Raw genomic sequence first — 144,179 nt, 5'->3', positions numbered from 1 at the left:
CACAGACAAATATTTTACTACTTATATTTTTATCTCATTTTTGATCAAAGCAAATATTTCCCAGGCTGGTCCCTCAAATGATGTGACACCAAGAAACTTCGGGCCATTTCTGAAAGCCAAATCAATCCTCAAATCAGAACATTAGTACCATCGAGGACATTTTGTAAAATGTGCCAAATAGTTGTCAAAGCTAGTTTTAAAACAAATGAATGTGAAATAAAGCATTCTGATTTCATATAGAAAATCTAATTTGTTGGTATAAAAGCTCAAGAACTTTAAACCAGACAAGATTTCCAATCTTTTTTTCGAGACATTTCCCAACTGGCTACTCTCACTGAAGCAAAGATGAAAATTTCAAATTTCTTTTGAATCAAAGACTACTCAGCAATATCAAAGTAAGTGACTAATTTAAACACCTGGAGTTACTTTATTCCTTTTCATGTCTTAGACCTCAGTATACATGAGGAGAAAATGACCTTGCTTTTCAAAGACTTACAAACAACAGAAAGGAATAAACGATGATGTGAAAATGCTTAATAATGCAGCCATATGATGTTCATACTTTCAGAAAGCAGAAGAGAGGAAAAGCAAAGTGCTAAAGGGTCTTCTTTGACTTGTCCCCACTTTAAGTAAATTTCCCAGAAAGTCCTGCATGGGTCTCTAATAAAAACTCTCTTTGTTTAAAATGGGATCTTTTTAAATGGGCCTCTCAGTACACATGGACCATTAATTTTTCAGTGCCTTGTCTTTTACCCCAGAGTAAATTAAATTACATTTTCATCCTTTTACTGAACTTTTTGCATCATATTTTACAATAAGATACTATTTTACTTTCTTTGAAGTTGGAAATCCAGGACAAATATGGGAGGTTGAAATAAAAGGGGAGCCCGAGAAGCAGCAAATGTTCCCTGGTTGGAAGGAGGAAGTTGTGTTCTGTTGGGCAACTTGTTGGTTACATAGAACCCTTGGCCTAATTCTGAGAGATGACATCTCTTCAACCATTACCCAACACAGTGCTTGCTGAGTGAGTACTCAGTATATATGTATGTATGTTAATTTGACTTTTGAAACACTTACCCTCCATTCCTTTGGTCATCAGGAAAGATGGAGAATGTAAGAGAAAGAGGTACTGTTGCCTGGAAGTTGATTTAACCATTTCTCAAACTGTTTCTCAAATTGTATCACAAGACCTTGAAATGAGGAAGGCTCTGACTTCTCCTATCCTCTTCTTACAGTTGTGTCAGATTAAATGGGATACGTATACATATACCTCTGAATCAGTACTGTGCATACTTACATACTTTGTATAGTACATTTTAGTTGTGTAATATATGCGATATATATCATATATGTAATATACATCACATGTACACATGTCATATATGTAATATATACCACCTATATATCATGTGTTACATATATCATATGTTATATAACACACATATCATGTTATATATTGCATATATATCATATATGTTACATATCTCTCATGTATCATGTGTTATATATTACATGTGTGTGTATAAAATGCAAGTATGTACTAAGCTATAGTTTGTTTCTTTCCTTTTTTCTTATTATTTCTAATGTATTTCTTGTCCTCCCTTAAACAAAGAACGTGCAAACCATGTTTTTCATTTCTTAACACATAATGATTAGTATAATGAAAGAAAATTGATGAAAATTACAAACCTTGGTTCAATCTCATGCTTTTCTAATGGGCTAGATGTTATTATTATTTTCCCAAACACCGCAGGTATTCACTGTATGAGCTTGAATAAGTTGTATTATCTAAGATGGCATCAAACATGGCCCATTGGAAAAACATTTGTCCAGAGGTTTATTTCTTAATGCAATCAAATATTTCCAGTTGAGTTCAAATTTATGACAGATTATTTGTGTAACCTAACTGGACAGAATTTTAAGATGGAGTAGAATGGGAGGGTAAAGTGCATTCTGTTTGTAACACTTAAAGACAATATCCCTAATGAAGCGGCATTTGCATTTTAAAGATTAGTTACACCTCTGTGGTCTTGGAACCAAATATGACCTTGGAAGTCAGTAATTTGTATTCAGCTTCGTGTAACAGAAAACTCAAATAACAATGGCTTACACAGACAGAGGTTTATTTTCTCTCATATAACAAGTCCAGAGCTAGGCAGTTCTGAGCTGATCTTGTGACTCAAAGATTTCAGGGCCAAGTCCCTTGTAATTCTCTTGAACTTTCCTTCACGTGGGTGGCAAGATGGCAGCTACAGCATGAGCTTTGGTTTTCACATCTTCAGGAAGGAAGAAACAGATTTTCCATGAGTCCCACTCAGCATCTTTCCTTATATCTCATTGGCCAAAATTGCATAACATGACTACTTCTATCTATAGGTGGTTCCAACAAATCATGGGTCATTGGACAGAAGGGTGCATAGTTGGATAGACAACTAACAGTCTCCACTGTAGGGACGCTTCTAAAATTTCCATAGGTCCTGAGCTATTAGGCTAATCTCCTATGTCTTTTAATTATATATTCTTCATCTAATATGGAGGCCTGTGTAATTACTGTATTGCTTTTAAGAGAGAATGTTGAGGGTCTCTGAGAGCCAGAAGGACATAAGAGAAAGACCTAAAATTTTAATTAAAGAGTCAGAATGGGTGAAGGAAGATGGTCCAGCTGAATTCCGCAGGAAGTAGCTTTTGCCTGCAGCAGGATTTTTGCTTGTTAATAGCAAGATGTTGTAGGAAAGCAAGATCCACTCAAATTGCTGGGTGTGATAGAAAATTTGGATCACCTAGATTTTATCATTACACTGATTTCACAATAGAATTCCAAGAAATAGAATCACTGGAGTCATCAATACCAAAGAATGAAGGACAGTATTGGAATACTAATTAGGTAAGCTAAACTGAAGTAACAAAAAGTCCCAAAACAAAATAACTCAACACCACACGACTTCAGGAGGGTTCTAGATACACAGGGACACTCCATGCAGTGGACTCTTTCAAGAACCTGGGCTGATGGCAGTGTTGACATGGTCAACAAGGAGCTAACAAGGACAGCTGGGTTCCACCATCCCAATTCATCAGAAAAGTGAAAGGGTAAGAAGGAACAATGATGGGAGCTTTTTTAGAACAGGTCTGAAAACGGCAGATGTCACATGGGTTATATTCCATGGCCATACCTAAACACACGGGAAGCTGGGAGATGTAATCTGGCTGTGTGCCCAGGAGGAAGGGGGAAGAGATTTGGGGGCAATATAGAGTAGTGGTTAAGTGTTTGGCAAATTGGAATCAGACTATAGTGTTAGACAATGTTAGTGGCTGCTCAGAGCCACAGTTTCCTCATTCGAAAAGGAACTTACAACAGCACAACCTTAAAAGGTTGTTGTGAGGGTTAGCTGAGTTCACAGTCCAGGATATGGAAGAGAGAAAGTGTTAAATAAATGATAGCTTCTTTTTTTCATTTTTTTATATTTTTAATTCAGATTTATTCATATACCATACAATCATCCAAAGTATTTAATCCATTGATCACATTGCCATCATAGAGTTGTTCATTCGTCACCCCATCTATTTTTTTTTTAACATTTTCCTTGTACCAGAAAAAAAGTGAAGGAATAAAAAGTTAAGAGTAAAAACAGAATACCCAAATTGTACCCCCCTGCCCTATTTTTCCTTCAGTTTTTTTTTTTTTTTGCCCCCATTTTTTTCTACTCATCTATCCATACACTGGACAAAGGGGTGTATGATCCACATGGCTTTAACAATCAGATTGTCACTCCTTGTAAGTTCCATTGTTATACAATTGTCTTCAAGATTCAAGACTACTGCATTGTAGTCTTTGACAGTTTCAGGTATTTACTACTAGTTATTCCAATTCATTAAAACCTAAAATGAGTTATCTATATTTGCATAAGAGTGCCCACCAGAGTGACCTCTCGGCTCCTTTTGGAATCTCTCAGCCACTGAAGCTTATTTCATTTCCTTTCACATCCCCTTTTTGGTCAAGAAGATGTTCTCCATCCCACGATGCCGGGTCTACATTCCTCCCCGGGAGTCATATTCCACGTTGCCAGGGATATTTACATCCCTGGGTATCAGATTCCACGTAGGGGGGAGGGCAGTGATTTCACCTGCCAAGTTGGCTTAGCTAGAGAGAGAGGGCCACAGCTGAGCAACAAAGAGGCGTTCGGGAGGAGGCTCTTAGGCACAATTATAAGCAGGCCTAGCCTCTCTGCAGCAAAATGACAGCTTCTCTGCTGTCCATGACAACTCTACTTTTCATTGTGCAGCAAGGGTTGTGCCTTTTGTTGGACATACTGTGTGACCCAGATGTCTTCAAATCTCCTACATTTCTTGGTGTAACCTTCCCTTTGATTTAAAGTAAAATGCTATATACAGTACCATGAAACTCCTTTTCTTCCCAATATTTCCATAAATATTCCAGGTTGGGGAGTAAGGTAGGCTATGTTTTTCATGGTCATTTCTAACCTAAACTCATATTTTCCCCAAATTCTCAACTTCCTCTCAGATCTCTTTCTTGAAACTATGCTGATTCTGATCTTTGTGAAACTCTTCCTACATGTGCCAAACCCACTCTGCCAGCTTGGATATTCCTACATGTGCCAAACCCACTCTGCCAGCTTGGATATATTATGTCCCCCAGAAAAGCCATATTCTTTAATGCAATCTTGGTGCAGACTGATTAGTCTGTTGATCAGGATGAAACCTCTGACTGACTTATTTCCATGGAGGTGTGGACCCTGCCCATTCAGGGTGGGTCTTGATTAGATCACTGGAGTCCTTTAAGAGATGCGAGGGAGCCAATAGTTGCTTAGAAATGGTTGGAGATGCAGACAGAAGGACATTTGGAGGTGCTAAGCTAGGAGATGAAGCCCAGAGTTTGCCCTGGAGAAACTAAGAGAGGACCCTCAGATGCTTAGAGTGAAACGTCCTGGGAGAAAGAAGCAAGGATGCACAGGAGCTGAGAGTGAGGAGATAAGACAGAAGCCCAGAGACATTTTGGAGAAAGCCATTTTGAAACACAACCCAGGAGCAAAGGACCAGCAGACGCCAGCCACGTGCCTTCCCAGCTGACAGAGGTGTTCCGGACGCCATTGGCTGTTCTTCAGTGAAGGTATCCTCTTGTTGATGCCTTAGTATGGGCACTTTCATGGCCTCAGAACTGTAAATTTATAACCTAATAAATCCCCTTTATAAAAGCCAATCCATCTCTGGAATTTGCATAGTAGCAGCATTAGCAAACTGGAACACCCACTTCTACACTTTTACCAGAGGAAACAGATGTTTATGGTATAGAAAGCCATATTATATAGAAGGTAAAGCCCAGGCAGCATGGATCAGACATCTCCATCACAGGGGATTTCTCCCTGCCCATCCCTCTGTGTGGGCCCTTCCCTATCACCATCTTGCTGGGCCTCCCTCTATTCCTTAAACCTTGCTCCTTGTTTTTTTTTTTTAACCCTAATGCAAACCCTTTATTCCCAACCCTAAGCTCCCTGGCTGCTATCTGGATACTCAACACTTCTGTTAATTTATTCCACAAAGAACTTTTAGCTGTTTTGACTGAACCTCCCCAATCTGGTCTGAAAGTATCACCCTAATTAATAATAATAACACGTATTCTAAGGAGTTAGGGAAAAGGACTAGTCAAACCCAGACTCATGTGCTTAGCAACAGAAAGAACCAGCAGGAGTTTATAGAAATGCAGTTTTTCAAAGTGTGGGATAGGGGAGGAGGGTGGTTGGAGAAGCATCACTGCCTGATTTAAAAATTAACCTGCAGGTGACTTCTATTCTAAGATGGTACACGGACAATGACTCAGCCCTCCATTATTCTTGAAATTCACCCAGAAACAGCATAGACGCTGAGAAGAAGAAATGCCACCTTCATCTTTGAGGGAATGTGGACAATTGTAGCCATGACCCACAACCTGTGAGGCAGAGCAGCCAAGCAGAAGGAATTTCAAGCAAGATTACAGGAAGGCTCTAGAAAAGTTTGCCTGAGGATGCAGATCTCACATAGAGATTGCAGAGATCAGTTCTCTAAAGTAGTGATACATATTGAGGGGCAAGTCCAAGAATCTCTTGTTGAGAACATTGTGAATGGGGTAAAACTGGAATGACAATGAGTTTAGGCAGAGAAAGGCCCCTTTTTTCAGGAACAGTGTGCCCGTGAGGCAATGTGGAGGAGAAAGAATATGAATCTGCAATTGCAGATCACTTTTATTGGGAGAAGTAAAGTTAAAACTGTTCTCGTACACAACATTCTCTATCCTGAGACACATCATTATAAATCAGGAAGAATATCCTGTTAACCTAGAACTCCCCCTTGATTATCCCCCACAGAAATCTCTTGGACAAAGCTGGTGCAGAAAGAGATCATTTCATTTCAAATATAAGTTTTATTGGTTGAAGTATGTATCCCAAAGACACGTTCAAATCCTAACCCCAGGTCCAGGAAAGGTGACCTTATTTGGAAATAGGGTCTTTGAAGATGCGATTAGTTAAGATGAGGCCAAACTGGAGTAGGGTGGGCTCTAGTCCAACATGACTGGCATCCTTATAAGATGGGGAGAACTGGAAACAGAGAGAGAGAAGGGAGAATACCATGTGTGGCTAACGCAGAGATCGCCATGTGTTCTAGTTTGCTAATGCTGCTGGAAAGCAAAACACCAGAAATGGATTGGCTTTTATAAAGGGGGTTTATTTGGTTACACAGTTACAGTCTTAAGGCCATAAAGTGTCCAAGGTAACATGTCAGCAATCAGGTACCTTCACTGGAGGGTGGCCAGTGGCATCCAGAAAACCTCTGTTAGCTGAGAAGGCACCTGGCTGGCATCTGCTCCAAAGTTCTGGTTTCAAAATGGCTTTCTCCCAGGACATTCCTCTCTAGGCTGCAGTTCTTCAAAAATGTCACTCTCAGTTGCTCTGGGGGTGTTTGTCCTCTCTTAGCTTCTCTGGAGCAAGAGTCTGCTTTCAATGGCAGTCTTCAAATTGTCTCTTAGCTGCAGCTCCTCTCTTCAAAGTGTCCCTCTTGGCTGTAGCAAGCTTGCTCCTTCAGTCTGAGCTTTTATAGGGCTCCAGTGAACTAATCAAGGCCCATGCTGAATGGGCGGGGCCACACCTCCATGGAAATTACCTAATCAGAATCATCACCCACAGTTGGGTGGGTCTCATCTCCATTGAAACACTCAGTCAAAGAAATTACAATCTAATCAACACTAATACACCTGCCCACAGAAGACTGCATCAAAGATAATGGTGTTTTGGGGGACATAATACATCCAAACTGGCAGACCATGCATTGCCCTAAACCACTGCCAGATCCAGGAGAGAAGCAGGGAACAGGTTCTCCCCTCCAGAGGGAGCATGGCCCAGCCGACACCCTCATTTTGTCCTCCAGAACTGTGAGACAATAAATTCCTGTTGTTTTAAGATACCCAGTTTGTGGAAATTTGTTATGGCAGCCCTGGAACCCTAAAACAATAAGTAGTTTTCAAATCAGGAACCAGTCTATATGAGTCTCTCAACTTCTCTGTACCTTTGAAAATTTTCATAATAAAATGCTAGGGGGTTAGGAGAAGAACCTTTACAGATTGTATATGGAGATACTACAAGATAAGAGAAGAAAAGGAACTGAAAAAACAAGAGGCTAATGAAAAGCCCACACCAAAAGTTTTGTTACTACCAAGAAGATGAACATTATTAATTTATTCAGCAAAATATTTATTAAAATATTCTATGTGCCAGGCATTGTTCTAGATGCTGGGGATAAATCAGTGAACAAATCAGAAACAGTCCCTATTCTTGAGGGTGGGATGGGGATGTGGCAGACACTGCTGTTTGCTACCTGATGTCCATTGATTCTTCATCTTTCCTAAAAAAAAAAATCCAATTATTTTATTTGGAGTGGCAATGTACTCAGATTGCTTTTTTTAAAACTACATTTCCTAGTTTCTTTTGCTTCTCTGAGTGGCCATGTGACATCATTTTGACTGATGAAGATATAAAGGGCAGATGCTGGGAACAGACTCAGCTAGCACATCTCTTCTTTTCCTTTCCCTTTCATGATTTTTATTTCCTAGAATGTGAATAGGACTCTGGGATATCGTGACCACATGATGACAAGCAAGAAGTCAAGAGCCACCCTCTAATAATGTCTGAATGGAAACGCCGATATAACTTGTGGCCCTGAATGCCTTGTAAAATCACTGCATCAGCTGTCACTGCATCGGCCATGGGCTATATCCTGATACTTTAGAATAACAACACTGACGTTTCAGATCTGTTACATGTAGCTGAATGCAAACCTGCATGTGAAACAAGTGAAGATGGGAAATAGACAAGTATATAATGTATCTTGTGGTATAAGCATCATGAAAAACAGTGCGGTAGGGCAAGGATATAGAGGGTTATGCAGTGTGAGGGAGGCACATGGATGCTATTTTATGTCTCATGGCTTGTTGAGATCTCTTTGATAAGCTGCCGTTGGAACCAAGAGCTGACAGACATGAGGAGGCAAGCCAGGTAGATCCCTGGGGCTGGAGTGCTCCAGGCAGAGATTAAGGATTACAATAACTCTGAGATGGGAGCATGTTTGGAGGGTTTGAGGGCAGGATCACTGGAGTGCAGTTGAGGATGAGGGGAAGGAAAAGAGATCAGAGAGAGGGTGGGTTACCAGATCACATGGGATCTTCCGGGCTGGGATAATATAGACCTGACCTATAAAAAATCAATGAAACAGTCAAAGAACTGAAAGTAGGGACATGAGAGCTTGGAGGAATATTTGTCAAGCCATCAGAAAGAGATGACACATGAGCTGGCAGAACTTGGAAAAGAGGAAGAGAAAGCCAAAATGAAGGCTTAAAAGGAAAATAGCAGAAAAGGACAGTGAGCTCTGCTGAAAATACAATGAGGGGCATGAAGGACAGGATTAAGATACGTGAGCAAACTGAAACTGAGATGAACAGAGCTTCAAGGACCAAAAAGAAATGATAGCTAAGGAAGACAGGCAACTGCAATCCAAACAAAGCAAGTAAAATGGGAAAAATATTCAAAAATATAATTTGTAAAAACAACTTCATAGAAATAAAAGAATTTAAACCTATAACATGTCTTAGTAATACATTGATTCAAAATGATCACCCCTAGGATGTATCCTAGAAAAACCACTGAACTTATAAGAAAATAATCATTTGATCACCCAGGTCAACATATGTGTTTCTGACCTATAAAGTCAGAAAACATAGTCCACTCAGCCACATTTAATGCCAGAAGACAATGGAGAAATGCCTAGAGTTCCTCAATAAGGAAATGTGATCCAATTTTTAAAAATTTATATTTTAAATTATGATAGCTAAAACGGATCCTTTTTGACATATAGTTCTATGGATTTTTTTTTATACTTCATTTTATTGAGATATATTCACATACCATGCAGTCATACAAAACAAATCGTACTTTCGATTGTTTACAGTACCATTACATAGTGGTACATTCATCACCCAAATCAATCCCTGACACCTTCATTAGCACACACACAAAAATAACAAGAATAATAATTAGAGTGAAAAAGAGCAATTGAAGTAAAAAAGAACACTGGGTACCTTTGTCTGTTTGTTTCCTTCCCCTATTTTTCTACTCATCCATCCATAAACTAGACAAAGTGGAGTGTGGTCCTTATGGCTTTCCCAATCCCATTGTCACCCCTCATAAGCTACATTTTTATACAACTGTCTTTGAGATTCATGGGTTCTGGGTTGTAGTTTGATAGTTTCAGGTATCCACCACCAGCTACCCCAATTCTTTAGAACGTAAAAAGGGTTGTCTAAAGTGTGCATAAGAGTGCCCACCAGAGTGACCTCTCGGTTCCTTTTGGAATCTCTCTGCCACTGAAGCTTATTTCATTTCCTTTCACATCCCCCTTTTGGTCAAGAAGATGTTCTCCGTCCCACGATGCCAGGTCAACATTCCTCCCCGGGAGTCATATTCCACGTTGCCAGGGAGATTCACTCCCCTGGGTGTCTGATCCCACGTAGGGGGGAGGGCAGTGATTTCACCTTTCAAGTTGGCTTAGCCATAGAGAGAGGGCCACATCTGAGCAACAAAGAGGCATTCGGGAGGAGACTCTTAGGCACAATTATAGGGAGGCCTAGCCTCTCCTTTGCAACAACCGTCTTCCCAAGGGTAAAACCTGTGGTAGAGGGCTCAACCCATCAAACCACCAGTCCCCTATGTCTGTGGTCATGTTAGCAACCTTGGAGGTGGGGTAGGCGAATACCCCTGCATTCTCCACAGGCTCCTCAAGGGGGCACTACATCTTTTTTTTTCCTTGTTTTTCTTTTTTTTTTTTTTTTTTTTTTTAACTTTCCCTTCTTTTTTAAATCAACTCTATGAAGAAAAAGTTAAAAAGAAAACAAACATACAATAAAAGAACATTTCAAAGAGACCATAACAAGGGAGTAAGAAAAAGACAACTAACCTAAGATAACTGCTTAACTTCCAACATGTTCCTACTTTACCCCAAGAAAGTTACCTAATATAGCAACATTTCTGTGAACTTGCTCCTACTATATCCATCAGAAATTAACAGACCATAGTCATTCCTGGGCATCCCCAGAACGTTAAATAGCTTATCTGTTCTTCTTGGATTATTGTTCCCCCTTCCTTAATTGCTCTCTATTGCTAGTTCCCCTACATTCTACATTATAAACCATTTGTTTTACATTTTTCAAAGTTCACATTAGTGGTAGCATATAATATTCCTCTTTTTGTGCCTGGCTTATTTCGCTCAGCATTATGTCTTCAAGGTTCATTCATGTTGTCATATGTTTCACGAGATCGTTCCTTCTTACTGCCGCGTAGTATTCCATCGTGTGTATATACCACATTTTACTTATCCACTCATCTGTTGAAGGACATTTGGGTTGTTTCCATCTCTTGGCAATTGTGAATAATGCTGCTATGAACATTGGCGTGCAGATATCTGTTCCTGTCACTGCTTTCCGATCTTCCAGGTATATACCGAGAAGTGCAATCGCTGGATCGAATGGTAACTCTATATCTAGTTTTCTAAGGAAATGCCAGACTGACTTCCAGAGTGGCTGAACCATTATACAGTCCCACCAACAATGAATAAGAGTTCCAATTTCTCTACATACCCTCCAGCATTTGTAGTTTCCTGTTTGTTTAATGGCAGCCATTCTAACCGGTGTTAGATGTTATCTCATTGTGGTCTTAATTTGCATCTCTCTAATAGCTAGAGAAGCTGAACATTTTTTCATGTGTTTCTTGGCCATTTGTATTTCCTCTTCAGAGAACTGTCTTTTCATATCTTTTGCCCATTTTATAATTGGGCCGACTGTACTATTGTCATTGAATTGTAGGATTTCTTTGTATATGCAAGATATCAGTCTTTTGTCAGATACATGGTTTCCAAAAATTTTTTCCCATTGAGTTGGCTGCCTCTTTACCTTTTTGAGAAATTCCTTTCAGGTGCAGAAACTTCTAAGCTTGAGGAGTTCCCATTTATCTATTTTCTCTTTTGTTGCTTGTGCTTTGGGTGTAAAGTCTAGGAAGTGGCCGCCTAATACAAGGTCTTGAAGATGTTTTCCTACATTATCTTCTAGGAGTTTTATGGTACTTTCTTTTATATTGAGATCTTTGGTCCATTTTGAGTTAATTTTTGTGTAGGGGGTGAGGTGGGGGTCCTCTTTCATTCTTTTGGATATGGATATCCAGCTCTCCCAGCCCCATTTGTTGAAAAGACCATTATGACTCAGTTCAGTGACTTTGGGGGTCTTATCAAAGATCAGTCGGCCATAGATCTGAGGGTCTATCTCTGAATTCTCAATTCGATTCCATTGATCTATATGTCTATCTTTGTGCCAGTACCATGCTGTTTTGGCAATTGTGGCTTTATAATAAGCTTCAAAGTCAGGGAGTGTAAGTCCTCCCACTTTGTTTTTCTTTTTTAGAGTGTCTTTAGCAATTCGAGGCATCTTCCCTTTCCAAATAAATTTGATAACTAGCTTTTACAAGTCTGCAAAGTAGGTTGTTGGAATTTTGATTGGGATTGCATTGAATCTGTAGATGAGTTTGGGTAGAATTGACATCTTAATGACATTTAGCCTTCCTATCCATGAACATGGAATATTTTTCCATCTTTTAAGGTCCCCTTCTATTTCCTTTAGTAGAGTTATGTAGTTTTCTTTGTATAGGTCTTTTACATCTTTGGTTAAGTTTACTCCTAGGTACTTGATTTTTTTAGTTGCTATTGAAAATGGTATCTTGTTTTTGAGTGTCTCTTCAGTTTGTTCATTTCTAGCATATATAAACATTACTGACTTATGTGCATTAATCTTGTATCCCGCTACTTTGCTAAATTTGTTTATTAGCTCTAGTAGCTGTATTGTCGATTTCTCAGGGTTTTCTAGATATAAGATCATATCATCTGCAAACAATGACAGTTTTACTTCTTCTTTTCCAATTTGGATGCCTTTTATTTCTTTGTCTTGCAAGGATTGCCCTGGCTAGCACTTCCAGCACAATGTTGAATAACAGTGGTGACAGCGGGCATCCTTGTCTTGTTCCTGATCTTAGAGGGAAGGCTTTCAGTCTCTCACCATTGAGTACTATGCTGGCTGTGGGTTTTTCATATATGCTCTTTATCATGTTGAGGAAGTTTCCTTCAATTCCTACCTTTTGAAGTGTTTTTATCAAAAAGGGATGTTGGATTTTGTCAAATGCTTTTTCAGCATCTATTGAGATGATCAATTGATTTTTCCCTTTTGACTTGTTAATGTGTTGTAATACATTGATTGATTTTCTTATGTTGAACCATCCTTGCATGCCTGGAATAAACCCCACTTGGTCATGGTGTATGATTTTTTTAATGTGTCTTTGGATTCGATTTGCAAGTATTTTGTTGCGGATTTTTGCATCTATATTCATTAGGGAGATTGGCCGGTAGTTTTCCTTTTTTGTAGCATCTTTGCCTGGTTTTGGTATTAGATTGATGTTAGCTTCATAAAATGAGTTAGGTAGTGTTCCATTTTCTTCAATGTTTTGAAAGAGTTTGAGTAAGATTGGTGTCAGTTCTTTCTGGAAAGTTTGGTAGAATTCCCCTGTGAAGCCATCTGGCCCTGGGCATTTATTTGTGGGAAGATTTTTGATGACTGATTGGATGTCTTTGCTGGTGATGGGTTGGTTGAGGTCTTCTATTTCTTCTCTGGTCAGTCTAGGTTGTTCATATGTTTCCAGGAAATTGTCCATTTCCTCTACATTATCCAGTTTGTTGCCATACAGTTGTTCATAGTATCCTCTTATAATTTTTTTAATTTCTTCAGGATCTGCAGTTATGTCACCTTTTTCATTCATTATTTTGTTTATATGGGTCTTCTCTCTTTTTGATTTTGTCAGTCTAGCTAGGGGCTTGTCAATCTTGTTGATCTTCTCAAAGAACCAACTTTTGGTGATATTTATCCTCTCTATTGTTTTTTTGTTCTCTATGTCATTTATTTCTGCTTTAATCCTTGTTATTTCTTTTCTTCTACTTGGTTTAGGATTGGTTTGCTGTTCATTTTCTAGCTTCTTCAGTTGATCCATTAGTTCTTTGATTTTGGCTCTTTCTTCCTTTTTAATATATGTGTTTAGTACTTATAAATTTCCCCCTCAGCACTGCTTTTGCTGCATCCCATAGGTTTTGGTATGTTGTGTTCTCATTTTCATTCGTCTCTATGTATTTAGCAATTTCTCTTGCTATTTCTTCTTTAACCCACTGATTGTTTAGGAGTGTGTTGTTTAACCTCCAGGTATTTGTGAATTTTCTAAGTCTCTGATGGTTATTGACTTCTAATTGTATTCCATTGTGGTCAGAGAATGTGCTTTGAATAATTTCAATCTTTTTAAATTTATTGAGGCTTGTTTTATGTCCCAGCATATGATCTATTCTGGAGAAAGTTCCATGAGCACTAGGAAAGTATGTGTATCCTGGTGATTTGGGATGTAATGTGCTGTATATGTCTGTTAAATCTAATTCATTTATCAGATTGTTTAGGTTTTCAATTTCCTTATTGGTCTTCTGTCTGGTTGATCTATCTATAGGAGAGAGTGATGTGTTGAAGTCTCCCACAATTATTGTGGAAACATCAATTGCTTCCTTTAGTTTTGCCAGTGTTTCTCTCATGTATTTTGTGGCACCTTGATTGGGTGCATAGACATTTACGATTGTTATTTCTTCTTGCTGAATTGCCCCTTTTATTAGTATGTAGTGGCCTTCTTTGTCTCTCAAAACATCCCTGCATTTAAAGTCTATTTTATCTGAGATTAATATTGCTACACCTGCTTTCTTTTGGCTGTAGCTTGCATGAAATATTTTTTTCCATCCTTTCACTTTCAGTTTCTTTGTGTCCCTGTGTCTAAGATGAGTCTCTTGTATGCAACATATTGATGGTTCATTTTTTTTGATACATTCTGTGAATCTATATCTTTTAATTGGGGAGTTTAATCCATTTACATTCAACGTTATAACCGTGAAGGCATTTCTTGAATCAGCCATCTTATCCTTTGGTTTATGTTTGTCGTATTTTTCCCCTCTGTCTATTAATATCCTTTATTGTACCCATACCGAATCTCTTTAGTAATGAACCTTTCTCCAAGTCTCTCTGTCCTGTCTTTGTTTCTCTGTCTGTAGGGCTCCCTTGAGTATCTCCAGTAGGGCAGGTCTCTTGTTAGCAAATTCTCTCAGCATTTGTTTGTCTGTGAAAAATTTAAGCTCTCCCTCAAATTTGAAGGAGAGCTTTGCTGGATAAAGTATTCTTGCTGGAAATTTTTCTCACTCAGAATTTTAAATATATCGTGCCACTGCCTTTCTCACCTCCATGGTGGCTGCTGAGTAGTCACTACTTAGTCTTATGCTGTTTCCTTTGTATGTGGTGAATTGCTTTTCTCTTGCTGCTTTCAGAACTTGCTCCTTCTCTTCTGTGTTTGACAGTGTGATCAGAATATGTCTCGGAGTGGGTTTATTTGGATTTATTCTATTTGGAGTTCGCTGAGCATTTATGATTTGTGTATTTATGTTGTTTAGAAGATTTGGGAAGTTTTCCCCAACAATTTCTTTGAATACTCTTCCTAGACCTTTACCCTTTTCTTCCCCTTCTGGGACACGAATGAGTCTTATATTCGGACGTTTCATATTATCTATCATATCCCTGAGGTCCATTTCGAGTTTTTCAATTTTTTTCCCCATTCTTTCTTTTATGCTTTCATTTTCCATTCTGTCATCTTCGAGGTCACTGATTCGTTGTTCAACTTCCTCTAGTCCTGTACTATGAGTGTCCAGAATCTTTTTAATTTGGTCAACAGTTTCTTTAATTTCCATAAGATCATCCATTTTTTTATTTAGTCTTGCAATGTCTTCTTTATGCTCTTCTAGGGTCTTCTTGATTTCCTTTGTATCCCGTACTATGGTCTCATTGTTCATCTTTAGTTCTCTGAGTAGCTGCTCTAGGTGCTGTGTCTCTTCTGATGTTTTGATTTGGGTGCTTGGGCTTGGGTTATCCATATCGTCTGTTTTTTTCATATGCTTTATAATTTTCTGTTGTTTTTGGCCTCTTGGCATTTGCTGAACTTGATAGGGTTCTTTTAGGATTTGTAGACCTATTGAAGTCCTTATCTCTAATTTATCAGATCTACAGCTTCGTGGAGTACACATTCTCGAACTAACCAGCAGGTGGTGTCCACGAGCCACCTGTTCTCCACAAGCCAGTTCTCCCCTGCTTAGCCTTTTTGGTGAGTGGGGGAGTGAGTCTTGTGGGTTCCAATTGGTGTACCAAGCTTCCGTGTGTAGTTGGTGTTGCCTGCCCTGTATATGGGGCGTGTTTCTGGGCAGTCAGGGAAGGGGGGGTGGCTCTAACAATCAAATCTCCCTGGTGATCCTAGAGTTTTAAAGCTGCTGCAATAGTCTAATCCTTCAGTTCAGTCCTGCCACAGTTTGTCTCTGCCACTGACCCAGAAGTCCTTGGTTTTGGCGTATGGCTCCTGAGACTTGCAAGTGGGCCCCTCTTCCAGGCCGTGCACCCTGGGTCCTCTGTTGGGGGATGCCTGTGCTATGTCACAGGTGAGTGCCGTCCCCCCAGGGCAGTTCTGGGCTGCTGGGCTGTGTAGGGAGGCTCCCAGTCTGCTGAAATGATGGCTGAATGGGGCTTTGTTAATTCACACTGCTCTACCTTCCCAACTCTGGGACAATCAGCTGAGGTTGCAGGGAAGGCTAATGTCCACGCCCAGTTTTGTGGTGTGTGCCTGTTATCTGAAGCACTTCCGTCACACTGGGTTGTCTGGGGCAGTTCTGGGCTATGGGGCTGGCGATGGGCAGGAGTGTTTCCTGTCCACCAGGATGATGGCTGTGAGCGGACACCCCCCTTTTCTTGGGAAGTTGTGGTGTTTAGTGAATTTTCTCAGCCACTGGATTATTGCATTTTGTCTCAGAGCTCTCCTAGTTCTGCTCTTGACTTGACCTGCCCAAATAGCAAGTCTTTGAAGCTTTCTGTATTGGGCTTCTTAGAGTAATTGTTTTAGAAAAAGAAAGAAGGATTAAAAAAAAAAAAAAAAAAAAAAAAAACGGGCCCTCCTCAGAGATCTAATGGGTTATTGAAATGCTAAGAGACAAAGCAACCAGGGCCATTAAGGAAAGGTCCACAGGGCAGAGAGATCAGCTTTTCTTCGGGATTTGCATATGCGCCTCAGGGCGTGAGCTCGGGCCTGAGCTCTGCCCTTCCCCTTTCTATGTTCACCAGAACTCCAAAAGTCCTCCGCTTTTATTTTTGAGTTTTTCGTGTTGCTTTTTTTCTCTATGCCTGTCTGCTCTCTGCTGGGCTGGCTGCTCTCAGATTCTCTGGTGTCTGGTCTCAGTCTATCTATGGTTGGAGTTTGGATCAGTAGAATGAGTTTCCGATAAGGGCTGCCACTGCAGTTCTCCCTTCTCCTTCCCGGAGCTGACAGCCCCTCCTCCCACGGGACTGAGCCTGGCAGGGAGGGGCGTGGGTCCCCTGGCCGCAAAAACTTACAGATTTCGCTGATCTCAGCAGTTCCACGTTTTCATGAGTGTTGTATGAAATATGCCCAAAGTCAGATTGCTCTGTGGTGTCCAGTCTACGCAGTTCCTGGCTTTCTACCTACTTTCCTGGAGGAGTGACTAAAACATACAGCTCACCATTCCGCCATCTTGCCCCGCCCCCTCAGATGGGCAGGTTTTAAGATAATCAGTTCTATGGATTTTTATGCTTGAAAAGATCCATGTAACCATCACCACAATGAAAATACAAAATACTTCCATCACTATACGAATCTGCCTCGTGTTATCCCTTTTTATTCACACTGTTCTGGTTTGCTAATGCTGCCAGAATTCAAAATACCAGAGATGGATTGGCTTTTATAAAGTGGGTTTATTTGGTTACAAAGTTACAGACTTAAGGCCATAAAGTGTCCAGGGTAAGGCATCAACAACAGGGCACCTTCACTGGAGGATGGCCATTGGTGTCTGGAAAACCTCTATTAACTCGGCAGCTTGAGGCCAGAGGGAGAGACAACTAAAGGATATAGGGCATCCATGTGCTCCCAGGTTGCGTTTCAAAATGATGTTCTCCTAAATGTTGCTCTTGGGGTGTTTCACCCACTCTTAGCTCCAACTCCTCTTGAGAATGTCACTCTCAGTTGCTCTCCAAAGTATCACTCTTAGCTGCTCCATGTCTGGGCCTGTGTGGCTCTTTTTAAAGTACTCCAGTGATCCAATAAAGACCAACCCTGAATGGGTGGAGCAACACTTCCATGGAAATAATCCAATGAAAGGTATTGCCCACATTTGATTGAGTCACATCTCCATGGAAACACTGAACCAATAGGTTCCAACCTAATCAACACTAATACGTCTGCCCCCACAAGATTGCATTAAAGAATATGGCTTTTTCTGGGGGACATAATATATACAAACCAGCACACACACCATCTCCCACCTCTAACCCCTGAGAACAGATCAGTTATGTCACCAGAGTTATGTCTTTGTGAAAATGCCACATAAATAGAATCCTATAATATACAACCTTTTGAGACAGGTTTTTTTTTTTATTCACTCAGCATGTCTTTGAGATTCATCCAAGTTGTTGAGCATACAAATAGTTCATTCCTTTTTATTTCTGAGTAGGATTTGATTGTATGTATCTACCACAGGTTGTTTATGCATTCACTCATTGAAGAGCATTTGTGTTGTTTTCAGTGTTTGGTAATATTAATAGATCTATTATAAATGTTCTGCTATTGAGCCCATCCAGTGAGTTTTTTTTTTTTAATCTTCATTTTATTGAGATATATTCACATACCATGCAGTCATACAAAACAAATCGTACATTCGATTGTTCACAGTACCATTACATAGTTGTACATTCATCACCTAAATCAATCCCTGACACCTTCATTAGCACACACACAAAAATAATAAGAATAATAATTAAAGTGAAAAAGAGCAATTGAAGTAAAAAAGAACACTCATCCAGTGAGTTTTTAATTTCAATTATTATATTTTTCAGTTCTAAAATTTCCTCTTAGTTCTTTATATATTCTATTTCTTTGTTGGGATTGTTTGCAATGGCTTGTTAGAGCATGTTTATAATAGCTACTTTAAAGCCTTTGTCAGCTAATTCCAATACCTGGGTTATCTTTACATTGTCATCTATTGATCTTTTTCTATGAAAACTGAAATTTTCCTGGTTCTTCCTATGGCCAGTCATTTTGGATAGTATTTTGAGCATTTTGAATATTATAAAACTCTGTATCTTATTTAAATTTTATGGAAAATGTTGCCTTTTTTTTTTAAGCAAGAACTCAATCTGGTTAGGGTCTGGCCACAAGTTCAGACCATACTTTTAGCCTTTTGTGGGCTGTGTTTTCAAAACCTTTGCAGTGCTTTTGTAATCTTTCCTACATGTGTACCACACCAGTATGGTGCCTGTGTGGTGGTCTATCCTATAGTTCAGTTCTCAAAGTCTATCTATGGCATTTAGGGTCAGTTCCATTCATGAACAACTCAGGAGTAAGCCCCAAAGTTCCTAAACTAGTTTATAGGGTTGCTTTCCTGAGGGCCATCATCTCCAAGACCTCCACAGTAGTTTGTGGTTCCTTTGGGCTTCCCTTTAAAAAAGTGAAGTTTTATTTATCCTGCTCAGCTACACACCTTTTGCAACTACAGCTGCATCCCAGGCCAAAGGGGAGAGGACAGAGAGAGATTAAAAAAGCAATAGGGTTTTGCCCACTCTCTTGGGACCACAGCAACTCCAGTGAGGGAAGATACTTCCTCAGAGTTTTAGGCTCTTGCAGGTCCCTGTTGTAACTGCTGTTGCTACCACCACTGCCGTGAAATTATCTGGAGGCTAGGGCATGAGAGCATGAGGAGAAGAAAAAGAAAATGGGGGATTTCCCTATTCACTCTGTATGTGACTTCCAGGACTTCTCCTGGAGCACTTACTCTCTGTTGGCACTGAGACCACTTTCAGGTTTCAAAAAGTATTTGAGTCCACGCCAGGGGACAACAGAGGGAAGCAGATGGAGAAACCTGTTCAGTGGTACTTTGAATTCTGGCCTTCTCCTCCAATCCACCTGCTACTATTTACTTTTCCTCAAGTGGCCGCTCCATGCATTCTGTGTGAGTCCAGTAGCTGCATTCAGATAGAGAAATGGGGTGGTCTGTTCTTACTCCTGGACGCTGACCTGTGAATTTTATACTTGCTCACATTTTCGTTCAAGTATAAAGACAAAATAGCATAAAAGCTTTCGAGGAATATATTGAAGTTTTCCTAAGCATTCTTATTGCCAGTGTTAAAATAATATTGTACAGCTAACAGAAGTTGGAAGGAAAAGGGAAAGGAGAGGAAGTTTAAATACACTGAGTTCTTCATCTTTCATTGCTGGGAATAAAATATATATCATTTAGAGTGGTTAAAACTCCAGAAGAATCCACCAAAAAGCTAATATTAAACCATGGTTTTCAGAGGAGAACAAAGTGGCTGGGAGAGAGTTGTGGAGGGAGAACTTTCACTGAATGTACCTCATATGATGAGAGTTTTGAGCCAGGTAAGAATATTACATTTTTTTAAAGTGGGAAAATACAGGTAGATGCTTGCTCATTGAGAGAATTCTTTACAAGTCCTTTTTGCTTATTCTTTAGAAAAAATATTCTTAAAAGGTTGTTGTGGAGGCGGGGCAAGATGGCGGACTGGTGAGCTGTATGTTTTAGTTACTCCTCCAGGAAAGTAGGTAGAAAGCCAGGAACTGCGTGGACTGGACACCACAGAGCAATCTGACTTTGGGCATACTTCATACAATACTCATGAAAACGTGGAACTGCTGAGATCAGCGAAATCTGTAAGTTTTTGCGGCCAGGGGAGCTGCGCCCCTCCCTGCCAGGCTCAGTCCCGTGGGAGGAGGGGCTGTCAGCTCCGGGAAGGAGAAGGGAGAATTGCAGTGGCTGCTCTTATCGGAAACTCATTCTACTGATCCAAACTCCAACCATAGATAGACTGAGACCAGACACCAGAGAATCTGAGAGCAGCCAGCCCAGCAGAGAGGAGACAGGCATAGAGAAAAAAAAAACACGAAAAACTCCAAAATAAAAGCAGAGGATTTTTGGAGTTCTGGTGAACATAGAAAGGGGAAGGGCAGAGCTCAGGCCCTCAGGCTCATATGCAAATCATGAACAAAAGCTGATCTCTCTGCCCTGTGGACCTTTCCTTAATGGCCCTAATTGCGTTGTCTCTTAGCATTTCAATAACCCATTAGATCTGTGAGGAGGGCCCTTTTTTTTTTTTTTTTTTAATCCTTTTTTCTTTTTCTAAAACAATTACTCTAAGAAGCCCAATACAGAAAGCTTCAAAGACTTGCAATTTGGGCAGGTCAAGACAAGAGCAGAACTAAGAGAGCTCTGAGACAAAACGCAATAATCCAGTGGCTGAGAAATTTCACTAAACATCACAACTTCCCAAGAAAAGGGGGGTGTCCGCTCATAGCCATCATCCTGGTGGACAGGAAACACTCCTGCCCATCGCCAGCCCCATAGCCCAGAGCTGCCCCACACAACCCAGTGTGACGGAAGTGCTTCAAATAACAGGCACACTCCACAAAACTGGGAGTGGACATTAGCCTTCCCTGCAACCTCAGCTGATTGTCCCAGAGTTGGGAAGGTGGAGCAGTGTGAATTAACAAAGCCCCATTCAGCCATCATTTCAGCAGACTGGGAGCCTCCCTACACAGCCCAGCAGCCCAGAACCGCCCTGGGGGAATGGCACTCACATGTGACATAGCACAGTCATCCCTCAACAGAGGACCTGGGGTGCACGACCTGGAAGAGGGGCCCACTTGCAAGTCTCAGGAGCCATACGCCAATACCAAGGACTTGTGGGTCAGTGGCAGAGACAAACTGTGGCAGGACTGAACTGAAAGATTAGACTTTTGCAGCAGCTTTAAAACTCCAGGATCACCAGGGAGATTTGATTGTTAGAGCCACCCCCACTCCCTGACTCCCCAGTAACACGCCCCATATACAGGGTGGGCAACACCAAATACACACGCAAGCTTGGTACACCAATTGGACCCCACAAGACTCACTCCCCCACTCACCACAAAGGCAAAGCAGGGGAGAACTGGCTTGTGGAGAACAGGTGGCTCGTGGACGCCACCTGCTGGTTAGTTAGAGAAAGTGTACTCCACGAAGCTGTAGATCTGATAAATTAGAGATAAGGACTTCAATTGGTCTACAAATCCTAAAAGAACCCTATCAAGTTCAGCAAATGCCAAGAGGCCAAAAACAACAGAAAATTGAAAAGCATATGAAAAAACCAGATGATATGGATAACCCAAGCCCAAGCAACCAAATCAAAACATCAGAAGAGACACAGCACCTAGAGCAGCTACTCAAAGAACTAAAGATGAACAATCAGACCACAGTACAGAATACAAAGGATATCAAGAAGACCCTAGAAGAGCATAAAGAAGACATTGCAAGACTAAATAAAAAAATAGATGATCTTATGGAAATTAAAGAAACTGTTGACCAAATTAAAAAGATTCTGGACACTCATAGTACAAGACTAGAGGAAGTAGAACAACGAATCAGTGACCTGGAAGATGACAGAATGGAAAATGAAAGCATAAAAGAAAGAATGGGGAAAAAAATTGAAAAAATTGAAACGGACCTCAGGGATATGATAGATAATATAAAATGTCCTAATATAAGACTCATTGGTGTTCCAGAAGGGGAAGAAAAGGGTAAAGGTCTAGGAAGACTATTCAAAGAAATTGTTGGGAAAAACTTCCCAAATCTTCTAAACAACATAAATACACAAATCATAAATGCTCAGCGAACTCCAAATAGAATAAATCCAAATAAACCCTCTCCGAGACATATTCTGATCACACTGTTAAACACAGAAGAGAAGGAGCAAGTTCTGAAAGCAGCAAGAGAAAAGCAATTCACCACATACAAAGGAAACAGCATAAAACTAAGTGGTGACTACTCAGCAGTCACCATGGAGGCGAGAAGGCAATGGCACGATATATTTAAAATTCTGAGTGAGAAAAATTTCCAACCAAGAATACTTTATCCAGCAAAGCTCTCCTTCAAATTTAAGGGAGAGCTTAAATTTTTCACAGACAAACAAATGCTGAGAGAATTTGCTAACAAGAGACCTGCCCTACTGGAGATACTAAAGGGAGCCCTACAGACAGAGAAACAAAGAAAGGACAGAGAGACTTGGAGAAAGGTTCAGTCCTAAAGAGATTCGGTATGGGTACAATAAAGGATATTAATAGAGAGAGGGGAAAAATATATATGACAAACATAAAGCAAAGGATAAGATGGCTGATTCAAGAAATGCCTTCACGGTTATAACATTGAATGTAAATGGATTAAACTCCCCAATTAAAAGATATAGATTCGCAGAATGGATCAAAAAAAATGAACCATCAATATGTTGCATACAAGAGACTCATCTTAGACACAGGGACACAAAGAAACTGAAAGTGAAAGGATGGAAAAAAATATTTCATGCAAGCTACAGCCAAAAGAAAGCAGGTGTAGCAATATTAATCTCAGATAAAATAGACTTTAAATGCAGGGATGTTTTGAGAGACAAAGAAGGCCACTACATACTAATAAAAGGGGCAATTCAACAAGAAGAGATAACAATCGTAAATGTCTATGCACCCAATCAAGGTGCCACAAAATACATGAGAGAAACACTGGCAAAACTAAAGGAAGCAATTGATGTTTCCACAATAATTGTGGGAGACTTCAACACATCACTCTCTCCTATAGATAGATCAACCAGACAGAGGACCAATAAGGAAATTGAAAACCTAAACAATCTGATAAATGAATTAGATTTAACAAACATATACAGAACATTACATCCCAAATCACCAGGATACACATACTTCTCTAGTGCTCATGGAACTTTCTCCAGAATAGATCATATGCTGGGACATAAAACAAGCCTCAATAAATTTAAAAAGATTGAAATTATTCAAAGCACATTCTCTGACCACAATGGAATACAATTAGAAGTCAATAACCATCAGAGACTTAGAAAATTCACAAATACCTGGAGGTTAAACAACACACTCCTAAACAATCAGTGGGTTAAAGAAGAAATAGCAAGAGAAATTGCTAAATATATAGAGACGAATGAAAATGAGAACACAACATACCAAAACCTATGGGATGCAGCAAAAGCAGTGCTAAGGGGGAAATTTATAGCACTAAACGCATATATTAAAAAGGAAGAAAGAGCCAAAATCAAAGCACTAATGGATCAACTGAAGAAGCTAGAAAATGAACAGCAAACCAATCCTAAACCAAGTAGAAGAAAAGAAATAACAAGGATTAAAGCAGAAATAAATGACATAGAGAACAAAAAAACAATAGAGAGGATAAATATCACCAAAAGTTGGTTCTTTGAGAAGATCAACAAGATTGACAAGCCCCTAGCTAGACTGACAAAATCAAAAAGAGAGAAGACCCATAGAAACAAAATAATGAATGAAAAAGGTGACATAACTGCAGATCCTGAAGAAATTAAAAAAATTATAAGAGGATACTATGAACAACTGTATGGCAACAAACTGGAGAATGTAGAGGAAATGGACAATTTCCTGGAAACATATGAACAACCTAGACTGACCAGAGAAGAAACAGAAGACCTCAACCAACCCATCACAAGCAAAGAGATCCAATCAGTCATCAAAAATCTTCCCACAAATAAATGCCCAGGGCCAGATGGCTTCACAGGGGAATTCTACCAAACTTTCCAGAAAGAACTGACACCAATCTTACTCAAACTCTTTCAAAACATTGAAGAAAATGGAACACTACCTAACTCATTTTATGAAGCTAACATCAATCTAATACCAAAACCAGGCAAGGATGCTACAAAAAAGGAAAACTACCGGCCAATCTCCCTAATGAATATAGATGCAAAAATCCTCAACAAAATACTTGCAAATTGAATCCAAAGAGACATTAAAAAAATCATACACCATGACCAAGTGGGGTTCATTCCAGGCATGCAAGGATGGTTCAACATAAGAAAATCAATCAGTGTATTACAACACATTAAAAATTCAAAAGGGAAAAATCAAATGATCATCTCAATAGATGCTGAAAAAGCATTTGACAAAATCCAACATCCCTTTTTGATAAAAACACTTCAAAAGGTAGGAATTGAAGGAAACTTCCTCAACATGATAAAGAGCATATATGAAAAACCCACAGCCAGCATAGTACTCAATGGTGAGAGACTGAAAGCCTTCCCTTTAAGATCAGGAACAAGACAAGGATGCCCGCTGTCACCACTGTTATTCAACATTGTGCTGGAAGTGCTAGCCAGGGCAATCCGGCAAGACAAAGAAATAAAAGGCATCCAAATTGGAAAAGAAGAAGTAAAACTCTCATTGTTTGCAGATGATATGATCTTATATCTGGAAAACCCTGAGAAATCAACGATACAGCTACCAGAGCTAATAAACAAATTTAGCAAAGTAGCGGGATACAAGATTAATGCACATAAGTCAGTAATGTTTCTATATGCTAGAAATGAACAAACTGAAGAGACACTCAAGAAAAAGATACCATTTTCAATAGCAACCAAAAAAATCAAGTACCTAGTAAAAAACTTAACCAAAGATGTAAAAGACCTATACAAAGAAAACTACATAACTCTACTAAAAGAAATAGAAGGGGACCTTAAAAGATGGAAAAATATTCCATGTTCATGGATAGGAAGGCTAAATGTCATTAAGATGTCAATTCTACCCAAACTCATCTACAGATTCAATGCAATCCCAATCAAAATTCCAACAACCTACTTTGCAGACTTGGAAAAGCTAGTTATCAAATTTATTTGGAAAGGGAAGATGCCTCGAATTGCTAAAGACACTCTAAAAAAGAAAAACGAAGTGGGAGGACTTACACTCCCTGACTTTGAAGCTTATTATAAAGCCACAGTTGCCAAAACAGCATGGTACTGGCACAAAGATAGACATATAGATCAATGGAATCGAATTGAGAATTCAGAGATAGACCCTCAGATCTATGGCCGACTGATCTTTGATAAGGCCCCCAAAGTCACTGAACTGAGCCATAACGGTCTTTTCAACAAATGGGGCTGGGAGAGTTGGATATCCATATCCAAAAGAATGAAAGAGGACCCCTACCTCACCCCCTACACAAAAATTAACTCAAAATGGACCAAAGATCTCAATATAAAAGAAAGTACCATAAAACTCCTAGAAGATAATGTAGGAAAACATCTTCAAGACCTTGTATTAGGCAGCCACTTCCTAGACTTTACACCCAAAGCACAAGCAACAAAAGAGAAAATAGATAAATGGGAACTCCTCAAGCTTAGAAGTTTCTGCACCTCAAAGGAATTTCTCAAAAAGGTAAAGAGGCAGCCAACTCAATGGGAAAAAATTTTTGGAAACCATGTATCTGACAAAAGACTGATATCTTGCATATACAAAGAAATCCTACAACTCAATGACAATAGTACAGACAGCCCAATTATAAAATGGGCAAAAGATATGAAAAGACAGTTCTCTGAAGAGGAAATACAAATGGCCAAGAAACACATGAAAAAATGTTCAGCTTCACTAGCTATTAGAGATGCAAATTAAAACCACAATGAGATACCGTCTAACACCGGTTAGAATGGCTGCCATTAAACAAACAGGAAACTACAAATGCTGGAGGGGATGTGGAGAAATTGGAACTCTTATTCATTGTTGGTGGGACTGTATAATGGTTCAGCCACTCTGGAAGTCAGTCTGGCAGTTCCTTAGAAAACTAGAAATAGAGTTACCATTCGATCCAGCGATTGCACTTCTCGGTATATACCCAGAAGATCAGAAAGCAGTGACATGAACAGATATCTGCACGCCAATGTTCATAGCAGCATTATTCACAATTGCCAAGAGATGGAAACAACCCAAATGTCCTTCAACAGATGAGTGGATAAAGAAAATGTGGTATATACACACGATGGAATACTACACGGCAGTAAGAAGGAACGACCTCGTGAAACATATGACAACATGGATGAACCTTGAAGACATAATGCTGAGCGAAATAAGCCAGGCACAGAAAGAGAAATATTATATGCTACCACTAATGTGAACTTCAAAAAATGTAAAACGAATGGTTTATAATGTAGAATGTAGGGGAACTAGCAATGGAGAGCAATTAAGGAAGGGGGAACCGTAATCCAAGAAGAACAGATATGCTATTTAACGTTCTGGGGATGCCCAGGAATTACTATGGTCTGTTAATTTCTGATGGATATAGTAGGAACAAGTTCACAGAAATGTTGCTATATTAAGTAACTTTCTTGGGGTAAAGTAGGAACAGGTTCGAAGTAAAGCAGTTATCTTAGGTTAGTTGTCTTTTTCTTACTCCCTTGTTATGGTCTCTTTGAAATGTTCTTTTATTGTATGTTTTTCTTTTTTCTTTTTTTTTTAAATTTTTTTTTCCATACAGTTGATTTAAAAAGGAAAAAGGGTAAAAAAAAAAAAAAAAGGAAAAAAATATGTAGTGCCCCCTTGAGGAGCCTGTGGAGAGTGCAGGGGTATTGGCCTACCCCACCTCAATGGTTGCTAACATGACCACAGACATAGGGAACTGGTGGTTTGATGGGTTGAGCCCTCTACCATAGGTTTTACCCTTGGGAAGACGGTTGCTGCAAAGGAGAGGCTAGGCCTCCCTATAATTGTGCCTAAGCGCCTCCTCCCGAATGCCTCTTTGTTGCTCAGATGTGGCCCTCTCTCTCTGGCTAAGCCAACTTGAAAGGTAAAATCACTGCCCTCCCCACTACATGGGATCAGACACCCAGGGGAGTGAATCTCCCTGGCAACGTGGAATATGACTCCCGGGGAGGAATGTAGACCTGGCATCGTGGGATGGAGAACATCTTCTTGACCAAAAGGGGGATGTGAAAGGAAATGAAATAAGCTTCAGTGGCAGAGAGATTCCAAAAGGAGCCGAGAGGTCACTCTGGTGGGCACTCTTACGCACAATTTAGACAACCCTTCTTAGGTTCTAAAGAATTCGGGTAGCTGGTGGTGGATACCTGAAACTATCAAACTACAACCCAGAACCCATGAATCTCGAAGACAATTGTATAAAAATGTAGCTTATGAGGGGTGACAATGGGATTGGGAAAGCCATAAGGACCACACTCCACTTTGTCTAGTTTATGGATGGATGAGTAGAAAAATAGGGGAAGGAAACAAACAAACAGACAAAGGTACGCAGTGTTCTTTTTTACTTCAATTGCTCTTTTTCACTTTAATTATTATTCTTATTATTTTTGTGTGTGTGCTAATGAAGGTGTCAGGGATTAATTTACGTGATTAATGTACAACTGCGTAATGGTACTGTGAACAATCGAATGTACGATTTGTTTTGTATGACTGCATGGTATGTGAATATATCTGAATAAAATGAAGATAAAAAAAAAGGTTGTTGTTCCTATAGAGTTTTAAAAAGTCTATTAATATTTAAATATGACAATAATAATAGATAACATTTATTGAGCACTTATAGCTCCAAACTCCGTTCTAAGTACATATTTGAACCTCCTGAGAGCACAAAGAAATATCATTATAACCATTTTAACTATGAGGAAACTGAGACTTATAGAAGTTAGGTAACTTGTCTAATGTTAAACATTCACACCCGGCAAATAGTCAAGATAGTATTAGCACTCAGGTAGTCTGACTGTAGTGATGAACAGTAGAAAAAATATGTAATCTACTGTAACAGATGGTGAAGGTGAGGAAGAATAGGTTGGTGGAAGTGGAAATTATAATTTTGGGATTGTTTAGCGTAAATGGTGAATAAATACTCTCTATACAGGATTAAGTGTACATCAGTTATGGTGATACAGATTATCATTAAAAAAAAAAAAACAACAGAATCAATGATTTCAAATTATAAGGAATGCATAAACAAAGTAAAGGAAACACAACCCAGACCACTGAAATACTTTTTTTTAAAAGAAGCAACCAAAAAGAAAAAAAAATAGTATGACTATGATGCACCTAATACCACATACTGTTAAATCTACAAATGGAAACAGCCTAACTTCTTCTACTAAAATAAGAATCTTGTATTGGATCTCAAAGTCAAACTCATCAAGAGAACTCCTAAAACGAAGTGATTCAAAAGATTGATAAATAATAGGATGGACAAAATTATACGAGGGAAGTACAAACAAAAAGAAAGTAAGAGTCATTACCTTGACATTAGGTAAGCCTAAATTAAATTTTAAAATCAAATTTTAAAATCATTATGTAATACACATTAAGGCATTTTAAATTTAAAAAGGTAAAATCACAATTATAAACTTACATACATGAATATCTATTCACTGAAAAACATAGAAACAAAATTCATAAAGCAAGAACTATAAAAAAATAAGGAGACATAGGCATCAGTGTATTATTTGTAGGAGACTTACCTTATACAGCCTTTTCATTATTTGTTCATTTGTTCCTTCCTTGCCCTTGTCATCCTTCCCCATAGGCACACTATACTTCTTTATCTTATTCAGTTTAGTCTTCATCATGCAATCTCCTTGACCAGTGGAATGTGAGTGTATGTAGCAAAGACCACACCTTAGCATAAGCTTCAGATGCACCTGCATGGTTTGGCGTGTTCCTCTTGCTCCAACGAGGGCCAGATTAGGGTGAGGCAAGTGAGGCACAGTCATGCAAGGGCAAAGTTAGATCCCATCTTTCTTTAAAATTGTGATTATCTGTTCATCATGGATTTTTTGCATTCATTTCCATTTTTTAAAAAAATTGCACTGAACTATTATTTATCTTTATTATTGAGTTTTTGGAGTCCCTTAAATGTGAGGTGAGTGCCATGCTTGCCTCACCCTATTTACGGCCCTGGTTCCTGCCCTCTACCATGAGAATAGCCTGTACTCAGAGAGGGGCTTTTCCTTCCACCCCTGGGTCTAAAATGAGATGACTTGTGGAGCTAGGCTGAGCTGAGCCAAGCAGATCTCAGCTGAAAAACAACTGAGCCACAATCCCCATGGAACATGAGAAAGAAATAAAGTTAGTTGTTTAAGACAAAGAGATTTGAAGGTTGTCATGCAGCATAATCTAGTGAAACAATGCAAAGCCTATGACAAATCTAGTGGGCAAAACAGGTAAGACTATAGATCTTTCGTAATGTAATGAATAATGTTGATTTTAATTGTATGTACCAACCTTTTTCCAATAAAACTGAGAACACACATTCTTTTTCATGTATCTGTGTACCAAAACAAACCATATACAGGGGCACAAAAAACTTTGATGAATTCCAAAAAGGATAAATAGATGACATTCTTTAACTACACTTTAATTAAGATAACTACTAACAAGCTGTACATTAAAAATGAAAACCAAAACACTCTCTTTTAAATAACCAGAGGAGAAATTAAAACCAAAATGGCAGAATTTCTAGAAGATAATAAAAAATGTTAACACAACACTATATGTCAAAAACTATAGGGGACACAAGAGCATGCCTCAGTGTAAATTCAATCTTTAATATCAATATTAATAAACAAGAAAGAATAAAAACAAATAAGTTAAGCAGGTAACATAAAATTCATAGAAAATAACAAAACAATCTAAAGAGAAGCAGAAAAAAGGAACTGATGATGAAAGCTGAAGTGAATTAGTGTACAGAAAAATGAGGAATTGATTAAATAGATCTCAGAGCTGGCTAACTGGTAAATCTATAAAATGATTAGAATCATAATTAACATAAGGTGAGGAAAAAGTATAAATTCATGAAATAAGCAATGTGTTGGGGAAGTTTGAAAAGTTACAAGAAGCATTAATACTCCACAAATTAATTTTAAAAGTGGATCAGACAGTAAAGCTACACAAAAATGGGGAAAGTATAAAAGGACTGTTTTCATTTCCTGGACTGCTCAAGCAAATACTGTGAAATGGGTTAACTTAAACAGCAGGAATTTATTTGCACATGGTTTGAGGCTGAGAAAAAGTCCAAATCAAGGCATCATCAAAGTGACGCTCTTTTCCTGAAGACTGGCATTCTGGTGCTGGCTGCCAGTGATCTTTGGCTCCATGTCACATGGCAAGGCACATAGGGACATCTTCTGGTTTCTCCCTTCTCTTCCAGTTTTAGCTTCTCGCCTCCTGTGACTTTCTCTCACTCTCTGTCAGAATTTCATTCTGCTTATAAAGGACTCCAGTAATAGGAAGAGAAAATTACAGATCAATCTCACTTATAATATTGATGCCAAAATCCCAATAAAGTATTAGGATGTGGAGTTAAGTATCGTATTAAAAGAATAGGAGATCTTGACCAACTGGTGTTAATTACAGGAAGTCAAGGAAAGGCTATTAGCAAATCTATTTAAATAATTCACTGTGTTTACAGATTCAAAGAAAAAAAGCACATGATATCCACAGTTGCTAAAAAGATTTGATAATATTCCACACCTTTCTAAATCAAAATTATTAATAAAAATAAGAACAGACTAAATCATCTCAATTTCCCCTAAATTTATTTATAAATTTAATTTGATTCTAATGAAAATATAACCAGAAATATTTTTAGAATGAGGAAGCTAATTTTAAAGTTCCCCAGGAAAAATAAATGTGTGCTATTAACAAGGAATGTAATTGTCTTGAATGCACAGTTGGAGGGAGAGCACAAGAATGGGATGGAAAATGGAACTAGAGGCACAGGCAGCTATCTGTCTGTCCTTCCATCTCAAACATGCTCTCTGGCCTTTCATGACTGGGGAGAGGTCATATCCCACCCCAATATGGAGCAGGTCCCTTTTGTTTCCTGCACAGAGCTGGATCCCTCAGTAGCCCCAGAATGGTAGCCTGGCACCCTAGGTGTGCCATTTCTTACAAGAGAAGTCAAAATAGGACATGCCAATATAATCCTGGTCCCAGAAATTTCAACTTTTTAAATTCCCTAGGTGGGCAATTTGGAATGATTCTACATTTGGTAAGGAGACTACATACAATTAGATTACAGATTTCCACAATGTCGTTTTGCAATATCTTTTTAGAATTGGAGCTTTCAGACAAAGAAAACACTCTTTCCCTTGTTTCTTTGATTCATTTTGATGGAAATGTGCCTTGACTCTTAATGGATGTTCTGAAAAACATTTCAACATGTAAATTTTAGTGTGGTATGTATTTTAGAGTAATATGTATGACTCTTATTTTGGTCTCTTCAACCAACTGAATTTTATTTTCTTCCTTAAAAAATGGACCAACAGAATTCTCATTTCTATGTTACCATTTGTGTGGGTGTGTGTGTGTGAGAGTGGCATTTGAAAAAATTTATTCTAATGATGTGAAGTTTCAACTCAACTGGTAATGATTAAGTGAGCTAATATATATAATGGGACAATTAACTGCAAGAGAAAGGCACTCTGTGTTGATTATTACTATTAAAAGGACACCAAGAATCTTAAAAGATTATTTTCATTTTATAGCTAGCCAGTGTTTGAACCAGATGGTGAATCAATCAAACCCACTCATCACCTAGTATTTGGACCACTGAAATGTGAAACAAGATGAAGCAGACGCCTAATGTGACTCTATAATATAGTACTATAAAACTTTTCTAAAGAAAGAAATGTCCTCAATAGTTAATGTCCTCCTGAAAGGATCAATATCATTTTATATTCTAATTGATTTTAAAAGCTTTCTGCTGTGCCTCTCTGGATAATTAATAGAATGCCTAAGACATATGGGTGTTCCCACTTACGTGTAAGAAATAAATCAGCAACTGTTTGCAAATTGTTGTTTATGTCTCTCTTGGTGTGCCAGGCTGCTATGACAAATGCCACATGATGCATTGGTTTAAACAATGGGGTTTTATTTTCTTATGGTTTCAGAGGTTAGAAGGCTTGCTTTCTATTCGGGTCGGTAGCGTTCTGATACTGGTTTGCTGCAATCCTTGGGGTTCCTTGGCGTGCATCTCTGGCTTAAGTCACGTGGTGATGTCCTCTCCTTTCTCTTCTGGGTTTCCTCTAAATTCTGGCTTTTTCTGACCCTCACTTCCAGTTTCTTCTCTTTATAAGGACTTCAGTAATCTGGCTTAAGACCCACCCTCATTCAGTTGCCCCACCGCTTAACTAAAGATAGCATCTTCAGGAGGTCATATTTACAATGGGCTCACATCCACAGATTAAGGTTAATAAAATGCTAATTTGGGGTACATAATTCAGCCTACCACAATGTCACACTCAAGGACACAAGATTGGAAGGGACTCCTAGGATTCACTTGGGTTATTCCCTGATTTCTGGCAGGAATGTGACTAAACCATTTTTGAATTGGTGTATTAATTTGATTTTTATTTAAATTAATTTCAGTTTTGGGTTTCATAACACTGGTTGTTGGGAAAAAAAAAAAAACAACATTAAATTCCCCTAGAAATAGGTTTCACACTCAGTGGATATCATTAGATTTATCAAGGTAAACACAAGTTAAATGCAATGAATTAGCCTGGAGAGTAGGGACCTGCCAATCTTCAAATCCCCTATAATACCTAGCACAGAACATTACAGATAGTAGATGCCAACTAAATGCTTATTAAATTGAATTGAACTGAAAAACAAGGGAAAAGTTGCTGCATTTGCAAAGAACATTATTGCCTTGTGGCTTACCTTTTCATTTTCTGACATGAATGCTTGGATTCCATTAAAACAAATTTATGTGAAACACGAAAAATGCTGATCTTCTCTGAAGGCCCTTCAATGATTCATTCAACAAATATTTATCCAAGGCTATGTGCAAGACACTGTCCAAGGTTCTGAATATTTAATCCTATGCTTCTGTATTGTAAATAACAGTAATAATAGAAATCCAAATTGAAAGCTCCTGATATGAGGGTTTAATGAGGTGCTGCTCGGAGAGTCTGCTATGAACCCTTCATTGAATATTGTCAATTCCCTACTACTACTAATGGTATAATGCTAAATCTCTAGTACTACCATTAGGTAACCTGTACATCCCATCCCCAACGGTAAAGTCATGGAGTTAATGGTGGGTTAAGAAAGGCAGCCTGATTGTTAGAAAGAATGTTAGACCAGAAATTTAGAAACTCGGCTCTGAAGTGGTGTTACCTCTGTCAGGTTACTTAATCCCACAGAAATCAGTTTTCCTATCTGCTAAATCAAATGAATTAGAAAAATGAAAAAGACTTTTTATTTTGATAATATAAAACCTAATTAACAGATTTAATTAAATCTAAATTCTAGGAAAAAGATCATGAACTCTGCATTATATTAATTTTGGTTCAATTCCTTTTAAAGGTGCAAAACAATCTCTCTTTCCTGTGACATAAAAAGGACCTCTCCATTGAATATACAGATAATTTTTAATGGTCACCAAGAGCACTATTTTACAGGTGATTCAATCCTTCCGTGCTTTACCAAATACACTGGATGATTTGTCTATAGCATGGATTTTGTCACTTCATTTTAGAAATTTTCTTTCCAGATGGAGGAGGGCTTGAAAAGGGGGTGGGGGGCGAGTAGTGGAGGTGGCTAGCGCATATGTATGTTATAGCCAAGATCTAATGCTTATTCTTAAATTTAAGTTAAAACGATCCTTCGAAAAAGCTTCAGGTTTGTGACTGTGTCGTCCTTGTGTGTCCTAACAGGCTTAAAGGTTTCAAATGTCAAGGAGCTTAATTTGTAAATTAATTTAAGACAGCTCTGCAGATAACGTTGGGCAGTAAAAAAGATAACAAACCACGGGAAGCAAGGTCTAATTCAAATCCTGGGGGCTGGGGAAGGGAGTTTTACAATAAATAGAATACCACAACGAAAAAAGAGCTCGACCCAGCGCTGGCACTGAGGAGTAGGACACCTGCTAGGTGATTAGAGATAGGGGAACCACGGGAGGACACAATCCTTGCTGCAGGAGGGACTAGATGGATGGTAAAGCGGATATCCTTCTGTTTTAGTGATCTTAGATTATATTCAGGTCACCTGACTCACTCTCAGGAAAAAAAACTCCGCAAATTAATAAATCTAAAATGTTGAGATATTACACCTTTTTAAAAAGTTTTCTTTATTAAAGCTTTTCATTTAAAGGCAAAGATCTGAAGTGTCACAGAAACCACTTCCTACGCCCCCACCCTGCGCATTCGGCGGGTCAGGGGTAAACCTCCAGCGCGGGATCCGAACTCCGGAAGTCAGGCATCTGAAACCGAACGGTGCACGAAAGACTCCGGGTCTCTTCTGGCACGCGTCGGGGTCTGGGGCTGAAGAGGGCGTGGGGGTGGTTACCTAGGAGCATCCAATCAGCAGCGAGGTCCGGCGGTGGCGCTAGTGACGTTGCCCTCGCTTCCCTCCGCCCCACTGCTGGAGGACGCTCGGCTCCTTTAGCCACGCGCACTCGAGCGCGAGGGGAGGGGGAGGAGGAGAGCTGTGGGGCCAACTAGCTGCCGGAAGGCGGTGGGACTAGTGGCGGGGGAGAGTGCGCGTGCGCACGGGCTCCCGGGAGGCGGGGGGAGCAGGCGCCGGGGGCGGTTCCCGCGCGCGCACGAGCGGCCGGCCGGCGGCCGCGGGCGGAGGGGGCGGTTCCACGAGTGTCTGCGGCCGCAGGGCGGGCGGCAGGTACCGCTGCGGCTGTGCCACAAGCTCGTTTTCTTCTTGGCTCTCCTCGTCCTCCGCCGGCGATGAGCTGGGCCCCGTTGGGGACCGCACCTGCCGCCTGCCCGTCAGCCCGAATCTGCCGACTTGACTTCGGCCTGGTCGTGGGCCCGACCCCCGCGGCGCGGTCCCTGAGGGGAGCGGCGGCCTCCTCCGCCCGGAGTCCTCGCCCGGGGGCCGCGCGGGGCGAGCGCCCTCCCCTCCCCTCCCCCGCCCGCCGTCCTCAATGTCTCCCCGGCGGGCAGGGGGCTGCCTTGGAGACGCGCTGAGCGGCCCCCCCCGGAGGCCCGTCGGCAGCAGCAGCGGCGCCCCGCAGCCTTCCCCGGCGGCGGCGGCCTGGAGGAGCCGCGCACCCGCCGCTGCCCCGAGCCGGAGGAGAGGGCGGCGGGCGCCCCCCGGGGAAGATGAAGGCAGAGGGGGGCGACCACTCCATGATCAACTTGTCGGTGCAGCAGGTCCTGAGCCTCTGGGCCCATGGGACGGTGCTGAGGAACCTCACGGGTAATTGATGCGCCCGGGCGGGGACGGGAATGTGGTGTCCCTCTTGCCTCGTTTCTCCCTGCAGAGGTGGGGAGGGCGCCTTGGCGCTCCGCTCCTGTGCGCGACCGGCTCAAGGTCCCGGGTCCAGGAGAAGAAGGTGTTAATGGAATCCACTCTGCGCGTGTTCCGGAGACGCGCGCGCCCGCCGCCCCCTTCACTCGGCTCTGAGGCTTCCGAGACGCTGGAGGGACTCCGCGACCCCCGCACCATCCTGCCCTGCACCGGGAGGGCTCACGACGGCCCTGCCTTTGTAGTACGCGCAGGGTGGTGTTAGCGCTAAGACTTAATTAATTAGTTAGCTTTTATTTACTCCCCACCCACCTCCACGCCTCTTGCTGTTCAGATATTTTTCGGGTTTACCTGTTTTTCTTTCTGGCAAGTCACAAGCTTAATACAAGTCTTAAATTTCATGGTTACAATAATCTATTTGCTTTAACTTAAATTTTTTTTGGCGATATACATGACTAATTAAGTAATTTGTATGGGTTAGGGAGTGGGCCAAGATCTAGTCTATTGTAAGCATTTTAGCTTTAACCACCATACACCTCCTCCCACCCCCATTTCCTTTTGTTGTCTCTCCCTCTGGCCTCAAGCTGCTGGTTGTGTGGCATTTGATAATTTTATGTATTTCCCATTCGCTAAGGCTTTTAGGTTTGGGGAATTGGACTTAGCTACATCATAATAACATCAATTTCTAGTTATAAAAGTGAGCAGTGATACACACAGTTTTATTGAGTCTGTAGGTTTAGGTTGTGAAGAAACTTGGTTTTGTTAATGTAGAAATGTCTATGTTATACTCTGAGTTCTAAATTAAAAAAATACTCTAAAGAGTAGTGTTTACAGGAGATTCAGTTACAATTTGGTGACTCCTCGGAGAAAAACTTAAAAACATAATCAGGATTTAATTCTTGGAAATGTATAAAGCAGTTTATTTTGATAGAACATTAGTATTTCAGAATGCATTATGTCAATGTGGCTAAGAGTATTTACAAGATAAGTTTACAAAGATGATAGGTGTGTGTGTGTGTATTATCTGGCATGATAGTGAATTCAGTTCTTAAGGGTGGGTATGGAGATGCTCACAGAGAAAAGCTTTATGGAATTATGTACCACAAGGATGACTTTAAGGAAACTGATTCCATAGAATGCGGAAACTATAAAATTAATGTGAATTCTGGATTGATTCATGGCATCCTCACTTGTAAGCTATGGTTGTTCAATTTGTAGTAAACTTACTTTAAATGATGGTTGCAGGTCAAGAACATGTTTTTATAGTTCTGAAAAACTAAATTGAGGTAAAGCCCATTTCAATTGAATTTAGAGAGACTACTTTATTTTACTTACTTATGGCTTTGCTTATATTGATCCACTATTTGATATTTCAGATGTTGTATCACTTATGTTTATTGGAGTGAAACGAAAGTAAAGATTTAATGAAAAAGTATATTTGTATATGTCAATGACTGGCCTAACTCATCAAAGGATATTTAGAAAAAAATAGTTTTGGGAACCATAGAGTAAATGTTATTTATCTCTTGGCCAGCTTTAACAACATTTAAAAATATATTTTAAAAGTCTAATCACTTCCAGTTTCCTAGTAAACCATTAGATTGGTAACAAGTTTCAATCTAGAGTAGCCCTAATTTTCTCCTCGTATCCTTAGTAATTGATCCGTTGCTTACCAGACTTTGCCATATCACAAAAGATGATGCTGAACATCCAAAAATGAGTGACAGAGGAATTGAGGAACTAGGAGTATCTATTAGGAAATAACTAGTGTCTAAGTGTACAAAGTTCATTTTTGTGAGAATAAAAATGCGGAAAGAAACAGATAAGAAATATGATTCATCAACAGGTGAATATACCATGTTAGAAACCATATCACTGATGAAAAATAGAGGTCTGTAAATGACAACATTCTGATCTGTTCCTTGTGGCCTTCCTCATGCTGCTGGACTTGAGTGATCCTGTATGCAACTTAATCATTATTGGTCAAGAGATAATTAGGTAGTTAGAACTTGGTCTATTCAACACAAATTCAATTCTTTCTAAAACAAGGCAACTCCTGTTTATTGAGTGCCTGCTATATACCAGACACTTTACATATATTATCTTTAATCTTTAAAATAACTCTTCAGAGTAGATTTACAGATAAAGAAGCTCAGACAGGTAAATTATGTTGCCCCAAGTCATATAGCTAGTAAATGTTTAACTTAGGCTTCAAACCCAAGCCTCTGCCTACGGAACTCTAGCTTTTTCCCCTTTTACCAGGCTACTTTAGCTACTTCCTCTTTGACACCCTTCAGGCAGAATTAGTTACTTATTTCATCCTGCTACTTCTGCTCCTTGAACCTCCTTTTATTACGATACTTTTCAATTACTGCTTAATTTTATTTTTCTCTTATACACTCTGAGCTTCTTGAGGATGGGGCTATTCATTGTCTTAATCATCTTTGAATTCTCAGACCCTAGCATTATAGTACCTGGTACATAGTAGATGCTCACTGCATATTTATTGAGTTGGATTTTTAATATAATACTTAGAAGTTGCGCAATTATAAACCTCCTACTTTGCATTGTTTTTCAGCTCTATCTGTTAGAGTAAATATGTTGTTAAACAGAAATGAGGCATTTAAGCATCTTTTATAGATAATAGTTACACCTTTAAAACATACAGATGCTTACTGAAGGCACTTTTTTTGCGCTAGATATTGTGGTTTCACTTATTTAATCTTTTCAATGATTGTGAGAGATTATTGTTTATTCTACAGATTCAGACATTGAAGCAAAGAGTGACCTGCTTAGTTTTAATAGTTAATAAGCGAGTCATTGCCATTTTTGAAATTATGATAACACATACTATTAAGTCAGAAGGCATTTTTGACATTGCAATAAACATGGAAGTGACGCAGGTAATAGAAAGGAACGTGGTGTTAGAACCAGACTGATTTGGATTTAAGAAATGATTTTGAAGTATTTGCAGAAATCTGGTTAATAGGGAATGCTGGTTAGTTAAGTACCAAATAATAGTAGATGTGCTCTAATCTTTATTTTTTCTTCGTACAAGCTAACATGTGATGTTATTCTTCTCTTTGTATCTTATTCAGTAGGTGAAGTGGGATAATGTATTGATCTTGCTGTCTTAGAGACTAACCTTTTAAAAGTAGTATTGTACATATATTACTTTAATAAAAATAAATTTTAAAAAGTGATGAGAGCTAGAAACACCTTAACATTTTAGGCCTAGAAGTTATATAGTACAATTACTTCATTTTAGAAATATTGAAATATGGCTACATCAGTGAGGTGACATGGTGGGATTAAACAGTTATTTAACGACAGAAGTAGGACTAGAACCCATTTTCCCTGACTTTTGGTTCTGTGCTTTTCTTTCTGTTCCACATAACTGCTTAACTCAGGCAGATCTGATAGCTGATTAGTCTTACTGTAGTTAAGATTAGCTTGGTATGTATTTGCCCCAAAGAGCCTGTGTATGTGTAAATAAAACTATTTTTTTTTGTCCAGCAAATAAAAGATACTGGAAAATGTAAACTATTATTGAATGTTACTGCTATTATTTTTGAATAATAATGCTTTCTAAAATATTAAATTGCCGTTGCCTATATAAAAGTTAGAGGTCTATATTTAAAGATCAATATTTATTATAGTTCTAAATATAAATGATCTATAATATTTATTATGTAAAAGTTAGTGTTCTATATTTAAAGATCTATATTTATTATAGATCTAGTTTTAGAAATCTTACCAAGTTTGACCTGTTAAATGTTGTCCTGGTTGTTGCTTTGTCCTTTGTGGAAGACACTAGTGGGGAGATTCCATATAGAACAGATTAACACCTGGAGACCAGATGTCACTTAACAACCATTGCCATGGCTCTCTGTATTTTTCACTTCCCAAAGTGTGTAATTCACAGGATTCCTGAGTTGTTTTGTTTTTCACTGTCTGTAGATTATACGCTTCTGAAACTTATGGTTTTCTTTCTTTCTCTAAGAGTTTTTCTTTCTTTGAATATATTTTAAACACACCCCCCCAATCTAAAATTGGAGTCAGTATTGTATATACTCTTTCAGTTTTTTAGGGATAACTTGATTTTTTGTATTATCTAGAATTAAATATATTCTTTTGCTTTGCGTTTATTTTTGTTCAGCTACTTTTGGTTCCCACCTTTGTGTTCTAACCCAAATTTGGTTGTTAAGGATTTAAAGAAGAAATTTTACTTAGAAAAAGACAGGGTCTCTAAACCCCTGGATGAAAACAGAGCTGGACTGGTGTTGGGAAAGGGATAAAATAGTTCCTGGGAAAAAGGCAAAGACTAGTTTCAGGCTTGTCCTCTCTCAGTGTCAGCCATAAATGTGAGGGCAGGTGCTCCCCATTCCTATTGGTAGTAAGTATTGGGAGGCGGGGAAATCAAACTGGTGAAAAGTCTTCTAGTGACACACACACACACACACACATTTTCTGTTTTTAGGATATGCCTGCTAGTATGGTTTCATTTTAGACTATGATTGCTGAGCCATTTTAGTGTTAATGTTCATCATCAGCCAAAAAAAAAAAAAGTAAAAGCAAACAAAAGTTGGTATCCAGTCTACATAATTGTGCTTGTTCATTGTTCATACCTCATGCTGCTATAGCCAAGCATCTTTCTTTAGTAGTGCTTCCAAGCAGGTATATGTCTATCAGAGTCACCTGTATTCAAGTTTATCATTAGTTTAAGTTCCTCTTCCTAAATGCTCTGTTTATCGTAGATTAATTGATCTAGGTAAACTAATTTCAGTTGCCCACTTACAGATATTTGTTTTATAAATATAACCATAAAAATAGGTGCTTCTTTTCAGTATTTGTGCTAGACCCTCAAATTTACTTTTTTTGTAAATATTTATGAAAAATTGTATGGTACAGAGCAAATTAGCAATTGCTGCTCTGATTTGTACTCGATAGGATTTAACTACTTAGGAGGCAACTTACCTGTATGTCTTCTTGAGAATCAGAAGTATTGTCATTAAGTTTTTTACTTTCTTTCTTCCCATCTCATTATCTTAGAATCATAAATCTATTATCATCTGGCAATATCAAGTCCAAGGTCCAGATGACATTTCTTAAAGCGATTTCTAAATAAGTCTTGGGACTGCTTAAGCTATGGTTTTGATTCTTTATAGTTAATCTCCAGTATACACATTTATTATTTGATGATTGAAGGGAAGATAATTCATGAGGAGGAGTCAATTACTAGGGATGTTTTCCCAGTAGAAAGGAAGCCTAAGCAGAAGAAGAGGAAAGGGTTGGTTGGAGAGGAAGTCTTGGAACCAGGGGAGGAAATTAGAATTAGAATGGTTAGATGTAAGAGAAGAGCTGGGAGCTCTAGCGTGTTGACTTTATCACAGTATCAGAAGAATAATTCTAATAATGGCTGTGTTTATTGAATACTCATTATGTGCCAGATACAATGCAAAATATTTTTCATGCATTTTCTCACTCCTTGCAATTAAAGTGACCATATTTTATTGTCTTACTTAATCTATTTGATTATATCAGGTGTGATGGACTAATTATGTGTTTTTAATGGCCTGGTATTTTAGCAATAAAATTAGTCACAGAGGAGGAGGGGACTGGAATGTTTTGGATATTCTTTTTTATTCTAATTTTTATGTTATTTTTTGGAGTAATGAAAATGTTCAAAGATTGATTAAAAAGAAAATTAGTCACAGAATGAGCAGTGGTAATAGTAACATATTTGAAACAGGTCTCATTAAATTCAAATGTAAGAAGTAAAAAGTGGAGAACATACCAAAAAATACAATAGTACTGGCATACCCATACCCATACTGTTAACGTTAACTGCAGGTCCTTATATTGTTATACCATATTGATCTACTGTTTAGTCTCCTTTATATTGTCTTTTTGTGTCTGGCTTATTTTGAACAACTCCTGTTAACATTGCTTGCAGGGCAAGTCTACTAGTGACAAACTCCCTCAGCTTTTGTTTTTCTGGGAATGACAGTTCCATTGGATATAAAATTCTTGGTTATTAATTGTTTTCTTTCAGCACTTTAGATATGTTATCCCATGCCTTCTTGCATCCATGGTTTCTAATGTGAAATCAGCACTTAATCTTATCAGGATTCCCCTATATATAATACAGTGCTTTTTCTCTTTTTCTCAGAACTTTCTACTTGTCCTTTGCATTTGAAAGTTTGCCTACTATGTATCTGTGTGTGCTTCTCTTTGAATTTGTCCTATTTGTAGTTTGCTGAACTTCTTGAATGTGTATATTCTTGTCTTTTGTTAAATTTAAGAAGTTTTCTCCTATTATTTTCTTGAATGATCTTTCTTTCCCTTTCTCTCTTTCTTCCCTTTCTGGGATTCCTGTAATATGTATGTTGGTATGCTTAGTAGTGTCCACGATTCTCCTATGCCCTGTTCATTTTTTTTATTCTGTTTTCTTTCTGCTCTTCAGCCTGATAATTTCAATTGTTTGTCTTCAAGTTCACTGATTCTTTCTTCTGCCAGCTCCAATCTGATGTTGAAACCCTCTTTGGAGTTTTTCATTTTAGTTATTGTGGTTGTTCCAGTTTGCTAATGCTGCTGGAATGCAAAATACCAGAGATGGATTGGCTTTTATAAAGGTGGGTTATTTGGTTATAAAGTTACAGTCTTAAGGCCATAAAGTGTCCAAAGTAAGGCATCAACCAGAGTACCTTCACTGAAGGATGACCGATGGCATCTGAAAACCTCTCTTAGCTGGGAAGGCACATGGCTGGCATTTGTTCTGAAGTTCTGGTTTCAAAATGGCTTTCTCCGAGGACGTTCCTCTCTAGGCTGCAGCTTCTCTCCAAAATGTCACTCTCAGTTGCTCTTGGGGCATTTGTCCTCTCTTAGCTCCTCAGGAGTAAAAGTCTGCTTTTAACAGCCGTCTTCAAACTGTCTCATTTGCAGCAAACATCTGGGCCTGTGTGGCTCTTTTTTTTTTTTTTTTGTTCATTTTATTGAGATATATTCACATACCATGCAGTCATACAAAACAAAGCGTACATTCAGTTGTTTACAACACCATTATATAGTTGTGCATTCATCACCAAAATTAATTTTTGACATTTTCATTACCACACACACAAAAATTTTAATAAGAATAAAAATTAAAGTGAAAAAGAACAATTAAAGTAAAAAAGAACACTGGGTGCCTTTTATTTATTGATTGATTTTTTCTTCCTCCATTTTTCTACTCATCCATCTATAAACTAGACAAAGGGGAGTGTGGTCCATATAGCGTTCCCAATCACATTGTCACTCCTCATAAGCTATAGTTTTATATGATCATCTTCAAGATTCATGGATTCTGGGTTGTAGTTTGATAGTTTCAGGTATTTACTCCTAGCTATTCCAATTCATTAGAACCTAAAAAGCATTGTCTGTATTGTGCGTAAGGGTGCCCACCAGAGTGACTTCTCGGCTCCTTTTGGAATCTGTCTGCCATTGAAGCTTATTTCATTTCCTTTCACATCCCCCTTTTGGTCAAGAAGATGTTCTCCATCCCATGATGCCAGGTCTAGATTCCTCCCTGGGAGTCATATTCCACATTGCCAGGGAGATTCACTCCCCTGGGTGTCAGATCCCCTGTAGAGGGGAGGGCAGTGATTTCACCTGCCAAGTTGGCTTAGCTAGAGAGAGAGGACCACATCTGAGCAACAAAGAGGCATTCGGGAGGAGGCTCTTAGGCACAATTATAGGGAGGCCTAGCCTCTCCTTTGCAGCAACAGTCTTCCCAAGGGCAAGTCCCATCGCAGAGGGCTCAGCCCATCAAACCACCAGTCCCCCATGTCCATGAGTGTATCAGCAACCATCGAGGTGGGGAAGCCCAAAACCCCTGCACTTTCCACCAGCTCCTCAAGGGGGCCCTGCATATTTTTTCATTTTTTTTTTAATTTTTTAATCAACTATATCAAAATAAATAAATAAATAATACATACAATAAAAAAAACATTTCAAACAAACTTTAACAAGGGAGTAAGAAAAAGACAACTAACCTTAGATAACTACTTTACTTCCAACATGTTCCTACTCTACCCCAAGAAAATAACCTAATACAGCAATATTTCGTGTACTTGTTCCTGCTATACCTGTGAGAAATTAACAGGCCATAGGCATTCCTGGGCATTCTCAGAACGTTAAATTTACCCACAATAGCTTATCTGTTCTTATTGGATTATCATTTCCCCTTCCTTAATTGCTCTCTATCACTAGTTCCCCTACATTCTACATTATAAACCATTTGTTTTACATTTTTCAATGTTCATATTAGTGGTAGCATGTCATATTTCTCTTTTTGTGCCTGGCTTATTTCGCTCAGCATTGTATCTTCAAGGTTCATCCATGTTGTCATATGTTTCACGACATCGTTCCTTCTTACAGCCACGCAGTGTTCCATCGTGTTTATATACCACATTTTATTTATCCACTCATCTGTTGAAGGACATTTGGGTTGTTTCCATCTTGGCAATTGTGAATAATGCTGCTATGAACATTGGCTTGCAGATATCTGTTTGTGTCACTGCTTTCAGATCTTCACTTATATACTGTGAAGTGCAATCTCTGGATCGAAGGGTAACTCTATATCTAGTTTTCTAAGGAAGTGCTAGACTGACTTCCAGAGTGGCTGAACCACTATGCAGTCCCACCAACAATGAATGAGTTCCAATTTTTCCACATCCTCTCTAGCATTTGTAGTTTCCTGTTTGTTTAATGGCAGCCATTCTGATTGGTGTGAGAGGGTATCTCATTGTGTGTGGCTCTTTTTCAAGTACTCCAGTGATCCAATTAAGACCCACCCTGAATGGGTGGGGCGACAGCTCCATGGAAATTATCCAGTCAAACATTTCACTCACAGTTGATTGAGTCACATCCCCATGGAAACACTCAATCAAAGAATTGCAGTCTAATCAACACTAATACATCTATCCCCACAAGATTGCATCAAAGATAATGGCATTTGGGAGGACATAATACATTCAAACTGGCACGGTGGTCTTCAATTCCAGTATTTCTGTTTGGTTCCTTTAAAAATTTCCTGTTTCTTTATTGAGATTCTTATCTTGTTCATTCCTTGTTTTCTTGATGTCCTTGAGCTGTTTGTTCTTTAAGTTTGTATCCAGCTAGTGATGTGATAGAGATTTCTTTGAATGCCAGGAGCTGAGAAATACAAGCCAAGGCAGAAAAACACCTTTCACAATTTTTGCAGATTGGCTCTGTATTGGCTGGTGCTCTTCCTTCAGAGTTTAGCCCTCCTATGAAGAAAAGCCGAAGGTGAAGTGTAAGGTCCCCTCTTGTCTTTTTTTACCCTGCGTTTTGTCTTGGGCTTGTGCTTGCTCATGGCCTTAGGAATTCCTACATTTACAGGATTCCAGTGTCCCCTCTACCCCCTATGAAATAGGTCCCCCTCCCCCATGTGCTCTGTTATATATCTTAAAGCTGGTAATCCTTTGCCCCATGCCACTTTGACGTGTTTCTTACACTGCTTTTGCTGTCTGGAAGCTACTTCTTGAATGGCAAGTTCTGGGAGGGCGAGCCAGAGATGAGTTTCCTGGTTCACACTTTCATGCTGCCATTGAATAGATTGGCACCAACATACAGGCACCCCAGTATTCACATAGGGGTTCCTCTGTTCCCTCTGGAACTGGGTTAGGGACCCACAATGGGTGTGCAAGCTGCTTCCACACTGCACTGGGGAGGGGAAAGGGAAGGACCAGGTAGGATGCCAGGAGCTTCTCCTACCGTTTTTGAAGCTGTGTTTTCTTGATTAGTCACTTGCCCCATTACTGCAACCCTTTAACTGTTTTCCCAGAGTCCTCAAAAAGATGGCTTTGCCAGTTTTTGCTAATTGTTCAAAGATCCTGTAGTGGAAAGGTACCCTGGAGCATATTAAGCTGCCCTCTTGGTTGACCAGAAGTCCAATTTATTTATTTATTTTTTTTTTCAATTTATTTTTTTAATGACTCTTTTACCATTAGAGGTATATTAGAATTTATCTTTTAAACATGTTTTATTTATTCTTATTAAGCGATTAGCCATAGAGAATGATTCTTATTAATAATAGTAACTTAAATGTTCTAAGTGGCTCAGTTATATTAAATCTGACGTAGATGGTAAAATGAAACATTTAAAATGTTTATGTAAATACTTCATAAGTGAGCATTATTAGAAATGTTTTTTCCCCCTTTGGATAATTGGGGTTCTGCTAGATTTCTGCCTGCAGATAAAGTCTAAAGAAGCAGTAGGTTCTTTACATTTATGAGTCAAGCAGCTGATTTTTATCCTTAACTGCTGGCTTTTTACTTTGGATGAATCATGTGTTTTCCAGGCCTCAGTTTCCTCATCTATGAAACAATCTATTGCCCACAGTTTTCAAACTGATGTTAAGGGAAGGCTGATCTAGGGATTTCAATAGTTTTTTAAAAGTTTAGATATTTTACTATGAGTTAAGAAAAAATTTAAGCCATTTGCATATAAACTTCTTTTATCTTGAAAGTTAAGCTTTTTAAGTGTAGCTTCTTCAGACCTTTAATATGCTAATTTGTAGGGTGAGGTTTAGGACCAAGAAAATCTTTGTTCTTTAAATACCATTTAATAGGTTTCAGGATTAGGCCCCTTTAAGCATGGTTTAGGAAACTGCATTCAATAGCTAAAGCTCCCTTCCAGTTCTGAAATTAATTCTTTCTTTTATCCCATTGTAACATAGATCCTTTCTTGAATTATTGTCAGAATAATGTTAAGGTATAAATATTACAACCTTGCTTTTTCTGGTTTTGCTTTTATTTCCTGATCAGTCATTTACTTGGTCCCTTATTCAGATTTAATTTTAGGAATTTGTTATATTTGAAGTTTTATTATGATAAGTTATGCTCATTGATGTAAACAGTTCAGTTTTCAGGATTCAGTATAAATATTCCTAGGAAATAGATCAGGAGTTTGTAAAACATTTTATCTGTCATTGAGAATATTATTTAGGTAAGTGTCTGATTTAAAAAATTATGCTGATACTGACTTACTATTTTTTTTGTATTTAAAAAATTATGCTGATACTGACTTACTATTTTTTTTGTATAACATATAATTAAAGATGCTTGAGGGCATATGAGTATTAACTATTGAACCTATTGTATACTAATTATTTTTTTATAATTTAATAATGGATTCAGGTTTTAACATTTAGCACATATACTTTTGTAACTAATCAATTATGGACAAGAACAAATTGAATGGCGTCTTTAAGAAAGATAGCTCTTTGACTTCAATATAGAATGATTTTGAGCTGTTTCAAATAACATAAATCTTAACCTGATTTCTTTAAAGCAAATGATATTCTGATTATTTAAAATTAAGTCTGTTTTCCTGAGAATTTTCTTTTACTATTTAATGATGAGTGTTGTGATTTACAGTTTGAAATTATATAATTAACAAATAAAAACGGCAGTTTAGTTTAAGTGGGTAGTAAACTGCATGGCCATAAATTTTAAGAGAGACAATATATTAAGCAACTCTTGGAGGTGTCACAACCAAGTTTAAAAACTAGTGTTTTTGCTGTCTTAAGAAGCAGAAATTGAAGCAGATAGCTATTAAATATCTACACTCACTTTAATTTCTCCTATATTAAATGAAGTTTCAAGTAGACAAGTGCAGAAAAAAATTTTAAATTTGTTTAAAATGTTAGGGTGATTAAAAATAAGAAAAAATGTATTTTATGCTTACCTTCATTTTAACCTTCTTTGGTGATTATTTCCTTGTGTAGCACTAAGTTTCCTTCAAGAATTCTTTCTGTCTGAAGAACTTTCTTTAATATGTCATATAGCACAGGTCTGCTGGAAATTAATTCTCCCAGCTTGTTTTCTTTCTCAAAAAAGGCTATTTGCCTTTGTTTCTGAAAGATATTTCTACTGGATATAGATTTCTAGACTTGCAGTTTTCTTTTTTCTTTCTTTTTCTTTTTACTTTCTTTTCATAATTTTAAAGATGTCAATCTGTTGTTCTCTGGTTTGATAGTTCTTGAAGAAAAGTTGGCTGAATTTTTATCTTTTTTCCTCTGTGTGAAATACATCCTTTTTCCTCTGGCTGCCTTCACTATTTTCTCTGTATCTTTCGTTTTCTGTCATTTGACTCTGATGTGTCTGGGTGTCGGAAATAAAGTGGTACCTGTAAGGGAATAAACGCTCTCTCGGTTCTGGAGGAGAAAAGAATTTATTTACGATCTTGCAAGATGGGGCGTCCAGCCAAACACGCGGAAGGCTGGCGCGCCAGAGGAGGAGAATGGCGATCTTTAAATCTCCTACTCCTAATTCGCAAGTCCCTCCCCTGTTTCCCCATTGACTGGGTACTACAGAGGTTACAGCCTATCCGAGAACACTAACTAATTCATCTTTTGAGATTTTAATTTGTACAGCCAATCCCAGAGAGCCAACTAGCTCATTATTGAGATTTTGAACTGATTAGCCAATCCCCCCCCAAATTTTTATTTTTTTGCTGTGAGTTCCCGCCTCTGCTACTACCTCATGTCTCTTTACATCAGGCAGATTCTCTCTTCTCTTTGTCTGGGGCTTGTTTAAACTGGTTTTGCCTCCATTTCCCTTATTCCATGCTGTCTCTATGTGAAAACGAAACTTATTCCTTTCTTACAGATTCCCTCCTCTTTTTTTTTTTTTAAACACTTTTAGTTTTCACATTTTAGATTCTCAAATTTGCTAAGGGCTTTTTCACATTCCTCATCATAGGGATCTTTTTTATTTTTGATTCTAGTGGTTTTGATGGGTTTTTGAACTAGCCTTTGAGCACACGGGATTATGTAGCACCCAGCTGTTATAAACATTTTGGCTGGAATGATAAGGAAAATTAAAATAGATGTTGCAATTCCTTTCCATTTCTCAAACCAATTTTTCAACCATTCTATGAGCGGGTTGTTAATGCTAGAATTCTTTTCTAGTTTCTGAAATAAGGCTGTTAAGCCTTGTAGGGCTTTGGTGATAGTTCCATTAGGTGCTGTATTATTGGGGATGAATGTGCGACAATTTCCTCCAACTATAGCACAGACGCCTCCTTTTTCAGCTAGCATCATGTCTAGGGCCATTCTGTTTTCCCATGCCATTCGGCTAGTGGCATCTAACTGTTCTGCTATTTCTTTAATGACATTCCTGGTATAGTTGATAAATTTTAGCTGATGATTGACATTTTTATTGATGGTGACCCACCAGAATAAGGACGATTTAAATTTTGCAGCTAATTGATTTTTAGCTTTAAACTCATTAGGAACTTTCTGGGGAACCCCTATACTACCTACAAACATTTTTTTATTGAAGGAACTAGGTACACTTTGTACATTTTTCTTTTCTCCTTTGCCTTGGGTTGGTATTTTATTACTTTCAAATGCCAGGGTAAATGAGATAGCCAATTGAACCAGAGCACAGGTTCCTCCCCACCTTTCAGGTAGTGATGGCCAGAGGATGCCCTTCCCACAGTACCACCAGAGGTCTGCTCGGGGTATAGTTAGGCTGGAGAAGTTGCCAGTACTATCCTTGCTCACATTCCACACCTGTGTACACAAAGCCATGGTACCAAGATCCTGGAGCCCTTCTTCCCATCTGGAGAGACAGGCAGAGTGGTTTCCGGGACCAAGGTGAGACGCTGGTATGGCTTTGACACTTCCCTCCTGGACTGGAGGGAAAAGGGAGGACAACGTACTACAACTTTCACCAGGAGTAGCATTTTGAAAGAGGAGTGTTACACATTTAAACTCCCTTTCATGCTTTTTCATCCCCAAGGGGAAGGGCATAATCTGAACAGTGGGTTGTTTGGTTGTACAAGCATAACAGTCACTTCTGTTTAGACTCTGGATGGTATGTTTGCCCCATTCTACCCAGGCATTTGTATTTCCATAACCTGTCTCTATTTCTGTGGTTTGCTTTAAGTCTTTGGCCTTAAGTATTCTAATGACCTTGGGGTCAATTTGTACTGGAGAGTTAAATTCCAGCCAAGTTTCCCTTACTGGTTTTTCCTCCAACCTGGGTAAGACCCATCCCTCATACTGTGTGGTCCACCAAGCAGTGTTTCAAGAATAACAGGGGTTAGGTGTCTCATAAGTTATACTCTCAAATGTTCGCCCCCCCAACAATCTTGCTTTCTATTTGAACAGTCTGCTTACATAAATGCTTATATTCCTCCCTCAGTTGTTGCTGATGTTTTAGATTTTTACAGCTCATTACTTGACAAACATCAAATTGTACAGTTTGAGACTTTAAGCCTTTGACTACACTTATAACCAGCTTAGCAGAACCTGTTACTCCTTGAATATAGAACATTATGATCAGCATAAGCAATTTCATCATTAAGCTATACACAGAGCACAATGCAAACATAGGGTTTAATCCAGCCCTTTCTCCCTTCTAATATGTTCCTTTAACTGTTGCCTATTTAAAGTGATCCTTAGGGGATCTGAGGTAGGAGTCACTTTCCAGGATTCAGGTTGAGTTGCTGGATACTTATCGTCTGGTTCAGGCACCGGTCCCTTTACTCATGTGTAATGAGTCCAGCCTCTTTCTGCCGTTCGGACTGCCATCTCAGTTGTCAGCAAGACTTGATAGGGTCCTTCCCAGATCGGTTGAAGTTTGGATTCTTTCCACGACTGGATCAGAACCCAGCTGCCAGGCTGATGTCGATGGGCAGCAAATTCAAGAGGCGGGGTCTGAGCCAGCAGTCCACGGTGCCTGAGAGATGATAAAGTAGAAGACAAGGCCAGTATATAATTCTTAAGAAAAAGATCCTTTGTGTCTAGGGAGGGGAGCTCTCCAGTCCTCCTGGGGAAAGGCAAACCAAAAACCAAAGGCCTACACCTTGTAATTGCCTAAGTACTAAATTACACATGGCTTGCACCCCTCTAATGATAATAATTAGTGTAAAACTGCTAATACCTGCTTTAGGTACAGACACTCCTGAAGTCATGTGCATGAAGAGCAGCAAGAACTTACCAACATTTCAGGCTAGAACAATTAGACTAAAGGACAACAATAATTTACAATAACCTAAGATTAATGAACATACAAAGGCTTACCATTCTTAAATACTAACTTAAAATTCAGTTTTTAGTACACCTAGTTTAGTGATGCTGGAATATACGTGATTCACATATATGCATACCCTGAACATACACACACGTTTTGCTGTTAGATGAGTAAAAACCCACTCTCCAGGGAGAGGAGGACAAGCCTTGGTGTGTAGTATTTGACAATATATGTGGTGTCTTTATTCCTGTAGACTTAATGTTAAGATAGCAACCTGGCATTACCAAATGGAGACCTGGGAAGAGATATGAACCATTCACTGTTCTAAGTTTGTTTAATTCAGCTTTAGTGAACCTTAAACCCTTTTATAGGAACATTTACTTGCACTTTGAGTATGGACCTTTTGCTTTTGCCCAAAATATATCAGAAAAATTATTCTGCTCTTTACAAGAATACACAGTCTCATATATCTGGAATACAGACACATATAACTTATATACACACTCATAACCATACGAAACAGACATACATTCCCATTTACAAGCATGTATAGCCAATACACTACTGTTACACATACATAGAAAACTTTTACACAGTTTTTCTCACTTTTTTTTTTCATTTTTCACACTATTGTGAAACTGCACACAATTGCCCAGCTTTAGAGTACACACAAACTAGTATACGCTATAAAGACACAAAGAAATAGCTTCAGTTTACTATAGATGAGTACACAGGAAATTTTTGCCAAGTTTTAAATTACACACTGACAAACTTTCACAGTTTGAAAGACTCCTACGTAATTATATTACATGCTTTTATTACATACAAATACAACTATCCCACATTCCTGTGTAAACATACAACTTAAACTCCCATTAGATTCATGAAGTTTTAACTCTCAGAATGCATTCAAATACAGTCCTAAAAAATGTGCATATAACTTCCTATATACCCTGATACACACATTAAGGGACTTTAAATGTAGCTTCCACATGCCTTAGACTTAATTACACAGCACACTAAAATATGTAAATGTATTTATTAATACCTGTTTAGCCCCACATAAGTATATGAATAGAGAATCACACAAACCCCATGCTACAAATTTCCTTCCTCCTTTTTTTTTTTTTAAACTGCTCCAATTACTTCTCTATCTCACTTTTGTCTGTTTCCTCCCTGGCTTGTTGACTCTCTGAATATTTCCTCTAATGGCTTATTCAGCCATTCATCGATTTTTTGGATCTTCTCTGAATATTAGGCTAAAATTCCTTCATATAGCTGACCTTTTAAAGTCTGAGTTATTAACAGAATGACATTGTATTCTTGGGGCTTGAGGGAGTGGGAGTCCAACCCTTTTTAGAGGCTTTTGTGGCAGCCCTTTTCTTTTCAAAGTCTGGGGTGATGTTAGGGAGATTACCTTTTTGGCCCCACCCTTCTTAAACATCGGGGTGCCACCCAGACTCTGCCTCTTCGGGGTAAAGGCTCTACCTTCTCTGAACAGTGGGGTGGCAGCCAGGCTTTTCCCATTCCCCTGGGAATGTGCTCCACCCTCTGGGTCCTGAGGCGGCAAAACTTTTCTAGAGCATTGAGGCGGAAGGCCCACCCTCAACCCCCAGGGCAAACTCACCCTTTTCATGCATGTGGGCCACTCCACTCTCCCAGCCTGAGACCACTTGACTTCAGACCTCAACTTTCATTGTTCTTTGGGGATATGGGTACAGCCAATTTTATTTTAGGTGGATGCAGTCTCTCTCTTTCTCTCATAGCCGCCCTCTTTCCCATTTCCCTTTCTTCTCCTAAGAAAGGGATATTTACATAAACCAGAGTTTAAGAATCAAGTTAATTGTTATTCAGCTAGCCTTGCTAGGCTTTTTATTAATGATTCTTACCTTCCTTTCTTTAAGAGCCTTTAGAAACAGAAACTTTTGGAAATCTCTCCATTTTTTTTTTTTTTTTCTTAACTTTTGGTGGGTTGTAATTACTGGAGCAGTCAGCATTAACTGGCTCTCCAATTGCCTGGGGGCATAGACTGCTTCCACCAAAACCCCAGGCTTTAATGGTTCCCGCCCCAGTGGGGGAGGGGAAACCATAAGGTGGGGGGAATGCTTATCCCAGGTTTTAGTTTCTTTTTTTCCTGCAGCCACCACATGGCACAGTTCAATTCTGCCTTGGAAAAAGGTTTATTTTTATTAACATGACACACGAGGTCAGCACAAAGCCAACTCTTATCTGCCTTATATTTTGGCCAGAATATATTTGGCAGCAAAATGCCTTTTTTTTTTTTTTTTTGTCTAAACATAACAATAATATTTGATCATTTTCTTTTACCCTTTCCCTTGGTCCAATTACTTTTAGCCCAATGTTTTAACATGTTTCCCAATGGATTATTTAGAGGAATGTTCCCCGGGGACCCTAAAGGTACCCCCTTCCCTTTATTCCCGGCCGGCTGACTGCCTCTATTCCCCATTCTGAGTCTTGCCTGAGCATCTTTCCCTTAGGATCAGCTCTAGGCTCATCAGAATGTCCCCATTCTGAGTCTTGTTTGGGCATCTTTCCCTCAGGATCAGCCCCAGACTCTCAGAATGCTTTAACCACCAAGGTAATATAATATTTCTTTCCTTACCTTGGTCCGTGCACGGAGTTGCCTGGTTAACCAGAGGCAGGCCTTTTCTTTTCCCCCTTTTCTCATCCACAACCGGCAGATCCAAGCATCTGGTCTCGGGCCCTTTAGCTGCCGGAGATGGGCCCCCAGTGGCGGAGTCCGAGACCGCTCAATCAGCGGGGCGCGCCTTCCCTTTGTCCACCTCGGGGGTCCCCCTCCGAAGCTTTGGATCCCGGACGAGCCCTCAAGTTGTCGGAAATAAAGTGGTACTTGTAAGGGAATAAACGCTCTCTCGGTTCTGGAGGAGAAAAGAATTTATTTACGATCTTGCAAGATGGGGCGTCCAGCCAAACACGCGGAAGGCTGGCGCGCCAGAGGAGGAGAATGGCGATCTTTAAATCTCCTACTCCTAATTCGCAAGTCCCTCCCCTGTTTCCCCATTGACTGGGTACTACAGAGGTTACAGCCTATCCGAGAACACTAACTAATTCATCTTTTGAGATTTTAATTTGTACAGCCAATCCCAGAGAGCCAACTAGCTCATTATTGAGATTTTGAACTGATTAGCCAATCCCCCCCCAAATTTTTATTTTTTTGCTGTGAGTTCCCGCCTCTGCTACTACCTCATGTCTCTTTACATCAGGCAGATTCTCTCTTCTCTTTGTCTGGGGCTTGTTTAAACTGGTTTTGCCTCCATTTCCCTTATTCCATGCTGTCTCTATGTGAAAACGAAACTTATTCCTTTCTTACACTGGGTATGTATGCTTTTTTGTTTTATTGGGTGTTTTGTTTTGTTTTGTTTTGTTTGTTGTTCTTTTGGGGGTATTTATCTTGGGGTTCTCCAAGAATGTTGGCTTTTTGGTTTATGTTTTATTATTTCTGGAGAATTTTCAGCTGCTGTGTCTTCAAATATTTTTTCTCCCACATTTTCTCTTTCTTTTCCTTCTGGAACTCCAATTACTTAATTGTCAAGCCATTTTAAATTGTTCCATAGCTCTTGCATGGTGTCTTTTTCTCCTCCATCTTCTTTTTTCCCCCACTCTTTTTACTCCTATGTTTCAGTTTGAATAATTTCTATTGGGTTGTCTTTAAGTTCACTGATTCTTTCCTTCACTGTGTCAAGTCTATTAAAAGAATTCTTCATCTCTGCTATCATGTTTTTAAAACATTTTTATCATTTCCATTTGACTCTATCTTAGAGTTTCTAGCTCTCTGATGAATTTTACCATCTTTTCATGTGTTTGTCCATGTTTTCCACAAGTCTTTGACATATTAATTATAGTTATTGTAAAGTTCCTGTTTGGTTGTTCTAAGATCTTGGTCATCTCTGAGTTTGGTTCTGTTAATTGCTTTATCTATTTTCCCCCCAGTTCCCAGAGACTTTATTGGTAAATATGCTTTAAAAAAGAATCATCAGTCCTATTGCTTTCAAATCTGTGGAATGAAGAACTGTGATCAGGGACACATCAAGTAGTGCCAGAGAGAAGGAGATTGCTGCTTTGTCCACCACTTATTCATATACCTAGTTGTAAGAACAAGACTTGTAGTCAACTAACTCTTCAGGCTTAAACATAGACTGATTTATTTTTTTTATTGCTTTATCTTTTGATAATAGGTTGTTTTTCTGTAGAGATTGAGGTACATAGGATTTATGCCTGGCAATGAGCTTTTTCTTCTGTCAGGCCAGTGGTGTTAGGAGTTGATTTAATCTCAGGTTTTAAATTTTGTTGTTTCTATGGTTACCTTCAGTGCACCACAGGTTTCAGATCGCTGTAGAGGTTACTGTTACTGCCTCATGCTTAGTGTTGGGGATCTTTGCCCCACTGTTTTTCTCAGTGTTAGTTCTCCATCAGCTTTTAGCTGTCTCTGTTAGAGACACCCACAAAAGGGGTCTCTCTCCATGTTCTTGCCTTTCCCTAATGGTAGACTGCTTTTGCTAGTTACTTGGTACTAGGTTCATGGTGGAGGTAGAGAGAATTTTCTGCTGTTATGGTCCAATTTCAGTCTTTGGCATGCCCTGTGTCTCGGGGTTGTGGCTTTTTCAGCATTTTTGCATTTCTGAACCATGGCAGTCAGACTTTCCCATCTTTCAATGATTGGTCTAAGTTAGGAGTTTCTTGTCCTTCCCTTGGCAGTAACAGACTTCTGCTTGAAATAGGGTCCTGGGTCCTGCATGGTTTTCTGCCCCTCTCCCAGCGACAGAAGTTTTGTTTTGTTTTGTTTTTGTTTTTCCTAGCCTTCCCTGGATTGGAGCTTCAGTAAGTCTTTTCTTGTGTCCTGGGGATGACAGACATACTGCCCTCCCCCAATGACTTAAATGTTTGTTTTGAATAAGAGAGGGATCCCAATAAGCAAAGTTTCCTTTGTTTCCCTAGTGCTGTTGATCACCAACTAAAGACCTACACCAGGGCTGGTGACCCTCTCCATTCTTCTGCTCAGGTCCCAAACTTTCAAGAAAGTGCCCAGTGGAGATCCAAAGAAAAGAGCTTGCAAGTGAGTGTGATCTTTTCTCATGTCTGTGGTCCCCAGTTTTTAAAGGCGGATATGCTAACTTACGCTTGACCTTTAACAACCTTTTAAAATTTTTGCTGATTTCTTCTTACCCGCTTGTATGGCACTCATTTCTTCCTCCTATGCTTTGCCACAGGTTGGATAGTTCATATGTCCCCTATCTCCTAACAGGGGCTTGTTCTTCTTTGGAATTCAGGATATTTGACTGCCTTACAGCTTTAGCTCACTGATGGGCTAAAGATAATTTATCATTTTTAAATTTATCTTTTCTTAGTTGTTAGGGTAGGAGTGAAAGTCTTTGTAGTTTTGTACATCCTAAATTCTGGTTAAAATTTAAATTTAATAATTCCACCCTTTTAGTAATCATTGATTTTAAGTTGGACAAATCATGCATTTAGAAAGAACATTGGAGGACTACACACTTGAATTTTAAAACACAGTTCATAATATAAATGTATAGGTAATTTTCATATTTTTCTATTTGACATTTTCTTACTTTGGATTCTTTACTCCTTGCTTCTCACCAACATTTGAACAGTATTGCAGATATAATAAACATACTTTTCCATGCTTCCAAACCTGATGGCATTATCATTTATCCTGCTGTCCACACCAGAAATCTGGGAGGCCAGAATCACATCTCCCTCATCTCCATCATCCAAGCCATCAGCAAGTCCTCCTCAAATTCTTTTCAGTCCAATGCCAGTGCCTAAGTCCAGGACTTAACTTCTCATTGGACTCTTGAAATATTCTTATAGTCTGTCATCTCCTTCCAGTCCCACTTTCATGTATCTACCAGAGTTATCTTTTAAAAAGGTAAATCTGATTGTATCACTTCCTTATTTTAAAAGCTTTCCATGGCTCCCCATACCCTTCAGCCTTCAAGTCCACATTCTCTAGGGTCTATAAGGCCCCCATATTTCTTGGCTTTAGCCAAGTCAGACTTGTAAATTTCATATTCTCTATTCCAGTTTGCTAATGCTGCTGTTATGCAAAATACCAGAAATGGTTTGGCTTTTATAAAGGAGATTTATTTGGTTACACATTTACAGTCCTAAAGCCATAAAAGTGTCCAGATTAAGGCATCAACAAGAGGTTACCTTCACTGAAGAATGGCTGATAACATCCGGAATACCTCTGTCAGCTGGGAAGGCATGTGGCTGGCGTCTCTTGGTCCTTTGCTCCCAGCATGTGTTTCAAAATGGCTTTCTCCAAAATGTCTCTGGACTTCATCTCTTAGCTTAGCATCTCCAGACATCCTTCTGTCTGCATCTCTAAGTGTCTCCAAGTATCAGCAAGTATCTTGGTCTGCTCCTAGCATCTCTGTTGGCTCCCAAGCATCTCTTAAAGGACTCCCATGGTCTAATTAAGACCCACCCTGAATGGGCGGAGCCACACCTTCATGGAAATAGCTAATCAAAATATTTTACCTATAGTTGGGTGAGTTACATCTCCATGAAAATAATGTAATCCAAATATCCCACAAGATTGGATTAAAAATGGCTTTTGGGAAACAATATATCCAAACCAACACAGTATTACACACAGTTCTGTGGTTTAGACATCATGTCTTAGAGCAGTGGTTTTGTAACCTTGGTTGTGCAGGGAAACAACTGGGAAACATTAAAAAATTCTGATGCCTGAGCCACATCCCAGACCAATTAAATTGGAATTTTGATAGGTGGAACCAAGGCATCATTGTTTGTTTTTGGCTCTCCCAAGTGACCCTAACATATAGCCAAGGTCGAAAACCATTGGCTTAGAGTGCCCCATTCCCCATTTCCCACCCTTGTCCCTTCTCCAGTAGGTTTATCATTTGGTTAAGCCTGTTTATTTTTAAAAATTTTAGGTGTGTCAAAGACTCCTCTTGAGATTTTTGTCATTCCTCCCTTTCCTCCTGGGCTGTGTGACCCCATAGCATCAGCTGCATGCTTTATAACAGCACACTGTAATTACAGACAAGTAATTGCCTCTTGTCTCTTCATCAGTTCTGAGAGCTACCTCGTGCTCTGAAATGGGAATTGGTAGATGGAAGAGCAGGAGATTTAGGCATTTTGATCTGATTGTATTAATATGTATATTTTATGTGTGTTGTAGTTTTAAGTAAGCACAAGTTTTATAAACTATCTCACATACTAAATTGCCAGAAAAGAACAGGTGCTCAGAGAAGTCCAAGGATATTATTTTTTCAAATGGCACTTTTAAAAAAAAATTACAAAAATGATAGGTGCTTGTTAAAAAAAAAAAAATCAAGCATTACGAATACATAAACATGTACAAGTACTTCATTGCTGGTATTCCACTTCCCATAGGTAGTCACTGTTACTTTTTGTAGTTTTGGTAAATGTTTCCTCAATTTTTATACCAAAATAGTTGTACATGTGTAAGTGAAAGCTATTTCTTGTTAAAATATAATATACCAGAAAATGCTACAGTTTTTAAATAAATACTATAAAATTTGTTATAGTCTTAGCAGTTATTTTTCAGATATAGTAATTTTGAAGGATGTGTTCTGCAGAACCTGAAAAATTTAGTTATATTGATTAAGCATGCAAAATGGGAATGCTTGGTGTAATATATGAAAGCAGTGTAGCTGTAATTTTCATCGGTGCTGGGGCAACCCAGCCCCCAGGGAAATATATCAAAATCATATAGACCAAGCGTTAGTGGATGTTTTATGGATAGGGCCAATAATTGGCATACTCAACATATAGTAAATGCAGTATTTTTAGCTTTATAGGCCATATGGTTTCTGTCACAACTACTCAACTCTGCTGTCATGGTGTTGTAGCATGAAAGTAACCATAGGCAATAACAGGGAACGTGTCTGTGTTCAATGAAACTTTATTTATGAACTCTGAAATTTGAATTTCATCTCATATTCATGTGTCACAAAATACTGTACTTTTGATTTTTTTTCAGCCATTTAAACATGTAAAACCATTCTTAGCTCACAGGCTGTACAGAAACATGCGGTAGGCCAGGTTTGGCCTCTGTGTGGTCATACTTTGCCAACATCTGATCTAGGGAAATTTTCAAATTATAAATTCATCATCTCCCTGAGAATATCATCAGCCCTATGTGGCACATATCCTCAACTCAAGAAGTCACTGCTGTTAGAAACTAATGAGAACAAGTTTTATACCATAGGTTTGCTGGAGTAAAAAAAATAAAATAAAAAAACCTTGAAATAACCTGACTTGAACACAGATTATTTAATCATATATAATATGGACCATTTCTATAAAGAAGGTATAAAATAATGAATAGTTCTAAAATATAGTCTTATGGGTATGGTGTTTTCGGCTTGAGACCCAGAATATGTTAAGTACATATGTAAGTTTTTAGTATCTGCTTGCTAATGACATTACTTAAAGAGTTAGATATTCTTGAGGATTAAAAAACAGGAGTTTGTTCAATGAGATAGGTTTCATTGTTCTTATGACTTTAAGATTTTTTAATAAACACTTTTATATAATTTAGTCTAGAGTAGTGATTGACATCTCTACTATATGTCATGATCATTTGGGATATTTGATAAAAATATAGTTAGGTATTAGATGCTCCTAGAGATTATTTTAGATGTTCTATAAGTAATTCTTATGAGCAACAGATTGAGAACCATTAATTGATGAATTAAAGAGTAAAATGAAAAGCCATTTTTTAAAATCAGTATATTCCCAGTTAAAATTTTTTAAAAGTATTTCAGGCTGGTTGTTAAAAACAAACCATAAAAAATGCATAAAATAACATCGTCTCATCTTTTATCTTATTCCTAAAAGATAACCATTGTTAAGTCTTCTGTTTATCTATAGATTTTCTATTCACACACAAAAATAAATTTTTTATACAAATAGGATCATCCAGTATGTACCATTCTTTGGCTTTTTTCCCCCACTTAATATTTCCTAGACATCTTTAGAAATTGATTTTTTGTAAATAATTTTCTTCAAGGACTAAAAAACACATAAGACAATTTTTGAATGACTTAGTAACCAGGGCTAGTATGGATTGAATCATGTTCCCCATACAGCCATGTTCAGGTCCTAACCCCTGATCCTGTAGGTGTGGACTCATTTGTAAGTGGATCTTTGAAGATCCTGTTAAGATGAGGCCGAACTGAATCAGGTGGGCCTTAATCCAATAGGACTGGAGATCTTAGAAGCTGAAGAAAATGAACACAGTAGTAGGAGGAGATGAAGGAGACCGAGTGCCCTGTAATGGAGGCAGAGATTGAGTTCTGGATTGTTAGCAAGCCACCACCAGAATGCTGCAGGCTTCTCAGAAAGCATGGTCGGCTGATACCTTAGTGTTGGATTTCTAGCCTCCAAAAACTAGGAGACAGTAAACTCCTGTTGTTTAAGCCAACTGATCTGTGGTATTTGTTATAGCAGCCTTGCAGAACTAAAACAAGGGCTGATGAAAGATACAGATTGGAAACAGGCTATTTCTAGTATTGTTTGGAAGCTGGAACAAATCACCTCTCCTCCTTCTTATCCCACCAAAAAGTAAACAAACATGCTGCAACATTCCAGGGGAAATTAGTTTAAGATGTAGATTATGAGCAGCCTTGAATGGGGAAAAATAATGCAGGGCTTTATGAGATGTTCCAAAGAAGAAGGGGTAGTCCCCTTCCTTTGAATTAAAAATTCCTTTGAATTTGATTGTATGTATGGGAAACGTCAAAGTTTCTATTTTGTGCATTGTATTTTTAATTGTTTTATATGATTTTGTATTTTGTTTAGCATTGGCAAAGTCTTCCTTTGGGCTCCTCCCTTATGGCTTGGTTGCTAGGAGCTTAGATTAGGTGGGGGATGTGTGGAAAGTGAAAACAGTGGGTCTCCAGTGCGTTCCCTTTAGCTGTGCCTAGACAGTTTCAGAATACTGCGATGCTTCCCTTCTGTCCTCTTAGTAGCCTGTTTCTCCTCTATGACTCTTGGGCATCTCCTCTTGCTCTGCTCTTTGATCCTTCCACTTCTCTCCATCTGAACTGATCCAGTAGGTTTACTGTATTTCCCAATAGTGAGTGGTACCTTAGACAGACCTCCCTTATCCAGAGTGGGTCAGGATCTTCAGAAACCCTGTTTAGTGATACGGTTGTGTTGATCTATCAGATAACTCAGAATAATAGTAATAACATGAAATCTAAAATAATTATTTTCTCTGCAGAGTTCATTTTGTTCCATGATAAATAATATGATTTAAGAAAAGGAGAAGAACAAAAAAGCAAGTTTGAGTTTTGGGTTGTTTGCTTATGCTCAGTCTGCTTTAGGGATAATTCAGTACTGCCCTTGTCTCTTTAAATGTCCTATAACTATGGACTGGTCATCAGAGGACTATATGAGATTTTATGTAGTTGTATTATTTGATGTCCTGGGGCTTTATAAAAACATTAAACTTAAAATTTACTTTTCCATATTATTAAGCAAATTTATTATTGAGGTCAATTATTCAGTAGGTGAGTGCTACTTTATAGCGTCAAATAATCCCTTGGTCATAGTGTTAAATATAGTCAAGAAATTATTCATTTTACTTGTATTACAAGGGCAACAAAACATCTATTTTTGAAGGGTAGACCTGATAAGCTTTCAGAAGTGGGATTTGGATACAAATCAAATTGTTGACTTCTCTTATTGAAGAAATGGTGTCTGTCGCAGAGCCTTTCCTTGTCTCAAAGTAAGAGGTAAATAGCCCCCTTGATTGAAAATAGCACCCCTGATATTATTACCCCCGTATAGTCTCACATTATTGAGTTACTTTGGAAAATTATATCTTTTAAAATACAAGTATCCTCTGAGCAAGTTGCGCTTTTTTATCTTTAATGCATTTATTATAAATTGAAGTCATTTGTTTGGGAATGACAGCATGAAAGCACTGTTTCCCTGGAAGCTTAAAGAGGAAAAACCTGTAAAAGGCAGGCATTGTCTAGTGTTTTCTTAATCACCAGCATCTATCTCTTATGTCATTGAAAAGCAGGCATGATACTTTAACACATTTTGGAAAATATATCAAATGTCTCTTCTTTGGAATGAAAGATTTAAAATTATCTAAATCCTTTCTTAAGAATTTGACAGGGTGAAGATTTTTTTTTTTTTTTTGGTATCTGTTTTCTATATGCTCCTCCTTCCCTTTATGTTAATTCACCTTTTTATTTGGGGCCAATTGTAGATTCACATATAGTTAAATAATGCAGCATGATCCTTTGTTTACCCTTTACCCAGTTTACTCCACTGTTAACATCTTGCAAAGTATCTTGTTATCCAGGATATTCCACCAATCTAATACAGATTTTTCTAGTGCTACTGCACTCTTTGTGTGTGTGTCTTTATGTGTTTAGTTCTTTGTAATTTGATCACTTGTATATATATCCACCACCACAGTTAAAATATAGAACAGCTCCATCACCACAAAGACCCTTCATGTTGCCTTATCATAATCAAAGCCTCCTTTTGTTTGTTTTATTTTTACATACTTGGTCATTTATGGTCTTGACTTAAAATAATTATCTTTTAAATTTATAACCATAATTTAATAATGTTCAGATAAATACGTTTTAGTCCATTTTTGTAATTTTTATTTTATCTCTTATCTTTCTGACTATTCTTTTGCATTTGATAGAGCACAAATATTTAGCACAAATAGCATATGAGATACTTAGCATTATTGAAATCTTTGCATACCTAGGATGATCTCAAAGTGAGAGCTCAACTTTTTGGAGTCAACTCTTTCAGCTATAAGTTGCAGAAACCTTACCTGAACTAGTTTAAACACAAAGATGGATTTTATTACAAGGAAACTGGGATGCTGCATTGGATCCAAGTATAGATATGTGACAGGGCCTTAGAAATCACTGGAATCAGGAATTTAGTTGTCTTTTGTCTTTTTCTGATGGATTTTCTTTATTTCTTCCTATACCATGGCTTTCATCTTGTAATGATGAAATGGCTACCCAAAGGCTAAGGAGGCTCACTTAGTCCCAACTCCAGAATTGTCAGGAAACCCTGTTTGTACCTTACCCAGGTATAGTCAGAGAGATGAAGTCAGTGCAAGCACATTGCAATATCTTTGGAAGCTATGTGGATTAATTGTGAGGCCATGGGTATCCAGAAAGAAAGGGGGAGAATGCCAGAGAGACTATGTGGAAGATGTGCTCATCAACTCTCTATAAAATTTCAGCCAAACAGTGAGGATTCATTGAAGAATAATGGAAGTTGAGAAGTTTTGATTAAGAACTATTAAAATGACCAGAGGCAAAGAAGTAAAAATAAATAGAATTCTGACTGATTCTTTAGTCTGTAAAGTTGAGGGCCAACAAGGGAATTGCTTGAAATTCTTAATCTCATGAAAGGTAAAGCATTGATTAATTTATGCGCTGATTTGAATCAAGGGGTGTTTTTCTTAATATCTTAACACTGATATTTAATGTAGAGAATAAAGTTATACATTGGGAAGTAATTAACGTAATTTATTATTCCACGATATTTGCAAATATTATATCAGGGTTTTATTAGACATATTGATGGATGATAGCTATATAATCGGGTCATTTAGGAGAAACTAATGTTAAAACTTTTCATGCAGTTTAGGATCTCACAGCATTATTGAGCAATTTGTGAATAGGGCAGCATCCCATTCATAAAGTAGAAGGGAGCTCTGCCGAGGGAGTGGAAAGGGGAAGCTCATATAAGGTGAACACAGAAGCAAGCAAAGAAATATTCTGACTGGCGGATGTTAAGTTTCCATTTTATATGTTGGGAGGATCTTACAAGTGGGGTGTAGATTTATATCGATTCATATGGTATGCTTGCTTATTCTCATAAGCCATCTCTACTGGACTGAAACTGGTTTGTCACCAGGTGTTGCTTGTCAGCAACCCTGTAGGGTGCATTCCATTGTTTTTTTTCTTCTGGATAATTCCTTCTCGGAAAGGGGGGTCCGTCCTGGCAATGCCCAATGCAGGTGGCCATTTTATTTTACTTAACACTTGGGAACAGCCTTAAATTAACCTTCTGAAGTCATGAAGGGAATTATTTCCCCATCAAGCATTAGTGCTGATGATAATTGTTATAATTTGTTTTGTACTGCATTTGTCAGGTACTGCATGAGGCAGCTTTCTGCCCATTATCTCATTTAATCTTCCCCCAAACTGTGAGTGCTCACTATTTGTTGAACTGAATTTTCTAAGGTGTTTTTCAATAGAATTACTAACACCTTCCTTTTCCTTTCAGAGATGTGGTACTGGATCTTTCTCTGGGCTCTCTTCTCCTCTCTGTTTGTCCATGGTGCTGCAGGAGTGTTGATGTTTGTGATGCTGCAGAGGCACAGGCAGGGGAGAGTAATCTCTGTCGTTGCTGTCAGCATCGGATTTCTGGCTTCTGTAACTGGAGCAATGATTACTAGTAAGTTGATTTTGTTTTTTTTTTAAGGATGTAATTTTTTGTGCATGTATGATTTTGGTAACTTTATTCTTATTGTAAATGTAACAGTTTAATCTTTCATGTAGAATATTTTTCATCACTAAATACACTTCACCTAGAAGGTAAAGATTAGTTTATTTCTTCATTGAACAGTTAGTTTTTGTACTTCCACTATATAAAGACGTTTTTGCAGTGCTTTGTGGGAAATAGAAAAATTTGTAAGAATTGTCAAGGGGCAAAACATTTTAATGGGAAAATATGTCTTATAGTGATTGTAGTTTCTGCTCTAAAGGGTCTTACCATCTAGTAAATGAGAAAGGTAGGCACAAAAATATAACAGTGATAATTGTCATAAAAAAGTGAAAATTCCTTAATGTCATTTGCCTACGACTACAAAATAAAATCGCACCTCTGAAGGAGACGGGGAAGATGGCGGCATAGAGAGGAGTGGAAGCTAAGTAGTCCCCCTGGAACAACTGAAAAAAAACAGAAACAACTAGTAAATAATCCAGAATAACTGCAGGGAGCCAAACAAAACTGCCTACTCATCATACACCAACCTGAATTGGGAGGAATGCCCGACAACACAGCATAAAATCTGTAAGTAAAACCTGCGGATCCAAGTCATGAGGCCCCCTCCCCCACAGCCCGAGCTGCAAAGCCTCGTGGTGCCAGAGAGAAGCTCTCTCCCAGCAAGTGAATATGGCTCAACTGAGCTCCAACTGGGGTTTTAAGTAGCGAGTGTGAACTGCTCACTACAGGTACGCATCCCCAAAAAACAGATAGAGGCTTTGGGTGACGACTGACCTTGGAGAGCTGGAGAGTCACCTTGGACTAGGTCTGAAGGGGACTATCTGTTTCTTTTTTGGCTCAGTGGAGAAAGCCCCAGCCATTACAGTTCCCAGGGCTGTGACTCAAAGAAGGGTGGAGACAGCACAAGCAGAGAGAGAGACCATTGAAATGCTAATGACCTCCCCCTAGGGGGTCTGTCTTCTCTAAGAGAAAAGGAGTGGGGCCCTTTCCATTCAGAACCAGACCCCAGAGCCTGGGGGAACACGGCCACACCTCCTCACACCAGTCAAGAATTATAGGCTAACAGGCACCACCTGCTGGGCAAAAAAGCACAGTGACCTGAGGCATCACAGGAACCAATTTTCTAAGACACACCCTCAGGGAAACCAGATACTGAATATTTCTTCTCTCTGGGACCTGATCCTGTTCTGGTCTGGGAAAATCTGATTGGGGTAACCAAGGAAACCATGCCTAGACAACAGAAAATTACAACCTACACTAAGAAAAACAAAGTTATGGCCCAGTCAAAGGAACAAATGTACACTTCAACTGAGATACAGGAATTTAAACAACTAATGCTAAATCAATTCAAAAAGTTTAGAGAAGATATCGCAAAAGAGATAGAGGCAGTAAAGAGAACACTGGGCATACATAAGGCAGAAATCAAAAGTTCAAAAAAACAACTAGTAGAATCTATGGAAATGAAAGGCACAACACGAGACAAAAGACACAATGGGAACATACAACAGCAGATCTCAAGAGGCAGAAGAAAATACTCAGGAAAGGGAGAACAAAACACCTGAAAGCCTACACGCAAAGGAGCAGATGGAGAAAGAATGAAAAAATATGAGCAATGTCTCCCGGGAACTTAAAGATGAAACAAAGTACAAGAATGTACGTATCATTGGTGTTCCAGAAGGAGAAGAGAAGGGAAAGGGGGCAGAAGCAGTAATAGAGGAAATAATTAATGAAAATTTCCCATCTCTTATGAAAGACATAAAATTACAGATCCAAGAAGCGCAGTGTACTCCGAACAGAAGAGATCTGAATAGGCCTACGTCAAGACACTTAATAATCAGATTATCAAATGTCAAAGACAAAGAGAGACTCCTGAAAGCAGCAAGAGAAAAGCAATCCATCACATACAAAGGAAGCTTAATAAGACTATGTGCGGATCTCGGCAGAAACCATGGAGGCAAGAAGGAAGTGGTGTGATATGTTTAAGATACTGAAAGAGGAAAACCGCCAACCAAGAATCCTATATCCAGCAAAGCTGTCCTTCAAATATGAGGGAGAGCTCAAAATATTTTCTGACAAACAGACAATGAGAGACTTTGTGAACAAGACAACTGCCCTACAGGAAATACTAAAGGGAGCACTACAGAGTGATAGGAGAAGACAGGAGTATGTGGTTTGGAACACAGTTTTGGGAGATGGTAGCACAGCAATGTAAGTACACTGAACAAAGATAACTATGAATATGGTTGAGAGAGGAAGGTTGGGAGCATGTGAGACACCAGAAGAAAGGAGGAAAGATCAAGACTGGGACTGTGTAACTTGGTGAAATCTAGAGTGTTCAACAATTGTGATAAGAAGTACAAATATGTTCTTTTATGAGGAAGAACAAGCAAATGTCAACCTTGCAAGGTGTTAGAAATGGGGAGGCATTGGGAAGGGATGCAATCAACATAAACTAGAGACTGTAACTAACAGAATCATTGTATTCTTCCTTTAATGTAACAAAGGCGATAAACCAAGGTAAATGCAGATAAGAGGGGGGTATAGGGGAGGCATGTTAGATACTTGACATTGGTGGTGTTGTCTGATTCATTACTCTGCTTTGATTTAAGGTTATTTTTCCTTTTGCTGCTTCCTAGCTGTCATTTTTCTTCCTCTTTCTTTTGCCTCTCTACCTTCTTTGACTCTCCCTCCTGCCTTGTGGAAGAAATGTTGATGCCCTTATATAGATAGTGGTGAAGGAGGTGAACACATAAATATATGACCAGACAGAGAATCATCGATTATTTACTTAGGATGGAATGTATGGTGTGTGAACAAAACCATATTAAAAAAAAATGAGTTGATGACAAAACCTCGAGGGCAATATACTGAGTGAAATAAGCCAGACACATAAGGACAAATATTGCAGGGTTTCACTGATAGGAACTAATTATAATATGTAAACTCATAGACATGAAATATAAGGTACCAAGATATAGGACGAGGCTTAAGAATGGGGAACGGTTGCTTAGTATGAGCAGAATGTTCAACTAGGATGAACTTAAATGTTTGGAAATGAACAGAGGTGTCCTTTGCAAGATGTGAGAATAACTAACAGTGCTGAATGGTGCGTGAATGAGGTGGAAAGGGGAAGCTCAGAATCATATATGTCACCAGAAGGAAAGTTGGAGATCAAAAGATGGGAATGCATAAAACTGAATCTTATGGTGGGCAATGTCCATGATTAACTATACAAATATTAGAAATCTCTTCCATGAACCAGAACAAATGTATGACAATACAATTAGAAGTTAATAAAAGAGGACCATATAGGGAAGAAATATATACCTATTGCAAACTATATACTACAGTTAGTAGTATTTCAACATTTTTTCATAAACAGTAACAAATGTACTATACCAACACTACGAGTCAGCAATTGAGGGGGGTTGGTTAGGGATAGGGGAGGATTCGAGTTTCCTTTTCTTTTTTTCTTTTTTTTCTTTTTTCATCTTTTACTTTATTTCTTGTCTGGAGTAATGAAAAGCTTCTAAAAATTGAACAAAAATTAAGTGTGGCTATGGATGCACAGCTGTATGAGGGTACCAGGGGCAACTGATTGTACACTTTGGATCTTTGGATAATTGTATCTGAACAATCTCAATAAAAATTAAAAAAAAAATTGTACTTCTATCTTATTCGTACATCATTATGATACAAATCTCCCCTTGCCTGCTAGAAATTACCCAACTTGGAATGTCCTCTAGCTATTTTTGGGTATTCTGCCATGCTGCTTCTTGAGTATTTTCATATAAGTCCCTCGGGTTCATTCCCTCTGGCCTTCTCTTCTTGTCTTCTTGACACTGTAGTTAGACACCAACTCCAGCCTTAGATTCTAAGGGTTAGGTCTGGTTGTTTCTACTGCTGCTAGTTGAACTGGAACTTAGAGCCATCGTCTTGACACTGGAGGGTGCCACAGCTGCTTCCTGAATATGGTTGTGCCAGAAACTGGCTATGTCTCTCTGCTGCTGCTGATTCAGTCATTGCCAATGAATAATAGAGACTTAAATTGCTTTTCATTAATGGCCTACTTCTATATGTCTGGTGCGGCTCACTTCTATTACTGGATCTGTTTTGGGGCTTTCCAAGAGGGGCTTAATCCTTTCCAGTTGGTTATTAGCCCCAGAGATAAGAGAAGTCCTTTTTGACTACAGCCCAAAGACCTCCCTCCTTTTCTGTCACAGGAATACCCTTTTCCCAGAGTGATTGTAAAACCTTACCTTGAGAGGAAAGACCTGTTCTCGTAACTCTGGGTATAGTCTTATTCTCTGACACTAGTAATTAAATCATAAAATGGTGAGAAATAATGAATAGTCTTATTGTCTCATCTTTTTCATTTACTATTTGATTTTTCTGTTATCTTTGTTTCGTTTTTTTAATTCAGTTTTATTGAGATATATTCACATACCATACAGTCATCCATGATGTACAATTGACTGTTCACAGTACCATCTTATAGTTGTGCATTCATCAACTCGATCTATTTTTGAACATTTTCCTTACACCAGAAAGAATCAAAATCAGAATGAAAAATAAAAATAAGAAAAGAACACCCAAACCACCCCCCATCCCACTCTATTTTTCGTTTAGGTTTTGTCCCCATTTTTCTACTCATCCATCCATATACTGGATAAAGGGAGTGCGATCCACAGGGTTTTCACAGTTACATGTCACCCCTTGTAAGCTACATTGTTATACAATCGTTTTCAAGAGTCAAGACTACTGGTTTGGAGTTTGGTAGTTTCAGGTATTTACTTCTAGCTATTCCAGTATATTAAAACCTAAAAAGTGTTATGTATATAGTGTCCACCAGAGTGACCTCTCGACTCCATTTGAAATCACTCAGCCACTGAAGCTTTATTTCGTTTCATTTCACATCCCCCTTTTAGTCAAGAAGATGTTATCAATCCCGCAATGCTCGGTCCAGATTCATCCCCGGGAGTCACATCCTTTTTTGCCAGGGAAATTTACATCCCTGTAAGCCAGGTCCCACATTGGGGGGAGGGCAGCGAGATCACCCGCCAAGGTGGTTTAGTTAGAGAGAGAGGGCCACATCTGAGGGCATTCAGGAAGAGACTCTTAGGCACAATTATAAGTAGGTTTAGCCTCTCCTTCCAGCAACAAGCTTCATAGGGGTAAGCCCCAAGACAGAGGGCTCAGCACATCAAGCCATCAGTCCCCAGTGTTTCTCAGAACATCAGCAACATCCAGCTGAGGAAGTCCAACACCTCGCATCCTCGCTCAGCTCTTCAGGGGTCCCCGAATATATTTTTATTCTCCACCCAAATTACTGTAGGATGTGTTGCTATTTTGTTTGTTTTTTTGTTGTTGTTTTTGTAGTTGCTGTATTAAGTTTGTAACTTTATCATATGGTACCTTATCCATTTTTCCATAGGTAGGGTTTAAAATCAGATTTAGCAGAAGCACAGGGTATGTGTAGTGGGATATTGAGAGACTTAGCTGGAAAGATAGAATGTTGCCAGATCCTGGAGGGTCTCAGAAGGCCAGATAGAAAATTTGAACTTGTATCCTGTAAGCTATGAAAAACAACTGGTTATTTTTGAATGGGGTTGGCAAGGGGCAAAGCAATTCAATGGGAAAAATTGTCTTATAGCTGAATGTAGAATATATGTGAAGGGAAGAGCCAAGAGAAAACTCAGAAAGAGCAGGAACATTGTCTGTCTTGTAACTTTTGTATCTCAAAAATAAGACAATACCTAGAACATAATAGATAATAACTATTGGTTGGATGAATGGATGATGGATGAAAGGAAGAAAGAAGGGAAGAAGTAGGGGAGGAAGAGAAGGAAGATAGGAAAAAAAAAGAAGGGAGGGAGAGAAAAGGGGAAGGAAAGGGAATTAAGAGTCATATCTGTAATCTAAGCTTGAGGCCAGGCTCTCAACTAGAGCAATGGCAGTGGGTTGATGTAAGACATATGGCAAAGGAAGAAAAATCTGAATTAGTTGTTATTCACTGTTGTGGCATACAAAGAGACATGAAGGACACTGCCAGTGTTTTTGATGTGGGCCACTGTTGTAATTGTGAAAGGAAGAAGGAACAACTTGTTCAGGAGTTGTAAGTAGAGTATGTATTTATATTTATTGACAAAAATTATTATAAAACTTTAAAGAGAACACTAGAAATACAATTCTACTACCATTTATCTCCAATGGTATGTGTGTATCTATATAACCTACTGCAGTTCAGTCAATATTAAATAAGCTTGTGAGTTTAGAAACTGCAGTGTTATATCTTAAAATCCTTAAAAATATAAATCTGACGCAATTCTAAGTAAAAATCTGTACCCCGGTTAGCAGTGATACATTTAAATTTCTTCTAACTGACCTGCGAACACTTGAATTAAGAAAACTAGCCAGTGTGAACCTTTAATGTATTCATTTTCTTAATGCAAATTGTGAGTGCCTCATTCAGTATGATTCTGGCTGAATAGAGATACATACCAATTTTATTTCCAGAATAGAATGATTTTTCATTTTAGTTAGTATGCTAGTTAATTACACAAATGGGAAAAAATGGGTTAGAGAGAAAATTATGGTCACTGCTCTCCAGGAAACTTTTTTTAAAATTTATTAACAAGAGGGCTTTTGTCTCTGAAAAGAAAATGCTTTCCTGGTCTTTTTTTAACCTGAAAGTATATTTCATATCTTATATATATATATCCTTGTCTGATATCCTGAACCTAATTATCACCCATTTTAGCAGCTGTCTTATGGACTCTGTCAAAAAAAAATTTTTTTTAATTAACTGTTTATTTTAAAATAGTTTTAGATTTACAGAAAAATCATGAAGATAGTACAGAGAGTTTTCAAATGCCCCACACCCATTAATGGTTTACTAACATTATTATTATTTTCCATTGTATGGTATTTTTGTCACAATTAGTGAGTCAGTGTCGATACAGTATTATTAACTAAAGTGATACTTTTTTTCCTTAATTTTTACCTAATGCCCATTTTCTGTTCTAGAATCTCATCCAGGATACCACATTATATTTAGTCATGCCTCCTTACACTCTTCTTGGCTGTGAACAGTTCCATCAGATTTTTAAAATGTGTTTTTCCCTCACAGTGTGATATATACACGTAATTTTAAAATATTACTCAAAAACTTACAAATGAAAAATAGCACCTTCTTATTTTATTCCTTCCCACAGCCTAATCCTGCTCACTAGAGGCAACCACTATAAAAACTTCTAGCTATTTCTTTTGATAGTCATCTCCATATTTCTAAATGCTATGCTTGTACTATTTTTTGTTGTATCAATTTTAGACATTATCTATATATGCCTTGTTATTGGTGGCTGAGAATTTACTCTTATACTACACACCCTTTTCCCTTCCTCCAAATATGATATACATTACAATGAATATATAAATAGTCATCACAGAGATAAGTAGTTTTCTTACTTGTATACCTTCACCCCCCACCCTGGGTTAGCTTATTACCTTTTTATTTCTTCTTTTATAAAATAATCATTTAAGATTCTAAAATTTCCTTTTGAGTACTTCTTTAGCTGCATTCCATAAGTTTTATTATATGTTTTGTTATCACCCAATTCTAAAATAGTTTTAACTTATATTATGATTTCTTCTTTGACCTATGAGGTATTAGAAATGTGTTTTTTTAAATTTCCAAGTGCATGGTTTTTTCCTTAGGTACCTCTTTTATTAATTTCTGTTCTAATTGCCTACTAATCAAGGAAAATAATCTATATGATTCCAGCACTTTGAAATTTGTTGAGGTTTGCTTTTATGGCCCAGTGCATAAAATGTTCTATGGATGCTAAAAGGACTTGTATTATTATTATTTTTTCTTTATTATAGAAGTGTTGTGGCTTTACAGAACATCAGGCATAAAATACAGGATTCCCGTACACCACTTCACCACCAACACCTTGCGTTGTTGTGGAACATTTGTTATAATTGATGGAAGCTCATTTTTATAATTGTACTTTAAAGTCCATAGTTTAATATAGGGTTTAGGGTTCACTATGTAGTTAAGTTCCATGGATTTTTTTTTTTTTTTTTTTATTCTGTTAACATATTTATAGTCTAACATTTCCCTTTTAAGTCATATTCAGATATATATTTCAGTGCTTGTTTATTACATTCACAATGGTTTGCTACCATCACCACCATTCATTAACAAAACATTTCCATCATTCTAAATAGGAACCCTGTACATTTTAAGCCTTAACTTCCCATTCCCTATCCCCACCCTTCCCCTGGTGACCTATATTCTAGATTCTGACTCTTATTAGTTTGTTTATTCTAATTGTTTCATGTCAATAAGATCATAGATTATTTGTCCTTTTGTGTTTGGCTTATTTCGCTCAACATGATGTCTTCAAGGTTGTTCCATGTTGTTTGTATCAGGACTTCATTCCTTTTTACAGCTAAATAATATTCCGTTATATGTATATACCACGTTTTGTTTATGCATTCATTGGTTGATGGATACTTGAGTTGTTTCCATCTTTTAGCAGTTGTGTATAATGCTGCTATGAAAATTGGTGTGCAGACATCTGTTTGAGTCCCTGCTTTCAATTCTTTTGGGTATATACCTAATAGTGGAATTGCTAGGTCATATGGTAGTTCTATACTTAGCTTTTGGAGGAACCCCCAAACTGTGTTGCACAGCAGCTACATCATTTTACATTGCCACCAGCAATGAATGTTTCTGTTTCTCTGTTTCTCTTCTCTAGCACTTATTATTTTCCTTTTTTTTTAAGAAACTCTTTATTGTAGTAATATACATGCAATTCAGAATTACCCGTTTTAATTACATTCACGATATTGTGCTACCATCACCAACACCCATTACCCCAAATTTTCATTGCCTCAAACAGAAACTATGCACACATTAAGCAATAACATCCCCGTCCCCTTACTAATCCCCCTTGCCCCAGTAACCTAATTTTGTTGTCTCTATAAGTTTGCATGTTTTAAGTTTTTCATGTAAGCAAGATCATACAATATCTGTCTTTCTGTGTCTGGCTTATTTCACTCAACATTGTGTCTTCTAGGTTCATCCATATTGTAACATGTATCAGAACTTTATTCCTTTTTATGGCTGAATAATATTCCACAGTGTGTATATACCACATTTTGTTTCTCCATTCTTCCGTTGATCAACACTTGGGTTGCTTCCATCTTTTGGCTATTGTGAATAATCCTGCTATGAACATCAGTATGCAAATATTTGTTTGAGTCCCTGCTTCATAACAATCACTTTTTTTTTTTTTTAGTTCTGTCATGTTTTTATTGTTTCCTTACCTTTACATTATTCCATTTTTTTTTAATAGCAGCGATTCTAATCAATGTGAAATGGTGTTTTGTGTTTTCTTATTTGCATTTCCCTGATGGCTAATGATGTTGAGCATCTTTTCATGTGCTTTCTGGCCATTTGTATATCTTCTTCAGAGAGATGTCTATTCAAGTCTTTTGTCCATTTTTAAAATTGGGGTTTATCTTTTTGTTGTTAACTTAAAGGAGTTCTTTATATGTTCTGGATATTAAACCTTTATCAGATATGTGGTTTCCAAATATTTTCTCCCATTGTATGGGTTGTCATTTTACTTTCGTGATAGAGTCCTTTGAGGCACAAAAGTTTTTAGTTTTGATGAAGTTCCATTTATCTGTTTTTTTCTTGTGTTGCTTGTGCTTCGGGTATAAAGTCTAAGAAACCATTGCCTAACACAAGGTCCTGAAGATAACTCACTACTTTTTCTACTAGGAGTTTGATAGTTCTAGCTCTTATATTTAGGTCTTCGATCCAGTTTATATGGTGTGAGGTAGTGATCCTCCTTTTTTTTTTGCAAACGGAGATCGAGTTTTCCCTGCACCGTTTGTTGAAGAGACTACTTTTCCCCAATTGAGTGGTCTTTTTCCCTTTGTAAGAAATCAGTCGGCCAAATATGTGAGGGTTGATATCTGAGCTCTCAATTTGATTTTTTTTTTTTTAATCATCATTTTATTGAGATATATTCACATACCACGCAGTCATACAAAACAAATTGTACTTTCGATTGTTTACAGTACCATTACATAGTTGTACATTCATCACCTAAATCAATCCCTGACACCTTCATTAGCACACACACAAAAATAACAAGAATAATAATTAGAGTGAAAAAGAGCAATTGAAGTAAAAAAGAACATTGGGTACCTTTGTCTGTTTGTTTCCTTCCCCTACTTTTCTACACATCCATCCATAAACTAGACAAAGTGGAGTTTGGTCCTTATGGCTTTCCCAATCCCATTGTCACCCCTCATAAGCTACATTTTTATACAACTGTCTTCGAGATTCATGGGTTCTGGGTTGTAGTTTGATAGTTTCAGGTATCCACCACCAGCTACCCCAATTCTTTAGAACCTAAAAAGGGTTGTCTAAAGTGTGCGTAAGAGTGCCCACCAGAGTGATCTCTCGGCTCGTTTTGGAATCTCTCTGCCACTGAAGCTTATTTCATTTCCTTTCACATCCCCCTTTTGGTCAAGAAGATGTTCTCCGTCCCACGATGCCGGGTCTACATTCCTCCCCGGGAGTCATATTCCATGTTGCCAGGGAGATTCACTCCCCTGGGTGTCTGATCCCACGTAGGGGGGAGGGCAGTGACTTCTTTCAAGTTGGCTTAGCCAGAGAGAGAGGGCCACATCTGAGCAACAAAGAGGCATTCAGGAGGAGACTCTTAGGCACAAATATAGGGAGGCCTAGCCTCTCCTTTGCAGCAACCGTCTTCCCAAGGGTAAAACTTATGGTAGAGGGCTCAACCCATCAAACCACCAGTCCCCTATGTCTGTTGTCATGTTAGCAACCATGGAAGTGGGGTAGGCGAATACCCCTGCATTCTCCACAGGCTCCTCAAGGGAGCACTACATCTTTTTTTTTTTTCCTTGTTTTTCTTTCTTTTTTTTTTTTTTTTAACTTTCCCTTCTTTTTTAAATCAACTGTATGAAAAAAAAGTTAAAAAGAAAACAAACATACAATAAAAGAACATTTCAAAGAGACCATAACAAGGGAGTAAGAAAAAGACAACTAACCTAAGATAACTGCTTAACTTCCAACATGTTCCTACTTTACCCCAAGAAAGTTACCTAATATAGCAACATTTCTGTGAACTTGTTCCTACTATATCCATCAGAAATTAACAGACCATAGTCATTTCTGGGCATCCCCAGAACGTTAAATAGCTTATCTGTTCTTCTTGGATTATTGTTCCCCCTTCCTTAATTGCTCTCTACTGCTAGTTCCCCTACATTCTACATTATAAACCATTTGTTTTACATTTTTCAAAGTTCACATTAGTGGTAGCATATAATATTTCTCTTTTTGTGCCTGGCTTATTTCGCTCAGCATTATGTCTTCAAGGTTCATCCATGTTGTCATATGTTTCATGAGATCGTTCCTTCTTACTGCCGCGTAGTATTCCATCGTGTGTATATACCACATTTTATTTATCCACTCATCTGTTGAAGGACATTTGGGTTGTTTCCATCTCTTGGCAATTGTGAATAATGCTGCTATGAACATTGGCGTGCAGATATCTGTTCGTGTCACTGCTTTCCGATCTTCCGGGTATATACCGAGAAGTGCAATCGCTGGATCGAATGGTAGCTCTATATCTAGTTTTCTAAGGAACTGCCAGACTGACTTCCAGAGTGGCTGAACCATTATACAGTCCCACCAACAATGAATAAGAGTTCCAATTTCTCCACATCCCCTCCAGCATTTGTAGTTTCCTGTTTGTTTAATGGCAGCCATTCTAACCGGTGTTAGATGGTATCTCATTGTGGTCTTAATTTGCATCTCTCTAATAGCTAGTGAAGCTGAACATTTTTTCATGTGTTTCTTGGCCATTTGTATTTCCTCTTCAGAGAACTGTCTTTTCATATCTTTTGCCCACTTTATAATTGGGCTGTCTGTACTATTGTCATTGAGTTGTAGGATTTCTTTGTATATGCAAGATATCAGTCTTTTGTCAGATACATGGTTTCCAAAAATTTTTTCCCATTGAGTTGGCTGCCTCTTTACCTTTTTGAGAAATTCCTTTGAGGTGCAGAAACTTCTAAGCTTGAGGAGTTCCCATTTATCTATTTTCTCTTTTGTTGCTTGTGCTTTCGGTGTAAAGTCTAGGAAGTGGCTGCCTAATACAAGGTCTTGAAGATGTTTTCCTACATTATCTTCTAGGAGTTTTATGGTACTTTCTTTTAGATTGAGATCTTTGGTCCATTTTGAGTTAATTTTTGTGTAGGGGGTGAGGTAGGGGTCCTCTTTCATTCTTTTGGATATGGATATCCAACTCTCCCAGCCCCATTTGTTGAAAAGACCATTATGGCTCAGTTCAGTGACTTTGGGGGCCTTATCAAAGATCAGTCGGCCATAGATCTGAGGGTCTATCTCTGAATTCTCAATTCGATTCCATTGATCTATATGTCTATCTTTGTGCCAATACCATGCTGTTTTGGCAACTGTGGCTTTATAATAAGCTTCAAAGTCAGGGAGTGTAAGTCCTCCCACTTCGTTTTTCTTTTTTAGAGTGTCTTTGGCAATTCGAGGCATCTTCCCTTTCCAAATAAATTTGATAACTAGCTTTTCCAAGTCTGCAAAGTAGGTTGTTGGAATTTTGATTGGGATTGCATTGAATCTGTAGATGAGTTTGGGTAGAATTGACATCTTAATGACATTTAGCCTTCCTATCCATGAACATGGAATATTTTTCCATCTTTTAAGGTCCCCTTCTATTTCTTTTAGTAGAGTTATGTAGTTTTCTTTGTATAGGTCTTTTACATCTTTGGTTAAGTTTATTCCTAGGTACTTGATTTTTTTAGTTGCTATTGAAAATGGTATCTTTTTCTTGAGTGTCTCTTCAGTTTGTTCATTTCTAGCATATAGAAACATTACTGACTTATGTGCATTAATCTTGTATCCCGCTACTTTGCTAAATTTGTTTATTAGCTCTAGTAGGTGTATCGTTGATTTCTCAGGGTTTTCTAGATGTAAGATCATATCATCTGCAAACAATGACAGTTTTACTTCTTCTTTTCCAATTTGGATGCCTTTTATTTCTTTGTCTCGCCAGATTGCCCTGGCTAGCACTTCCAGCACAATGTTGAATAACAGTGGTGACAGCGGGAATCCTTGTCTTGTTCCTGATCTTAGAGGGAAGGCTTTCAGTCTCTCACCATTGAGTACTATGCTGGCTGTGGGTTTTTCATATATGCTCTTTATCATGTTGAGGAAGTTTCCTTCAATTCCTACCTTTTGAAGTGTTTTTATCAAAAAGGGATGTTGGATTTTGTCAAATGCTTTTTCAGCATCTATTGAGATGATCAATTGATTTTTCCCTTTTGACTTGTTAATGTGTTGTAATACATTGATTGATTTTCTTATGCTGAACCATCCTTGCATGCCTGGAATGAACCCCACTTAGTCATGGTGTATGATTTTTTTAATGTGTCTTTGGATTCGATTTGCAAGTATTTTGTTGAGGATTTTTGCATCTATATTCATTAGGGAGATTGGCCGGTAGTTTTCCTTTTTTGTAACATCTTTGCCTGGTTTTGGTATTAGATTGATGTTAGCTTCATAAAATGAGTTAGGTAGTGTTCCATTTTCTTCAATGTTTTGAAAGAGTTTGAGTAAGATTGGTGTCAGTTCTTTCTGGAAAGTTTGGTAGAATTCCCCTGTGAAGCCATCTGGCCCTGGGCATTTATTTGTGGGAAGATTTTTGATGACTGATTGGATCTCTTTGCTTGTGATGGGTTGGTTGAGGTCTTCTATTTCTTCTCTGGTCAGTCTAGGTTGTTCATATGTTTCCAGGAAATTGTCCATTTCTTCTACATTATCCATTTTGTTGCCATACAGTTGTTCATAATATCCTCTTATAATTTTTTTAATTTCTTCAGGATCTGCAGTTATGTCACCTTTTTCATTCATTATTTTGTTTATATGGGTCTTCTCTCTTTTTGATTTTGTCAGTCTAGCTAGGGGCTTGTCAATCTTGTTGATCTTCTCAAAGAACCAACTTTTGGTGATATTTATCCTCTCTATTGTTTTTTTGTTCTCTATGTCATTTATTTCTGCTTTAATCCTTGTTATTTCTTTTCTTCTACTTGGTTTAGGATTGGTTTGCTGTTCATTTTCTAGCTTCTTCAGTTGATCTATTAGTTCTTTGATTTTGGCTCTTTCTTCCTTTTTAATATATGCGTTTAGTGCTATAAATTTCCCCCTTAGCACTGCTTTTGCTGCATGCCATAGGTTTTGGTATGTTGTGTTCTCATTTTCATTCGTCTCTATATATTTAGCAATTTCTCTTGCTATTTCTTCTTTAACCCACTGATTGTTTAGGAGTGTGTTGTTTAACCTCCAGGTATTTGTGAATTTTCTAAGTCTCTGATGGTTATTGACTTCTAATTGTATTCCATTGTGGTCAGAGAATGCGCTTTGAATAATTTCAATCTTTTTAAATTTATTGAGGCTTGTTTTATGTCCCAGCATATGATCTATTCTGGAGAAAGTTCCATGAGCACTAGAAAAGTATATGTATCCTGGTGATTTGGGATGTAATGTCCTGTATATGTCTGTTAAATCTAATTCATTTATCAGATTGTTTAGGTTTTCAATTTCCTTATTGGTCTTCTGTCTGGTTGATCTATCTATAGGAGAGAGTGATGTGTTGAAGTCTCCCACAATTATTGTGGAAACATCAATTGCTTCCTTTAGTTTTGCCAGTGTTTCTCTCATGTATTTTGTGGCACCTTGGTTGGGTGCATAGACATTTACAATTGTTATTTCTTCTTGCTGAATTGCCCCTTTTATTAGTATGTAGTGGCCTTCTTTGTCTCTCAAAACATCCCTGCATTTGAAGTCTATTTTATCTGAGATTAATATTGCTACACCTGCTTTCTTTTGGCTGTAGCTTGCATGAAATAATTTTTTCCATCCTTTCACTTTCAGTTTCTTTGTGTCCCTGTGTCTAAGATGAGTCTCTTGTATGCAACATATTGATGGTTCATTTTTTTTGATCCATTCTGCGAATCTATATCTTTTAATTGGGGAGTTTAATCCATTTACATTCAACGTTAAAACCGTGAAGGCGTTTCTTGAATCGGCCATCTTATCCTTTGGTTTATGTTTGCCATATTTTTCCCTCTCTCTATTAATATCCTTTATTGTACCCATACCGAATCTCTTTAGTACTGAACCTTTCTCCAAGTCTCTCTGTCCTGTCTTTGTTTCTCTGTCTGTAGGGCTCCGTTTAGTATCTCCAGTAGGGCAGGTCTCTTGTTAGCAAATTCTCTCAGCATTTGTTTGTCTGTGAAAAATTTAAGCTCTCCCTCAAATTTGAAGGAGAGCTTTGCTGGATAAAGTATTCTTGGCTGGAAATTCCTCTCACTCAGAATTTTAAATATATCGTGCCACTGCCTTCTTGCCTCCATGGTGGCTGCTGAGTAGTCACTACTTAGTCTTATGCTGTTTCCTTTGTATGTGGTGAATTGCTTTTCTCTTGCTGCTTTCAGAACTTGCTCCTTCTCTTCTGTGTTTGACAGTGTGATCAGTATATGTCTCTGAGTGGGTTTATTTGGATTTATTCTATTTGGAGTTCGCTGAGCATTTATGGTTTGTGTATTTATGTTGTTTAGAAGATTTGGGAAGTTTTCCCCAACAATTTCTTTGAATACTCTTCCTAGACCTTTACCCTTTTCTTCCCCTTCTGGGACACCAATGAGTCTTATATTTGGACGTTTCATATTATCTATCATATCCCTGAGGTCCATTTCGATTTTTTCAATTTTTTTCCCCATTCTTTCTTTTATGCTTTCATTTTCCATTCTGTCATCTTCCAGGTCACTGATTCGTTGTTCAACTTCCTCTAGTCTTGTACTATGAGTGTCCAGAATCTTTTTAATTTGGTCAACAGTTTCTTTAATTTCCATAAGATCATCCATTTTTTTATTTAGTCTTGCAATGTCTTCTTTATGCTCTTCTAGAGTCTTCTTGATTTCCTTCATATCCCGTACTATGGTCTCATTGTTCATCTTTAGTTCTTTGAGTAGCTGCTCTAGGTGCTGTGTCTCTTCTGGTCTTTTGATTTGGGTGCTTGGGCTTGGGTTATCCATATCGTCTGGTTTTTTCATATGCTTTATAATTTTCTGTTGTTTTTGGCCTCGTGGCATTTGCTGAACTTGATAGGGTTCTTTTAGGATTTGTAGACCAATTGAAGTCCTTATCTCTAATTTATCAGATCTACAGCTTCGTGGAGTACACGTTCTCTAACTAACCAGCAGGTGGCGTCCACGAGCCACCTGTTCTCCACAAGCCAGTTCTCCCCTGCTTAGCCTTTTTGGTGAGTGGGGGAGTGAGTCTTGTGGGGTCCAATTGGTGTACCAAGCTTGCGTGTGTAGTTGGTGTTGCCTGCCCTGTATATGGGGCGTGTTTCTGGGCTGTCAGGGAGGGGGGGGTGGCTCTAACAATCAAATCTCCCTGGTGATCCTAGAGTTTTAAAGCTGCTGCAATAGTCTAATCCTTCAGTTCAGTCCTGCCACAGTTTGTCTCTGCCACTGACCCACTAGTCCTTGGTATTGGCGTATGGCTCCTGAGACTTGCAAATGGGCCCCTCTTCCAGGCCGTGCACCCCGGGTCCTCTGTTGAGGGATGACTGTGCTATGTCACAGGTGAGTGCCGTCCCCCCAGGGCAGTTCTGGGCTTCTGGGCTGTGTAGGGAGGCTCCCAGTCTGCTGAAATGATGGCTGAATGGGGCTTTGTTAATTCACACTGCTCTACCTTCCCAACTCTGGGACAATCAGCTGAGGTTGCGGGGAAGGGTAATGTCCACGCCCAGTTTTGTGGTGTGTGCCTGTTATTTGAAGCACTTCCGTCACACTGGGTTGTCTGGGGCAGTTCTGGGCTATGGGGCTGGCGATGGGCAGGAGTGTTTCCTGTCCACCAGGATGATGGCTGTGAGCGGACACCCCCCTTTTCTTGGGAAGTTGTGGTGTTTAGTGAATTTTCTCAGCCACTGCCTTATTACGTTTTGTCTCAGAGCTCTCCTAGTTCTGCTCTTGACTTGACCTGCCTAAATAGTAAGTCTTTGAAGCTTTCTGTATTGGCTTCTTAGAGTAATTGTTGTAGAAAAAGAAAAAAGGATTAAAAAAAAAAAAAAAAAACGGGCCCTCCTCAGAGATCTAATGGGTTATTGAAATGCTAAGAGACAAAGCAACCAGGGCCATTAAGGAAAGGTCCACAGGGCAGAGAGATCAGCTTTCTTCGGGATTTGCATATGCGCCTCAGGGCCCTTCCCCTTTCTATGTTCACCAGAACTCCAAAAATCCTCCGCTTTATTTTGGAGTTTATCGTGTTGTTTTTTTTCTATGCCTGTCTCCTCTCTGCTGGGTTGGCTGCTCTCAGATTCTCCGGTGTCTGGTCTCAGTCTATCTATGGTTGGATTTTGGATCAGTAGAATGAGTTTCCGATAAGGGCTGCCACTGCACTTCTCCCTTCTCCTTCCCGGAGCTGACAGCCCCTCCTCCCACGGGACTGAGCCTAGCAGGGAGGGGCGCGGGTCCCCTGGCCGCAAAAACTTACAGATTTCGCTGATGTCAGCAGTTCCACGTTTTCATGAGTGTTGTATTAAGTATGCCCAAAGTCAGATTGCTCTGTGGTGTCCAGTCCACGCAGTTCCTGGCTTTCTACCTACTTTCCTGGAGGAGTAACTAAAACATACAGCTCATCAGTCTGCCATCTTTTCTCCGAAAACCTCAATTTGATTTTAGTGATCTATATATCTGTCCTTGTGCCAGTGCTATGCTGTTTTTTTTGTTCTTTGTTTTTTCTTTTTTCTTTTTCTTTTCTTTCTTTCTTTTTTTTTTTTTTTTTTTTTTTTGTTGTTGTTGTTTTGATTACTGTGGTTTTGTGCTAAGTTTTAAGATCAGGAGGTGTGAGTCCTCCAACTTTGTTCTTTTTCAAGAAGGCTTTAGCTATTCTGGGCCCCTTACCCTTCCATATAAATTTGGCGATTGGCTTTTCCATTTCTGCAAAGAAAGTTGTTGGAATATTGATTGGGATCACATTCAGTCTATAAATTGCCTTTGTTAGGATTGACATCTTAACAATATTTAGTCTTCTAATTCATGACACGGAATGTCCTTCCATTTATTTAGGTCTTCTTTGATTTCTTTTAACAGTGTTTTATCATTTTCTGTGCACAAGTCCTTTACATCCTTGGTTAGATTTATTCCTACATATTTGATATTTTTTAGTTGCTATTGTGAATGGGATTTTTTTCTTGATTTCTGCTTCTGATTGTTCATTGCTTCTGTATGGAAACAATACTGATTTGGGGGTGTTGATCATGTTACTCTGCCACTTTGCTGAATTCATTTATTAGCTCTTGGAGCTTTGTTGTGGATTTTTTCAGGATTTTCTACATATAGGATCATATCATCTGCAAATAGGGAAAGTTTTACTTCTTTCTTTCTAGTTTGGATGCATTTTATTTCTTTTTCTTGCCTAATTGCTCTGGCAAAACTTCCTGTACGTTATTGAATAACAGTGGTGACAGTGGGCATCCTTGTCTTGTTCCTGATCTTAGAGGGAAAACGTTCCTTCTTTCACCATTAAGTAGAATGTTAGCTGTAGGGTTTTCATATATGCCCTTTACTGAGTTGAGGAAGAGTATTATTTTTATTACCCTTTTTTACATTGTTGGCATTATTGTTGCTGTTCTCTTTCTCTCTTAATGGAAAAGCTATTACCCAGTTGATAGTCTTTCTGAATTGATCGTACAAAACTCCGATCTTTTCTCCTGTTTTATTCTACTTTCTAAGATATTTCCTTGTCTTTTATTTTCCATTGAATTTTTAATTTTAGTTTTCATACTTTTAATTTACAAAAGCCTTTTGTTCTCTGATCCTTTTCATTCCAACTAGATATTTTTGGTGGATGCAGTATCTTTTTCTTTTTTTTTGTTTAATCTCTAACAATATCAATTAGTAAGGGTATTTCTTTGAAGTTCTTTTCTGCTCCCATCATATTTTTTCTCATGTTGCTTTTTTCTTATATTTTTATTTGTATCCTTTTCTTTCTTGTTGAAGGGTTTCCACAAATGTCTGTGACCTTGTTTGTTGTTCTCTTTAAGAGGGAGACATGAAAATATTTTACATTTGGAGCTGGTGTGGTAGTGAGATTTTTATGTTCCAGCATCCCCACCATCACTTGGCATTATACAGCTGTCTAATTGTAGCCAATCTAAAGGTGTAAAGTGACATCTCATTGTTGGTTTACTTTGCATTTCCCTGGATACTAATCAGTTTTAGCATCTCTTCTTATGCTTATCTATTTAGATTTTCTTTTCTGCAAATTGCTGATTCAGATTCTGTGCTTGCTTTTCTTTTGGGGTTCTTGTTTCCTTTTAGTAAACTGCAGGTGTTTCTTATATGTTTGAGATAGTGATCTTTCTTTTGGTTTTGAACTTTGCAAATAACTTCTCTCAGTCTTTTTTTAACTTTCTATTTTGAAATATTTTCAAATTTACAGGACAGTGTCAAACATAATAAAATAACAATATAGAGAACTCTAATATGACACCTACCAAGATTCCCAGATTTACCAGCTTCTAACATATCTGTCTCTATTTTCTGAACATCGAGGGCTGGCTCCATACATCGTTCTTCTTTACCACTTAATATTTCCACATATATATCCTTAGAACAAGGATATCCACTTGGGTAATCTCATTCATTATCAAGTTCTAGAAATTTAACATTAATATAAAGCATATAATCTGTATTCTATTTTATCTTCAGTTGTCCCAATGTCCTTTTTGGCCTTTTCTCCTCCATTATTAGATTTGGTTTAGGATCACATATTGCATTTAATTGTCATTGTCTCTTTAGTCTCTCTCTTATTTAAAAAAAAACGTGGAAACATGTATAACATAAAATTTTCTATTTTAACTATTTCTAAGCATATAAATCTGTGGAATTAATCATATTTGCAATGTTTTGCTCCCCTAGCACCATCTGTTATCAAAACCTTGCCATCACCCAGAACAGAAACCCTACACCCATTATGCATTATATCTATTGTCCCCACTCCACCCCTGCCCCTGGTAACCTGTACTTTCCTTTCTGTGTCTATTAATTTGCATATTCTACTTATTTCATTTAAACACAGTCATACGATATCTGTTCCTCTGTATCAGACTTATTTCACGCAACATGATGTGTTCAGGGTACATCTATGTTATAGAATGTTTCAGAACTTCATTCCTTTTTACAACTGAATAAAATTCCATTGTGTGTCTGTGACACCTTTTTTTTTATCCATTCAATGGCTGATGGATAATTGCATTGCTCCCACCTTTTGGCTATTGTTAGTAGTGCTGCTATGAACATTGGTTTGCAAATATTTGTCCAAGTCCCTGCTTTCAGTTCTTTTTGGGGACATACCTAAGAAGTGGGATTACTGGGTCATATGGTAGTTCTTTGTTAAATTTTTGAGGAATCACCATCTGTTTTCAACAGCAGCTGCCCCATTTTACATTCCCGCCAGCAGTGTGCTAAGGTTCCAGTTTCTCCACATCCGTGTTACCATGTTTTTTTTCTCTTGTTCTTTCTTTTTTTTAAAGATAGATAGCTACTGATTGTTCCAACACCATTTATTGAGTAGTGAATCACTGATTGGAAATATCTTTAGCATTTACTACTGCTGTAATTATTAGCTAAAACCTGTTAACCACACTTGACAGGAATATCTCTTAATCTTCGCAACCACCATTTTACAGTTGGGGCCTAATGTAATACAGCTTGGATTTTAATCCAGGAGTCTAAATCCCAAACCCATGCTCTTCACCTAATGTCACAGGAAGTTCAAATTGATAGATTTGTTTGCCATTTCCCAGATGGTCTGAGCTAGTAATTGCTTTGATTTTTTCCTTCTTGGATCGTGGCTGAAAACTTATTTTTGGGAGAATTGGAGGTCATATTGTGGTTTTTAAATTTGAAGATAGTTAATGGAAATCTAGATTGTAACTACAAAAAACAGTGTCAGTTTGATTTCTATATCATTTCTCATAACAAAGTAGACATAGGAATTTTAAGAATTTTTAAGGTCATATAATTCTAACATTTGGGGATATGAAGAATTATGCAAGTGAGTATATTACTTGATTAGGTAAATAATGGTACCACTAGGAGTTTTATTTAATATTGAGATGATTATCAGTTACTGTATTTTCTGAACCTTTTCTTTTTTCACTTGATAGAAATGTGAAATGGTAGAATAATTTGGGGATTTATTGCTAGACTAACCTGGATTCATATCGTAGCCCTTCTACTTGCTGTGTTTCCTTGGGCTAGTAATTCAACTTCTCTTAGCCTGTTTTTTCATCTTTAAGTTAGATAATAATACTCAAGGGGATTTATGATATTTAAATAAGATAATATTTGTAAATTTTCTAGCAAGATAACTTCACTTTAATTCCTTCTGTTTTTTAAACATATATCTGAAAGCCCTTGAGTTAGATTAATAATTTGCTTTTCCCATCTATTTCTATTATGGAGGAATACAATAACCTTTATTTGGGAGATTTTAAGTGAATTACAGAGAGTTAATCTTTGGCTAATTTTTTTTTTTTTATTAATCGGTTACTATGTCAAGTAATTGTCATTTCAGCACTATGAAATAATTCTGTTTTTCTTATTTCTTTTTGTTTGACTACTATATGTAACCAGTTTTACCTAGAGGAATAGTTTTAAGGTCATCTCATCTCAGCCTCTGAGATGGCATATTATAATTTAAATGTTTTCTCCTTTATGATTCTGAATTACTTTTAAAATCAGCCGTTATATACCACATTATTTTTTATCATATATAATGTATTAATATGATGAAGTTTTCAACCAGATGGGCCCTTAGGCTCCTTCAGACTGTTGAGACTCCCTCATTCTGGGATGTGCACGTTATCTAGAACAGATGTCAATTTTATCTTCCATTTTTATTAGATGTCAAGTAATACTAGTCTCCAAATAACTTTACAGTTATAACCTTTTTTAAAAAGTTCAATAAACTATTTTATGTAAGATTGAGAAATAAATTAGTCAAGTATTCTGACACTTTACATGGTATTGAATATTAATTCATTTTACTAAAATGAAAAAGATACCTTTAATATTAAATTTTATTTAATAATTTAGAAAGTACATTAAACTGTATAGTTTTTTCTGTATTATCATTTGTAAGTATCAGTATATTGTGTTAAATGTTTACAATAGGGCTGATGAGATCTGGCCAATTGTATGCCCCAGTGAGAGAAACAGTAATGAATTATTCATTTTTTATGAACATATTTAATATCAAATCTGTAGCATGTAGTATCAGTATGTATCTTGCAGTTAAATAGAAGAATCCTGTTTTTCAATTAAGTGATTCAAATGTGCTATAATCAAATCTAACTACCAATTATGTGAAAACTCACAATTTATAAAATGAGAACCAGTGATGACTTATTCTGTTTTGATAAAATGAAAGAGAACTTAAGTTAGAACCACTCTGTGTTTTCAAATGAGTCAATGTGTTATTTCCTTTCTCCCCTGTTTCTGATGCAGGTGCCGCAGTTGCAGGCATTTACAGAGTAGCTGGGAAGAACATGGCCCCTTTGGAAGCACTGGTATGGGGCGCTGGCCAGACTGTGCTGACGCTAATCATCTCCTTTTCAAGGATCCTCGCTACACTTTGAGGTTTCTGTCTGGAATGTCTTACTTCACATGCGGAAACAAATGTACGGAATCCCTGGAAATGGCATTGTTAACGAGTGGAAATGAAACTGTACAAGATGTGGGGTGAGCTGATCAAAACATGCAGCTTTGAGCTGCATGGAAAGATTGCCCTCTGGTGTTCAAGTGATTGCACTACTGCACTGCACCTTACGTGCCTCTGTCCCAGGCAAGGTGCATCTGATACACTACGTGAAGCTACAAGAAAAAGCACCTTGTTTAGCTGCCAATCAGGTTAACATTGGTGTTGAAATCATTGTTCTTAACAGTGTTATGTTAAATTACAGGGACATTTTGAGGAATTGATATATGTGCCAAACTTTTTCCTTTTTTAATGCTATTGATCATGTAACAGTTTGCAAGTAGAGATGTAGATGAGTGTTGTGAACATATTTGACATGAATTCAGGTAATATAGTAAGATTTTTGTTTTGTAAAACTAAATCCCGTATGAGTGCTGAATATTGGTTTTTAATGTTGAGTGTGTCTGGGATTTAGGGCTTTCATACGTTTAGGCATTATTGTTATTTAATTTATTTCATATGGAAAATAATACTTAGTGGAAAACTAGCTAAGCAATTTTAAGGACTAAAAGTAGATCTATAGGGTGCATAATTTTCACTAACTTAACACCCTTTTAATGGTTCCCCTTATGGATAAATATTCTGTTTATATAACTCAAAAACTTATGGGTCACACACATTGACTGTAGTTTGTGTATCATAAAAATATAATTTGAATATGTTCTTATAAATTTTGTAAGAAAAAAGGTCTGAAATGCATGTTGCATTCTTTAACCCTCCTAAAGAAAGTTTGTGCCGTGTATCTCATGGACAAAACATCTTTATAATTAGTATCTCAGTGGGATTATATTACTTGTTGCATTTATCTTGCATTTTGACAGAACATAAACAATCTTTCATTCTGGAGTATTAAGTGTATTTAAAGAGTGGCCTAAATTAGGCTTTGGAAACAAAAAGCCTCATTTGTAGATAAGTAACAAGTAAGTTATATAGGAAGGGTATTAAACTATCTTACTTTGGACATGAGGCAACATGACACTTTTGCTGAAAAGAAGTTGGAGAATACAATAAATAATTACAAAATTTGGAAATCAGTCTCAGCATATCAATACAGTACTGAACGTGTATTTGATTTGTTTCAGTTGTTTATTCTCTGTTACTTAAGTTTACTAGATAGAATCTATGATGACATTTATTAGAAATCGAAAGGTCTTTATTATGGAACAATTTGAGAGGCTTTAGAAATACATAATTGTTTGTAAGAATATAAGAAGCAGGAAAAATGCAGAGCCTGGTGGAATTTGTCTCCTAATGAGATTTTTTTTGTACCAGGTTCGGTAGTAAATGTGTTAACTCAAAGGAAGAACCATTGCAGATAATAAGAAGTTAAGGACAATCCAAAAAATAATCTGTGCACCGTAGCCTCACTGTTTTGTAACCTGACTTGGTAAAAAGTAGGTTTTTATTAGTTTCCATTCAAATTTTAAGAACTTCATTGCCCACACCACTTTTTCTCCATCAAAAAAACCCAAAATGTATCAACAACTTAACATTGAGAAGTTGGGGGGAGGGGGGGAAGGATTGTTTTACCAGAATGGATGCCAATTTGGGGGATTTACTGTCACTATTGTTTGGAAACTTGTTCTAAAAAAAAACAAAACAAAACAACACAATAAGCAACTATGCATTCTTGGAATCTTTGGAGTAAAAATCTTAAAAATTATTCTTTTTATCTTGTGCAAGCCTGAAATTGTTTTCATGTGTTCTTTATAACCCTGACATTTTCTCAAATTAAATCTAGGCATAAATTTTCCAAGTCAGTTTGATTTCTCCTTTTCTGTTAAACTTGAATTGTGTTCTTCCTTTATGTGGCTATTCTACAAATAGACTAGGAATTACCAATAATGTGTTGAAATTGTTCCAGATCTACAAAATCAGTATTTTAACATACAGTTATTTTATCGTTTAAGAAGTTATCAGGGTAAGATAATATGGAGCAGATGGTTCATAATCTAAAATTAACCAGAAAATAACTTAAACACCTTAAATGTACGAGTGTATGGACCAAAGAGGTTTATACTACTGTTTCTCAGAATGGAAGTATAATTGGATGGTTAATATTTAGTTTGTATTTTACAGTTATCTCCTTACCGAGTTGCTTTTAAGTTATGAATTTTGTGTGTATGTGTGTACTTTTAACTTTTGGGGGGGTGGATTTTTGGATTCTTTGCTGTTTTCATTTATTCCATTGGGATTTTGTACAATGATCACCATTTTGATGTTTTGGAATGCAACTGAATAGTGTGAATTTATGAAATTGTCTTAATAGCTATTTATATGCTGAGTTGTTTTTTTTTTTTTAAGTTAGTGTTTTTTTTTCCTATGGAGACAAGAAACATTTAATGATATATATGTGCACACATATTATATATCTATATATAATGCTGCTATATATGAATACAGTCTAATTAGAAAGCTTTTATTCAATGAACACTTTCATATTCTAGTGGAGAATTTGATATGTTTGTTCAATTGAATGATCTTTCAAATAGGTTTGAGGATTTTTAAGATTTTTGAATTTGGGGAAAATTTTCTTGCTTTAATTGATAGTGCTGGAGAGCCTTTGTTAGTGGTAAGGGTATTTTTTCTTGAAATTTGTGTGAGGTTTAGCAGCAAATTTTCTTTGCAATAAGAGCAAGAAGGAAGGGGATGAGGGGATCCTCTGCAGTTTACACTCCTTTATTAAAAAAAAAAAAAAAAAATGTTTAGTAAAATGTTGCTGACAGTGAATCAATTTCCCAAAGAAGAGATTTTTGTATGCTCATACTAATTATTTAACCTATTATTTAGAGATGACCATAGATCAGAATTAGTCAATGATCCTTGTATAAGCTACAAATGATCCTTAGCATCTTTAGATGAGGGAGGTACATGTAATCTGCCACATGGGACAGCCCAGTTGGATACCTGGATAAGGGAGGTCCTTAGTGATGGCTATATTCAATTCTTGCAGTGTAATTCTTATTTTAGACCTTAATGCTTACCAAACAGTGTTATAGTTTTTTACCCAATGTACTTTCTTATTATTTGCAGCATATGTTTTTGTTGCACAAAGAAGTGTAAGGGTATCGTTTGTACTTTAAACAAGAGAAATAAAGAAATAAGCTGGACTGTATATCATTTATTTGTGACATAAGGAACAAGGGTAACTTAAAATCAAACAATATTATTGGAAAAGGTTTTTAGGGAACCTCTAATATGAAGAAAGTTGGCATGTTAATGCCAGTGCCCCCAAGCTGACATCTATATGTCTACAGATTCAATTTTGTAAATGTTTTTTGTGACTCTGTACACAAAGTGGTGTACCAAGTATTTTCTATAGTAAGTACAGGGATAGCCAAGATGTGATTCCTGCCCTTGAGTCCACTGGGAGCTAGTAGGATGATTTTAAATCTTGAAAAGGTTGGGACAATATTTTATGACCTGATTTTAGTTGAGAGTTCAAGTCATGCCCCCACCCCCACCCCCCAATCTGATTTTTCAAATTCACCCACCAAGTAAAATTTCAGGAACTGAGATAATATTGTTCTGACATAGTGAAGAGAGTGTAAGCCAGCCATGTAGATTGGAATCCAGGCTCTGTCACTAATTGTAGACTTTGATATAGAGCAAATCATATCACCTCTCTGAGCTTCAGGTAGTTATCATGAGGATTATGTGGGACTATTTATGAATGGCAAAGCAGTATATATTTAATAGTAAATGCTCAATAGTCATTTGAATTTTCTTTTAAATTACCTCTTGCAATACCAATTCAATATGTTGTTTCATAAGATTCACCTATTTGTTATTGGTGGTGGAAATGGCCTGGGCAAGCAGGATTAAATTATGGGTTCTGCTTACCACTGATTAATAGAGAAAAAGGGTAGAGTTGGCCAGCATTTACTCCTTTACTTTATCCTGCTCACTTCCTTTAGATTCATCCAGCCAACATTCATTGAATCTCTACTATATGCAGTTTACCATGATTGTTTTAGTGGTGGAAAAGTAAGATATAGCCCTTCTCTCTTCTCTACATCCATCTCTCTTCTGCTACCCCTAGGCTTTGGCTCTGCAGTGTAGTGCCAGTTTTGTAGGAGAATATGCCTGGGTTTTCATGTCTCCCAAGTCCTTCCTTCCATGGTCCCAGTGGTACTTAAGCCCTATATAGTTTTTTTTTTTAACTTAAAAGGAAATACCATATTTTACATTCATGTCCATTTGAGAATTCAAGAGGTAACAAGATGCTAAGAGTACTTTTAGAAATATTCTCAAACTACTTCACTCTTGTCTTTTTCTCTCAGAAAGTCTCAATCAGAATCTCTTCAGTCTTTGTATTTTTATTATTATTTTTTTTTAATATGGGAAGAAGGGGAAACATTACTGAAGAAATTCTACTAGATCCAGATTGCAGAGAAGTTTGGCAACACTTGCTGGATAACTGGGTGAATTACTGTCTCTTTAATAATCAGGGGTAAGGATCTGAATGTTTAAAATTGACCAGCAGTCAATGAAATGGAGTCATAATCTCCCTTAACTTGTAACTTCTTGGAAGGAGACTCTCCAGGATTAAAAGGACATTATTTGATGACATATACTAAAAATTTTCAACCATGTTGTACCATTTTGTAGCAGAGGTAATCAAGATGCTGTTTCTTTATATGTGAGACATAACTTACTACAGTACATTTTGAAATCCTATTACAGTTTTCTTGCAGTGGTCAATTTTTCTCTTCTAACATAGGGATCTCTTGTCTGTGTAGGCAATACAATGTTGTTGAAGAGGTTAACTTCTAAGTGTTGCTGAATCAGTTACCCAAAGATGTATCTGTGAATTTGTTGTGGGGGTAGTCATCCTAAATATATGGAGTATTTTCAGTAGATGTGGAGATGTACCAGTTAATATGTTATTAAATTAGTGGAAACATTCAACTTTTCTGGATGAGCTGAACTATGAACTGCAATTATTTCTTCCCCTGAGTTTCAGGGATTCAGTTTCGCATTCTTTACATTCATTGCATATGTTAAACTTACACAATAATCCTTTCTCAATTTTGAGAACTAATTTAGCAGCTTCTTGAAAATCTCCTACCCTTTTCCTTTCCACACAGATTTCACAATTTATAATTTTATAATTTAAATAGATGTATAGTTTGTTGATAGAATCAGAAGTGCTGGTTTAGAAGAGCACTATCATCTCTGAAAACTGAGTGCTGTGGGCAAGTCAAGAGAGCATGAACCTCCTGCATATTTTTTTTAGATTATATACTGCACCCCCTTGTATCTACCTTCAATAGTAACATGACTGTCCTCTTTTCAGGAATGTATTTAGGTATGTAACTGAAACTGGAAAGCAGTGTGACACAAATATATAGAAGGAACTATAATGCATAATCATCTGAATCTCATAACTGTAACACCTTTTCTCCTAAATATATTATAGATTGGTAATTTCTAAAAATCATCACTTTAAGAGCCCTGCTGAAATGAATGTTAACTTGAAAGTACTACTGATGATGAAAAGTTGCCTTTGTTTTTAAATTAAAGGATTTGCACGTCATCATTAAGTCTCTTTGGGAAGGAATGTTTTAAAGTTTTCTCTATAGAAAGCAAAATAGAGGCACTTCTTTGAATAGTAATAAAAATTATTTACTTCAGTACTGGGTGTACTGATAGTCTAATTGTTGACTAAGTTGATACTGCATGCGTTTACAATGGAGGAATTTTTTAAACGTTCTGGTCCTCTCCCCAATACACACCCAGAAAACACACTTGCATACACATTCAGTCATGAGCTCTATACATCTAGATGAACAAATATGAAATTCCACAGTATTTTTCATTTTAGTCATATAATTTGGTAAGATTTATATGATTCTACCATAAGTATTAGCCCCTCACTCTAGACAATCTGGGGTGAGGGGATCAACTTAAAGTTAACTAGTTAAAATATCTTTATTTAACAGTAAAAATATAGTCTACCTGATAAGTATCTGAAGAGCACTTTCAAACTGTGTTAACTCTCAGACCACTGATGAATCATTTAGTAAATCACAGTGCAGTTTTTAAAAGCTAAATGATGCCTTCGTGCCTTGAAAGTTAAGATACTTTTGCAAAGTGAATTTACCTAGATTCAGGATTGATACAGATGAGTTGGCTCTGTACATGTTACTTGGGACTTGGAATTAAGAGTTTAGGAATGGTGTAATTGAAACAAATGTTATGATTTAATATAAATCAGTTATTTAGCCATCAATTATGACAGATGACAACTACTTTCATTATATTTTCATGATGTGATATTTTTCTCTATTTTTTCTTTTTTCCAAGTTAGTACAAAATGGGGAAAAATGTAATCAAGAAAATTAAATGTGGGATTTTAAGATATTTTGTTCTAAACTAGAGATTATAGTGTGAACAGTAATAGTGTTGAGTTTTACATAGTAGTACAAGGGCAGACACTTATGTAATCTTTAGAAATACGTTTATCATCAGGGATTTATTTTTTACTATAGAAATTCTTAATGTACTGTGAAGCTTAAAGACAGGAAGAATAAACATTGGAGGGGTAATGCACATAAACTAAAGCATATTTGATGACGTGTACCCTACATTATGTGAACACAGTTTTCCCCTGTCTGTTAGAACTATAAACTACACTGTATGAGTATGTGTACTGCATGTTTATGTAATACAATTTAATTTTGAGGTATTATTTTAAAAACTATGTTATGTATAACAACTAACAAGCTGTAAATATTGTATACTATTGATTTTTAATTTTATATAAACAATTTTTTATTTCCCAATTCATGTACAAATCTCATTGTGTATATAGCATAATTTCCTGGAGACGACAAATTTTGCAGTGAATTTTAAGTATTTTAATTGCAGTAAGCATCTTCATTTAGCCTTAGAGATGTTGATCTTTATTTTAAATTATTTTTCACCACTCTCATTTTCTTCAAAGGGCAGCAATAAACATATGCAAGTTATTTTTGATTACAGAAAGTTGGGTCTACAAAAACAAGATCTAGGTTCCAATTCATTGCTTTAAAGTAGAGATTCACAATTAATATATCATCCAGTGTCTAATCCCAGGACCATTTCTGAGTCTACATGTTGCTCTCCTCTTTGTAATATACAGGGTGAACTCTTTACTAACACACACAAAAGAACTGTTAAAAGTGAATCCAGCACTTATATGTCATTACACAGAATTTATTGGATTAAAAATTTGTAATATACAGTATTTTACTAAGGTTTCTGTATTCAATTTCATGCACTTATATATAAATAAACCTGTCTTTAAAAGCTTTATGGGTGTTTGACTCTTGATGACATATCTCTTCAATTCATTCAGCACAAGCTCAAATGTCTTGCCCATTTGTCAGTTTTTTCTGAGCCAGTTTTCCATATGGATTTTGGAGGCAGTGCTCAAAAGGTGAGCAAGAAGTCTGAAGACAAACTTGACCTAGTTTATAGTTTTGCCCAGGTCCTGTCCAGGGCCACATACGCAGTCTATTTCTGTTTTGTTTTGTTTTTTTAAGCATACTATTAATAAAAATGACTACCATTTATTGAGTACTTGTTATGTGTTAGACACCTCATATGTATTATTTAATTTTTAAGGTAACCCTTCAAGTTATGTGCTTTATCCCAGTATTACAGATGAAGCATTTGAGGTTCAGAGAGGGTGAGAATCTTCTTAGGGTTGCACAGCTAATAGCTGCAGTTTTCCTCACTTGTTTACCTGGGGTTTTCCCTATTACCTTGTGTTGGATTCCACAGAATATTCTGGGAGCTCATACATGTAATGAGATAAGACCTCATTACTAACAAGGACAAGAAAAGACATTATGGAAATATAATTTGTAAACTCAGGATTTGTATTGTCAAATTTATATATATTTTGAAGTTTTATTCAGTTTCTTTGAGGGGTGGTACTAGCTGCACACCTAAGTACAACTACTTGCTCTGCCTGAGGAGAGATTAGGACTGAATGAGTCAGTCAGCGTAAATGTTACAAACTCTGCTCAAATGGAGCCTAGTTTAACTTGAAACATTGTAGAAGTATAATAGAATTCAGCATTTTTTTTCCCACATACATTGACATTTATTTTAGGTGATTACTAAATCAAAAACTGTATTTTCTTTTTTCTAGATAAGTTTTTCATTCTACAATAAGAATTGTAAAATTATTTAATACGTTTCCTACCTGACCATGAGTCTTAAAAAATTCTTGAGCAAAATATGTATCTTCAGATCACAAAGAGGTTTTCTAAACTGATTCTATTATCTTTGGCTCTTGATGCAATATTTTTGTAATAGATAAGTTATCTTTGGGTATTTTGATATTTGCTGAGCACTGAAAGAAAGCACTGAATTTCAGATTTATTGCCAACTATAGGAGCAGAGGAAGAGGTAATCTAGAAGAAAGATATTTTAAGTGTTACCCTGAGCCTTTATGATTGGAAATAAGTCCTAGTTAGACTTGAAGGAAGTATACCTCAGACTTATTGAAGAGATATTTATGTCATCTGTATATTGTAGTTGAAGCCTTGTTAATTCATAAATAGTACTTAAAGTTTTAGGGTATGGGGAGGAAAGTAAACAGGCCCTTAGCAGGTTTTTTGAGGAGTAGAAATCGGGAATTTCAACAGAAGTACCCATCTCCTAGCTCCTGTTTGCTCTTATTTTCTGTTATTCATTGTCATCATGTATTCTTATTCTGGCCAATTTTAAGAACATTTCTCAGGCTCTGAGTTCTAGGGACTGCTTTGCAAAATGGAATTACATCAGGTGGTTTTCTTGCAAAGCAAGAGTTTCATCACTAGATGGGGCAGTGGTTCTTTCTATTTTATTTTTGTCCCTTTTGGCTTGGCTGTTAGTTTTTACCGATGAAACCAGGTTAATTCTGTATGTTCAAGCTCATTTCAATAGGACACATCTAAAGTTAATTTTTTCCAAAAGAAACACATGTAAGGAAATTATATGAAAAAAAATCAAATTTCTATATTTCATTACTAGCAAATTTAACTTTCCAATCAATTTTAAGATACAGTGTTCAGGGGCTGTTTGCTAATCAGAAAAGCAACTGTCAGTTGTATGATGTTGGTAAATCACTAATCTGGACCTTAATTTATATATTTTTCTTAAGTTGGTCATTCCATCTCTCAACTCACAAAAGTAGTCTGCATGTTTTTGTTTTTGTTTTCTAATTTATAGACTATACTCTTTGTGACATTTAGTTACATAATTGATCAACTTGCTGGGGTTAAAGGTTATGCTGACATAACACAACCAGCCTTGTACCGTGAGACTTGTTTTTAAATTCCCATTCTGCCATTTAATATTTAGATTTGGCCAAGTTGTTAACTTCTGTGATCCTCAGTTTTCTTGTTAGTAAATTGGTGATACTATCTCCTATTGCATGGAGTGGGTTCTCAGCAAATGTGCTGCTTTATCCCATAGGCCTCTTCCTCTAAAGTATTATGTATACGTAGAGGAAAAATAGCATTCTAGATTTTGCTGTAAGTCTTGGTAGTATGTTCAGATACCCATATTTTAACGTCAGAGCCAGACTTTCTGTACAGAGCACAGTGCATTTTTAGAGAGGATTTGTTTCAGGCTTAAACTCCCACTGAACCGTGTGCTGATTCTGCATCAAAGCCTGCTGAGGGAATTTTTCAGCAACATACCTCTGTAGTTAGAAAACAACGGATAAACTTGCTCAGCTAGCACATTCCTCACATTCTCTAAACCAAATTACATATAAGATGAGGCAGCCAAAGCAGCCAGCATTAACTAAGCCTCCCTGAAAGATAGTCATGACTCGCCTGTCAGCTGGGCACGTAGCCATTGCCCACCTCAGATCCTGTGGCAATTGGGCTTCTCTGCCTTGTTTATTGTTTCACAGAGACAAACCGTAGTTCAGACTCGGAGAAAAGGGGATGACCTCTTGAGCTCCCGAGTTTCCGATTGTAAAAGCACAAGTCTCATTACATAGGGGGTCTGCAGCAGCCATGGAGATAAACGCTGGCTCATGCCCCCAGGGTCTTAGAAATAATCCAGAGCTGAACTTAAGAGACCACAGAAAAGGACCAAAGGGAATTCATAAATACTACACCTCTCCTGTCTCTTTTGCTTAATTGTGGTGGGAACTGGTGTTGGTGGATCACTCCAAGATGTGAAATACGACGCGCGTGTCACCTTTGAAGTGGAAAATAGGAGAAGGTACAGAGATGGGTGGGAGACAACGCAAGGCTGAGGGAAACACACATTTGAGAGCCTTAAGATCTTCGAAAGCCCTAAGCAAGCTAAGCTGACTTACGGGGAGAGTTATCAGACCTGGGTCTTCTCCTTGGTTCTGACAAATACCTTGCATTAGACCTAGTCTCTCTATGCCAATTTCTTCTCCAGTAAACTTGGAGAGAGATTAGGTCAAAACTCGGAATGGGACACCATCCATATGGGTCTGTTTTTCCTGGACTTTCCTACACTAAGACCACTGGCATCATGAACTCAGCACTTACCATGTCCATTTTAGTTCTAAGCTTGACTCCATCTCCAGATTTCTTATTTGGCACTTGTTTAAGTTGGGGACATTTTGCAAAGTGAATGAGAAGGGATGGAAATTTCAACTGTAAACCATAACTTCTGTTTGTTCTGCAAGTATCTGTAGGGAATATGTAAAGGCTCTATTATTGACAGGGAAATAATTGTAATAATGTTGGTAGTCAGCTTTTACTCTCAAACCAGTTTCACAGCTATAACTTCACTTCATCCTTACAATCTACTCTTATTGGGGGAGGGGGGTGTGGAGGTAAAATGCTTTTTTTAATCAAAGCCATTCGCTTGGTTAAACAAAGTTCTTTTATGAGACCTGAACAGCCCTTTGGGCACATGCCAGTACTAACAGCAGACTCGAAATGGCCACAGCACCTTAGTTATCTGTTATCAGGAAATCCTCAGAGGCCTCAAGGGATCTGTTAGAAACTGATCGTTTCCTAGGTCACTCATGACCAGCTCATTCTACCACCATGCTTTGGCTTAGGACTTTCTAGAAAGATTCAGAAAGGCTCAAATATGTTCACATGAGATCTCATTTGAGAAGTTAACTTGTTTTCTAATCTCAGCAATACTTGACTTGTAGTGCTACGGGCCAGTGGGGATAGAGTGTCCATATTAATAGATGTGCCACCAGGTTTAATTAGGGTTTTCCAAGAGTGAGCCTAACTAAGCAGGCTATTTCTTTGCTAAGACGGCATGATTTTCATAGACTCTTTGTTTTATCTTAAATGTTTCAGTGCACCTGGACAGGGAAAGTTGTCAAGTCAAAAGAAAACATTGTCTTCTTGGACACTTTGAGTCCAAACTGGGGAAAAAAAAAAAAGTATCATAGGGACATTTGCAAATGAGTCTCTGAAGTGTATCAGCAGCAGGTTCTTTGGTGTCATGGAAAAAATGAACAGTATGCTGATTAGCCTTAGAATCAGGATCAAGTAAAAACACATCCACCCATGACATCAGGAATCTTTTTATGGTATTTGAGACTATTCGGGAAGCTATTAAAAGCATGAACTGAAATTTAGATTACAATGGTGTCCACAAATAAAGACCAGCTCAACATTATGTCAACTCCTCCACAATGGAGGCGACAAGAGGCAGAGATAATAAATCGGTGAATAACTCCAAAAGAATTTTTGCTTGCCGTTAAAATTGGTATCACTTTACCAACATCACTTTATACTTACCATTTTAACGCATTTTTATCCCACGTGTGTATAGATTTTGTCTTTACTCATTCTCTGGGAGAGTCAAGTGTCTAAAGATTTCTTTACATGAAGAGTAGATAAAGAATTAAGACAGAAATAAAGTAGATAAATTTTTCTCAAAAGCACTGTCCCCAAAGTTAGTAGAATAAGCCTCGGAATAAGTACTGTCCCTAAAGCAGGACTTTTTCCATAAGCTAAAATGAGGGCAAGTTAAAAATAACTAAGAATTGGTTTATACTTAAGTATCCATTCAGTGCACAATATTGGAAAATATCGATGTCAACTTGAGAAATGTGTTGAATCACTTGGTAGGATTCCAGTTTGTGATGTACACCTCAAAGAATTCTGTGGTTATCTTACTAATCCAGTCTGGACTCATTCTTTTGTCCAAAACTACCAGAAATTCTAGCTTTTAATACAATGATAAATTTAGTAAAATAAGACTTGTTCTATCTCCACTACCCCCCACCCCCCCCATATCCCGATCTTCCTACTTTTTAAGCTGCAATAAAACATGGGTCAGAATAAATGAAATGGCATTTAGTAAATGTATTCCAAAGAACACTAGTTGGGAGAGGCTCTTGAGAAAAAAAATTCCACAGCCAAATAAATTTGATAAAACTTGCCATCTCTATTCTTGTCTTAGAGATTCACAATTCACCTAAGCAGATTGAAGGCTCTGAAAAGCCTTTATTAAGAACCCTAATTCACTGAATTTTCTCTGAAAATTTGTAAATAACAGTAAGAGAAATCTTTGGTCTTCTGGAAAGCATTGCCAAGCTTATTTTAAAGTACTCTCTGCTCTCCTGAATCTGAATAAATCTGAACCAGGGTTGTTAATATTATGAATATCTAAATTTTAACCTAAGTTTCCAATCCCTGCTGCCCAGTCCTGCTCCTCTCCAGCCCTCCAGGGTTTGCTGATCTCCTAGTCCCTTGTCTTTCCTGGCTTTGCTCAGGTGCCTTCCAGCCCTGGGATGTCAGATTTGGCAGATGGATGCCTGGTGCTGCTTAACGTGCATGTTCTGGGGTTTCCCTGGCCCAAGACCCCCTGCCTGGCACTTGTTCTCCAAGGCCCTGGCTCCAGTTAGCCTGTGGAGATGGGAACCCTTCTATGGAAATCCAAGGTTGCATCTGGCACATGTCAAATGAGAGATGCAGACTAAAGGCCACGGCATTTCAGCAAAGGGAGAGGGCCCTGGGGACTGGGAGGGCCTCGGATGGCTTCACAGATGTCCTGGCAGTCAGACAGGCCTGGAAGGATGAGTTTCCAAAGGCAGTGAAGAGGAAATAGAGCAGGGTACTGCAGGTAGAAGAAAAGAAACACAGTGTGTGCCTGGTGTGTGTACAGACAAGTGAGGCTGAAGTGGGAAACAGGCCCCAGATTCAAGAGCCTTGGGTCCCTGGCCTTTGAATCTGGATTTTATCCTATAAGCAGAGGAAAACTATTGAAACACTTTGTGAAAGAAAAGTGGCTCTGCTTCTGAAATTAGATGGGTGATGAGCGATGGGCACTGTTGTCGGCTTTAACAGCATCATGTTCAATGTCTGCTTTCTAGCTAATGGTGGAAAGAAGGGCTTTCGAGTCAGAATCCTGGATCCACCTTTGACACTTACTACCTGTATGATTTTGAGAAAGTTACTTAATGTCACTGTACCTCAGTTTTCTCAAGGATGAAATTATTTTAAAAGCTACCTCATCAGGTTGTTGCGGGGCTTAGAGAGTACCAGATTTGTGAAGTGACTAGTATTGGAGCACACATGGCTCCCATAAAAAGAAATAAGACAAAATAGAGTTACAATGGCTAAGAGATTCAACATGGAGTCGGGAAGTCATTCTGGAAGTTACTCTTATGCAAATCTCAGCCAGACATCACAAACAGTCAAAGTATGCCTAGCCACAAGAAACAAAGTTCCCCCAAACCCTAAGGACATCCAGACACAGGAAACAAACCACAAGATAAAGAACTCAATAAACTACCTAACTGAAGGACATCTGACGCTCCCCAAATACCCACCAATCACAAAACAACTTATGTAATCTTTATTTTTTCTTTATAACCCTTGCCTGGAAGCACCAAGACAGAACACAATTTGGGTGGCTACCTGAGTCTGTGCTCCCCAACTTGCAATTCTAAGACCCCAAATAAGAGCCTTTGTTGCCTGACAGCTTAGTTTGTTATTTCTCAGTTGACACTACGGAAATAATAAAGCTGTGCATTTGGGGATTATTCCAACCTGCAACGTACACTGCCCCGTTTAATAGGGGCATGCTGCCGGGCCACCCACTTGTCTCTTACAGAACCCCTGTACTTGCACTGCCCTGTGCCATGGCCCACGATAGACAAAGACACGAGCTGCTAACACCTTTTTCCTTCTTAACCTGAGTGGCTGTGCTTCGATTGCTGTTGAGACCCGTATGTAGAATTTCTTCATTCGGAGGGAGAACATTAGTCAGTAAAACTCAGAAGCAGCCACCTGGGCTGGCTCTGGGCGTCAACCCCAGCCCCCTCCTGAAACACAATCTGGCCAATTCCTGCTCTACAAAGAACACGGTCAGAGGAGGTGAAATCAATTGACCCCAATCTGGCAGTTTTTGCCTAGGGCTTGAGAACAAAAACTCCCTTTGTGGCCTCTCCCATTTTCCTCAATGGGGGAGAGAGTCTGGCGAGATTTCAGCGGCTTGTCTCTCTCGTCTGCACACTGCTTGGGCCCACGGCTGTTGCAAGTAGGTAAAAGTAAACTCTTACATGTGAGAGTTTATTTTAAACTATGAGGCACTTAATGCATAGTTAAGACCAACCAAACATGGTTCATTTATGCCCCTTGTTCTGTTGTTTTCTATCCTTACCCTATTTGGCACTATGGGATTTTATACATTTCATTTTTAACCCCTTTGGCCTCCCTCTTTCTGGAGTGATGGGCTAGTCTCCCACTCTCCCCACGAGGAAGTGCCTCATCTTGTGTGCCTTTGGGCAACTCGTCTCTGAACCACCCCCTGCCCACTGTTCCTCCAAGGCTCTGTGACCCAGGAGGGCCCCCCCTACTCCCAGGGAGGCTGCATCTGGATGAGGTTCACAGGGAACGACTCCAGGAGGTCCACAGTCAGAAGGGAAAAAGCCAACAGAGAGAGCGAGAAAGAGCGGCTGGGCAAAGACGCAGAGGAGACCCCTGGCTTCTCACGGGTGGCCGACAAGCCATGGCACTCCTTGGCTTGTGGCAGCATCGCTCAGCTCTGCCCCTGTCACATGGCGCACGCTCTCTCTCTCTCTCTCTCTCTCTCTCTCTCTCTCTCTCTCTCTCTCTCCCTCCCTCTGTGTCCAAATTTCCCCTCTTTATAAGGACACCAGTCTTATTGGATCGGGACCCCCTCTAATCCAGTTTGGCCTCATCTTAACGAACATCACCTTCAAAGACCCTATTTACAAATAAGTTCGCATTCACAGGACCACGGATTAGCACTTGAACATGACTTTTGGGGGGACACTGTTTGATCCATCAAATGATGGTATCTTGATAAACAGGGAGTATTGATTCAATATCAATATTATTTGATTATTAAACTACCGCACACTCGCGCTCGCTCGCTCCGTGGAGAACAGCACCCCGCTGCACCCCCATTAAAGGACGAGCACTTGAGGCAGGATGGATGCATCAGACGATTGGCCCAGGGCTCTGGGCTGCTGGTTCCTGCTGTGGCCGACGATGTTGCATTTCCAGGTCTTATGAGGACTGGGGTAATATTTTCATAAAGAAACTTTCTAGTCTGCATTTTAATTCTTACATGCCCAGAAGCCCACATCCTGCTAAGATCTTTAAAGGCTGTATTTTACCCCTTGGACTTCCCTACTGAGTAATTGCATTTACAATGAAATATCAGATCTTTCAAACCAACTCGATAGCCGCAGGATTGTCAGGATGCCTTCCCAGATTTGTAAATATGTCTTTAGAGGCTTTAAGTCTAAGCAATAAGAGAAATTAAAAATATCTATGCCAATAAATAATTTATGGAGCAAATTATTCATTCTTAGGATAAATTGCTGGGAAGGTTCTCAGGAATTATCTCTGCAGTAAGAAACATTTTTTTTTTCTTCATTTTATTAAAAACAGCACATAGCTTAAGGCTGCACTAAGACTTTTGGAATACACTGTAGCCTTATTTCCCGAGACTACCATTGTTCTTCTGCGAACACTGATGTCCTTAGGCATAAGGGGGAATTATGTATGTAACCTACTCTCAAGTGACTTAGAAAATGGATAGATAGATAGAAAGAGACAGAATGATAAAGAAAATGTGGCTCAGTGTTAAAATCTAGTTAATCTGGGCAAGAGTGTTAGAGAGTTCTTTGTATTATTCTAGCAGCTTTTTTTATAACTTTGACATTTTAAAAGATAAAGTTAAAATATAGCTGTGTGGTATCTGTATACATATAAATGTACACACGTGGAAGATACCCATATTTTAAATTTAACCTTTCGATTGGGCCAGCTCCAGCTGTTATTTACAATAAAAAAGCTGAGTGAGTCAGGTGATTCCAGTTTATTCAAAATCCACAGGACACACCCTTGTGGCTGCCTTCCAACCTGCCAAAAACTGCTGGAGCCTTCGGAGTGAGTCTCAGAGAGACCCGATGTGAGCTGAACTTTAGTTTCCGATGCTCATCGTGACCCAATTATCACGATTATCACCAGTGAGAATAAAAAGAGTCCTTTCTCCCACTCTCTAAAAAATGCTGCAGACTTAGCAGATTATTTGCAAATTGCCAAAGACAACCACTAGGTTATTTTTACACCAAAACTTCTGCATAAAGCCTGCAGAACCTTGGGCATTCAAACGAGGGAACTGAAGCAAAAGTCATTGCCAGGGTTCAAAGCTGTCTGCTCTTGTTAAAGTGGGAGAATGCTGTGTGGGGGGCAGGGCTTTGGGCCAAGAGGAAGATATGAAGGACTTGGTCCTGGTTTTGCAACTAAAAAGGGTTGGAACCTTCAGCAAGTATCTTTATCTCTATCTCAAACTCCGTGGCCCTTTCTTTTTTTTTTTTCCTTGTAAACTCTTGTGCTAGATTAGACGGTCTTTGCACAGTTCTAAAAACCCTGAGGAAAGAGTATTGCGATAATAGGAAGGCGTTTATGGGAGGAAATGATCCTGAGAGAAACAGGCTAAAAACAAACAGAACTTCTCTTTTACTTTCAGCCACACCTGGTCACCTCCACTTTCTACCATTCACTCCTGGTCACTCGAATTTTATATTCTTAAAAGAAATTTCCCTGGGGACTGCTATAGGGCTGAAAGATACTCTCAAAACAGCAAAGATTTGAAACAAAAACTCAGGCTGCTTTTTGTATTGAAATTGAAATTTGTAATATAGAAAAACAAAATAAAAGAAAACCCTCCTTGCCTAGAAGTAGCAACAGGTTGAAAGTTTAATTGGTCGTGAGAATTACTTGACATCTTGCGGGCAAGGGTGAGCTTCATGAGTAACTGTAAAGCAGGTGAGATTGATCTTTAGGAGCCACGACGTCAGCACTCTGCCCTTCAGGGATGCAATGAGCTCGGGCCGCCTGGCTGGCTAGGTACCCCCCACCCAGGTACCTCCACCCAGTCCCACCGCAAAACCCCGGGATACCATCTGCTCTCTTGTCAGTAATTGTTAGCAGAGGCAATAACTTAGACAGAACTGAATGACAAGAATGTGTTACTTCTTAAAGATTAGAGCCTTTCATTTGGTAAACTCTTTGGTGCCTGTTAGGTTCCAGGCCTTATTTTTGTAGCAATAATAAGACTGATCCTGCCCTGGAGGTGCATAAGGATCTAACAGGCTGGGGGTTGTGTCATGGAAAGACAGGCATGTCATCAAATAAATAGCAAATTAATAAGTACTATGACCTTGATAGGAGATAGTTGTTAGGAGAATAGAGAAGACAGAGAGAATGATCCAGAGAAGATAAACTTGGAGCTGGGTAGTCAAGAATTTGTAGAATTTGCCAGTAGAGAAACAAAAGAAATGACTTCCCAAGTAGAGAACTTTTTAACAAAGATTGTCCATGTCTTGACCCAAACAAGTGACTCTGCTAGTAAGAATGTCAGTTTCCATTTTGGGGTATCCTTTAAATTGCTCTGTGTGGAGCACAGTTACTCCCCCTACCCACAGGGCCATCAAGTGATCCATGGCACCTAGATCAAGGGAAATTCTCATTTTCAGTGTCTCACATGCAACAGCTCTCTGCCTTTACTATTTTCACGGGATTTATGAAAAATGAATTATGGCCCTTTGGCTTAAAATGACAAAGACATGTTTCTCTTTGTCTTGAAAATTTTTTTTCCTGTTCTTCTGGAAGTTACTGGTTAGACTAAAGGGGTGAAGCAGGGAAGGAAGAGTGAGAAGAGAAACACTGGCAAAAGTGCCTGGAAAATGTTCCAGTTATTTTCTCATAGGCAAGACTAGAAGCAAAGAAATCATGCATAAAATCACATGGAAAATCAGAGCAAAATATTTTTAGTTGGTTGACCTTTCAGTAAGAGTAGTATCTCCTTTAAAAGGCAAAATTATCAAAATAATTTCATGTTACTAATACTTAGAAGGGAAGAGGAGGGGGGATAAGCCAGAGGTCAAAATATCAAAGTTTGTGGTGTATATTTCTGGGTCCTGTGTACCCAGGCAGTTCTTCTCTCTGAGGTGGATGTACCAGCCAACTTTGCTCTTTCATCGGGTGTAACCACGGCCCCTGCCAGTTAGAATGTGTCCGTGGCATGATTTCTCAATTCTCAAAATGTTCTCGTACAGCTATTTGAGACTACATCAAGTTGCTACACCTAGACATCTTCATGATTGCCCTTCTCAGAAAACAAAACCCAGTGTAGCTCATTTTCTTTGGCATATCTATGTTTTCCTGCCTATAGCCAATCTAAACTTCCCTCTGATATGTAGTGGACTTCAGTTCCAATGTTATCAGTACATGCTTCATGATTTTATGCTTTCCAGTAGACAGAAAAAAATAGGAAGATGAACAGAGCTATCAGATGTGTAGGTAGGTAAGAGGATGAAGATGAAACCAAAAGGAAATGAAAGTCAAAGAAGAATTAACACCAATCCTGTTCAAATTCTCCCCACAACTTGAAGAGTAGTGTGCTGGTTTGGATATATTATGCCCCCCCCACACACACACCAAGAAAAAGCTATATAATTTAATGCAATCTTATGGGGGCAGATTGGTTAATCTTTTTGATTAGGGTGTGACCTCTTGATTGAATGTTTCCATGGAGAAAATTAAAACTTTCATACAAATATCATGTTTTTCAAACAGAAGAGCTCCCAACTGAACCAGAAAGTTGATATTACCAATATACATTTCATTGATACAATTTTCAGATGAATCAAATACATGGCATTAAGGTTCAGAATCTAATATAGGCCTGATAATCAAGTCCTTATGTTCTGGAAAAAAGGCTTCAAGTCACATTCAATTTCCAGTAACAATGTTTTTATAGATCAATAATAAGGGGTTTAGTTTCCTGCATATTTTTATGTTTAACTTTCTAGTCTAAAACCTGGATTAGAAATTTGTCAAATTCTTCAGCACACCCCAGCAGCCAATTTAAAAAATTTTGCTGAAAACAATCTACAAAAACGTCTTCCCCAAACTGTGATTCCCAATCTCCAATCTATACATAAGATTAATCTTTTTTATATATACCATAAAAGGTAACTTAAGAAAAATGTAACCATGAACATTAAAGTAGTTGTTGAAAGATTTAACTAGCTTTATAATTTTACATCTTAAAACATAAGAATATTTTAAGATGTAAAACATTCTGCAGCTTGATCTTCTGTTGACAGTGATTGTTGGAGACTAGAAAACATTTAATTCCCATTCATACACATAAAACACACCCTATATCATACAACTTACTCCTCATGTCTTGAGATACTTCTGTTCCCTTAAATCTTTGGCCTCCCAGTAAATTAAATTCAAACATCTTTTAACTAAAACTTCACTTTCAGATGTTTAACAGAAGTTTTTCACCCAAATTTCATCAATGTTTTTCCTAATGTTTCAAGTTATACCACCCAAATCTGAAACCTGCCTCTCAGAGATCACCAAATAAAAAGAAAATAAATGAAATATTAAGGTGGTTATTCCAGAATAGGACATAGGAGGTTAGAATTAGTCAAGATTCCCTATTGAAATCATACTTTATTTTACGTCAATGAATGTCAAGAATTGCCAAAAATCCTATGATGGAGTCTTTCATATCTTTAGGAACGACTGACTGAAGAACTTACAAAAAAAGGGGAGGAGTACATACCCTTTTTCATACAAAGTGCCCTTGAGAATAGCAGATTAACTGCAATCTGAGGCCTCATCTGTAGAAAAAGGTTGTTATAGGGAAAGCTGGGTTCTGGTTTGCTAAGCCTGCCATTACACAAAATACCAGAAGTGGATTGGCTTTTATAAAGAGGGTTTATTTGGTTACAAATTTACATCTGAAGGCCATGAAAATGTCCAAATCAAGGCATCAACAATAGGGTACCTTCACCAAAGGAAGGCCAATGGCATCTGGAAAACCTCTGTTAGCTGGGAAGTCATGTGGCTGGTGTCTTCCTGCTCACAGGTTGTGTTTCAAAATGGCATTCTCCACAATGTCAGCGTCAGCTTTCAATGACCATCTTCAAAATGTCTCTCTTGGCTACACCACCAAGCTCCTGCTGTCTGAGCTTTTATAGGGCTCCAGTTAACTAATCAAGACCCATGCTGAACGGGCAGGGCCACACCTCCATGGAAATAATCTAATCAAAGGTATTACCCACAGCTGGGTGGGTCACATCTCCATGGAAACAACCTAATTCAAAGATTCCAACCTAATCAACACTAATACATCTGCCCGCACAAGACTGTATCAAAGAACAGGGCATTTGGGGGGACGTAATACATCCAAACTGGCACACTGGGACACTCACTAATTTTGGAGAACCCCGAGAAAGTGTGATTTTTTAAAATCTGGACTGTACTTTAAGTTTCACCAGCCTCTTTCACTGTGTGCAAAGGAATCTGCAGCTGCTCTGCTTGCACTCCTACTACCTCTCTCTCTTACCCTAGGCTTCCCATGTAATAGCTATGGCTTAGGAATTTCTGGATAGTTCTGTGATATTCTGTATAATTTGAAGGAATAATTATGTCTCCAAAATCCAGGTTTGCAGTTCTTTATTCAGTTGAGTAGCCATATGGACACCAACCATCTATGAAAAAAGGTTTACCTCAAAGATATGATTTAGCATTGTACAGTTAGGAAGTAGCTACTCCATAATAAGAAAAAAATTATTACTGATGGTTGTTGGTATTTAAGGTTTTTAAAATTCCATTAAAAAAAAAAAGTCCATTCAATATAGAGCCTAGTGGTTTATTTATTGCAAAATCAAAATTCAGAGTTGCACATTTAGTACATCCATTGAAAATAAATAAATTATATGAAATATAGATTTTAGCATAGATATGTGTAAATCAAAGCGACGGATGGAACCTGCATGTTTCATTTGCTCACGAACTTGCACACATTAATACTCTGCAAAAAAGACAATTGCAGCAAAGAAAAAGAAAACTGCCCTTTTGCAAACAAGCCTAAAAGCATCCCTCCAGGGAGCCCCAAATAAACATGAATATATATGCATAAAGTGTTACTGTTCAACACAAATGCTATTTCTAAAAAAAAAAGAAAAAAAATTGACTGTATAGGTTAGAAAAATATGTGCAACATCTTAAGCCATTAAAGCACCAAAAAGGAAACACTCAAATCAGTTTTTATGATGACTAATCTACACAAACAAGAAATATTGATAAAACTCAAGAAAGAAATACCTGGACTAATACACTGTGCATGGTTGGGAGAATTTTTCTTCAATTTAAATATCTCTTTTCAGCTCTAAAAAAATTTTGGAGTGCTAACTTGATATAAAGCAGGCAAAGTCTTCAAGTAATTTGCTGTTAAGTATGACAATTTTTATAGAGCTAAAGAAAGAACTAAGAATAAACTAAAGTTAAACAGGAAAATAGAAATAGTGAACAAACTGACCAATCGTAGCTGGACAAAGTAATAGATTGCTATTATACCATCTTGGCTTTCTTATTTCAGTTAAATGTATAAACTTGCAGATTTAGGTTTCTGCTGGTTTAGTACACTAACTCCCTTAGATTTGCTAACTTCTACTACAATCAAATGGTGTACAAAAATAAAATGGAAAACAGTCCAATTGAAAAATTAACATAAGAATTAAAGCAATCTTAAAAATAAAAGATTATCTATACTACTGTAAATGAATATAAAATGTAATACATCTTACTAAATAAGAACTGTGGCCTTGTCCAAAACTTAATTACTCCTGCCCTTTAGCCACTTTTCAAGGAAATATGCATTAACCAAATGGCGATTGAGGTGTTTGCTGTAGTATTTTCCTTTCTAAAAGAACGATCACAAAGAATACAAACAAAATCTCCCTCAGCCACTTTGACTGCCAAGGTTCTTTTGCATTTTTCCTACTAGGTTATTGTGGAACTGCCTGAGCCCCATTCAATTCAGAATAATCGCTACCTTCTGACATGCTGTCACTTAGGTCACTTCCCTTGTAACTGTAGACCAGTTTGTCTTCATCAATTTCCTGAGACTCATTCGCAGTTTTGGACACTGCATCTCCTTGTTCTATTTGTGTGGAAGAAGCAGTGGGAGAATTAGTTCTTCAACAGCTGAGTCTTTACCAGAAAGATTCTCTGTTGTGTTCTCATCAGTGTCCACCTGATGTTTACCATCTAAAATTTCACACCCAGGCACGTTCTTCAAGTTTTGTTCAGAGGATGAAGTACTCGTAGCTTCTCAGAACTAGCATCAGGACCAGCTATACCCTTATCTGCCTCTTCGTACTTTCTGAAAAGGGGCTTTTTTAATTCCTTCCCCTTCAGAACATAATTTTTGGTCTTTGGTTTCCTCTTTCAATTTCCCTTTGGCAGTGATGGTGATGGTGGTAGATCTTGTGCCCATGTACTTTCTTGGATTTGTCTATCTTTCTGAATAGGCACCAAGCCAACTTCAATCATACTTGCTCCATCAATACTATTTCATTCTGCCTGCCAGACTTTTCCATTTTATTATCTTTTGGACGAGGAGAACTTTTGGAGATCAGCTCCATCCCAGGAGAAAGCTTTGTGGAAGGAAATTCCATCTGAGCAGGTCCCTTCTCAACAGGAGCTATCTGAGCTGCTTTTTTTGCTTAATTTATTTTTCAGAGTTTTTTTCTTTGTCCTTTTTATCCATTCAGGTATTTTGCTTTTTATTCTCCTCCACTTTGCCACCACCCTTTGGTACTTCCTGTCAGTTTTTTGATCTGCTTTCTAGCTTCTTTTTCTTTGTCACAGGTTCTTCATCATGGCCAGGACCACTAAAGAAATGGGTTTCAGCTTCCACCTTACTTTTGTTTTTCTTGGTTTTGCGAGATTTATTTCCCTTATGCATATCCGTCTCTTCAGGCAGATTTGCAAGTTCTAGAAGTCACTTGAACATCTGAGGCATTAAAGACTTTTTCTCTTTTGAAACATTTTTTTTTTCTCCATTTTTACAGGTTTCTCATTTTTCTTTCTAGCCACATCTCCTTTTATTTTTGTCTGCTGTATTTCTGTTTCGTCCTTGGTGATATTGTTATCGGGCAAATCAGCCTCCTGCTTTTTTTGTTTTTGTTTTTGTTTTTGTTTTTATTTCACTTTTGCAACATCCATTGTTTTATTAGGATGAGTAGGATGCTTAGATTTAAAAGATATTGCAAATCACACTTCTCGGAAGCTGCCTAGTCATACACAGGACAATTAAACTGTAGTGGGTTAGTGGGTTAATCCCCAACTCCACGTGTTTTTCTGATGTTCCTTCTATCTGCTGTTTTGCATTCACAGTGGGGGCATTTAAGAGGTTTAGGCCCATTGTGAACCTGTCTCGCATGGCGGGTTACTTTAATTCCTTTCCCTTTAGAGCATAATTTTTGGTCTTTGGTTTCCTCTTTTAATTTTCCTTTGGCAGTGGTGGTGATGGTGGTAGATCTTGTGCCCATGTACTTTCTTGGCTTTGTCTATCTTTCTGAATAGGCAGCAAGCCAACTTCAATCAGTACTTGTTCCTTCAATGCTCTTTCATTCTAGACTTTTGCATTTTATTATGTTTTGGATGAGGAGGCCATATAACTGCACTGACCAAGATTACTTTTCTCTGTTGCTGGAGCTTCAGGGGAAGGGGGAGGGGAAGGGGAGGGTGGGAAAGTTGGGCGCTGCGGCTTTGGAGGCCCCCGAAGGCCCAGGAGAGGAGCTGCCGAGGGTGCTGTGGCCGCTGGCCCGTGCCCCCGGGTTCCCGTCATCCCCACCACGGGGTATGTGGTCCTGGGTCTCGGTGGCGTTTGCGCTATTGCGTCCCCACTGGACACTTTCAGGGCAGTGAAACCATTCTGTGTAATATATAATGGTGGAAACATGACATTATGCGTTCCTCAAAACCCACATAGCAATCCAACACAAAGAGTGAACCCGGCTATAAGTTATGGATTATGAACGTCGGTTCATTAATTGTCACAAAGTTCCCACGCATAACGCAAGAAGGCAATAATGGAAATTGTCGGGGGTGGAGAAGGGAAAATGGTCTTTCTGCCCAACTTTTCTGTAAACCTAAACTGCTCTAAACAGTCAAGTCTATTATAAAAAGAAAAGAAAGAAAGAAATGGAAGGGATGTTTCATGGACTTCTCACTGGGTGAGATAAGACTTAAGCAGCGCCAGGCGGTGAGGAGGGGATGCGTCTTTCCCACTGGGTGGCTCATCTGTCCGCAGAAGGAGGCGATGGTGTGCGCCTGGGTGAAAACGGCGAGACTGGGAGCCTCATCTTGCGGGATCGCGGCGCAAGCGCAGATGAGTCAAGAGGTCTGACTTGGGGAGCCGGATTCCTCGGGCAGTTCAAGCCCCGATGAACTCAGTCGAGGCCGCGGGGAGGAGCCGAGGCTCGAGGCGGGGCGTGAACCGAGGCAGAGCAGAGCGGGAGGGAAGGCGGAAGAGAACATGAGCCTGCAGGGGGCAGTGGCTCTGCTTTGGGCAGATGGGGAGTTTCAGTTACATGGGGAAGGTGAGCCAGGCTGGGGAGAAGGAAGACCCTTCCTACTCAATTTGCCTACCATTTTAAAACGCGAGGCAACTTGCCCTGATTCGTTGGGATTGAATGAATGGAAACCACCTGTATGTTGTCCATCCTGTTTTTACTTTTCCTAAGGATTTAAGGAGCTGGGACTGGTTCATTTACAAACGCCTCAATTTTCTTCACTTAGGACGAAGTCTGCAGCTTCTGATTCTTTCCCTGGAAGAGAACTTTAGGGAATGGCAGACATATCTAGGTTTTCTTAGTATATAAGGTGTGACAGCTTTGGGATTCAAGGAAATGAGTTTTCAGGGGTTTCTAAAATCCTAAGAGGCAAACCCCATAGAATCATTGAGCTGAAAGGGATCTGAGAATGTCTCAAGAGTCCAAGTCAGTCCTGACTTTTAAACACTCCCTCCTTTGTTTATTTGTTTTACTAGTAAACACCAACTCCTTATCACTTAAGCTCCCCTTGGCTTGGCTATAAGAAACTATCGCCTACCTAACCAAAGGGGTTCTCATTAGCGATTTCTTAACAACCCCATCCAGTGAAGCATCTTCTACAAACCACACTCATTTCTGGGTTGCTCTTTTGTTGGGGCTTTCTGGTACATAGACTCATCATGTTTGGGTTTTCTCTTCACATCTAGATTATAAATTTCTCTGAGAGCAGAGATCACATCTATATTCTTTTATTTTCTTTTTCCTTTTATTTCCCTTCCTTTCCTTTTCCTTTCCCTCCCTCCCTGTTTCCCTTTTCCTTCCCTTTCCTTCCCTTTCCTTCCCTTCCCTTCCCCCCTTTCCTTCCCTTGCCTTCCCTCCTGCTCCAGTTTGCTAATGCTGCCCATTATGCAAAATACCAGAAATGGAATGGTTTTTATAAAGGGGGTTTATTTGATTACAAAGTTATAGTCTTAAAGCCATAAAAGTGCCCAAGCTATGGCATCAACAAGTATACCTTCACCAAAGGAAGACCAATGGCATCCGGAAAACGTCTGTTAGCTGGGAAGGCACATGACTGGCGTCTGCTGATCCCAGGTTGTGTTCCAGCTCCTCTCTTAGTTCCTGTGTATTCTTCAAAGTGTCCCTCTTGGCTGCAGCACCTCCTTCTGTCTGTGAACACTTTTATAGGACCCCAGTGATTCAATTCATACTCACCCTGAATGGGTGGGGTAACACTCCCATGGAAATATCCAATCAAAGTTCTTGCCCACAGTTGATTGAGTCACATCTCCATGGAAATACTCAATCAATAGGTTCCAACCTAATCAACACTAATACATCTGCCCCCACAAGATTGCATCAAAGAAACATGGCTTTTGGAGGGACATAATACATCCAAACCGGCACACCTTCCCTTCCCTTCCCTTCCTTTCCTTCCTGATTTCCTTACCGAATCCATTAAACAGCAGTATCTGGCAGGTGGTATAACTTATGGTTAAGAGCACAGACTCCAAAGTCCTACTGGCTTGCATCTGAGTCCAGGCTCTGCCACTTAATAGATGCACCACCTTCAGCACCATCTTCATCTTCTTTGATCCACCTTAGCATCCCCTTGTTGGAACTCTCTGTTCCCCAGTTTTTCACTGGCACTGCACTTTTGTGATTTTCATCCTACCTTGGAAATTACTGCTTCCTTCTCCTCACTGCCCTTTCCAGATGGACAGCTTCTGTCCTGGCCCATACTGTATTTTCTCTCTATAATCTCCCTTGTCTCTTTTTCTTCTGCTGCTGTCTTCATCTGTCATCTCTGTGGATGACATCTATATTGCCACTTCTAAGCCTGGCCTCTTTCCTGAACTCCAGAATTTCCTCCCTCTCTCCTTCTCTCTCTCCCTCTCTCCCTTTCCATCTTCCTCCCCTCCCTTCCTCCCTCCCTCTGTCTTTTCTCCCCTCCTCCTCTCTTTTCTCCCTCCCTCCTTCTTTCCTCCCTCCCTCTCTCCTCCTCTCCTCCCCTCCCTCCTTTCTTACCTCCCTTCTTCCCTTCCTCTCATCCCCTCAGCAGGAATTTCTTGAGCCTCATCATGAGCCAGCTACTGCTCTAGTCACTGTGAGCAAGGCAGACTTGGCCCCACTCTCTCGGAGTTTACAGGTTGAGCAAGGAACCCTAAAATTTAAATAGGGATGACAACAAAGTATACTGATTGCTGTGTTGGGAGGGGGCAGGGTATAATGGGGACACCTACAAAGATAACTAAATCAGAACAGGGGTGGGAGTGGGAGTGAGGAAAGTCTTTCCCTAAGGAAGTGGCATTTAAGGAGGAGCTCTGAGGACGAGGGGACGCTAGGGAATCCGAGGGTGGAGGACAGTGTTCTAGAGGAATCTGCAGAGGGCTGGAAGCAAGATGGAGCCCAGTGCTGATTCATCCTCACCTCTCATCTTGCTTGTAATTTGATCTCCACCTTCCTAGGCATCCCTTAGAGACTGGCACCTCCAATTCAATAGGTTTCAAACTGAACTCATTATCTCTTCTCCTCTCTTTCCATGCCACCAGTCAGGAGATGTCACATCACTTTCCTCTCCCCGAGTTTCCTTATCTGGCTCCCTTCTTTTCTCACTCCTTGTGTTGAGTCCACCTTTGCAAAGTCTTCCCCTTCCTTCCTCTTCTGTCATTTCCATTAAAAAGTCCCTTGTTGGTGACAGTGTGATTGTGAAGACCTTGTGGATCACACCCCCTTTATCTGGTGTATGGATGAGTAGAAAAATGTGGATAAAAACTAAAGGACAGATGGGGTGGGATGGGGGATGATTTGGGTGTTCTTTTTTCACTTTTATTTTTTATTCTTGTTCTGGTTCTTTCTGATGTAAGGAAAATGTTCAGAGACAGATTGTGGTGATGAACGCATAACTATGTTATCATACTGTGGATAGTGGATTGTATACCATGGATGATTGTATGGTGTGTGAATGTATTTCAATAAAACTGAATTTAATAATAATAATAAAAAAGTCCCTTGTTGTTCTAGCCCTTCCTTTTTTTAATATACTTTTTTTAAATAAAGAAGTTGTAGGTTTACAGAAAAATCATGCATAAAATACTGACTTCCTATATACCATCCTATTATCACTTTGCATTAGTGTGATACGTTTGTTACAATTCATGAAAGAACATTTTTATAATCGTACTATTAACTACAGTCTATCGTTTATAATAGGGTTCACTGTGTTGTACAGTCTTTTTTTTTAAAAGAAAATTTTCTAGTAACATATATAGCAACATTTTCCTTTAAACCACATCCAAATATGTAATTCAGTGTTGTTCATTACGTTCACAATGTTGTGCTACCATCACCACCATCCATCACCAAAACTTTACAATCAGCCCAGATAGAAACTTTGTACATTAACCCTCCTTCCCTGCCCCCACTCTGCCCCCTGGTAACCCACTGATATGAGATAATTAGAATAAGCAAACTCATATAGTTCGAATCTAGAATATAGGTTAGCCCTTGCTTCTTAGCTAAGACCTCCAGTCTCTTCATTCAATGAATCCACATACTTCTGCCTAGAGATACTTCCTTGAAGTACATTTTTAGTCATATCACTCCCTGCCTCAAAAACCCTCAAATTAACGCACCTGAACCTAATATCGAGCTTCCACCATTTGGCCCAACCAAACCCTTTGTGCCGGTTTGAGTGTATTGTGTCCCCCAAATGCCATTATCTTTGTAGTCTTGTGTGGGGCAGAAGTTTTGGTGCTGGTTAGATTTGCTTGGAATGTGCCCCACCCAGCTGTGGGAGATGATTCTGATGAGATGTTCCCATGGAGGCGTGGCCCCGCCCATTTGGTGTGGGCCTTGATCGGTGGAGCGATATAAATGAGCTGACTCAAAGAGAGAAAAGAGAGTGCAGCTGGGAGTGGTGTTTTGAAGAGGAGCAAGCTTGCTAGAGAGGAACGTCCTGGGAGAAAGCCGTTTTGAGGCCGGAGCTTTGGAGCAGACGCCAGCTGCCTTCCCAGCTAACAGAGGTTTTCCGGAGGCCATTGGCCATCCTCCGGTGAGGGTACCCGATTGCTGATGTGTTGCCTTGGACGCTTTGTGGCCTTATGACTGTAATTGTGTAGTGAAATAAATTCCCGTTTTATAAAAGCCAATCCATCTCTGGTGTTTTGCATTCTGCAGCATTAGCAAACTAGGACACCCTTCATATTTATCTTTCACAATTCGTTCCCCGTGTGTTGTCCAGGCAGTACATGGAACGCTCCATGATGAAAGCAGGCACGGCTCTGTTTATCCACTTGCAGGCTTTGCTCAGGAGAGTCCCCCTCCTGGGAGACCCTACTTGTTTTAGTTACCTGGCTCCTAAAACAAACACCAGGCAATGGGTTGGCTTAAGCAAGAATTTCCTGGCTCACACTTTTGAGGCTAGGAGAAGTCTGAAATCGAGGCATCAGCAAGGCAATGCTTTCTCCCTGAAGATGCGGCGTTCTGGGGCTGGCTCTCGGTGCCCCTTGGTCCTTGGTTTTTCCATCACGTGGCAATGCATATGGCGGCATCTTTGCCTTTCTCTTCTGGGTTCTGTTGACTTCCTGTTTCCTGTTTTTTTGTTTTTTTCCCCCTGTGGCTTTCTCTTTCTGTGTCCAATTTCCTTTGCTAATAGGGACTTCAGCAGTTTTGGATTAAGGCCCACCCTCATTAAGTTTCCGTACCTTAACTAGTAACATCTTCAAAGTTCCTATTTCCAAATGGATTCACACCCACAGGAGCAGGGATTGGGACCTAAATGTGCCTTTTGCTGTGGGGTGTGGTTCAATCCCCAACACTTCTCTTCCGTGACCTTCTTTTGAAATCTTCATATTCTTTTTAAATCAGCCGATGATTAGTTTATGTCTTTATTATTTAATTATAAACATAAGACACACTCTTTGGAACATATTCAAAAGCTTCCCTTTAAAAAGAAAGAAAAAGGCACTAGAGCGATTGTAACAAAACCACGACCCCCTCCCCCATCTCATCCCTTCCTCCTTTCCCCAGACCCAAACCTCTCCTACTTCTCTCTCCCATCTTCGCTGCCCTGTGCACCCTTGGAAGCAGGGATGTTAGACAGTGTGCACCAGTTCAACTGCACTGTCATTCATGGTACATCCATTCCCATTGCTAATCCCAGCACGCACAGTTATTAGGCATTTTGGATATTAGCCTTTCCCAGGAGTCCTTCTTGCATATGTCAAAATCGGCACTAGCACAGTGAGGCAAGTAGTTCTGAGGCAGTGGCTGTGGGCCGGGCTCCGCAGCTCCCCTGCACGACTATTTATTTGGTTCATTTGGTAAGAATCCCTTCTTCAAGACCCACTCACCAGGCCTAGGTGAAAGAACCCTTCCTTGCCACCACACTCCCACTTCCCCTTCCCAATGGAAGTCATTTCTTCCTTCTTTGTGCTTCCACAGTACTTTATTTGGGTCTGTAATGACACATCATTCATTATTACTGTGACCAGATAAACTCGCTGACTTTTCTTGGAGTTATCAGCATCTGCCTGTCTTCCTCATGGGCTGTTGGTTTTCTGTCCTCTTAAGTGCTTGCCACAGTCTCTGGCATGGAACAGGCAGAGGATGAGTGGTTATTAAATGCAACTGAGTCAGGACCATTGCTGAAGGAGGCTCAGGCCTGATTGCATCCCTGCCCGCGTTTGCAGCACAAGTGCGCTGCTAGGCTACCTGTGGAAGCCTCTGTGAGTTCCAGCAGCAACAGCCTCACAGTTGTAGAGCTCTTTTCCAATGGCAGAAGAAGCCACTAAGTCCCTGAATCTAGATCTGCCATTTGTGCAATGCCGTAGAGAAAGGACAGAAGGATTGACTGTTTCTGGCTGCCTTTCTGCCATCACAGTCACTTCCTGGGGCTGGAACTTCCTGTGGAAGGAGACTAGGAGGAAGAGCTCTTATGGAAGAAGAGAAGATGGCGGAGGGAGAATCTGGCTGTCCTTCTGAGATCATGCTGTAATGGACACCCCTTCTTAAAGGCCTCACCAAGTCCTGGCTGGCATTCAAAGCCGCAAGGTTCTAGTGTTGTCTGCTCTTCTTTGGTGTTAGAAGGGTTGACAGTGGTCAGGTCTTGAGTCCCCAAACTCTTGGGCTGCCCCATTGGAGAAGTTTTCTGGGAGATGCATGTACAAGGGCTACCTCAGGATCCCACCCTGGAGAGCTGGGCCAGACCACATATATCAGCCATCCAAGGTTGTAGAGCATGAAATGACAAAGTAACAGATTCATCAAGAAATTGCTCTCCTCAATTGAGGCAGTGGCCAGACAAACAACCCATAACATATTCTGGTAGAACTGAATGCACGAGACACTCTACTTGGGCTTGGACAGACTATACATAATTATGGCAAACTTTCTGCAGAAGATGCTCATGGCTCAGCTCCAGGACATCACCTGGGCCAGATGGGACTGGCCATGGAGTTGAGGGAGATATTTTCTCACAGCATAGCCATCTGAAAGGCAATTTTTGTTTGTAGTGGGAAATCTAATCCCCTGGTAAAAGTAATAACAACAGGATGACTTACATTAGCTGGGAAAGTGGGAAAGAGTAAGAGATGTAGGAAGGGAGAGCACGGGATTGGCTCCAAATCTGTGCTTTGGTGTTCATTTGATTTTTACTGGTCCTGGTTAGAACCTCTTTTTAGCGTTACACACTCTGGAACCTTGCCTTGCCGTTTTAAATTTCGTCACATACTTTAAAAGACTGTGGAAGAAAGTGCCAATCTGCCCCTGAGTCTAAAGCTTCCAGAAGCTTCCTTTTTGAAGACTCTATTAAGCAATGCATCACCTTTATTTTAGCAACTTGGAAATGGGTAGCATAACTGCAAAGGACTCACCGAAACACTGCAGATAGGACCTGCTGGCCACCCTAGAAACAGCACACCCAAGTATGTCCAGCACAGAACCCTGAGGCAGAATCATGCCAGCTCTCTTTTGGAGGCCTCCAGTTAGGCAGCCCCTGTTCCTAGCTCAACTGCACCAAGAGGGACAGGAGGAAACCTGGGAAAGGAAGAAAGCAGTTTTGCAACATCACTTGTTTTCTTCTTCCTAACACCCTCCTTTCCCCCACTCAAGACGGGGCACTCACGAGCACCATTTGTTCCCCAACAAAGGAAAAAATATATCTGTTGTGAGTTCCCTGTGTGCCTGACTCAATTGCCTGATGAGCTGGTTTGTTTTCCTGGATGCCTAGAGGTATACACACTCCTTTCTGGGGCAAAATGCTTTCTATAGACATAAACAACCAACGGCACTGCAGGGAAAAAACTCTTTTCTTTCTTTGGAGCCACATTCCTGCAGGCATAAATATACAGAAAGACAGACAAATTATAAAGGAGGAAGGATACAGTGTCAGCACGCAGGCTTGGAGCAGAACAAAAGGGTTCTCACGTGCAGAGGCTAGAAATGAATATAAAGCTATTGGTGCTGGGGAAACAGTTAAGGCCTCCCGGGGAACCATCTGCACGGAAAACTTAAACCTCCCAGGGAAATGAGCTCTGGGTAGGCCTGGGTGAAACGGAAACCTGAAAATCCACGTTGAATCATGCCATTTGACAGAGAGAAAAGAAGGAATCACCTTTAAGGTTTTGCTCTAAGCGAAGCATCCTGGTCTTGGACAAAGAGGCTTATTTAGAAGCCATCTCTGGTTTAATTCATGTGGCTGGGACGGGGGTGGGGTGGGGGGAGATGGTTCTTTGAAAGAAGCCATCCTAACCTTTTGAACAGAAAGATTGCTGCTGAATGCATGTTTCTAAAAGAAGGCACGGTACATTAATTTTACATTTAAGACTTTTTAAAAGAACAGATGCTTTCCTCTCCCCCTTCAGTTTTTTTGGCAAGCTTGCTCCAATCCAGTGAACCAAGTCAATGCCGTCTGCAAGCTATGGAGTGATCTTATCTTGTGCAGAATCTCTGTCCCTTTGCAGACCAAGCATCTAATGAAAACCATGCTTAGGAAAGGTCATTTCTCATTTTAGCCCCTATTTCAGTGGGTTGTTAACCTTTGAGTAAATCAACTCTGTACCAGCAGCGTCCACCTCCGTCCCTTCGCACCCATTTTCATCTACTCTCACTGGGAGCACAGTGGATTGGATGGAAAAAAATGAAGGAAAGGAAGTTGCCCTTTAAGAACCCTCTGCCTTCTGATTAGAGCAATAATAAAGCCATTGTGTCTAAATTAGGAAGGTCTCTGGGCTTGCCTTCCAACCTTTCCAAACAAAAGCCCTGGTTAGGGATTCGAACCCAGGAATTCACCAAAAGCATCTAAGAACTGAAGGCGAGGATATGTCTCTGCCCCAGGCAAAATGGTTTAATTTGAAGGACAGGTGTCCCTCTGGCTGCTTCTGTATCATGTTCGTTTTCAAGGTGCTAAGTGTCCCAAACAGGAAGTGGGGATGGGTTTGCTGTTGAAAGCCAGAAATCACCCTCTTCAAGTTCAATTCCAAATTTAATTTCAAGTTCACTCTGACGAGAAATATGACGAGAAATAGGTTTGCATTGACTTCTTGTGTAGCTGTCAGTGAGGTTGGCTATTTATGATTTAATGAAGAGTGATCTCATCCTCAACATGGTTACTGTCTTAAAGAGAAGAAATATGTGGCATGTTTCACCTCTAGAAGGGGCCACAAGAGGCAGAGATCTTCAAGACGTGTGGAAATACACATCCACAACCCCACGAAGTACATCTTATTTGGAGACCCCGAAGGCAGTTTAGGTATCTAACTGGCCACTTGTCATCTTAAAACAGCATCAACCTACTAAAATGGAAAGGATGGGAGACTAGATAGTGCTGTTTGCAGCTGACGATGGGGGGTAGGTGGGAAAGGTGGGTGGGTGGGTTAGGGATTTAGTAGACTGGGTGGGGTTTAAGGGCTCAGACCCAAAGTTACCCCATCTTGCTTCTCATGGACCTGGTCTCTTTACCTCGGCCTCCTCCCTGCCACCCGTCCATGGAGAGAGCTGCAAAATGAGTTCTGTTTATTTTAGAAACAATCTAGAGGTAACCAAGACGAACCTTGCTGAAAAGCTCTGAATTAAGGTTCGTGTGGTAGAAACCAATGCAAGGGAGAAAAACAAAGCCAGCTCCCTGCCCAGCTCCTTCTGCAGGCCGTGCTGCTTGCTTTGTGTCCTCAACCCTGTCTCCCCCACCTCTCCTTGTCCCATGTCCAGGGTCTTTGTCACACCAACCACATTGCAGGCATTGTCAGGAGGTTGAGGTGGTGTGAATTCCTGCCCCTGGGAACCAGACTGAGAAACTCATAGAACCTCAGAGAAAAGGGGTATGGAAGATTATAATCTTTCCGTGCAGCCTGCTTCCTATTGGCTGGCGACATGGAAACTTGTCCCTTCAGGAACTGACTTTAAAGATTTCAGAGGATAGAAATCCCATGGTCTTCCTTGATGGATCATTTCTGCATTTTGTTCAAGGTGGTCAAGTCCTTCAGTTTGTCCTATTAAAATCTATCCTGTTGGTTCTACAGCTCCTACCCCTCTTTTGTCAAATATGAATTATTGGTCTGTGAGTCTGAGCTTCTCTCACCATTCTCTAGAAGTTCCCACCAATATTAACCTTCCATTCACGTTGAGGCTGACTAGCAGCGTTCACTGGTGCCAGGTAAATATCCCGTGCTTTTGAATTATGAAAATGAGGATGATCTATCCATTCATTACTTCAAAAATGATTTCTGCATCTAGTATATACAGTGTTCTGTGTATCTGGGATACATAAGGAAACAGCAACAAGAAATATTGCCTTGTTAGCTTATATTATAAGGGAGGGAGGGGAGTGCGGGAAACAGGTTATATAGAATGAACATTAAATAAATGACATAGCACATCAGAAGTTGTAAGTGCTGTAGAAAAGACAGCAGGAAAAGGGGGATCTGGTGTGCAGGTGTGGACGGAAGGTAGAATTACCATGAATTTCCAAGTTCAACTTTACTGATCAAGTGAGAAAAATGCCTGATGAGAGTCTCTATCCCTTCTAATGAAGAATGTTTCTTACCAGTAGGCAATTAATTATTGGGACAGTGATTATATATGTTTATTTGTGTGTATATATTTATATATATTGCAATTTCTTTAAAATATGCACCCTCAAGGAACTTTGATATTGGTTTCACAGCAGCTAGATATAAAGGAGATTTCTAGCTTCCCAAGACGGTCTTTTTGTTTATTCATGAAGGGTTTTCTAACCCAACCAATTTACCCCTCTCGGTAACATGGACCACAGAAGCTTCTCCCCGCTTTTGGCTTTGTAATACTGATCAGGCTGAAAACTACTTCATGGTGGCCTTTAGTTTAAGATGGTTCTTGGGAGCAGCAGGAATCTGGGGCAATGGGATGGGCTGGCATGGACAGGGGGGACCCACTGCCCTTAAAGGAGGAACTGTATTGGGAAGCACATCCCTCTTGCACCCTTTATTCCTGAACTAAAACCTGGGTCAGAATTCCAGTTTCTGGTTTCTTTGAAAGAACTTGGTGCACAAATAAGCAAATGGGGGGAAAGGAATGTCCAGTCATTGTTCGAGGATTTTCTGGAATTTGGAGCATTGTTATTTTAGTTGTTTAGAAAAGGCTTTGGTTGCCTGTTTATCATACAGGGCAGGCTCATGAACAACTTCCTGGGGGACTGGCCCACATTCTTGGTCCCACTGGCGTCTCTCGCCCAGCAAGGCTCACTCAGGGCGTCTTCCCAGCATCCTGTCTGCGAATGACCTTCTTTTCTCTGCTTACTAAGCTCTGAGCCCTTATTGAAATGACCTTCTGCACAGGAAGGCCTGCCGTGGCTCCTGGCAAGGGAAAACAGCCCTGGTTTCTAGGAAGTTAGCCACACGCGCGTGCACACACAAACACACACCCACACACACATACTGGACGTCTCCTTTGGAAGAGGCAAAATGTTATGTTCCTCCATGGGCCTGAGGAGGAAAACAAGCAGACATTCCTGAAATGTGCAGCACAGAAGTGAAGGCAGGTGCAGAGAACACAGCTGGAAATGAGAGAACACAACAAGCCATGTCATCTGCATTGCAGCCTTTCCGTATTGACGTGGGTCTGAAGGGAAGCCAAGGGGATGTGTGTGTGTCGGTGTGTGTGTCCGTGGGTGCACTCAGGCTCAAAAAGCAACTGACTGAAAAGCCTGCAAAACCCTCAGTGTTTAAGAAAAAAATAAACGTGGACTTCATCTCAAGATCTAGAATGAATTTTGCTCTTGCCAAATATGTTCTAAAGCTGCCAGGATTTTCTCCCTTTCCCAAGTGGCACCAGTGTGAGCAGGGGAACCACACAGAAAGGGGCAGGCGTGTTCCTTAAATTCCTTCTTAAATAAGACAAGATCTTAAATAAGACAAGACGTGCTTGAAACAAATTTAAGGAGCCCTCGCAACCTGGTATAATGATAACCATTTAAAAGTTTTAGATCTTTGTGATTATCATGTACAAGACACTCATTTTGTAAGGACTCCAAAGACCAGGGACTTGAGCTGAGTCAAAGCATGATTATAATGATAGATCTTGATACCCACTGGAGGTTGGGCAACATGCCATGGTCTCCCTCTCTCAGAATGAGGTGGTCAGGGTTGGCTTCATGGGGGCTGGGACCTGTGCAGTAAAACAGGGCCTTGTACTCAGAGGGGCTCTGTGGTAGATTGAATCATGCACCCCAAGTTAGACATGTTCTTGGTCTAGATCTGCATTCCTGTGGGTGTGAACCCTTTGCAAATAGGATGTTATTTTAGGTCAGATATGGCCCAACTGAAAGACACTGGGCTTTAATCTGGATGACTGGAGTCCTTTATAAGCAGAAGAAATTCAGACATAGTCAGCAAAAGCCACAGGGAGGAGCCAGAAGCTGGAATTCAACGGAACTGGGGAGAGAAAGGAGAGGACATTGCCATGAGATATGAGGCAGGAATATAAGCCAAGGATCCCTATGGATTGCTAGCAGCCAATGCCAGAATGTTACAGGGTTTGGGGAGAAAGCATTGCCTTGCTGACACCTTGATTTTGGACTTGCCCTAGCCTCAAAACTGTGAGCCAGTACATTCCCATTGTTTAAGCCAACCCATCATGTGGTTTTGTACTAGCGGCTCAAGAAAAGTAAGACAGGTTCCATACCTGGTCTAACACTCTGCTGTCAGCATGTTGAAATCTGTAATAATTTTCTGTTTGAACTTTTGTTTTGCAAGTGAAGTCCAAGGAGATCGTGGAACATGCATGTGAGCTGAGTAGTGCAATCTGCATGCTCGCTGTTCCTTGCTGCCCCGTTCACATATAATATTCATGATGCTTCAAAAACACAGAATTCCACCTGACCCAGGATGCAGGGGAGTTCAGAGAGACCCAAAGTGAGTACAGTTTGCTACTGAGTAAATGTGGGGGGTAGGGGAAGGGGGACTGACAGTTCCTAGAGGCCACTCTCCATCTGACCTAGAACTTGCTCTGAATGCATAAAGAAGGCAATGGTATTCTGAGAAACACAAATGACCAAGGAACCCTATCAGGTCCTTTCTTATTCATGCTACTTCCTGGCATTAGCCCAACACTTATGCTGAAAATGAAGTGCTACAAAGACAGAGCAAGCCAGGGCAACCAACAGCTCCTTTCCTTTCAGTCCGTTGCTGACCGCTGAACTGAATGTCAAGACTGTCAGAATTTGTGTGTATCAAGAAGCAGCATAAAAATAGTTGAGTTAGTTTTGTGCAGCATTTCCACTGTTCTGGCAAAAATAAAATACTTACACATGCATAAGTTACAAAATACAAACTATATAATGTTGTTGATTCTGTGAGCAAGTTAAATGCTCCTATATTTGCATTTAAAACTGACGTAGTACAATACAAAGATGAATGGTAAAAATCATGCTAATAATTAGAAGCTGTAATTTTTCCTTACATTAAATAGCACATGAGAAACACAACAAGTTGAGAGACTGCAAAAGAAAGGAAGAAGTTTATATTAGAATACCTCTAACAACACTTTTTTTTCCTGCTTTTAAACAATTTTCATTTGCTCTGGGCCCTGCAAATTATGCAGCTGACCTTGTTGGTGATAAATACAAATTTCTGTGGAAATACCTGACGTGGCTGTTAGGCTCAGTCCTCGAATGGATTGGTATAGCTCAAGTGTACTAGGGTTCATATCATATTTACTTAGAACTTCATTTTAATAGTTACCTTTGTTTGGGTTCCCCCAGAGGCCTCCCCTGCAATAAAGATTCAAGCGGAAGATGTTTATTTGGGAGAGGATCCTTGAAAACACTAGTATGGAGAGAGAAAGTAAGGTGAGAAAGGGAAGAAAGCCAATCAATAGCATGCTATCAAGCTAGTTGCCAGTGGGGGAATGGGAGCTCAATCCTGCCAGATAATTCTGGAAGACAGTTGTGCTGGTTTAGATGTATTATGTCTCCCAAAACACGACGTTCTTTAATGCAGTCTTGTGGGGGCGGACGTGTTAGTGTTGATTAGGTTGGAACCTTTGGATTAGGTTGTTTCCATGGAGATGTGACCCACCCAGCTGTGGGTAATACCTTTGATTAGATTATTTCCATGGAGGTGTGGCCCTGCCCATTCAGTGTGGGTCTTGATTAGTTTACTGAGCCCTAAAAGAGCTCAGACAGAAGAAGCTCGTTACTACAGCTTAGACATTTTGAAGACAGCCATTGAGAACTGATGCTGACATTTTGGAGAATGCCATTTTGAAATGCAACCTGGGAGCAAGCAGATGCCAGCCACGTGCCTTCTGAGCTAAGAGGTTTTCCGGACGCCCATGGGCTTTCTCCAATGGAGGTATACTCATGTTTATGCCTTGGTTTGGACACTTCATGGCCTTAAGCCTGCAACTTTGTAACCAAATAAACCCCTTTATAAAAGCCAATCCATTTCTGGTATTTCACATAATGGCAGCACTAGCAAACTGGCACAACAGTGTTATACACTAGTTATCCCAAAAGAGGGATAAGAAACCTGGAGTATTTGTCTCTCAATTCCCTATCTATCATTGGTTGAAGGCTATTTCTGGGGCCATTGATTCTCCATCATTTTAGGCTTGTTCTGTTCCTGGTTACCATGTCCAGAAAAACAGCCTTAAGGAAGAGTCACAGGTATAAGCAGGGCACCAACAGCATCTATTACATTAATCAAATGAAAGAGTCTATCTAGATTGAAGATACCTTTTAAAATGACTAGTGCAACCTCATCACAAAAAAAAACATTTTAAAAAGTGAGGCATCTTTGCTCTGCTCGGGTGAGACTTCAGAGAAGCACGATCGGGAGAGCCCTAGAAGGGAAGAGTACGAACCGAGAGTGTCACACCTACTTCTGTGCAATATGGGAAATGAACCTTTCTGGATGATAGAGAAGCACAGGGGATCCGAATGGAAGCTGCCTAGGAAATCTGCAGATAATACAGGATTGCTAAGAAGGACCTAGAATCCAGAAAGTCGGGAGACGGAAACTTATACCAGTGCAGCTTGCCAAAGGCCAGCTCCAGAGCCAATGGTGAATTTAGTCTTGGATGACTTTGGCCTGGATGTTGGTTTTCTAATCCCCCAGGCATCTAGGGGTCAGAGATATTCTGCCAAGTCCTCTGCCAAATCTGCCTGGGGCATAAATGGCTGATAATTGTTCAATGCAAGCTCAACTCCAGGTTGCATTTACTTTTTTACCTGTTATTAATGTCTTACACCATAGGTTCGATGCACTAATGGTGAAACTTCCAGAATGCACAGGTAATTGGAGAACTTATTTGAGGGGATGAAGCCAACTTTTGTAGACAGTGAACATAGGAAATATGTATGGATAGAAAGGTATATAGCAAATCCTCATGAATGATGTATGTGAAATGATAAATAATGGTTTGAAAATGCCATTTAGATGAGGATATTACTCTGAAATGATTTGTTTTAGTGAGTTTGTGTTAAGCAAGCAATGAGAGTATATGTGTGCATGTTTGCTCATTTCAAGAAGCAAAACCTGGACAGAAGTTGAAGTCGAGTTAGGGAAAACCGGATATCACAAGTAAAATAATGAGGGAAGAATAAACAACTGTGTTTTTTGATGCTTACTAGACACCAGACACTGAATTTTGCCTTCAATTTAATTTTTATCTAATTTTAATCCTCCACAAAATGATGAGCTAGAAGTATTAGCCTCTTTCTTAAAGAAAACTGGTGGTTGCAGAGGTTAAAATTTTGCTGCCTGTAAACCGTGGAGCAGGAATCAAACCCAAAAAACCCTAATGAGGATTATTTGGCTATTATTCTGGTGATATTTATATATGCAGAAAGGGATCCTCAAAATGGTGTCCATGCATTGTGGGCAGGTTTGATTTTTTTTTTTTTTATTAAATTCAGTTTTATTGAAATACATTCACACACCATACAATCATCCATGATATACAATCACTGTCTACAGTATGATAACATAGTTATGTGTTCATCACCACAATCTATCTCTGAACAGTTTCCTTACATCAGAAAGAACCAGAACAAGAATAAAAAATAAAAGTGAAAAAAGAACATCCAAATCATCCCCCATCCCACCCCATTTGTCCTTTAGTTTTTATCCCCATTCCTCCACTCATCCATACACTAGATAAAGGGGGTGTGATCCACAAGGTCTTCACAATCACACTGTCACCCCGTGTAATCTCCATTATTATATAATTGTCTTCAGGAGTCCAGACTGCTGGGTTGGAGTTTGGTAGTTTCAGGTATTTACTTCTAGCTATTCCAATACATTAAAGCCTAAGAGGTGTTATCTATATAGTGCATAAGGGCAGGTTTGATTTTGAAAGAAGTTTTGGATTGCTGCTTTGCCCGCATGGGATGGGAAACCCACTGAGTAGCAGCTCATGATCCAAGAGCATCTGGAGGGCAGGGGACCCAGCATTGGGTTTGGGACTCAAAAGACCAAGTTCATAGTTTTGGCTCTGCCACAAATTGGCCGGATGACCTTGTGCATGTCACCTCTTGGCATGGTTTCTTCACCTGTGAATGGAAAGGATTGTACCTCGTGATTTCCAAAATCCCTTTAAAATCTGATCATGTGAACTGAATCTCTAGTGCCCATGAGCTGGTTGGCCCTACTTTTATAAGTAGACCACAGATATATGGAGCCGTTTCAGCAAGAAGGAAATCCCTACCATGGACAATGCCTTTTTGTGGTTGGAACTGCAGGGAAATAAAGGCACAAATGACATTGGGTGTCTGCATCCTTACTAACATCTCAGTTACGGGAACAAGTCTACTGGGGACAAAAGAATCCAATTTGTACTTCAAGGATCAGCAAGTACCAATCCTACTTGAACTGCCTGGCCACAGAACAGAGAGTCCTAGAACAAAGCCTGTTTTGATCCTTTGTCTCGGTCCAAGGCGATACCATATCTCTAGCATAAACTACGATGCCTGAATTGTTTGCTCGCCAGTCATAAGAAAGGAAAACACTGCCATGTGGTTTGGTTAGTTTTGGCATGCACATTCCAGGGTGGGAAATTCCCTCAAATTCTGGCTGGCAACCTCATATTAACATTTTTTTTTATTAAGTGTTTCAATTTCAAAATACCAGCAGTTCTCGTAGAAGGGCAATCACAAACAGTCAAACATCCTGGTACTTGGACCAAACGTTCCAGCTCTTTGGCATCTTGACCTTTACTGTAATTTCAGCAATAACAGTGCTGACCAAAACAAGGGTCTGGGTAAGGTCCCTTGGGATCTCCCTAGGGAAGCCTTTCCATTTACCGTCAAAAGTACTAAAAAAATGGGGATTTGGTGTTTAAAAATAGACAGTCTGTGCTTGTGGAGGCACTTCCTCAGTGCTCTCCTTTTTGGATTAGTGGGCCTCAAGGTACAAATGCCTCCAGCCTTGGGCATCCTGTGGCTGTAGCCACCAGTTTTCTGGTCTGGTGTTGGAGTCCGCAGTCTGATCTTGGGTTGATCTTGACCATGGCTTTGGGAAGCCTCTGAGATCCATATAGTCATGGGGCCTCAATGTGCTATGCACTAAATCAGAACACCTGACTTGTCACCTGGTCTGGCAATGGTTTGAGCCCTGGCTACTCGGCCTGTGGTCAATGGACCAGCATCACCTGGGAACTTGTTCAAAATGCAGAGTCCCTGGCCCTACCCTAGAAGTGCTAAATCAGCATCAGCACTTTCACAAGATTCCTGGGTGATTTGTATGCTCATTAAAGTTTGAGAATACTTGAAATGGAGCTCCACCAACATGGGCATCTGGGAGAGAGATTTGCCATACCCTGATCCAGGAGAGTTTGGTTGTAAGAAGCATAAGAAAGCTGCAGTGGTTATATTAATAGAAGAGAAAAATGGAACGCAATAGGCACGAGCAGAACTTTATCCATTTTCTGCTCTTTGGTGTTACCACTTTTTCAGCCAAAGGAAAAGATGGATTTCTCTTCTTTTTAAAAAAATATACTTGAAAAAAAAAGCTGAAGTAATACCCAAAAAAGAAAAATCATCCCTTATACTACCATATAAATTACACTGCTGCTGTTCTAATCCCATCCACAAAAGTAACCATGGTTACTGATTCACTCATATCCTACTCAAGATATTCCTTTGCTTATATGGTTATGTATGTGTGTGTACACAGACACACACACGTACATTAGAAAATCATTCTTTTTAAAAATTGTTTTATTGAGATATATTCACATACCATACAATCATCCACAGTGTACAAATCAGTTGTTCACAGTACCATCATATAGTCGTACATTCATCACCACAATCAATTTCTGAACATTTTCATTATCCCCCCAAAATAAGAAGAAGAATAAAAATATAGGTGAAAAAGAACACCCAGAAGATACCATCCCCTCCATCCTCCCTATTATTCTTTTATTTTTTTTGCTCATTTTTCTATTCATCTGTCCATACACTGGATAAAGGGAGTGTGAGCCACAAGGTTTTCACAATCACACAGTCACACTGTATAAGCTATATAGTTATACAATCATCTTCAAGAATCAAGGCTATTGGGTTGCAATTCAACAGTTTCAAGTATTTCCTTATAACTATTCCAATGCACTAAAAACTGAAAAAGGATATCTATATAAGACATAAGAATAACCTCCAAAATGACTTCTCGACTCCATTTGAAATCTCTCAGCCACTGAAACTCTATTTTTTTTTCATTTCTCTTTCCCCTTTTGGTCAAGAAGCCTTTCTCAATCCCATGATGCAGGGTCCAGGCTCATTCCTGGGAGTCACATTCCATGTTGCCAGGGAGATTAACACCCTTGGCAGTCATGTCCCACAGAGAGGGGAGGGCAGTGAGTTTACGTGCCAAATGGGCTTGGAGAGAGAGGCCACATCTGAGCAACAAAGAAGTTCTCTGGGGGAGACTGTTAGGCACAAATATAAGTAAGCTTGGCCTCTCCTTTGCAGTAACAAGCTTCATGAGGGCAAGCCCCAAGATCGAGGGCTCAGCCTTCTAAATTGGTAGTCCCTAATGCGTGTGAGAATATCACTAATTCCCTATGTGGGGAAGTTTAATATTTCCACCTTTTCCCCCAGTCCCTCAAGGGGGCTTTTCAAATACATTTTTATTCTCTGCCCAGATTACTTTGGGATGTATCGGGGTTTCACACTAACCCATACAAACCAACCAGATTTCACTCCCTATTCGAAGTTCCATGTAAGTACTGTGTTTGAATAAACTAACCAAACAAGTTAAATTATATAGTGTGCTACAGAAAATATAGATTTTCCCCAAATAAACATCTCTTCCTTTGGTCTCACACAGAAGCTGAAGTTTTAAAACACCATCAATATCATCCTTGACCCTTTTGTCTGATTTGCCTTAGTCCTAACCAGATCCACTTCATTCAAAAATCATTCTTAATGACTATTTTCTGTATGCTCTCCGAGCTAGCACAATTTGAAAGTATTAAATTGAGCCCTCTGAAAGGCCTTCTGTTTTAAATCTATTAGCAGCTCTGTTTGAAAAGCATTTTGCTTAAAGAAAGGGAAGCAGAGGGTCTTTTGCAAAGTGAGACAACACTAAGCAAATGGAAGTCTGGGGTGTCAGCCAGAGGGCCATTTGCCCCTGCTTTCCTTTCTGTGCTCTTCACTTCTCTCTGCCAGCTCACTAGAACTTGTAGGAAACTCTCCGTGATTCATGTCCTTCTGGAATTTACAGAAGTGGCTCTGACATGGTAGACGGAGCCCGCTGATTTCAGAGACCCAGCCTGTAAGGCTGGTGGGGTCATGACAGAGCTCCAGGACTGCTGCCAGAAGATTATTTCTTACCAAATCATTTCCAATTACTTAAAAACTCCTCAATGAATCTAAGCTTGAGCTGTTATTTCTTCTTGGAAGACCAGGCTATAATTCAGTTGAGGTCATTGTTTTCTGATTCCTCCCTAGTGTTATTTGAAAAACTCCTTTACTTAGCTTCCTTAACCCATTCACAATGGCATTGCTCTTAATTGTTCTAAAATTAAATATTAAATATATACATATATATGCATACTTATCTACCTAAGTTCAGCAACACTGATGGTTTTTACAACTTTTTTTACACACTCAGCCTTTAGCTGCTTGACTTCTTCCTTTTATACAAATCCTGACTTAAATTGTGGTTTTGGAAGGTTTGGGGCTCTGTTGGTGACTGGTACTTTCTTGCTTTGAAGACATTTCATCTGAAGAAGTGGCACAGTCATGGACTGAAGAGACTGCATCTTTTCTTCTCATGCGTGGGATTTGCTCCCCTTCTGGGACTCGTGACCCATGTTTCGTTCCTCGTCTACCTATTAGTTTCCTATCACTGCTGTAACAACTTACCATAAACTTGGGATGGCTTAAGTCAAGAGGAATTTCTTATCTCACGGTTATGGAAGTCAGAAGTTCAAATTAATTCCCACTGGGCTAATGTCAAAGTGTCAGCAGGGCTGGTTCTTGGGAAAGGACTAGCAACGAACCCTTTCCTTGCCTCCTCCAACTTCTAGAAACTGCTGGCTTTCCTTGGCTTGTTGCCACTTCCCTCTGCCCTCTCCTTCCATCTTCCAGCTCCTTCCTTGACTCTGACCCTCCTGCCTCCCTCTTCTAAGGCCCCTGGGCCCACCTGGATAATCCAGGATAACCCCCCACATCAATATCCTTCACTTACTCACATCTGCAAAGTCCCTTTTGCAGTGTAAGGTGGCGTGTCCACAGTTTCTAGGTATTATGGAGACATATTGGTGGGTGGGAGGGCAGGATGGAGTTACGTTGCTTACCTCCAAGGCAAAAATACTGAACATGACCCTTCAGCTAAGGGAGGTTTTACTTCAGTTCCTACAACTTGTGCTGCTCTGAGTCATCACATCCCAATTCCCAAACACCTCAGGAAGGTGGAGGCAGAAGAGTACTCTAGCAGGACCTTAGAGATGTATTTTTTCTAGAAGTGAGTCAACATGAGAGAGTGAGAAGGTAGAATGGGGGATGTTTAAATAATAAAGGGAGGCTCAAAATAATAAAACATCTATTATTTCTGGAAACTCTGCTCTCTTCCAGGCACAGTCCTGGGCACTCTGCACCCTTTTTAGCTCTTTAAGTTTTCCCAAGACACCAGCCAAGCAGGCATTGGTGTATTTTCTTTTAAAGATGTGGGAACAGGCTCAGGGTGTTCAAGTAACTGGCTTGAGGCTACAAAGCTAAGAGGCAGAGGCTCAAGGAGAAGCCAGGTTGAGCTGTCTCTGAAGCCTCTGCTTCTTCCTTCACGTGGGGCAAAGCCAAAACAGTGCAGAGACTAGAACCCAGTCTCGAGCAGGTTTTTAGTTAAATAGATCTGGGTTCACTTCCTGCCTTGCCATTACAGTTACATCATCTCATTGAGCTCAGGGTCCTCATTTGGGAAAATGGGGCAACCTTGCAGGGCTGTGGTGAGAATCCTGAAAAGGTAAGTAGAGACTGGGCATATAGTAAGCACTCACTGTTTGCATTGTTGTTGTTGTTATGTTAAAGCTAAAGCCCCATACCTTTTGTGGCTCCATATACATATAACAATTCACGTAACTCTAAACAATTTCCCCTATAATGTTACTTCAGCAATCGACTGTATAGTTGTACAAGTATTAGGGGCTCTTAAGACAGCTTTCAGCCTAAGTGGGTGCCCAGGGACCACTACTTGTCAGTAGAGATGATGATGTTTCTGAATGTGGTTTTTAATAACTAGAATTACCTTCCCTGAAGCAAGTGTGTTTATAGCCTTCCCAGAACGTGTCGGCTGTTGGTAAACTTGGCCATTACTAGAATGAGTTCAGCCACAATTAAAGAGGATTGTGTTTATCTTGCTTTCTAGGGCATCACTCATTACTTTTCTTCCCCACTCAATTGGCCAATGGCCTCTTGGATCTGTTTGACTTTGATCAGAACAGAAGTGGTAGATTGTTTTAACAGTTGGAATTCAACACCCTGTTATGAAATGCATTCATATTTGATGAACGCTTATTGAATATCTATCATGGGCTGTATGTAGTGCTGGTTTCTAGCCCAGGGTTCAATAAGTGTTTGTTGGATATGGAGCTACCACCAGCACAGCCTGCTCAAATGGGTGAGTGGTCTGGTGGTTTACAGTGAGGATAACTTCGAGGTCTGTCTCCTTCCATTCTCCTTTGACCTGTGGACGCAGATGACAGGACTCCCTCCTGACTGCAGTATTTTCACCTCTCATTCTCTAATCTCATGGAAGTTCAGTTTCAAAATGTGTATCTGACTATTTCAAGCTAGGCCCACCTGTCACAAATTTATGTGTGTCCTGAGATAGTAGAAAATAAAGCCATAATATAAGAATGTAAGTGGATTTGAATGAATCCTGTCATTTCTTAGATTATACCAAACTAGTGGTGTGCTGGAGCCAATTATATGCATGTCTTCCCAATTCTCTGGTTAGTGGCTCCACGATATCAGGTTGGTAACTTGAAATTGGCCAGGGTAGGAATATTTGCACCATGAAAGTCTGCAAATGGTACAAATCAGGGATTTCTTTTCTTTTCTTTTCTTCCTTTTCTTTTCTTCTTTCTTTCTTTTTTCTCTTTCTTTCTTTCTTTTGCCAGTTTCCTGGGACATCACTATCTGCAACACATATGTTTTGTATTATAATCAATAAAACAAGTAATCAATTAGATAAATAAATGCTAACATTTGTTAGCATTCATAGTTTAAGATGCTTTAATATTGCTTTTAAACAATGCTTAAAGCAATATTTTAAAAGCATATATTTGTGTGCTGGAAGAGAAGCTAGAGATCAGACAGACAATTTTTTCATTCAACAGATGAAGATACTAAATTGACCCTGAAAAAGAAGAGCTCTTATGATCCAAGCCAGATCCCCTTGGAGACGCCTTTCTGCACCAGTCCCCCAAAGCCTCACTTCTTGGGATTCAAAGGTAACAGGTATCCCAGGGACAGGGTATTCAAAACTTCCTTTTGGTAGGAGGTTATGGAGAAGTAGAGTAACAGAGTAAATCCAGGATGCAGGGAGTTGGATGGATGTGTTGGGGATGGTCTTCCTAGGCATAGAATTGTAGGGATTACCAAGAAAACAATTCCTATTTTTCATAAGTCCTTTATTGGTTCCAAACCACCTCTGCATGTCAAGCATGGAGATCCTAGGCCCAGAGCTGAATCAGCTGCCAGTCTCTACAGGACCTTCCTCTAGAGAAACTCTTTACAGTGCAAGCTTGGACTATGGACTCTCAGAAGAAAAAATAAATCCAGAGCAGGAGGCAGGTGTTTTTATGGTGCCAGCATTGCTCAAGGAATCGTTCTTCCGCAGTGAACCCAACAAAATGGATTAATTTCTTTTAAAAATTGACATAAGCAGAAAATCTCCCATAAAACAGCCTGTCAGAGGGCAGGACTTTTGCAATTAGCATCCAGAGAAGAATAGACAAATGTTTCTTCTGTCGACATTGCCCTGCTCTGCACTTCCTGGCTTTGCCCAAACCCCACACTGGGCCCATTGAAGCATGAAGTTGGGGGGGTCAAGCATCACACATGGACAAAATCACAGATGTCATCATTTTCCTTCTTCCAGCCCACAATCTGCTGAACCGTGCAAGACAAAGGTTGAAATTATAATTTTTGGCTATTACTCTGTGCTCCTGGGGGCAGTGAGGCTCCCCTCATCTCTCTGGCCTCCACATGTCACCCCTAACCCACCCCATCTTCTACCAACCTTGGCAAAATTAAGTGAGCAAGAAAGATCACGTAATTCACAGTTTACCTAGTAACTCTGGCAAGTTGTAAAAACTGAGTTCCTGTGTCCAACAACCTAAGATGAATGTGGTTATGTTTTTTGTGTCATGGCAGCAGGAAATGGGGTTTCTGAGTCCAGAAGACCCCGCATCAGTGGCTTTAGATTTGTGGAGCAGATATTTCTAGCAATTTCACCAGTTTCTCACTTTCTCTGCTCCCCCTTCCCCTTCTACAAACTTCTCAGCCTTTGCCCCCAGGCATAAAATGACTAAGACTTAATGTTCATTACTAGAGATCCAGGCCCCCTAGAAAGAGTTTTAGAGACTCTGAGGGCAGAATGGAATTTGGGGCAGCCAATCTCATGTGGCCTCTTTGGGCCCAGTGCTACCATCTGGAGTGAGGGTCACAGTCCTGCTTTATATACCGTTGCCCAAACAGATCTAATTCCCCTTTAACTCAGCCTGCAATGCTCAGGCTGAAGGTCAAGTGCAGCAAACTTGACCGCTCCCCCAACTCTACCCCTGCTCTTTGGCTCACCCTGTCCTTGCCTTTACTCAGTCCTGTGCCCCCATGGTCTTTTCTGGAGCCCACTTTCCTGCCGATGTCTGAAGCCCACACTCTCCAGAGGCCCACAGCCCACAGCTTTGCTCAAGGACTCATCTTCCCTAAAGTGCGCAAGGTCAGCGGCTGTTTGGCCGATGCCCACTTGACCTAAGTTGGCCGAGGCCTCTGCCATTGGGGAGGGGGCCGTGAAGCCTGAGCCTTTGCTGGAAACCACCTAGTACAGCCATCTCTATAAAAGCATCCTCCAGGGCTTCATCTCCTAAGTGGCTGCGGCCCACCACCCCTCCACTGAAACTTCAACTACCCAACTCTGACTACAACGAGACGCCTCCAGCTCCGAGAGTCATTCTGTCCCCAAATTTCCTCTCCAGCTCCTTATTTAACTATACCCGGAAGTTGGAGTTCTAAAAGGTATACGATAAACAGCATCCCTTTTCCCTGTCCAAGTTCTAAATAGTTTGAAAAATAAGGCCAAAGTTACATGAGATGCCAACTCTTTATCTTTGTCGCTCATGAAGCTGAAACCACAGAATGAGGCTCAGTCTGTTAGTAAGTGGGTTCCTAATACAAAATGCCAGAGTTGTAGGCAGATTTTCCTACTGAGTCACAAGAACATTGGGCTAAGCTGGGCTTTCCAGTGGAGTCAGGGGGACTGTAGGGGATACATACTTCCTGGGGGCAGCTGACTCCTAACTGGAGGGAGGAGAGAAGGGAGGGAGATACTGTGTGCAGTTCCTTCCCCACACCCTTCAATCCCCACTTCCCCGGAGGAAGAGTGAGTGGGGGGTGAAGAGTATCTAGGAAGGGTGAGCTGATGGGGCTTTCTCCACATCAAAGGAGACCCCAGGAGTGGGAAACCAGTGTCTTCTGGAACTAGTTTTACTGCCTGGTCCCTGGTGGCCAATGTGCCTGAAATAATCCCTTATTAGGATTAGTGACTTTCAATCCTTTAAAAAGTTGTCACCCCCTCTCCAGCCTCAGCCAGCCTCAAACCTCTGCCTTTAAGGCTGGGATACAGGCAAACTCCCTGGTTGTTCCCCAGGGCTGAACACTTTTCTTGTCCTCTCAACCACTGGTGATCATCCTGTTTAAATTTCATAGACCCTCTCAAACCCAGAACCATCCACTTCTGATTGCAACTATCACTTATGCTTCATTCTGGACCTGCCCACTGAGTTGTTGTTCCGTGATCCTTTTTAGGGAATATTTCTTTCACAAAAGTACTGTGTAAATGTTAAGAATCCCCCTCTTCCCCATCTACTGGATCTTCTTAGATGTCACCACTGTTAACCTTTTAAACACTTATGTTGTATAGTTCCAGACATTTCCCCAAGCTGACACAAAAATATATATCTACATTCATATCTATATACATATCTATATCTATATACATATCTATACACATTGAAAGAAAAATGGGATCATATAATACATAATATTCTGCAATGTGATTTTTAAAAAAAAACTTGAACAGTATTTCACTGGCTCCTTTCCAAGTCAGTACAGATGGCTTTACCCTGCCCCCAGCTTCACCTTTTGGAGACCATGGTCAGCTGGGGTTAAGCTGTTTCACCATAACCTCCTGGAGGCTGTGAATTAAACTACTGACCTACTCCTGGGAGCCAGACCCCTCGTTGGTTTAATCTCCCCAACCCTGACTCATTTTCTTCCTGTGTACGCCTCTCCCTCCATCGGCCCATTCTTGTGGCTTAGCATGCCCGTAGCCAAGAAATGAAGATAATAGTTTTTTCCAGGAAGGGCTCATGCTGGGTAGTAAGTGGAAAATAGCGTTTGGATACGTCGGTAGGCTCAGATGATGGAAGGTTTTGGGTGTCAAGCGCAGAAGGTTAAAATTGATGAGGGAGGAAATAGGGAGCCATTTGAGGGTTTTGGTCAGAGGAGAGATGTCAGGAACGAGGCACTTAAAAGAGGTGAGCCCCGCAGCAGAACATATCATGCGATGGAAGAGAAAGGGGGTTGAGGCAGCGAGATCAGCCAGGATTTCCTTGCCCTGGGTGGACTGGGTTGAGATGGTGATGGACCTGAAAAGGCAGGGAGAGACAGGAGAGGCGTGGGGAAGAAAAGATGTAAAGGGCTTTGTTACCGATTGCATTTAGGGATTCAGAAAGAAGAAAGCATCAATTGTGATGCCAACATTTTGAGCCTGAGCCATGGGAAAATGGGGGTGCCATTGACAGAGGTGAAGAAGGATAAAATAGGATCAGTGCTAGAGCAAAGAACGAGAGTAATTAAGGAAAATTCTCTGATGGCATTAATATTCCTAAACCTGAATTTTGTTGTACCATTCCATCACCATGGACACTTTTGTAAAATAAAGTAAAAATAATTAAGCATCAACCTGCCTAAGGTAATTGTAATAAAGACTGAAGAAAGCAAGACATAAAGGGTTTGCTCCCATTCCCCTCCTCGCAGAGGCTTGTAGTCATTGACAGGCCACCACTGCTATGTACTTGGAACAATTTGGAACAAAACAGAACTCCTGGCAGCCACCCAGATATGGCCTCCAGCAGAGTGAGGCCACATGGAAAGTTTCAATCCCTGGAAGGTTACCTTGAGTCGTTCAGGTATTCAACAAGCACCGATTGAGTACCCTATGGGCCAGGTGCTGTGCAAGACCTCCGGGGGGACAGAGTGAATTCCTGCCCAATGGCACCCCGAAGAGTCATTTAGGACTAGGGTCTAGATGGGCTGTTCCCCGATGATCCACCTTGCTGGGGATTGTCACGTGTAATGTATGTAACGGTCAGCCCCATTCTGCCTCCCAGTCCTGAGAAAGGAGCTAGCTATGAAGAGCTTCTGACCAGGAAGAAAACCAATTGGTGGCATGGACAGGCTTGTTTCCTTGTACAGCGATCCGTCCCTTTTGCCTCTTGAAACTTGCAGACTAAGAGGTGATGTGTGTAAGGAAAGAGACACGACTCCCCAGACTTCTTGCCAGGGCAGGGAACAATTGGGGGTGGGGGGCTTCTTTCACCTCTACTTAGGGGCAATGTTTTGGTCATGGATGGTGGTGATAGTTGCACAACATTGTGAATGTAATTAACAGCACTGAAATATATACCTGAAAGTGATTAAAAGTGGAAAATTAGGTCATATATATATGGTAACAAAAGAAAAATAAAAAAAAAAATCCATGGAACTGCACGGCACAAGCAGTGAACTCTGAATTCAACTATGACCTATAGTTAATAGTACAATCATAAAAATGTGCTTTCATCAGAAGTAGCAAATGTTCCACTCTGGTGTTAACAAGGTGTTAATAATAGGGTGGTATATGGAAATCCTGTATTTTATACCTGATTGTCCTGTAAATCCACAACTTCTTTAATAAAGAAAAAAAAAAAAAGAGTTTCTCCCCATCTCATCAGATTCCTGAATCATAGACTTAGACCCACCCCTCTCTGACATGACAGTTTGTCCTCTTTAGCCAAGAATCTCTGTTGTTCAATAAAACATGAAAAAATCTTAAGATTGACCTGAAGATCCAACTTTTATAGCTGTTTCCAGTGCTACTTAGCATGACAGCAGAATCTTTCTCTGAAAACTCTTCCAGACTCCAATTTGAGGCCGAGATCCTTTTTCTAGAATGTCTTCCCTGTGTGGCAGTTACCCAAACATGAACTCAGAGACTTCCCTGGACTCTGCTGCATGGAATTTCCCCAAACCAAACTCAACTTTCCTCTGACCATATTTCCTATGTTCCAGTCCTCTGTACTAAGTTTTCTCACTTTTCTTTGGATTCACAAGTCTTTGTCAAGTTCTTAAATATCTTTAGAACTCTTTCCTACAACTACCCAGTTTCCAGCCCACCTGGGCCACATGGAATTTAAATTCAGAGCTCCATGACCTCAGACAAATATTGGCACAAAATCCCTCTATCTAAATCCCAATTATATATAATTATTCCAGCCCTAAGCAGAATCCACCTGGTTGTGAATACACCAATGGTGGCAGAAGGGTGGACATGCTTAAGGAGGAGGGTTGATATATAGGAAATATTTCCTCTTGAAGGAGAAGTCCTGTGAGCTTACTAGATCTGCTTTGTTTTCAAATTCCAATACACATGCCTGATTGATGATAAAAATCAGATTTTCTCCAGGAGGGTTAGCAACAGTGTTTAAAAATCCATAAATATGAGACAACAGGTTGTTAACATTTAAGCGAAGTGGTAAAAGTTGAAAGAACCCATGGAAGGCTCCTAAGTCCCTCCGGAGCTCTTGTTATCAAGCCCGTGTGGAATGCTGCATAAGATCTGTCTTGGTGGTAATGCTATTTTTATAAGACTATTTTACAACTTGATTAATGGAATAAAAATTTATTTCCTTGGAAAATTGGGAATGACTTACTGTGAGCACTTTCAACTGCCTTGCTGCAGGCTGAGATTTATCTTCCTTACATTTTGTGATTAGGACAACTCTTGGCAGGTTGGCTTTCCCCGGAAGCAGACCCTGAGATGGAGAGTTGCCTGCAGGGGTTTCCTAGGAATCAATGCCTGTGGGGGTTGGGAGGCACAGCATCTGGCAGGGAGAGAGATAGAGGGGCTATGTGGTCACCGCAAAGCCACAGCTGACCGCCAGGGGGATTCTGAAGCTGAGATGACCCTTCAGAGTTGTCCTGGGTAGGGGCAAGGGGGCTGGACATTTATATCCTGCATCCACCGGTTATTTGTACATGGGCTGTCCTGGAAAGGGGAGTGACCTTAAGGAGCAGCTCTCTTTACCAAGGGTCATTCCCAAAGGAGACTGACAGCACTGGGCAGCAAATTCTTTAGTCCTGGAGTGGGGATCTGGGCAGTGGCATGATATTCCTTTATGTCTTGTGGCAGATTACTGAAGAATTTGCAGGTTAAAAAAATACAGATATAAAAAAGAATACTAATGATAAAATACCGGTAGTTACTGGAAATGCAAATGATAGGAAACCTCATAATGGTGGATAGAAGAGTGCTTTCTTTTGAGTTATGCAATACGAGTCTGCAAGTAGGTGTCAGGAATTGTCCAAGAGGGTAACTGTTCTAGTTTGCTAATGCTGCCGGAATGCAAAACACCAGAAATGGACTGGCTTTTATAGAAGGGGGTTTATTTGGTTACACAGTTACAGTCTTAAGGTCATAAAGTGTCCAAGGTAACACATCAGCAATCGGGTACCTTCACTGGAGGGTGGCCAGTGGCGTCCGGAAAACCTCTGTTAGCTGGGAAGGCACGTGGCTGGCATCTGCTCCAAAGTTCTGGTTTCAAAATGGCTTTCTCCCAGGATGTTCCTCTCTAGGCTGCAGATTCTCTTCAAAATGTCACTCTCAGTTGCTCTTGGAGCATTTGTCCTCTCTTAGCGTCTCCAGAACAAAAGTCTGCTTTCAAAGGTCATCTCCAAAATGTCTGCATCAGCTTCCAATGGCCTTCTTCAAAATGTCTGTCTCAGCTACCGCTTGTCTCTCAGTTCCTGCGCATTCTTCAAAGTGTCCCTCTTGGCTGTAGCAAGCCCATTCCTTCTGTCTGAGCTTATATAGTGCTCCAGTAAACTAATCAAGGCCCATGCTGAATGGGCGGGGCCACAGCTCCACAGAAATGATCCAGAGTTATCACCCACAATTGGGTGGGGCACATTTCCATGGAAAAAACCTAATCCAAATGTTCCAGATTAATCCCCACTAATATTTCTGCCCCGACAAGTTTGCATCAAAGAACATGGCTTTTTCTGGGGGACATAATATACACAAACTAGTAGAGTAACCATGTTCCATGTTATCCACTGGGGCTGCCTCACCCTTCCTTCTTGTCCCTCCATGGCTGCATGATGGCTGCCATCTTTCTAAGCAGGAAAAGGGCAAGGAGAAGGGGGCAAAGAGGACTTTCTTCTAAGGAGGCTTTGCATTTTTTATTTTAGGAAGGGCCACCCTTCTTGGGGACTCCCATCTAGAGCTCATTGTCACATGGCCATGCCTAGCTTTGAGGGAGGTTGGGAAATGGAGTTATTTTTGCTAGGCACTTTGCTTTCCCCAAGCAAAATCATGGTTCTGATAGTGATCAAGAAGGGAAGCAAAGGGTATCAGGCAGACAACCAGCAGTCTTGGCTATAAGGCCTCCCTCTGGTGTAAATTGATCTTCTGGATTAATTTTAAATTTTAATGATTGAGAATCAGCACTTGAACTTCTTTCTCCCTCCTTCCCTCCTTCCCTTTCTTTGAACGTATTTGTTCTGTGCCTATTTGATTGGATAAGCAGTAAGGAGCTAAAGTTGTTGAGGTCAATTTCTGGAATTTTGCTTTGGGAAATTAGTGATGCTGTGCACCCAAGGAGGTAGAAAAGGAGCTCAGGGGTGGCCCTGATGAAGTTGAGGGTAGATGATACATCCAGGTGGAGATGTTGAGGAGACCCCTAAATAACAGATGTAAAACTCAGAAGAAAAATCAAAGCTGGAGATACAGACTTGGAAGTCATAAAGCTATAAGATATTCTAGAAGTGTGAGAAGAAAAGATGGCCAAGATCTGTTGGAGAATATATTCTTCATTAAATCAAATTCCACTTCCCCGTGCCTGGGGTGATCACTCCCTTGGAAGATTAAGGTGATGGTTCTGGAGGAAAAGTTTGGAGAGCTCCACCAGAAAACAGGATAGGGCAGCTCAGAAGGAGGCCAAGGCAGGAGTTAAATAACCAGAGGCCCACAGTGGACTCAAGATTAGCAAGTTGCTTAAAGAGGTTGGGTGGGATCTTAAAGAACCATCATGGGGGCAACTGTGGGGAACAGTTGGGGCTAAAGTGAAGGGCTCAGGGGCAGCCCTAGGACCCTGCTTCCCAAGTCACCAAAAGGGAGAGTGACTTGAGTCCAAGCCTGCCAGATCAGGGGTGGGTAGGCAGGACAAGGAGAGGAGGAGAAGGATCAGAGGAGGAGGAGGAGTGAATTTCTTTGAGACATCCTGTTTGAGTTGTTCTGAAACTTGTGGCAAGACAGGTGGCTGGTCTGGTGGGAGAGGAAGGGGCATCACAGGGAAGTGGTTGCTTCCTTCCCTCTGTCGCTGTTGTCTCTGCTTCTTCCACTGTCTTGTCTGCTGCTGGGATTGTCTCCCTTCTTCAGCTCCCACCTTTGTATGGGAGGGGGCACCTCTCAGGAACCACAGACCTGCTGGGTCCCCAAGGGAGACCCCAAACTCCTCTTTTTACAAGAATGTGAACCAGTTACCCAGGCCCTGGGCCGAGGGTCTTTGAGTGACCCTCTTGGGGCTTATAGTGGGCTCAATTGTGGAACCTCGGAATGTGATTTTATTTGCAATAAGGTCTTTGCAGATGTAATTCAGGTACAGATCTGAAACTGAGAGCATCCTGAATTAGAGTGGCCTCTAAATCCAATAAGAAGTGTCCCTGTAAAAGACAGAAAAGGAGAAGACATAGAGATACAAGGGAGAAGGACTGATGTGATGCCTCTACAACCCAAAAACACTAAGGACTGCCAGCAATCTCTCCATGGAAGAGAGCCTTGGAATGGATTCTCCCTCAGAGCCTCCAGAAGGAACCCACTCTGCTGACACCTTGATTTGGGACTTCTGGTCTCCAGAACTGTGAGGGAAATAAATTTCTCTTATTTTAAGATACCCTATTAGTGGTAGGTTGTTGCAGCAGCCCCAGGAAACTGAGACAAGGCTGTGTCTGAAAACTCCTGGCTGTCCATCGTCTGGCACTCTTAAGGGGACGTGATAACTCTCACTCTTATGTTTATTCCTAATATCTGTAGCTCTTGTTGATTCTTTACTCTTTCTCTGGTAGGAGCTCTACAAAGACCTAAGAAAACAGGTCTCCTGGTGGCTGTCCCTGACTCCCCAGGGTAGGTGGGTACTCACACTTAGCATTCAGCGTGGCTCCCACAGCAGTTTGTACTATGTTCTCCCGTATATTATTTTATCCTCAGAGGAGCAACTCAATGAAGAAGGGAGGCAGGGACAGTTCCCCTGTTTTACCCATGAGGAAATTAAAGCTTGGAGAACTTTGAACTATTTTACTTGTCCAAGCAGTTATTAATATACTTAAGATGGAATCTGGCTGGGATGAGTTACTTCTTTCTCTTGCATCAGTTAGGAAACCGTTTGGTAAAAAGTATTAAAAATATTGACTAACGGAGGCTTCAAGAAATAAGGGTTTGTTCATCTCACAACATAAATGTCTGAGAAGGCCAGACCAG

General features: G+C 39.4%; 1 protein-coding gene and 1 pseudogene across 2 annotated transcripts; one reads left to right on the top strand and one right to left on the bottom strand.

Moving 5' to 3' along the window:
- The first annotated feature begins 35,161 nt into the window (after nt 1-35,161).
- TMEM170B (transmembrane protein 170B) lies at nt 35,162-94,635 on the top strand. 2 transcript variants are annotated; one of them, XM_037843832.1, is made up of 3 exons: nt 35,162-35,765; nt 64,202-64,372; nt 87,089-94,635. In XM_037843832.1, exons 1-3 carry the CDS (start codon nt 35,669-35,671, stop codon nt 87,217-87,219), a joined length of 399 nt encoding a protein of 132 aa, XP_037699760.1. In that variant the 5' UTR covers nt 35,162-35,668; the 3' UTR covers nt 87,220-94,635. The 2 variants fall into 2 exon arrangements, with proteins under 2 accessions (XP_037699760.1, XP_037699759.1); XM_037843831.1 differs by lacking the exon at nt 87,089-94,635 and adding an exon at nt 55,838-55,955 and having other exon boundaries at nt 64,202-64,307.
- Nucleotides 94,636-110,320: 15,685 nt separating this feature from the next.
- On the bottom strand, nt 110,321-111,479 carry LOC119540836 (annotated as a pseudogene).
- Nucleotides 111,480-144,179: the final 32,700 nt, after the last annotated feature.

The sequence above is a fragment of the Choloepus didactylus genome, chromosome 7 (genome assembly GCF_015220235.1).
Source record: "Choloepus didactylus isolate mChoDid1 chromosome 7, mChoDid1.pri, whole genome shotgun sequence".
NCBI classification, from domain to species: Eukaryota; Metazoa; Chordata; class Mammalia; order Pilosa; family Megalonychidae; genus Choloepus; species Choloepus didactylus.
This window is presented reverse-complemented; position numbering and strand designations above follow the sequence as displayed.

Coding starts and splice junctions, on each gene's coding strand:
- TMEM170B (XM_037843831.1), top strand. CDS start 35,491: ATGTCTCCCCGGCGGGCAGGGGGCTGCCTTGGAGACGCGCTGAGCGGC. Junction 35,766..55,837: donor GGTGCTGAGGAACCTCACGG/GTAATTGATGCG, acceptor TTGTTTCCCTAG/TGCTGTTGATCACCAACTAA. Junction 55,956..64,201: donor CCAAAGAAAAGAGCTTGCAA/GTGAGTGTGATC, acceptor TTTTCCTTTCAG/AGATGTGGTACTGGATCTTT.